Below are 112,511 nucleotides of genomic sequence, written 5' to 3'. Positions count from 1 at the left end.
AGCGAGAGAAGGACGAGGATTTAATGACATGTGTGTTCATTCATCTGTCCATCTACACACACACTCAGTGACACACACACAGTCTGCAGCAGGTTCCCACATTTCAGTGTCACCTCGTCTTTTTTTTTTTACAGGCTGCTAGTCGTCGTGGTTACTGGCAGCAGCTATAAAAAATGCTGATGCTTCAAAACTACAGAAAAAGTCAGTACATACACACACACACACAGAAACCACATGACCTTCAAACGGTTTATTCCTGAATATGCCACTGGTCCCCACAGGACTGTGATTATTTTTTACATGAAATATTAAACATACAGTATTTTATTACTTCAAAATAAAAATATATACATTGTCATTATAAAATGTAATAATTAACTAAAGGTCTCTCCCACACAAAGTGAGGACTCTCAAAGTGGGGACACCCATAGACTTAATGCATTCCCAAGTCCCTTAAAACCCCAAAAAAGCCTAAAGATGTAAAGACCAGCCAAAATGTCTCCACTTTCCTAGAATGTGCTCTCTCTGTATGTTTTATATCCTTTTTGGCCCTCACAAAGCAACAAATACAAGAAAACACACACAGGTTTGCACAGCTCTTCTCCTTGGTACACTGAATTGGCCCATTCATTTGGACAGCCTAAACAAAGCATTATCCCTAACCTTCACCAAAAAACAACCACAATTCACATCTTAGCCCTAAACTAAAACACTTCTCCTTTTGGTCTCCATGAGGACCACTGGTCCTGACAAGATCAGTATTTGGGCCAGAAAGGGCCTAAAGAGTTGACAAATATGAACATGAACACACATCTCGCAGTCATATGATTATAAGAGGCCGAGAACATTGGCTCTTAAAATATTCAGACAATGGACTGTTCTGTTCTTCCTGGTTTATTATATCCAACAGTTTTGCCACACCCTCAGTGTGTGTGCTGGCTGATCAACCCCGGTCAGTCACTTGAAAAAAAAGTCACTAAAAAACAGAGGGAAGACAGGAAGGTGGGAAATACTCCTGTACACGGAGACAAGAGTTCAGGCGTTCCTGATGAAGAATCATCGGAGAGCAGAAACCAAACATGACGTGATGTTCTTTTAAGCCATCACAGCATAGGCGAGAACAAACAACCGTGTCATAGGTCATCCTCCTTCCTCTCAGCTCCAGCGTCAGCAACATGTCTCCTAGTTCGATGACATCATGACACTGATGTCCAGATGGCCACACCTGAGGGAGGGAGGAAGAGAGAGATAGAATTTCTTTTTTGATGCCAGGATACATTGACATCATTAGCTGCTTTGAACAGTTACTCTTTGTCATCATCATTCACACACGAGTTATTTTCCCCTTCACAAAGTTATACAGTACATACAGGTGACAACAGTCTCTTCAGTGGGCACTGGAGTAACGTTGCCCCCTAGTGGCCCAGTGAGGCTTACACACAATGACGTCATGAAAACGGGTCCTCTTTTGTACATGAATATTTGATACTTCATAGAAAAAAATACATTTAACACACAGATCAACATGTTAAATATCCCCAATATTCATCATCATCACAATAACAACAGTAATAAAAATAATAGTATAAATAATGTCATTAGAAGTTATAATGTTATTACTTAGAACATCAGAGGTCGGAGACTTTCCCTCGTTGCCGTGCGGTGAACATCTCCATCAGCGCTGTATTTTCTTTAGGTTTTGATTTTCTCATAGAACATTTACAAAAATCAAAACCTAAAAAAACAACAGAGCAGCAGAACATCGCGTCAACATCACTTCCTGAGAAAAAAGAAAAAAATCCTATTTACAGTCTCGCTGCTCATACCATGTTGTTCTGGGACATTCTCCGTGCTGTCATCTCATGGACACTCTGGTTGGGGACAGCTGTCGACCCACTGCCTCACTTTCCTCCTGAGCAGAGAAATGACACGAGATGAGACGATGAAGAAAACATGATTAAAATCTTCCTGAGAATGTACTACAGAGAGTCCAAGCAAAGACACCACAGATGTGTTGTCATGTTAAACACGGTGGTTAAAATATTTGAACTTTAAATCACTTGATGTGTTGTCACGATAAACAATCGGTGTCGAGACATTTCACAAATGCTCTAGCTGCTCCTCCAAAATTTTGCGCAATAGATCACGTTACACAAAATAAATGCGACATGATTTGTTGCGTCCGGTAGGGCAAGAGCAGGGAGACAGAGACACACACTGGAGGACATGCTCGCTTTATTTTTCAGCCAAAGTGAACGTAAAATATTCATGATGCAACAGTCTCACAGTCCATCGTTAGGTTTGAGCAATAAAATCTTCGTTCCATCTCTCTCCTGTCCCCCCATCAGCAGCCATGCTGTTGCTGATGTCCTCATCACTGTGAGCTTCCTTTATCACTGCAGAGCCCACTGTTACCTAGCAACCAATTCCCTGCATCACAGCAACAGCGAGGCTGTAGCAAATTAGATCGATGGGCAGATTTTACAACAGATTTTTTGGAATATTGATACATCACTATATTGTAACATCCACATCAGACCACTCCTTATCTCCTGACATGTGTCTCTGCACTCTTCTTGTCAACTGAGGTGAGGTGGGTTATGGGCACATCAGAGGGACTCACCAGACCCTGAAGATCAACACCTCCCCCTTGTGGTTGTAGGCAATAACTGCTCCCAATCACAGCTGACAGGTGCTGGTCAGTCAGTGATGATGTCATGATTGAAGAATCACAAGGTTTAAATCTGGGAGAGAAAAAGAAAACCTGCTTAAATAACAATATGGATAAAAAGCTGCGGGCAGTGATGTCCTCTCTTGGCAAACATCCTGTGAATGACCAAAGTCCATAGAATAAATGAGTGCTTTTACATCATGGCACACATCAGGAACTGCTGATCCACTATTGCCTCCATCAGTAAGTTCAAATGTGTTGTTTGGTGTCTTTAATGTTATTCGTGTAGATTCACCTCAGTGACATAAACTTACCAAACAAGGTAATAGTAGACCAGCAGCTCAGGTGTCCCAACAAAATAACAGGCTGATTGTCTCTACAGAGAAGTGGTTTTAATCACCGACATCTGCAATGACATTCTTACTAGTCAAAACTATTGTTATTATCCAGTAGATATCTACAACTGATTTTCCATTTCATTTAGTTCACAGTCACAGGTATTAACAAATAAATGCAGGTACATTTGTATTGACACACATTAAACACACATTCTTATAAAGAAAATAGCAGCATTCTGCACATAAATAAATAGACTGAAAAGTTGTCAGCTGACGCTCAAGCTCATTTTGAATACACTAGTAATACAATACAATTTCAGTTTCAGATGGCTACAATGTCATTATGACTCATCATAATTTAAATTCACATTATCTTCAATCATCATCAAATTGAAAATATCTACATTGTCCTGTGAATTAAGTTTCAGATCGTCAAAATAAAGCTGTAGATATCTGAAACTGGAATTAGAGATATCTACAATTCAGTTAGGTAGAGGCTTCAAATAGAGGCTGCCTCTTCCTGCACTGTATGTTACTTTGTATTCTTTGTCAATCTTGTATTTTTTCTTTTAAACTGTGCAAAATAAAATAAACAAGGTTAAACAGTTGCGGATATTTGTACATATCGATAATGATAAATCCTATACACATGAAAGGCTAAGTGACATAATGAGTAGTGAATTACGGATATCTGAAACTGTAGTTTGACTCGTCAGAATGACGTCACAGATATGAGTAACGATCATTTCCTCATAGTTAAACTTGAACCAACCATTTAACATATTAATGTGATCATTACCATGAAGATTAACATCATCATTGATATGATCGCTGGGGCTAACATGATCTTTGTCACGAACACAACCTTGGAATGGCCACAGTTCACAGAACCTACTGTATATGACCACATATAGTTCTCACGGATCATGTTCAATGACGTCACGTCACTTTAACTTTACAGCCGCTAATTAAAATGCCGGCACAGTCGCTTTATTCAGTCCATAGACACTACACGCTAAAACACACGATATGAAACGTGAGCCAGGAAGCTAAGGCAGCGAATGTAGCTAACTCACAAAGCTGTCTGGTGTAGGGCGTTAAGACGTCGATTCATAAATATAGCGTTTTGATTTTTTTTATCTCTTTCCATTCGACAAAGGTCCCTGATATACACACGGTACAGTCGTTAACGGTGGAGTGTCACTGTGCTTTCAGTTAACACGAAACATTCATACAGTGATATTTACACTGATAATGTGCAGACTAAGGCGGTGAAGTCACCGCCCAGTCTGACGCTGCCGACGCTATTTGTCGGTGAAAACAGCGAAAAAAAACAACATCATTATAAAACATAGATTGCGCCTGTATGAGCCGAACGGAATACAGAGACCCACTGACTCACAGCAAGCAATCAACACTCACACCGAATGATTAGATATCGTTAATCAATACCTGCCTGAAAGTCATCACATTAGCATCACCTGCTAACGTTACCGCGACGGCAGTCCGCTACCGCTACAGTGCAGACAGACGGACAGACAGACAGACAGCTGCCTGTCCACCACGTCTGTCCTTCGTGTCCCCGTAGAGGAGCCCAGCGTCTTGGCTTCAGTCGACCCACACGGGCCGCACCATCGCTCCACCCCGACATTTGACCGTGAGCCCCGGACTCCTTCGTCTCCGTCCCTCTCTTGGGTAAGATGTCGGCTGCAGAGCAGACAGTCAGCTGACGGAGCGCGTCCTCGGCAATGTCCCATTCAGAAGCACCAGCATCCTATTCCCGTTGTCCTCCTGCTGCAGTAGCCGGTCTGTGACCCGGCTTTGGGCAGTGTCTTCGATAGCATAACTGCCGTGTGCCTGTGACTGACGCCAGGTTCAGTTCTCTCCTACTCCGCCTGCTCACCGACACCGAGGCCGCTGTTGAGCGTATTGGGACGCGTCCCTGCCTCCTCGTCTCATTTGTCTGAGTTGAACCCGGTCCTGCGGGTCATCACTGTCACATCAACGACCCGGATTGTCACTTTCACACCAATAACCCGGGCCATCACTTTAGCTGCATTTATACCAGGTTATACCAGTGTTTGGACTGAAATTTTCTCTCTGACCTGGCTTGCGTTTCCATCGTAGGTTGTGTGAGGTGAATAGTAATATCAGCCGACTACGTACATAGCATTACATCATACCAGCAGCTCCATAACTGCAATGAAAAAGAACAGCAATAAAAGGGCAACAATGACATGTCAATTGTTTGTGTGCTTTTCTTTATAAACGGCTTTAAAGGCACAGTGTGTAAAATATAGCAACATTTATTGGTGAAGTTTCATGTTGTCTGTCTGTCTGATCTAAGTCTGTTGGAGAACTTTGGTAGCCTTCAGTTAGCATCAAAACCCAAGAGATATTTAGTTTGTCCTTCATGGGCTGTTCAAAAAACATGGTGATGTAAAATGGCAGCCTTTGTAGAGCTGACCCGGCTCCTGACATTATCAAGGCTGATTCTGGGGTAAAGAAAAACTACAATTCATAAAATTCAGTGATTAAATTAAAATTAAGTACAATTATTTCATCTTCGATGTCTGCCAAAATAAAATAATAGTTTTACTACACTACACTGTCATAATGCATTGTATATTTTAAAATGGTTTCATACTTTTCCCACTCCATTTCCATCATGAAGGACATAGGATTGATTTTGTGGTCTTGTCAATATTTCTGAATAGACACTCAATCTGATCTGAGCTTTATTTAGAAAATATAATTAAAATAAACTCCACACAGGAAGTTTGTCAGTGACTTTTTATTATCATAATTCATCAGAAACAAGCGGCTTACGAATAATAATAATAATAATCGTGAATATCTTTGTGTTCCAGTGAAGAAGACATGACTCATTCTGACACAGATGAGTCCATACAATGTTTCATCTCCATTCCTCATTGCTGTGACAATCCTCTGCATTGATTAGATATCTATTTCACATTAAAGTGGATCGGCGGTCCAGCCCACCAGAACCAGATATTCCCGAATCCCTCGTCCTTCGAGTGAAGAAGAATTATAACAGTAGCTCTGTCCACTGAGGCCGTCAGAGGGACAGACGTTGTGGACGCCAACATCTGGGTTAATTATTTATCCTCTGGTTCCTCCTCCTTATCTCCTGGTACCTCCCATCGACAAAAATGTTAGGTTTACAGTTTATTTTGTTGATGTTGAAGTGATAAAATAAATATGATTTTTGATGAAATTTGTTGTTTTTACTTTAACTCTTGATATTAAAGTTTCATATTTTTAACAGCAGCTTTAAACATCTGATCACAGCAGACACAAACAAACAAATTAAATAAATAAAAGAACAAACAAACAAACAAATAAGTAAATAAATAAATAAATAAGTAAATATGTAAATAAATACATAAATGGTCATGAGGTTGTCACATGACATCCACAAAGAAATCACCAGGGTTTCCCATGGCCAGGTGAAGGGACTGTGTGGAGCCGGAGGAAACGTCTCGACCCGGAGACAGCGGGGGAGTCTGCTGCGAGTCCTTTGAATCGTCGTTGGCGTGGAGACCAGAGATGGACGCCAGGGGCTGTTGAACGCTGTCGCCACCGAGGGACTCAGTCCCAAGGTGCTGGGAGGGCTCTGATTGGATGGGTCTTTCTGCTCCTCCTCCATCCTTCAGGCCATTACTGCAGTTGGATTCACTGCTGCGACTCCCTGTTCAGCCACATGATCACAAGAAGTTAACATAACACGTGTGCTCTCATCAGATAGAAAACACACAAACATTTACAGAGTGCTCACATGTACTCCTTTGCTTTTAATATTTAATTGTTTACTTTTCTTTTCTGACATCATTGGTCTTAATCTATATTAACTATTTCTGTGTGGACAGACAAGAGGAAGCACTTGTGTCACCTTCGCTGTGTTGACTTCCTCCTCCTCCTCCACTTCCTGCCCAGGCTGGCAGCTGGAGGAGTGGGTGAGGAGAGCTGTAGGGGTGAAGGAAGGGAGACTGGTGGGGAAGGGACGGGGGCCACTGTTCCTGGCCTGACTCTCCCCCTTGATCCAGTAGAGACATCAGACCCAGATCTGAGGAGGAGAAGGAAACACGTGACCTCACTTCCTGCTTCTTCACATGACCACAATTCCTGGTTTTTCACATCATAGATACACTGTATATAAGAAAGCAAAGCAAATGCAGAGAGTCTCCTCACATTTTATACGTGTTTCCAGTTTCAAAGGAGAGAATGTTCCTAAATTTCATATGATTTGAAAGCTAATAAAACACCATCTTGGTCTAATCAGTATGTATTGATCAGATGTTTGCTTGATCAGTGTGTGGTTCAGTTACTCACCTGCACAGATGTCTCCGAACACATAGTAGCACTGCTCAGAGAACGTCACCTTGCTGACCGTGTGCCGGATGTACCCGCCCTTCAGCAGGTTTCCTGCGTACTTCCTGGCCTCACGTCTGTCAGTGAAACCTTCCACGTTGCGGTGGAGCCAATCAACCACATCTGAACCTGGACAGACAAAGCAGACGCTAAGTTAATGACCATGACGCATCAGGTAACAGACAAGTGGCCCCCCCTCCCCTCTGTGGGAACGCCACAGTGAGATGTGTGAGTGACTGCAGCAGCTACTCATCCTGTGATTGTGCCGACATCTCACCAATGAAAGCGTTGGGGATGGTGATCTTCAACCACATTCTGTCCCGGACCTCCAGTCCTGACTCTGGATTGGCCATCGCCTTGACGACAGCTGTGATGTCACTGTGGATGTTGAGGTGTTTTTCGTCCGGGCCATCTGATGAAACAACAGCAAACAGTTGTTGTAGAACGACATTTACAGGTAAAGGTGGGCAGACACAAGCTGCATTGGCCGATTCTTTTGCATTTCTATTTCCATTTTTCTGTACCCTTCCCTTGGGAATCGTGTAACGCAAGCCTGACCAATGGCTTTACCATTCCAAACCATACTGTACTGTACCATGACGGAAACACAGGTTTACCGTAGTGTGGAAGGAGCCTCCCTGTCATTGCAGCGGTGTGAGACACCCAGGCAGCTGGGTCAATGGGACGCACCGGTTCACCTTCAGCATGGAAACAAATGGAAGCTAAATTAACAACTACATCAAACTTAACTAAAGATTCACTAATTTTAGCACTATCCTAAAATAAAATGACGATGAGCTAAATTAAACTGGAGTAAAACTAAGCTAAGCTAAATCTAAATTAAACTAATCCAATCTAAGATAAAACTAAATTAGACTAGACAGCACTTTGATAATGCAAACCTCTGTTAAGGTTGCTCAGTTTCTGTGTTCGTATCATCCCCAAAAACTAATATTTCTTACTTGGGCCATAACCTAAAATCTATTTTTGACTTTATTTTGTGTTGTGTTGCTCACAGACAGACAACTATGCCTAGTGAGGTACTCTGGACTGATCTTCCTCAGGTGACAGACAAACACAATCACCAGCAAAAACAGAACCTCCTTGGCAAAGGAAACTAAACTATCTAATCTATCCTCAGCTAAGACTGAGGATAGAAACTTAGAAACTAAGTTTACCTACGCTTCAAGTGCATTAATCTAAACTGAGCTACTACTGTTGTTCGCTTACTTCTTGGCAGCGTGAAGCAGCTTCGTGGATTTGGATCCCAACACTTGGCCACTGTTAACATCACCTCACTACAAACAGATAGGTAAACAGACAGACAGGTGAGCAGAGAGGTAATACAGTATTAGTACAGTTTTAAAAGTAGAGCCATAGTACTGACCCTGGTTGGTGAACGACATCTCTCAGGACTCTCACTGCGTCGTCATTGCTCATGTTTTCAAAGTTGACGTCATTCACCTTTAACAGAAGACAACAGTGATATTAGCGGCCTACATTTTGTGTCTGCACTGCAGTACAGTTCCATGTATATGAAGTAAAAAACTATTAAATACATGAAACTTTGTAAAATAAACATTTGTATGAAAAAGTAAAGTTTTAGCGCTGAACAAAAGAGTATAAACGTGCATAGATAAGAAATAACAATTTTATTAATTAGGTCATAATCAGGTCAATTTTTACCGCACACAGATCTCTACCTATGTTATATTACAGTAGTACTGCAGTAATAATACAGTAGTAATGCACTAGTATTACAGTAGCACCTGCAGTAGTAATTCAGTAGTATTACAGTAGTATTACAGTAGCACCTGCAGTAGTACTGCAGTAGTATTACAGTAGTACTGCAGTAGTATTACAGTAGCACCTGCAGTAGTATTACAGTAGTACTGCAGTAGTATTATAGTAGCACCTGCAGTAGTATTACAGTAGTAATGCAGTAGTATTACAGTAGTACTGCAGTAGTATTACAGAAGTACCTGTAGTAACATGTCTCCAGGCTCAATGCGTCCATCTGCCGCCACAGCTCCGCCCTTCATGATGGAGCCGATGTAGATTCCTCCGTCTCCTCTGTCGTTACTCTGACCAACAATACTGATGCCCAGGAAGTTATACCTGTCTGAGAGAGACACACAGATGAGAAACAGACAGACAAGTCAAAGAGAGAGACAGACAGGTGGGTGGGGGAGAGAAACAGATGAGCAAAAGACAGACAAAGGGAGACGGGGGGAGAGGGACCGATGATTATGATGAGAGCTCTGCTCCAGTAATAACTTATGTTTGATGGTACTGCGAGGTCAGCAGGCAAGTTATTGACAACTGATCAACCGCTGACTGACAGCAGATTGTCTGGTGGTCAGTGGGGGAGCGTGTATACTTACCCATATTCAGAGCGACAGTGGTGATGTTGAGAGACATGGTGGAGTCAGTGACACTGCTGAGAGACACAGACTGACAGAGAGAGAGAAAGACAGAGACAGGAATGTGAGGATGGGGACAGAGACAGACAGATAAAAGAGGACAGTGAGGGACAGAAGACATTGTTCCTGAACATATCATGTGGACTTCACTGACCCACCCATTTCACTGACCCACTCATTAGGTAGAGTATTCTGACGTACATTTCCTAGACATACTGCAGCTGTTTCTGAAATCTATTATTATTATACTGTAGAAGCAGAATTTAATTCTCAGTCATTCATCAGTTTATTACACCCTCATCCATGTGTTGCTTCATGGGCCACAGTGTGAGTTTGTGTGTGTGTGTTTTACCCGCTCCATCTGTTGCGCTTTGGGTTTCCGGTGACGCCGGCGTTGTCGTCTGGCAAGGTGTGGAGAAGAGTTGCTCCGCTCTGTTGATTGGCTGAACCTGGTGTGACATCAGAGTAAACAGGAAACACACCTGTCAGTTCAATTAACCAATCAATCAAACCATACAAGCAATGTTTTTACATGGACGGATGGATAGATTTAAATATCAATGCAGTGAAAACCTCAAATAATAGCTAAAAAGATATCATTTAAAAACAAAATGAAAGATAATGTCGAGACAATTTTACGAAATAATAATATTAATGTTAATATAATATTAACTATATTCCACAATACTACATTGAACAAACTGCTGATTAAGACAAACATAGAAAGAAAAATTATTTGTACATTCCACATTAAATAATTTAATTATTTTAATTACATTAAAATAATTAAAGATATTACAACATCGTCAAAAATTTGAACGAATGAAACAAACCTTAAGCTAAAACGATCCGACATGAAAAACATCCGCAAGTCTTTTATCTGCAGCACAGTGTAAAACTGAGGCAGTGATCACATGACCTGCACTGACCAATCACAGCCAGAAGAACAGAGTGAACAGGTTTACTGGGGCAGAAGAAGACGACCTGAGGGCAGGTGGGTGACAACAAACCCACCAACCACAGAGAGAGCTGATGATGTCACTGAGATGCAGGACAGAAGGTTTCTGTGTATTCACGTTTTTCTTTGGGGTTTTTTTCTTCTTTTTTTTTAAAGGAGCAGATCAATGTTTCATACACTAACATCACTGTTAGCCGAGTTCAGTGCAAACTAGCTCAAACACTGGATGAAAAGAGAAAATACACTATATGGACAAAAGTATTAGGCAACACCTCGAGGTGGGTCAATATCTCAATTTGGTGACGTATCGTCGTCCTTCCTCATGCAATATCATAATCGATATGCCAGGGCAAATATCAATACTTTAATTAACAAATTAAGGTGCTCTAAAGTAAAAAAGTCCCAGCCAGTTTTACTCACTGGGTGTCACTACCTGATCAGGTCTGTCGGTGCTGCTCAAATGATTGAGGGAAACAGGACTACAATGCAGGGCATACATACACAACATACGTGCGTGTAGAACAATAGCCGGGAGAAATGGCTGAGCCCATTGTTGCAGCGCATAATGTGTCGCATGTTCACATAAAATTGTAGGATTTTATTTGTTTTTGCTCTTGTGTGTAGGAAACAGAAGTTGCCCTGCATTAACCAACAGATGAGCAAGTTTTAGTGTTCATGGTTGTCTTGTCTTCCCCTTCAGTAATTCTTGATGCAGCGCCGCCTCAGACGAAGAGAGGAATACGTTAATCAAAAAGTGCTCCGTGAAAGCAGACAGGTAGAATGTTGCATCCCCAATCGTGCTGAGTCTAGCAGACTATTAGGTGTGAAAAAGACCTTAGTAACCTGGCCGAAGAAGAGGGAGTTTACAGCGGGATAATGATGTTTCTGACTGAGTATTGTGGGTGTCTCTGACCTTCCTCCTGAGTCATCTTCAGATGAGCAAAAACTTGTCGTCTCTAACTCGCTGCTCAGTTGCGTCGATGAGCTGTCACCTGAACCTGCTGGCCCCGCTCCATTCTGATCAGCTGGTTGGTGGGTGTGGCCATTCACACGCTCACCTACAGAGAAAGCACCCAATCAGACACTCTACCATCAGATTGACTCTGAGGATCAATAGATTAAACAAATCCTGTAATGATTGGTATAAGAACAATAGTCAGACACTATGACGACTGAGAGTGGGGAAACAGGAATATTTTGTCATCACAGCTTGAGTCATCAGCTGATGCAGTCACATGATCATTTTCTTACTTCGGTCACTGCCCTCTCTCTCACTCCTTTCTGGTGGTGAAGTGACAGGTGTGACCTCTGACCCGTCATGGCCGCTGGTGGCTGCAGCGCTGAGAGACAGAAAGAGACAAAGTGCTGAACTGCTGTTCACGGTGCTCGTGTTTGTTTGTGTTTAGTCGGACTCTTAGTCCGACTAAGTCTTGCTCGATTTTAGCCAGGCTAACGTGTGAAGAAAACTGAATTGTCTAACATACCTGGATAATGCCATTCATAGTCCAATTACTCCTACATGCATACACTTAGTCGGACTGGATTCGGACTTTGTGTTCTGCGCAATGACCAAAAGTAGAAGGATATGACATATAAAGTGCAGTACTGTTGCCGGAAAAGCAACATGATGGCACCTGTGAAATGTACAGCAGGTAAGAACCGTCCATCTCGCCGTTCAACGTTTGTTTTTCTGTGACATAAAGGTCAACATAAAATTGATTCTATATGCACTAGCTTATAGAGAGACACAGCGCCACCAAGGAGGCAGAGTCAGACTACAAGACCAATAAATTGATTTTCTCCTCCACATGTAAATGTTAATTGAGAAAAAGAACAAATTTGTACAGGCCTAAACTTGGACTAAAGCTTTAGCTCAATTAAACTGCACCAAAGAAGCAAACTCTGGTCCGCCTAAAAACGTAGGTCTCGGTTCACTGAAACAAATGCAGGAAGTGGACTACAACGCCGGGGAATTGTGGGTAAATACAACCAAAACATACATGCGTAGAACAATAGCCGGGAGTGTGAAAGCAAACTCAGAACGGCTGAATGTTGCAACAGTCTAGTGGAATATTAGGTGTTAAAACGACCTGAGACTCACTGGAAGGAGGGCGGTCTGGAGTGTCCAATCCCACCTGTCCGCTCGATTGGGGGCGGGGCCAAGCTGGTGGGCGTGCTCAATGACTGAATATCTGACTGACAGGAATCTGAGGACACCACCTGAGGAACGAGACAAACATCAGTGCGTACAAGCTCCATGAAATCGCGCGCGAGCTAACGTTTGTATGCCCGTGCGTTACTCACCCAGCAGACGACTCGTCCGTTGACACAGGGCAGCCTGACATCATCATCACTGATCTCCTCTTTGACCACCCTGTTAACAGTGTCATCACCAACGACATGGTCAATAAATCCACTAACATCCGCAGTCATCATCACTGTTTCAAACACTAATGCTCAGTGCTCTTCTCGACACTCATCACTGGTATCTTGTGGATCACTCACCCGAAGTCGTCGTCCACGGACTTGAAGAAAAACCTCACGTTGTTTTTGTTCAGCACCTGTTTGAAGTCCGCCAGAGTGACGTACTGTGCGGGCACGTTGATTCGGATCAGATACGGGGTCTCCTGGTCCTCCAGGTGGTAGATGACCCGAGTCTCCTCTGCCATGCCGGGGTTCCCCGGGGTTCCCCGGTGTTGCCCGGCAGAGGAGAAAAGAGGTGAGGAGGATGGGGACACACCTGTTTCTCTCGGTCTTCCCCCGGTCTCTCTCTGGTTCCAGATGCTTCTGTGCAAAGATGCTCAGTCTCCTCCGGATATGACACACTCAAAACCATATTAATACCAGACACAACTTCCTGTCTAGCGCTTCCTTTTTTCAGCAAGAGCACTAGTACGGCTCGATGAGACGCATTAACAAAGAATAACTGACTAAGGGTGACGTTTTGTCTTATTCATACAAACAATCAATTATTACGTATCCAGTCGACAGTTCACGTCTCATCTGATCTACACCACTTTATTTTGAAGGCAGAGACACAAGACTTTCGATAACCTCCGGAAACTGACCACCTTTCTACTTTACACTTCCGATTTTTTGTGAGTTTCTTGTTGGAAATGAAGACTCAGCTGTTTTGAGTAAATAAAAACTGTCGACAAACAAAGATTTATTGCAAAACAGATGTTCAGACATGTTGTGAAATCAAATCAAAAATGTTAACATTTATATATTCATTAAAAAAATGTAAAAACAAAAACTATTTAAATATTGACTTTAATAAAGTGCATCAAACCGAGGAATCATAGAAAGTTTTTTTCAAATCTTTATTCAAAAATGTGTTGATTTGTGATGAGGCGTTTAGAATGTGATGAGGCGTTCAGAATGTTTATGCTTGAAATCTGTTGCTTTTAAATGTAAATAGCTTTTAAATAAAGTTGAAATAGTTTTTTCCTTGTGACAGTGTTAACGGCCAGACATTGATCAGTGATTGGTTCAAATCAGCTACAGTCTGAGGTAAATGATTATTGCTGGTGAGTTCAGGGACTGTCTGAACATGTCAGTTACAAGCTGCAGTGCCGGCAGCATGAAGGCCACTCAGGTGATGTCTGCTGGTTTCTACTTACTGGTCAAATGACGAATTACAGGTGTAATGGTGTGTTCAGGGTCAGTCCGAGTTAAAGGTTAAAGAGTGCAAAGCTCTATGATTGGACAAGGATTTCTGAAATGCACACTAGGAGTTGTAGTAGGCAGTTTCTTCATGTTGAGAAACATGGAACCATCCATTGCTCAACAGTCTTAAGCTTCACCTCTTTCCATAACAACCACACCCATCACATCAGAGGGTCAAATCAGGATCAGGTGGAGAGAGAGTACAGTCACCACCCACTATGATCTCAAACTCCTGATCCTGAATATCTGTGGTGTGAATATCTGGTTGAGACATCACATGCGACTGGCAGGCCAATCGCGGCCTGAATCATTACGCCGACACGTTTACATTCCTCAAAGCGATGGCAGCAGTCGTCCCAGCAGCAGCAGCAGCAGAAGCAGTTGCCGTGGCAGCAGGCTGTGACAGTGGCGGAGTGGAGCTGGCAGTGGAGGTAGCAATCATGGATTGAGGTGGGCCATTTTGATTGGCAGGGACAGAGCTGGTCTGGAACAGGATCTGCTGTAATGTCCGTCTGAGGTTTGGATGAAGACGGCGTTGAGTCTGGTAGAAAATCTCCACGGCAACACACTTCATCACCCCAGCGACCATGTCCTCGTACAGTGGCACCGTGTACATTCTGGATGTCTGTGGAGGGGAAATCAGTTTTTTCACTGCCTCAACACTTGCAACCGTGTTACCAGTGAGAACAAACCTCTGTGTCCTCAGTACAGGCCATGCTCACAGTGCAGTCAGGGCTGACTACGTGTTATTATCTCACAAAACCACACTCAAAAACTGTGAAGTATTCCTTTGACTGTACTGCAGTATCAGTATGAGCAGCAATAAAGTAATACTACAGTGTCAGTACTCTCTACTCACGTGTTTGTGCAGAAAGACTCGGACTCGTTGCAGGTCGGGGTAGAATGAATTTCTGACGATCAGCTGAAGCCACCGGATCTGAACCTCAGCATTTAGGTCATCAAATAGGGACGAGTAAGAGGACGAGAGATGCTGCATCACATCTGTATCAAAGGAAAAACCAAATTCATGCACGTTAAACTGGACCTGAATCCAACAAGGACACTGATCTGCGCTGATTTGATAACGTATAGCAGATCACAATGTGACTAATGTTACTATCTATCACTTTCTCGAGATTGAATCTGCATTTTCAGTTTAGATATGTACAGTTACACCCCTAATTTGTAGAAGTACTCTCAGTGCTATAATATTATCAGACTACTTGAACACTACTTGAAGTACTACCTGGGGGCTGAGGAGAGTGGTCCAACATGCGGTCGAGGAACAGAACAATCTGGAAGGTGTTCCAGGCTGAGAGATCAAAGGTCATCAGGGACTGCAGGTCAGGGGGATCACTGCTCCTCCATAGGTCACACAGATCCTGGACTGGGTGGATCAGAGTGCCCCCTGCTGACAGGTCTGGTTCATACAGAGGAGGTCCACAGCCGCTGAGCCACTGCTCAAATTCCTGGCCTGAGGACAACAGGGGACAGGGTCAAATGACATCAATAATGAGTGTTCTTCCACAGCAGGAGTCAGTGTGACAGAGAAGGGAGGCTGAACAAATACACACACACACACACACACACACTCACACCTTCTCGGTGAGCAGCATCCTGCAGCTCTGGGAAATAATCCAGGAAGTAGTCGATGAGGTCCTGAGCAACAACACTTTTAAACTTGAACTGAGAGATGTAATCCTGTGGACACAGAACAGACCCCGCCCCACAGGTTGAAGGTGACCTACTACCCCCTGTGACAGCTTGTGTATATCTGATTGTGTGTGTGTCTGTGTGTGTATACAGACCCTGAGGAAGCGGTCAAAGCGCTGTGTGTCTCCACTCAGCTGTGACAAATACGATACAAAGCAGAAACCTTTCTCATAGGTAAAGAGGTTCATCAGAGAGCTCGGGTTTACACCTGAGGAGAAGGGGGAGGGGTCAAGTCTCTTGTATATGTGTGTGTGTGTGTGTATGTGTGTGTGTGTCGGCACTGACTGATTATAGTGAAGGTTAAAAGATAACACTTTGCTTAGGCTATCCAAATGAGTGGAGGTCAGTGCTGTGTCCTGGAAAGAATAGCTGGACAAATTTGTATTTTACCTGACTCAAACTTGACCTGCAGTTTGCTCACAGGGTTGTTGTCTCCAAGGAGACGCAGCTGTCTATGGAGGGCGTCCAATCTCACAACAGTCTCCAGACAGGTGAATGACTCACCTGCAGATGAAGGGGAGGCCAAAGACAACTGTACTGACAAACAGTATGCATTCTTTTCTGTAGTATTATTTGCAGTATCTTGTACAGCATTTTCCATTGTATATTTTGCAGTATTTCTACTAGAGTTCTCAACGGGTCTGCAGATGAGGCGGATCGGGTCGGGCCTCGTGTTTCCCTTTTTCCGCTCAACTGTTCACGTGTGGAGAAGAGTATATCTGGCTGCCTGCTTGATGGAGAGGGGCAGACCTGACACCGCTGTGTGCGTAACCCCGGACACTTTGAGCATGTTAGTGTCATTTTTGGAGCCCTTTTGTTGATGCTGAACATGAACTGGACGAGGGACAAATATCTCACTCTGCCAGCAAAATGCCAACGATACTGCACAGCTGGCAACCGTGCGTCAGTATGAGAAGTCCCGCCTGTTAACTGCACAGCAACCAGTACCAGAGGACCCAGATGACACGAGCCAGGAGACGGGTGCTGCATCAACAGCAGCAGCACCCACTCCCACTGCAAATAAAACACTGTGCTTTGATCAATGGGAAAATGTATTTTGGGCCGGATCGGGTTCAGGCAGACAATTCATGCTGGTGTGTCGGGCTGGGTCAGGTTCGGGCTTAAAGACCCGTGGGCCGGGTCGGGTTGTAATTTTCAGGCCTGCTGAGAACTCTAATTCCTACTATAGACCTTAATAGCTTAGTAGTAGTAGTACCAATGGCATTTTCGCTCATGTTTTTGCAGTATTTACAGTAGCACTTTCATTGGCGCCTCCATCATGAAAGTATCAGCAATAGCACTAATAGTATTTACTAGGGCTGCAATGATTACTCAATGAATCGCTTATTAATCAATTACTAAATTAATTGTCAAATATTTTGAGTGTTCATTAAATAATTAAAACAGGTTTTTAGATTTTTCAGCTTCTTAAATGTGAATATTTTTTGGTTTCTTTGCTCAATATAACAAAGAAATCACAAAAACTGAATCATTTTGGTTTGTGTACAAAACAAAACATTTGAGAACATCATCATTTTCACGTTTGGGAAACACCGATCAACATTTTATGGACCTAACAACCAATTGATACATCAAGAAAATAATCAACAGATTAATCGATTGTAAAAAATAATCATGAGTTGCAGCTCTAGTATTTGTAGTGTAACCAACAGTGTTGTTTGCAGTGGTGGCTTCTGTAGTATTGCAGTATTGTGGAGTATTACCTAAAGTATACAATCTGAAATGTTCGCTGCAATATTTTCAGCAGTATATTTTTGCAGTATTCTTACCGTATGCCTCCGTTGTGATCCTCCTCTGTGCGTACGTTGCTAGTCCTTCACTCAGCCACATTTCCTCCCACGTTGCGTTGGTGACGGCGTTCCCAAACCAGCTGTGTGCGATCTCATGGATGACATCAATCAGGAGGAACTCACTGCTCTCCAGGATGGAGGCAATGATGAAAGTGAGGCAGGGGTTCTCCATGGCAACGATAGGGAAGGACGGGGGTAGGAACACAATGTCACACCTAGGAGAGTTGGGATCTTTTAACTGGTGTCTTTGATTGTGGTCAGTGGAAGCGTGACTGCACACTGAACTCACCTGCCCCAAAGGTACGGGCCAAACAGCTCCTCGGCTACGACCAGCCAGCGCTCCACATTGTCACCCAGCTTCTTCACTGCACATGACAACAAACATGGCTCCGCCCACACTCGACTCCTAAAAGCATAGGTCAAAGGTCACAAACACTGAGGGTCATCACAAACTGTAAATGAGGAAGTTGAACCAACCTCGGGCCGACATCGACGTGCTGCAGCTCCCCCGCCACCAATGCCACCAGGTAAGATGGAACTGGAGACTCCATGGAGAACTGGAAGACCCGGTCAGGTTTGGAGTAGGAGCTCCTAGACGCACTCATCAGAACGGTAACTCCCTCCGGGACCTGCAGATCAAAAGCATCTGTATGTCTGTCTAAGCACCTGTTGTTTCAGAGGTGAGAGGCAGGACTCACCCTGACAGTAGCTGTGTACGTGCTCTTGACAGCAGGTGTGTCGAAACATGGGAAGAAGGAGCGGTTACACACAGAGTGACCCTGCGTGAAGACGAGAGGCCGAGACTGACCACAGGTCAGCTCTGAGTCCAGCCACCAGATCTAAAAACACATACACAGAGTCGACATCATCATCTTTATCATCATCATCATCAACACGTGTATGTGTGTGAGTGATGGGCTTACCGCTGGCCCATCAGTGGTGGTGTATCGGACTGTGATCTGGATCAGTCGACCTGGTTTTACAGCTGTGGTTGGCAAGCTGATGTTGAGCGATGATCCATAATCAGTAAAGGGATCAACACGATATGTGAGAGAGACAGGATCCTCCTGTCCTGACCCTGGGGCCTTACAGTCTATAGAGTGGATTAACAGAGATGGGTGGGAGTCCAAGACTAGGGTGTGGACCCCTGGCTGGACTGGGATCAGATCCAGAACCAGCCAGCCGCTCATCTCCTTCACAGCAAAGTTCAGCCGCAGGTCTAAGTGGAAGTGTTGCAGCTGGAAGCATCTGAAATTAGATGCTGAAGCCACATCCACCAGGGGGCACCGTGGAGACCCGGGACCGGGACCTGCTGAGGGCCGACTAGAGTCCCCAACACAGTGAGTCACAGAGACTGGTGGGGATTTACGGCAGCAGCAGAGTGAAGTGGGAGTCTGGTGTAGGTCTGCCATCATGAGCTAAACCTTAATAAGACCTGGAGTAATTGCATCAGACCATGAGTGAAGAGGACACAGAGAGAGGAAAGACCAGGTCCAACTACATTTAATCCAGGTCTAAAACAGAGACTAAAGCCAAACTACATTCAAAAGCTGTTTAAACCAGAGTCAAGCAAAATCTGACTGGAAACCTGAGATAAATAAGGACACTTAAGATCCAGACTTAATGTTAGACTTGGACTCCCTGCTTCTGGACCCTTACCAAAGCCAGGACAAACTACATATGTATTCCCTTTAACAGCACTATTTTCAGACCATTTACTCATGTTGACCAAACCAGTCTGAGAGTACTGACTTCACAGTGACAGAAGCCAAAACATATCCAAAAACAGAGCAGTAACCCAAGTTTAATAGCAGTCTGGATTTAAACCTAGTTAAAGGTTAATTACAATCAACAAATTCTTCAGAATTAAACCCAATTTAACACCAGACTAGACTTAAAACTGGACTAAAAGAGTGAGTTATCCCTGTCAAACCAGACCAAGCCACATTAACACACACCAAAGATACAACCTAAGATATAAAAAGTACCACACCTGAGTTTAGTCGGGTAAAACTTTGTGTGAATCGGAGTCAAATCTACACGTTAACTCAGTTCAAAGCTCCATTAAAACGACTGTGAACTCCGTGTGCACCCGAGTTGAATCTAAATGTAGACCCGGTTATACTACATATAATGCCAGATTAAAACTTCAGGTTAGCTGCTGCGTTAATTAGCTGTTTTAGCTTTGAAGCATGAGGCAATGACTGTGACTCGGGGTTAACAAACCGGGAATAGCAGCGAAGGCTAATTAGCAGAGTGCCCGTAGCATTAGCACCAGCGGAGTTGTAAAGTCAAGTCAAGCTGAAGAACCAGACACACAACGGCTGCTGCAGAGACCTCAGCCCGGCTCCCTGCTCTCTGTCCCGGTCACTGGGTCCAGATCCTCCTGGTAGGTCTGTTGGAGACGGACGTGGCGGGTGTTTGTCCGTGTGTGGAGGAGAGAGTAGGGGACACGGACAAAGACGGGATACTGTTGTCAAACAAAGACACAGGAGACGGAGGAGACAGAAGACGACAGAGAAGGAGCCTTTCCAAAACAGGAAGTAACAACAGCAGGGAAAAGTTTCTGTAGGGGGAGGGGGCGCTGTGGAGCAGCTGTGAAAGCACCAGGTTAAAGGTCAACACAGGGGGTAGTAAAAGCATAAACAATACACAGGTTAATGGAGGGTTAAAGGGATAGTTAAGGTTTTTTGAACGAGTGTTTGTGGCTACCAGTGGGGACACTGGTAAAAAATACATTTTAATTTATCACTTAAACTGAAAGCCTTTTCCAGGAGGAAACTGAAGTTTGTGTCACTTTGTAAACCACTCTCTCTGCCATGGTGGTTTAAGACCATATTCATTTTTAGCTTGTTGGGACAAAAGAACTACTGGTCTACTGCTGCCTATTAGGTATGTTTGTGTCACTGAGATAAATCTGCAGATTTGAACACGCAAACTTTAGCTTCCTCTTGGAAAAGGCTGTCTTTTAGGTGAGCCTTTTGTAATGTGCCTTACATATGACTGAGTCAGTAACTCATACAACCACACTTCATAAAATATGAATGTTCTTTTAATGTGTTTACAGTAAAGTAAGTGAAGGCAGCAAAATATCAGATATCAGATGTTTAAAATCAATAAAATGTTTTGTTATGAACAACACAGAGCACCAATGTATAATCTTACATTTTTTTTTTTATTAAGGACAAGTTACATAAAGACAGTTATATAAAAGGACAAAGCTTTTGAGTTTTTTGCAGAACACATATGCAAACAAAGAAATACACAAATGTAAATAAAGGAGTTCAATCCAGGCTATAAAAGTTGGTCCAAAACCAAAGGCCCGCAGACATTCAAATAAATACGCCCACTCCACTCTGTCAAAAGCCTTCTCTGCATCCAGGGAGATAACCACTTCTGGTATCCCCCCGGATGCAGGAGAATATATGATATTAAGAAGGCTCCGGATGTTAGAGAAGGAATGACGACCAGACATAAAACCGGTCTGATCAGGGGAGATCACCTCACCTGTAACCGATTCCAGACGTCGAGCAAGTATCTTAGCTAAAATTTTAATGTCGCTGTCTAACAATGAGATGGGCCGATATGATCCACATTGTGTTTTGTAATCTTACATTTTTTAATTGACCTGTGTCTCACCTTACAGTGACCTGTGTCTCACCTTACAGTGCCTCAGCACAGCCCTAGCGATACACAGTAGCTGTCGCTCTCCCACAGAAAAGTTTTCTCCATTCTCCATGACCTCAGACTCAAGTTTCAGGGGCAACTGGGATACCTGAAACACAAACACAGGTTTGAACTCTGACTTCTACTCACACAACACACACCTGTTCAGGGCAAACTTAAAGATAAATTTCACCTTGTGTTTCTAATGCGTCTTCTTCAATGGTGGAGGTAATGCTAATACCGATTTGGTCTGTTAGTGTCGTCCGATTCTTAGATTGTCAGAAGTCTGAACTTTTCTGATGTAACTGAGAATCAGAAAAGGAGAATAGCTCATTGTTTCCAGGGATGGAGATTTCCTTATCACAAGCCAAGGCTAACCACTAGCATTCCTAGTCTAGCTGCTCTAGCAGTCCAAGTCTACCCAAGAATTTCTATGCTTTTTTGCTAGCAACCTTACCACTAGCATCCCCAGGCTCAAAGATTTTCTTAACAGATCCAACTCTTCCTCACTTAGTGATTGTCATTGATGTCAGGAAAAACTCTGACATGAGAGCATTGTGTATCTATTGGCATCTGTTTGACCTTGTGTCTGACTATGTGATTTATTATCTATACTTACACACTCCTTCATGTGACTCCTCTGTAGAGCGTCCCAAATCTGGTCCTCACTGTACTGGTTAAACGGGTCCAGATTCGACCTGGAGCACACATCGGTCTGAGCTGCTCACTTGGTCATCTCAGGTGTCTTTACCTGACCGTTCCACTGAACAGCACTGGGTCCTGTGGAATGATCGACAGCTTGCTGCGGAGGTCGGCCAGTCCAACATCACTGATGTTGACACCATCAATCAGGATGGAGCCACTGCAGCTTTCTACCAACCGGAACAAGACCACACCTAGAGATGATTTCCCTGCACACACGTATGTACACAGACAGGAAGTGGGACATGTTTTCCTTAGTCCTCTTAATAAATCTTCTGATCCACACCTGAGTCCTCATTCTACCTGATCCAGTCCTGCCCACAATGCCAACTTTCTCTCTGGGCCTAATGGTGCAGGATATTCTGTTCAGAACCAGAGGGAGGTTCTCCTGGTACCTCATCTCCACCTCCCTGAACACTAGCTCCCCTTGCTGGGGCCAGTCAGCTGGAGGTGGGTGACCTTTGACCCATGCTGGGGCCTCCTGAGACAGGGACTGAGACAGAGCAGACAGAGAGATGAGGACACAAAGACATGTAGTAAGGCACACACATGGTACATCTTGTGTTAATATGCAAACATTTAGAATCTGCTGCTGTTAGTGTGACCTGTACCTGGATGTAATGATGGATTCTCTCCACCGAGGTGAATCGAGCTTCAGTCTCGGACGCCAAACGCACCGTGAACTGGAACAACCCTGTTAACTGAAGACAAGGCACAAAGATGCAGGACATCCTCCAAGTGGACACAACCTGCAACTATCGACCCTTTCCTCTCCAGGAATTATTATGAAAGCAGGTGCTACTACTGTCCACCCAAAAAGTAGCATTGATTGGCTTTTGCAACATTGTTCTGTCCATCCAGTTTGTGGTTGGCATTTAAGACACTGCATGAAGGAGCGAAATGAATGATGCTAATTTCTTTGTATTGACTTGTATTGAAATAGTTATTTGTAAAAAGAAATAACTTTCCATTTAGTGTCGACACAAAGTTTCAGTGTAAGATACCTGCACAGCATAGGAAATGGCGAGGCCAGCATATGCAGGAGGGATCCGTCCATGCATCAGGACCATCATTAGTGCAGTGACACTGATCAGAGCCAAACTGATGATGTCTAGGCGCACTGCCAGCCACCGCATTGCACAGCTGAACAGGTAAAATGGAGCCTGGTTCTCGTCCAGCAGAACTTGGTACCTGGAAAAAACTACATGATAGGGTTTTGGTTTAATGTCTTGCATCAAAAGCTGCGACTGTGTCATGGGTCTGACCCTGACCTGCGCAGAAAGTCCTGGCGCCGGTCATAGGCCTGCAGTGTGGCCAGGCCCTGAATGCTGGATGTGATGTGGGAAATTAAGGGAGACATGGTCATGTTGTCCAGATGCTTCAGCTCACGAATGAAAACCCGAGAGCTGCTGTGAAGAACTGCAAACAGAAAGACCAGTGGACCCACTGCTGCTAGAAACCATGGGAACACACAGCTGATGACACCAAGACAGAAGAAGACGAGGATAACATTCTGGATGAACATTTCAGCCTGGAAGGGCAGACGGGTGTCGACTGGAGGGAAGAACAACACAAGTTATCAAGTAAATGTGCCATGACAGGGTCTAGGATTTAATAGCATACTGTCTCTCACCTTCGTCCATGTCTTTGGAGAAGCGGTTGAGGATTTGTCCCGTTGGTGTAGAGTTGAAGAACTTCATGGGGCAGCGCAGGATCTGGCGAAAGAGCTGATTGTGCAGCTTGGAGGAGGCACGCAGTTACCTGCAGTGACATACCCACAGAACGACAACACCACTGAGGAGATCTCCAGTCATGAAACACAGCTGACATGACAACATAACTGTGATCTGTCCTGACATTTGATCAGCTGGACGTGTCCTGACCTTAACAAAGGCCACGCCTCTGAGGAGTTTGAACAGCAACATCACTCCCATGGATGAGGCATAGATGGTGATATAGTGTTGCATCATGGGATTGTCCTTCATGCTGCCGCTCAGAGTGGCGTTGATTCCCCATGTTATTGTGGTGTTCTAGAAAAAGCAGGAAAGGAGGAGGAAGAGTCAGGAGGAGGCAGTGTAAAAGGATCAAAGGGAGGCAATGAAGGGCTGAGTCTCACCTTGCTTCCCTGGTTGATCCAGTAGCTGAGCCACCATTGGCAGAAGGCAGAACTTCCCACGTTGAACACAAACAGGACCAGGATTATAAGGCAGGAGGCAGAGCCACCACAGGCCGCCATGTAAAATCGAAATACAGGCCAGGAAACAGCCACACACTTCTGCCCCTCCCCTTTTATATCACATGACATAAGTCAGTGAAGTAAAAAACAACAGAGCATAATAGCATACAGTGGAGACTTGTCTCACCTTCGGCTTTCAGTTACTTCAGTGGTAACAGATACCAAACAACTTTGATGAGGCTAACCAATCACCTGCTAACAGTAAAAACTAGTAAAAGACCAGTACTACCTGAGCAGCTGTCAAGTCGTATCCTAACGACATGTGGGTGGAGAATGTAACCACACTGGCAATGACAACAACGATGGCAGCCATGCCCACTGTGATGCTCTGAAAGTAACCTGTGAGCTCGAGGATCCGGCACTCTTCTGCTCGGATACCTGGGAGAGAACACAGTGGAACTTGGCACAGTGTTACCATGGTGACAGCAGGGAAGCAAGTGTCAGGTCAGCACATACAGTGAATGTCCTGGGAGAAGGCCTTGACCCAGGCGTACATCTTGATGAACTTGATGTAGGTAAGGATCTCATTCATCTTTTGGACACGTCTGTCGATCACGGCCACGCCCCTCCTCCGGAAGTATGCTGTCAGTTTGGAGCTGAACATCTGATCAAAAAATCTATTAATTAATATTAATCTATTAATCAATTAATCTGATAAATGTAACTATGAAGCAATGTTACAGATATAAAGTGTCCCTGATTAAAGCAGAATTCAGTGTGATTACAGACAGAAATCAGGGCAACATAGGTAACCATCACTGCATCTGTGACACTGAAGGAAACTTAAAAAACAGCTACTTTCTTTATGAGGTTCTGTGTGAACGATGACAGTACTGACCATGGTGGGGTAGAAGAGGATGAAGACTGCTGATCCCAGAAGGGATGTTGGTCCCAGTACACACAGGTTGTAGGCCACACCAAGGATGGCCACCAGGGGGCCCCCTGCCAACAAACTTCCTACTGCAGACTCAAACATCCTCTGACCGTCACTGGAACACATGTTCACCAGCTGAGGTGGAGTTAAGGAGAGAGAGAGAGTGTGAAATATGTGTGAGATAGGAATAAAACCCCATAGAAGAAGAAGAAAGGAGGAAAAGGCAGGACAAAGGAAAGACAGAAGGACAGGTACCTTTCCCATTGACTTGTCATTGATGTTGCGGAGACGCAGGATCTTATCGAAGGCCAGGCTGAGAACAGCTCCTCGCAACCTGGATCCAGTCCTGTAGTTCAGGGCCCAGGTCAGAGCCAGGGACCATGACCGAACCAGCTTGGTGGTGAGGAGACCCACAACCAACAGCAGACCAAAGCCCAGGTCCGGCTCCCTCTGCTGGGTGTACTCCAGCAAACGCTTTACCACAAATGCCTGAAGGAGCAGAGCACAGCACTGCTTTAAGACTGATGGGACTGGTTTAACTGACCGGTTCTCACTCACCGGTCCCCTGAAACCAGTCAGCTGTGTGACGGGGAGACAGAGGATGGACAGAAGGAGGCGAGTCCGACAGAAAGACCAAACCACCAAACACAGAGATGCCTTGCTGCCCTTTGACCTCTGCTCCTCCTCCCACATAGATGCAAACCTGAGGACCAAGATACAGAGAATTTGCCAGCTTCAGTAAATATTATATTATATTACAAACAGGTCTTTATTAACTTACTGTAGGCTGTTGTTACAGCAACCCTCCCTCTGTGACATGGGCCAGATGTCATCCATTAGGAGCTGTCCTTTCCTATGGGCATGAACAGCCAGAGGAGTCAGCCAATGAAACGTCATGTAGGAGAAAAGACTGGCGCTGTCAACGGGATGAGGACTCCTGCTGGAGAGGAGACACACCTGCGCTCAGTTTGTGTGTGAAACGGAGAGCGTGTGTGCATACGTACATGTGTATGTCTGTTACATGTCCGTCCTTCCACCAGGCTCTCTCCAGTTTTTCTGTATTCTTCCATCACCTTCCAACTCTTTACATTGGCAGCCAGCAGATCTGTCTGATCGGCCCTCACACGACACACACATCATGTTCAATGTGATAAATTGACTGACTCCTCCCATAGAGACAGGGTTTACATGCTGAGCTAGTTAGCACATTAGCTCTAGGTGTAAAGAACAGCAATAACCATCAACCCTGCTCCAGCCACCAACAGCCAGGCACTCGTCATCCAGTGTAATTATGTGATTTGCGTACTATGTAAAATCAAAACACAGAAAGCAGCTGTCCCTGATGGTTTCCCAGGATGAATCCAAGATGAATCCTGAGAGAGGTTTCTAGATAATTTGGAGGGGTATTTACAAATATCTTAAACCTTTCTCTTACAGTTATGGTGCACATTCCTAGAGATGTCCACAATCGTGTCAGTTCCACAGCAGACTTCCATTATATCGTCCCCAATGAATACAGACTGGTAGCACTGACACCTGTAATCACCTTTCTGTACACCTATGACTGTGTTTCACGCCACAACGTCAACAAATAATCACATTTCACATATTAACAACTGACCTAATTTGGTTCACAGACTAAATTTACATAGTAAGTGAACATTAGGTTAGGTTCCTTGTCTTTCTGAAAAATAAAGTTTCCTTCAAGGTTAACAAACATTTAATTTAACCCAGTCTCTGAAACGGGGTCCTGGAAACTGTTCTCACCTGGACCTCCTGGTGGTTTTTGACCTCTGACCAAGGAAACGTGTGGCAGAATGACTCGCGCTGTCCAAAGTCATGTTCTCTCATCTTCTGTCGGGCACATGGAGCGGTGACCTCTGACCTTGTCACTGGAAAGTGTCTGGGCAGAGATAACAGTGTCAACAGCGACACAAAATAAACAAAATATAGTAAACTGAAACCCCTCAATTATCATCTGAGCAGAGACAACACGAGATGCCAACAACAGAACAACATAACGCTTATCATCACACTATAAAACCAAAATCAACATAACAACACAAAGCTGTCACCTTTGACCAGTGTCACTGAGCAGCATCTGAACAGGAACAACAAAACATCACACAACAAATTAAAACAGTCATAAATTATTAACAATACCATAACAATGTAATTAACTGATTTAAAAACACACTCAGTACAGTGTGTGTGTAGGTCGGTTAGTTCTGACCCCAGCGGTGACAGCAAACCCTTCACAATAAACTATATAGAGGCTCCATCAGAGCAAAATAGTGATATTTTAGAAGCATTCATGATAAAACAATTGTATGATACTTTGTCACAATGAAGGACTAATATCTTAGGATGAAGCTCATTCACAATAAAAAAATAGTATATATCACATTGATGCTCATTCACAATAAAATACGATTTCATAATGAGATTCCTTCACAATAAAAGGTTGACATCTCGCGAGGCTCCTTCACAACAAAAGAGCAATGCCTTCTACAGAATAAAAAAAGACCGTTCTCTCAGAATCTGTTTACGATTTAAACATCAAACACACATCTGTCAGTGTCTACATCTCACCTCGTCGGTCTCTCTATATTTAAATATCACCGTCCTCCCTAGGCTTCGCTGTTCTTTTCAGTTCCTTCATTGCGAAGCTGCAGTTGAGTCTCGCGTCATCGCGGGGCATCATGGGAAGTGTAGTACTAATGTGACGTAAAGACTCTGCAACCTATCGTCATTACTGACGTAGGCACACTAGTTTTGTTCACACACTACAATATTTATGTAATATTTGGATTCAGTGAGCATGGAGTAAAGGTGAACTAGTTCCAACAATAGCTAGCACATTTTACATCAAATATAATAAACTATACACATTTCAAATGTGCAGTTTAAAGTTTTTAAGAAAACATTCAACTTTCAAGTTAGTCTTGTTCTCAGATGACCCATTTAAGTTTCTTTCCATTCGCATTCACACACACACACTGATGAAGTGTCAACCGTTTATCAATTTCTATTTTTTGTTGATTTAGTCTCAGAGCCAAGAACAGGAAAATGCATTCCTGAAATCACTGATATGAAATGCAGGTGATAAGTCTACACCCGTCACCCCCTCCCTATCCACCATCTAAGCATACCTGTGCCATTGTTGGCTAATATTCAGTTTACATTAAACTCATCTAAAGAAAAAACAAATGGCGCAAACGATAATACGAAACCAGACTGATCCGAGTTTTGATCAGCAGGATTATTATTAATTATCAATGAAACAAGGACGGAAACCAGCTTGATCAATCTGATCCATTTATTGTTTCTGTACAAACAACATCAACGTGTGATGAAGGGTCCTCTTCACACTCGAGAAGGATACAGCATCTGAAAGATAGTTCAACATAGTTACCAATTTGGATTCTACAGATCACACACAAACTGTACAATCCTCTGGACCACAGCTCTGCCACATCCACTTTAAGTGCTGTTTTATATTATGATCATTGTTGCAGAGACATAGCACAGTGGCCCAGATAATCGGCCACACAGGGGTAGTGTGTTTTCTATTGTGCAGAAAATGTTATGTTAAACTAAGTGTGACTTGGACAGTCACACTGATGCTTCAAGTTATTAAGCCAGATTGACTCCAAAAATGGTCCAGAAAAACAGTAGTCATCATGAATGCCAAATTTAAAAGCACATTAACAACTTGTCATACAGAATCCGTTAAATCATTATGTATAGCATATTGCTTATGTGTGGTTAGAAACAGTTATGTGATGAAAACTTGACACCAGTTACCGACTTCATGCCTACTTTGATCCCCATTATTGGGGAACAAATGGATCACACGGTCATGTGGCAGGTTTTACTCCTGACCCAGCCCCTCTGACTGAGACTCCTCCTTGACTCACCACTCGGATTCGGTGTCCGATAGCTTTTGCTGGCAGGTTGCTGCCGAACTTGGCCCGGACCATCCCGCTGTTTCCATGAGCGCGGGTCACCTTCCCCCAGATCACTCTAGTCTTGTTGGGGCTGGCACCCGGCGTCACTGTGTTCCTGCACAAACAAAAACAAACATTTGAGGTCTCTATCCAGCCTACATGCAGTGTCCACAGAGCATTGCATACACATTACACTGACACATACAAGCCTGTGGTCCCTTCATACAAAATGAGGGTCTGCATAGGACAGGTGTTCCACGCATGTACCTGATCCCACATTCTGTTATATCCTAGTATATCATATTGAACTGGAGCATAAGCAATCAACACCTACAGTTTGAGCAGTCAGGCATTTGGGACTGCATGTGAAAATCTGCATCAACAAGGACACGGATGATTATGTGGAACATAGTGGACTTGCAAACATGGAAATTATGAACTTCTTGATTAAGGGTTGGTTCCGTCTGTGCTTTTAATGTTATCAATTCTGTCTGTATTATAGAGTGCAGATTTCACATTTAGACAGTGCCAAATCTTCAAATGTGAAGGTTTATGCGAGTGGACAGACTAATGTGAACTCAATCAGTAGCTGCTGCTTCTTCCAAACTGATAAAAACACTACTTCTGATTCACAATATTAACAAAACAAGAACTACAATAGTTGTATCCAAGCACGGTGATATACATGTCGTCTCATCTCTACCCTGACAGACTTTGTTTCTGATAGTTAATCAGAAAGTTGTCAGCCAGGGTCCAGCTGCAACTCCATTTAAAGTCATGTGCAGTGTAAACAAGCAATAATACAAACACATAACAGAAGTGAAGCTGATCATTTCAAAACAGGCAGTTTGTCCTGATACTGTGAGAATACGGTTCCATACACGGCTTCAGAGAAACCGCAGCAACTGCACAGGTGGCTAAACAGACTCTGTACACTTATGTGCCGCGACAATGCATTGCGTCTCACTTCAATCGTGTGCTGCGTCTACTCCAGCTCTCTACAAATTGTGCCATATTTAACTGCAATAGCTATAAATCCATTAGACATAGTTATTTTTGCTCAATTCCTAACAGCCCTCACCCTCTGTTGGTCTCATTAACTCAAGTGTTGATCATTCACATATGGGAGTTACACTGGTAGCTCAGGGACAAGTGTTTATCCTGTTGCTTTCATTGAATTTTCACATTTAGTTGTGTTACCCATCTTATCAAATTACTTTGTGACCAAGAAATGTTGCCAGGTGACACGATATCTTAACACCACTATCCTGGAAAATACATCCTCAGTTATGTAGAGCTGAGTTAATTAGACTGTGAGGGACATTTGTCAGCAGTCATAAACCTGACTGCCCAGGTTAATGTGGCAATTCCTTCTATTTTTTATTTTGAAATGCAGTTGTGGAGTGGGCATTTATTTTCAGTGCAACATTACAATGCAGTGATTCCAAAACTGTTCCATTTTAAAGAGACTTGAGCAAACAATATCAAAGTGTAACCACTGTAGACTGTGCTTTCATGAGTATCTTTATATTTAAAAAATAAAACTTGTGTTTATTACAAGGTATACAATTTATAAAAAAAGTTCAGAACTTAAACTTTAGCTATGTGGGGTGGAGTGGCTCAGTGGTTAAGACCCTGTGTGCAAAGACCTCATGGTCACAAGTTCAACTCAACCCCTGGCAGGTTGTACACAATTCCCTAAATGACATGTAATGTAATGTTGTCAATAAACAGCATCCCTGTATGCCTCATAAATATAAAAAACATAGTCATTATTGCCCACACATACATGTGATGAAACATTCTGGTCAATATATAAAATCAGATGAGCTCGGTGACATCTTACTTCTTGGCCTTGTAGACGTAGGCACAACGTTTGCCCAGGTAGAAGTCGACCTCATCTCTGGTGTAACATCCCTCGATCTTCAGGAGCGCTGTGTGCTCGCGCTGGTTCCTCAGACCACGCTTGTAGCCGGTGAAGATAGCTTTACTCCAGAGTCTGAGGTGAGAGGCAGAGCCATGTCACTCACAACACCAAACACAACAGTCTGTATCAGAGCCTCAACATATGTCAGCTTACCTGCCAGGCATCTTCAGTGTTCTCCAAGTCACCTAGAATAGAAGAATACATTACTTCAGCCAACCAGTAACACAATATTATGTTTTCAAAATAAGTCTCAGTTTCCAATCATCCACACCAAGACAGACTCATTGGACTATGTCAATAATGGTGCTGAACCCAGAGTACAGAGCCGCCCCTCATGTTCTGACCACCCTATTAAACTTTCAGTTTTAGGAGCGCCTGTCCACATATGTGACAGTACAGGTCACACCGGTGTAGATAAGGGGGAGCATATTGATTTTAATATAAGACTTGAAGGGTAATATACCACATTTTTAGTACAAAATCACTTCATATGACAACACTACTCACAGTATGGGCAGTGTGAGAATATGGGTAGCGTGATAAAACGCTGGACTACAATTATCATGCGCAGGACGCACATAACAGTGTAGAATTATTAGTCCGAAAACCTGCTTAACGTAAAGACTCGGTACCATTTTCCTCGCACTCAACCCGGACATCAGCACTTAACGCTCCAGGGTCGGACTTCCGTCATACACCGGGCAGACTTGCACACATTCAACGGTTAGCTCGTCTAAGGCTAACATGGTAACACTAACCGGAGGAACCCGGAACATACGGACAACGAGACTACCGGGTTTGAACCCAGGTCTTGACTGAACTTAGGAGAGGACCGGGTTTGAACACAAGTCTAATCAGAATTTATCACACGACTCTACCACACACAGACCGGGACGTGGAGATCGTTTACGGCTCCACCGCCCGTACTGCCTCTGGTCTGTTAGCCGCTGTTAGCAACATCCACAGTAAATCTCCGCCATCAGGCGGTCCACACTGCCACAGCGCGGCATGGTAACGTAGGACATAGTGTTCTGTCTCTGCCGGTGAACATCGCCCCGAAACAAGACACAATTCGGTGTTAAATCACAAGTTTGCCCAACATGTTATGATCTTACCGTCACTGCGGGAAAGATGGAGGAGGGAAAGGACGGTCCTGAGGAGTGCTGGGTGATTATCGACTACAGAGGTGTCCGCTGATCTGCCTGATTAGAAAGATTTTTATTTTTATTTTATTAGAGCCCAACGCTTTGATTTTCACCAAATACTTCATTCATTAAAATCACAGGATAGACGGAATTACTCTAATATAAACATCATAAATATCACGATGGTTGTTATTGTTATTATAGATTTAATAGAATAGGTGTGCGCGGAGCCGCCTGTTCAAAAAGAGTTAATTTCTTTACGTTGATGGGTCAAGTTATTTATGAAATGTACAGGTCTGATAATTTTATAATATTTATTACTAAATCAATAATTATTTATTTTTTAATTTTTTTTAAATTTTTGATACGATTATATATAAATCATGGGATGATTATACACAAATGTATACTATATTATAATTATGTGAATAAAATAGGTTTTACATTATTTTCCACACGAGTATGCGCAGTCTCATCTGAGACACTGCTGGACACACTGACGCGGACAAGGACACACCTGTACAAAGTAAAATAACTAACATGAAAGGAAGCAAATGGGGAGAATATATTGACAGGATAAAATGTGATACGGTGAAATTATTATTATTATAAGTTAATTGAGGTACATTTTTAAGTCATTAATTCACACCTAAGTCAAACAGGAACACTGCTAATGAGTTCTGAATTTTAAATCATGTCACATCAGGACATATTTTGCCTTGAAAGAATAAAAGATTTTATTCCCAATGTAGATAAAAGATTTAGATTCTAGCTGAGCCTCATTTAACTCCAGTCTGGTTGTTTACTGATAAATTGAGTAATGTAAAGATGTGTAATATTTGTATCATAGAGATTATATGTGAAGTTGTGGTGCTTTCAGAGTCCTGACATAAACTCGTTCATCACAAACACCAGTAAACAGACTCAAATTAAAATATTTATTTAAAGCACTTAAAGTCAACTCTTCATACGACTGTGTTCAAATGTTCAAATCTTTATACAGTTTGTAGGCAAAAATACAAATGGGTGTCCTCCTTCCAAAAACGGTGGAATGTCCTTTTTAAAAGCACAACAGCACGCTCCCACATAACCTGTCACCCCTGCAGGAGATACATGTCAACTGGGGAGAAATAACATATGAAACTGTACAAACAGGAACCAAAAAATCTGAGCTGAGCCATCTGTCCACTCAAGACACAGAGACACCAGATTGGACAGCACACCAATCAATCACAACAACTGTTCAGTCCTTGGCATGGCTTAGTGTTGGAGGCTGAAGACTGATGGGTGTGACTGCATTCAGGTGAAACCAGAACAAAGTTTTTCTATTCCAGAGGGAAAACTTTCAGCACCCAAATGCAGCAAGGGATGTATGGATGCCAAAAGGTAACATTGGTCACATGACTCCATCTTGACCCCAGGTGAACCCTGGTATGTGATGACATCACTGGAGGTTAGGTCGCAGTTGACCGTTTGAACCAAAGGAGAACGTCTTTTGAAAAAACCAACTGCATCTGTGTCCATGTTCTTGATGTGTGTTGTCATGGCAACACACACATATAAATGTATGTATGAGTATATTTACAGAATATATTTGTGACTGCAGACTGCACAGTCCACAGTGTGTTAGTGTCAAGTCACATGATCATAGTGAAAACGTCCCAGCATGCAACACAAACTGTGGAGCTGTTGTCACCTGACTGACCTCCTCCAATCACAGCTCAGGAAGTTTTTATATAACTTTCTGGAAAATATAAAAAAATATTTTAACTTTAAAAATAAACACAATAAGTTATTTACTTTTTGCATTTTCCTCTTGTTTCTAGAACTTTGTATCTCATGTTTATAAATAAAATGGTTTTTTTATTATTATTATTATTGTTATTATTAATAACATACATAAACTGGGCTGTCCACATACTTTGGCCACATTGTGAACTACCTGAGCTGGAGCTGATCAATATTCAATAAATATTTTGATCATTTTTGGCTGATCAATCAGGAAGCAACAGACTCACCCAGCTGCAAACACCTGTTTACCTGCATCACAGCTGTACCAGGTAAACAACAACAAACGGAGAGGATGAGGTCGTCATCAGATCAACCTTCTACTGATGGAGACCGAAAACAGAGCTGAAGATTACAAATGGTTGCTAAGTTTCGCTTGCTTCACACCTCTGTTAATTACTTTAATGTTGGCTAATTGCAAATGCTACAGCCACCTTTAATTTGACAAACACATTTTCACGCCTGTATATTAGAGTAACCTCTCAACCACCAGCATTTGTAAATAACTACTGTGTTATACCAACTATTTTTTAACATTTATTCTTGTAAGATAATTTGCTAATGCTTTTGGTGCCCTAAAAACAGTAGATGTTAGTGTTATTGGGATATTTAGCCATGTTCGCCAAATAAAAGTAGAGAAACGTTACTTTGCAGCGCAGCTAAATAACAGTAAATAAATGTTACTAAGCTGTGTTAGTTAAATATGGGCGGATACATATTATTTAGCAGTGTCAGTGCCCATTTCAAACCAACTACAACAGTGTTGGCTAAGATTAGCAGCAAGCTATACTAGTGTTTATTTTTAAATAAACAGCTAAATCAGGGACCATTATCAATAAGAAACATAAGCTTAATGTGCAATGTAGTTTAAAGAGTCTGGTGATTTTTTATTTTTTTTAAAAAACAAAAAACTTCTTAGCATCTTAGCTTCTTTATGTTATAACCATTACGCTTCTTACGGAACCATAAATATAAATGTTAAATAACATGGTCATGAAAGTCTGATAGAGATGATCTATACTGGTGGTAGCTCAGCTAATCACATAAGAACAAATATTAAAGAAAAAGAAAGTGTGGTTTTAAAGTGCGTTCTTATTGAATAATTTTAAAGTTGGAACTGGGAATATCAATCCTAAATTTGGTGCTTTCCTGTTTCCACAGAACTAAAGTCAGTTTATTTAGTAGTTCTTGCAAGTATTGCAGTACTCTCTGGCAAGATTAACAAGTCCATAATAATAAAAAAAACAGTAAAAAATTCAGCTTTTGCGCTACTGATGCCAGAAGAAGCCTTGAACTGCGAACCAAGGGATCTTTTTAGGACATAATGACCTATGAGTACAACTGGAAGTATATTACAAGTGAATGATTCATTTTAACCCAGTTAGCATTAAATAATCATCTGTGTAAACATTAATTTAAAACAAATTGTGTAGAAAACGGTGGTCCATAGCAGCTGCCATGGTTTTATGAACACATTAATATGTTGCCAGGTTTCTCCTGTTGTCATTTTAGTTTTCGACTGTAACTCATTCCAAACTCAGTTGTTTTTTTTCTTAAAACCTTTGTTGCAGTCGTTCAGCTCTGTTCAAGTCTCCATCAGACGCAGCTTCTCACGGTCATAGTTTCCTGTGGTTGACTAAGCCTGGGCTGTGATGATTGTGATGGTGATGTAGCGTTGTCTACACGGTGACGGACGTTCCAGGTGTAATTCATGATGTTGTAGTTATTGTGGTGACAGGATGTCGGGGTGGTGCAAGTTCAAGCAGAGCCCCGACAGTCCCAGCCACCTGGGGGAGCCCTTGTTCTTCCAGAATGTGTAGAGGAAGACACAACTGAGTCTACAGAAATAGACACCACAGAAGAAAACACATGGGGGGAGGGGAAACGAATGATAAATCAAATTAATGGATAAAATAACTGTAACCATGGCAAAAGAAAGGATAAAATAAACAAAGAGCAAGGACATCAACTTGAAATAAAATAATGAGAAGTGATGAAAAGAAAAGATGGGAAATAGATGAAGACCGTTAGAAATCAAGGGACTGTGGTCATGTGACCACAAGTGGAAGTGCACAGTGTAAAGGATGGGAAGATAAACAGACGGACAAGTCACTAATGTGCTCTCCATTTTATTAATGAATCCAAAGGAAACAGAGTCACATCATATCATCCCCCTTATTCCTCTCTTACGGTGCATTCACACCAATGTGACAGGAAGTTTTCATGCAAAATTGACTCAAACTTCACGTCACTTTGAACTGCCTCGCAAATTATGCCTCCTTACCATAAATTGTTTGAGTTGAAATATTTTAAATCACTGTAAGAATTTGCATGATGCAATGTCCCTAAAGCAAATGAGGGCTGAAATTCTACTTATGTCTCGTCATAAATGGAGGACAGTTGCTGTATGTGTGCATCCCAGTAGAGAAAGCAGGAAGAGTGGTGCTGGAAGCTGGTACCTGGTAACTTCTGAAACTATGTGTGTCACTGTTGCACTTTACTAGGAACGTAGTTAGCATGAAGCCCAGGAGAATTGTCAGATATTTTGTTTCCTTGCAGTATTCATGCGAGTAAACAAACAATCCTACAGCCAAACACACACAGCAGATAAATCACGACAAATCACTTCTGTTAGGAGAGCAGCATTATGTAAACTGAAGTTACAGTGTAAACATTTTCAGTTTTCTGTGATACTGAGGGGAGCCTGTTTCCACTACAAGAAGTTAAATCAAATTTCTGTTCTGAACCATCAATCTTTGGTGTTTCCACTGTTTCATGAAACATGCAGTGAAAACACAATGTCAGCAGCAGCTGGACAAATGAATGCACAGCAGAGGAAGTGTCTCCAGGTGCTGTTGTGTATTAGTCTAACACGGTGTTACAGCTGCATCTGCTGATGAGAAGGGGCTTCACAGGTCTGACTTGTTGCTTTAAGGCTGAACATCGTTCATCATTAACCTCAACCAGTGACCAAACCAGTCCTGACCATAGCTCAAAGAGACACATACTGAAAACACAATAGACAGAACAGATTCAGGACAGATACCAAAACTGTCCTATCACAATCTCTGTAGATTATTTCATTTAAAATTTCACACTGTTGAATTGTTCATCACATTTCTTAACTGGCCTTAAAGGCCTCTCCAGACTAGGAATTGGTTAATATGCGATATTATCACACACTGCAATAAAAAAAGACTTCTTGTCAAAATTGTTACAAAAAGTTACAGATAAATATATCTTGAAGTGAAAACCAAGATTTTTGGCCTTGGAATGACAGGAATTCAGTGGGATTCACTGAGATAATATGTTGGCAAGCCATACAGTTTTTTTTTATTGTTATTGATGATAATATTAAATGTTGTCCCATGATCACTTCATACATGAGTGCACAGAGCAAGCAGCAAACACATGCTAGGCTGTAATTGGCTCATGGAATAAAGGGAACCTGCAACCCCGAGGTTTCTTGCACATCTTTCCTCGGGAAAGGAAAACATATATTCATGGTGCATCAGCAGTGGAGGAAGATGCTCAGTGAAAAAAAAAACACTGATTTTTGATAAATAAAGCTTGTCCAGCTCACGCAGGACAAAGAAAAAACCTGTCTCTGATGCCGAGGTATATGAAAACACACTCAGGCAGGCGAACTTAAGGCACAAGAGGGTGGGGCTACAATAAACAGGTAACAAGCTTCAATTTGAAGGATTGTCACAGTTTGAACTTCACTTGAGGATCAGGTGATCCTCTATAGCTTCAGTGAAATACACATGATGACTAACCAGTGGCTTAGCAAAGGCAGAGCCTGTTCTGCAACATTAAGTATTGAAGGTGACATCAAATGCTCGTATACATTCTGCTTTGCAGAGCCCAGGAAAACAATAAAACCCTATTTTCTCAGCAGCGGCTGAACTTTTTGTTCTGAAACTTTAGGCTTCCATAAACGTGGTAATGACGCAGATACACACACAAACGCAGCGTTAATTGGAGCTTCCAGTCTATGTCCGCTTTAAATCAAGACCAAGTATGTCCCTATGAAATCCAAGGCAAGACCAACGTGTCACAGGTTTAGAAATGCTCGACTCTTAAAGTAACAGCCAATCAAACCATGTTTATGCAAATATCCCAGCACATGCACTAGCCCACCAAATCACATGTATGTGTTTAAGCTGAACAAGCCTACAAGACTGTTCTACCTGTTGCAAGTTTTGTTGGACAGTGTGCACAATAAGACAGTGGAGACTACGTCACCATCACTTTGGGAACATTAGCAACTCTTTCTTCAAAGTCAGCCATGACAAACAATTCTCTGGAAAATGTTTTGTTTTTAGGTCAGGTTCAGTCATGTGGCACCAGGTGGATGTAGATGGCATGCAGCACCAACATGAAGGACAGGTAGAATAGGGCAAAGCCAGCCAATTGGGCCCGGGGGCAGGGGCTTATCACAGGTGGAGCCATGGAGAGTAAAATGCTCACTACTCTATAAACCCCACCTTGTTTACCCTCAACGACGTCCCCACATGAACACAGACTGTCCTGAGAGCATCAGGTGAGAACAAGCAACAAATAATGACACAACAGAGGGGCGAGACGGTTAATGAAAGACGGGAAGATAAAAGAGAAGAAAGAAAAAGTGTTAGTTTTTAGAAGAGCAGTAGAGAAACAAGGAGTGGAAATTGATGTCATCCATCGAAAAGACAACTCGTCTTTCTGTTCTTTTTCTTATCTAATAACTGTAAAATGATCTGAGACAAAACATTTGTTGACAAGATAACGCTGCTGATAAGTTGGTAGGAAGTTACCATCTTGTATTTGAATCTATTTGGTCATTTTAAACAACTTAAGAAATTAATTTCTTTACTCAGTACCCTACCTCCTGGTGGAGGAAATATCAATACCTCCGTGTGTCCACTAAAGTTAAGAGGATGGACATATTGATTCATCTCAGGTGACCTAAAGTGTGTTACCTGTGGGACTCCGATCCTGCGACATGCCTCCAGGAAGTTCTCTACATTCCGCCGACATTTGGCCATGGTGAGTTTAGGCTGTAGGTGACAAAGGGAGGAGTCAACATGAGTGAAACTGTTATTGACAATAATCTGTGACATCAGAGCTGTGAAATGACGGATCCTCACCACAGCAGGGGAGGGGACATGGATGCTGGGGACAGACCGTGGTCTCACATGATTGGCCAGGTGACACAGCACCACCCCGTCTGTCAGAGCAGCACCCAGGTCACTTGGCAACGACACTTTGAGACGAGCCTCTATGTTCTGTAAAGGTAACAAGTGTCACATGACAGGTGCACATAATATGGAAGAGTGCCCGAATATTACATCTCTGACTATTTTCACTGCCATTTCTGAATCACCCAATATTGTTTTGAAAAGATAAACCTGTCATTTCAAAGACATATGATGAATGACAAGACAGTTTGAGCAAACCATTCTTGAGCTGGGCTTTGCAATTAGAATCCATCTAGCTGGTGAATCATGGATTATTACAGCAAAATCTGTGACTATTGAGGAAAATACACAAACTCCATCATGTTGCTCAAACGTTTACTGCTGGTATAAATCTCTTTCTGTAAAATGGTAACACCCGCCATTAAAATCCTCCACAAAACATCTGTGGGTCCTGACCCAGTCGCTGGGAATGGGACATGAGCATGTGGAAGACAGGTGGACAGTTATAGTACAGGTGAATACAAACCTTCCTGAGCTGCTCCACCAGCTCAGCATCTTCACCAACCAAAACAGGTGCAGCAGGCGGCTCCTCCTGGTTCTGAGGGTTGGCTGGTGAAGCGGCACCAGCATCTCCTGGAGGACAGATGGGAAAAGCGGCAGGAGTGAACGTACTGAGACAACGACAGGTGAGGACACCCAGGAACAAAGTGCTCACCTTTTCTCTTCTCTTCTTTCTGGCCGAGACGAAACAGGAAGCTCTCTGGTCTCAGATTGGCTGTCCGGCAGGAGGACCCGCCCACTGAGCTGGGGTAAGAAGGCGACTGATTGGCTGGAACAGAAACCAGAATCAGTCCGTAGAAGAGGACAGTCTGATGATCAAAGACTTGTTAGTGAATTAGTTAGTTTTTCTTACCTGTAGAAGACAGGGCTGCTCTGTCCTCACCCTGTAGAGACAAAACAGAGTTACAAACCTGAGACACACATACACACAACCACGCACACCTCAAACACCTCAACAGTGTTTGAGCTGTCATCACGTAACCCTAACAAGGTGAATACAGAAAGGGAAAATTCAGGGTTTTTCGTCTGTTTTTTTTTAATGTGGCTGTACGAGGTACTGACTGCAAAGTAAAGGACAGTTGTCAGAGGCAATGTGAGAAAGAAAAAAAAGAAAAATTTTAAACACTAAACAAAAGGCTCACCAATAAGTCCGGTTCTGCCAGTACCTCATACAACCACTGTTTTAAAGTAAAGAGAAAAACAGCAGCAGCTGCAGTACCTGCAGCAGTGAGGTGGAGGAGCTATCAGCATCATAGGAGCAAGAGTCCACAGACGCTGCAGTCACACACTGACGGAGGGACACAAACAGGGGGCGACAAAGAGACGACAGGGACAAGGAAAAAGACATACCCAGAAAGTGGCAGAAACAAATGAAACAAAATAAAAAAATAATAAATAAAAATTTAAGAAGAAAGTATCAGGGACTGGTTACACCTACTGTCACCATCAGTCCCTGACCCTGCTCACAATTGCTGTTAACACCCCTATAGATCCTGCCCCCATCTGCTATTAACACCTGCCAGGTTTGGGTGGGGCCTGAGACACAGAAAAACCTTGAGTCACCTGTCTGTGAACCAGGATGCCTCTTTATAGTGTTTGTCTTAAAGTCTGTATCAAACATCAGAGAACACTGACACAGAGAGACAGTCCGGTGGGCAGGAAGACAGACAGAGAAACAGAGACAGTTGGACAGGTAAAGAGGCAGTTAAAGATGTTTGTGAGAAAATGAAGAACAAACTAAAGAGAAGGTGAGGGAAGAAAAATGTTTGATGAACAAAACAGAAATTAAGGTGAAGATGAAGGAGGAAAAAGAACAGAGTTAATACAGGAAACTGGTCTGACTATCGATTTGTCATGAAGATATAATGTGTATTATCAAAGTCACAGATAAACAAGGAAATGATGCAAAGTCCGAGTGTGACCTTAGTAGACAAGGTTAGGTCACATGACAATGAAACACATAATTGTCTCAAAGAGACTCTGGAGATGTCAGCTACAGTTCATCAGGAAGACACACAGGGACAGACAGAGGAGGACACAGGACAGATAGTATTGTGTCAGAAGGGAAGCGGGTGTTGATATGTGACGAGACTTCAGAGAACCAGGTGAGATTAGAAAATACAGAGACGAGACGCTTCACTCCAAGTTTCAGATACCATGACTGATAAGCTGTAGTCTGGTGTGTGTCAATGTGTAAAGCCTCAATCACATTCTTCAGCTGTATAATATGACTGCAGATGAGTTTTGCAACTTGCGGTCAGTTACTCTTAATTAGCAAGTGATCTACAGCCGCTAAACAGGAATACAAACGAGGCTCAGAAAGAAGAGAAAGATTAAAACCATGACCGAGGTCACAGGCCTGCAACTATAGAAGGTCAGAGGTCAACATGAACATCAAGCTAAACTAATCCCAGTTTCATCATTGCTCCCCACGTCGTGTGTTTTCATAACAAGAAATAGTGGTCAGGACTCCTCCAGGGGGAGGGACACATTCAGGACATACTCCCATTGCATCACTCAAAACAGATGTAAATGTTTTTAATGACAGAGATCTTACAACTCTGAAAGTGCTAGAGTGTGAACAAGGCTTTACACATGACACACATGTGATGGACTGATCAAGAATCACAAGGTAATTCATTGATCACTCAGCTGGTAAGAGGGGGCTTTTATTGTGAAACAGCCACAGGAAATCCATGCAGAAGGATGTAGCTGTTTTGGACCATTGAGGGGGGTTTTACTTTGTCAGTAAGCACTTTGTGGATTGGGGCCAAACTCTTACCATGAAGAGGGCGGAGTCATCTGTGTGGGTGGAGCGTCTGGAGGGGTAGAGGGTCTGAGCACACACACGGACACATATTAACAAACGGACACAGATGTAGGGTTGTGCTCGAAACTGACAGGGAGCGGCTAATGTAAAGTAAAAGGAAACACTGGCTCTCCACTGATGACAATGTTGAACCAATTCCTTAATTTAACCACATGACTTGAACTAAGCATTTATGACATGCAAACAATCATGCGGCAGAGAAAGTCAGGTGAAGCATTCCTGCTCGTAGATCTATGTTGGGGCAGAGCTCATTGGTCGGTGTCTGGACCTTCAGTAGTGTAACTGCACCCCCTGGTGCCACAGCTCCAACATACTATATGTTGATTACTCCATTCATAGTAATTGTTTTAAATTACACAGAGTTTTTTTTGGGGGGGTGAGATGTGTGGAACTGTAGGAAGAGACAGACAAACAAACAAACACACACAAACAGAGTGTAACAAACACATTAAGGCAGAGCCTCACCTCACTGTCTGGAATGGACTTTGTTGGACTCTGAGCTGTTTTATGCTAAAAGGAAAAAAAAAGAGAAAAACTTAGTCATCCTCTTCATATTTCATGGCTCAGAACATTTACGTATCATCATGACAACATCACACAAACAAATGATGAGTGACACCGACAGTAAATTGTTTTCCACATTGATTCCTTGAAGGCTTTTTTGGAAACAGCAGAAAGTTAATGTCAAAAGGACTTCTTTAGGACCAACCCTCAAATTCCAGGACAGAATATGCTGGCACAGCTTAAGATGGGAGGGCTTTGCCCATCGTGTGCACTTATATTGATTTGCAACACGCTCTGCATCTGGCCAAGTTATTGTCCCCATGGATATTGGGCAAGCCAGTCTTCGTAATTTTTTTTGGTGAGCCAGAGATCTTGGAATTTGCATTTCCCAGACATCCCATCAGTTACTCTCTCTTGCTTAATGTTACTCGCTCATTGTTCTGCATGGAATCTCATGTTATTAATGGTGAAGAGAGACAGTGTACTGTGTCCACACCGCTAGTAATTGCGACTCAGCGTTTGTTGTGTGTAGGTCTTGTCTGCGTACAACAAGCAATGCAGGGCATGAAACAGTAGGTGGTGTCGTACCAAACAAGGGAACATGATGTGCTGATGTACAAGCTGATGTGCTCTCACCTTGGTGAAACTGGGAACAGATCGGGTCTTCTGTCTCTCCTCGTCGTACCTGATAGCGGCAAGATAAGCCTCCCTCCTCATCCTCTCCACACCCCCTGGTCCTTGTCCTCTCTGACAGAGACAGAGAGTTCCAAAGTGTTTTGTTTCACGTCTGTACTTACAGTGGTTAATGCATTGGAAAAGCATTTCTATATGGATGGATAGAGATGGCACTGCAGCAGATTTTTATATCAATTATTAAACATTAGATATTTTTGTTGTCAGAAACTTTTTTTTTTTTAACATCCAAAAGTTAATTTGACAAAGTTTAATTTTCTGATTGTGTTTCATATATTTAATATTTTTAATTAAAAAACAATATATAAGTGCAATGCAGTGCAGACACAACCTTCAGACTGAAGAGACACTCCATAAAGTTTGATGAATATTTATTTATGATAAGAAATTTTGCTTTTCATTTGATATTATTAAAGTGTTATATTGACCAACTGGAGAAAAGGCCAAAGATTTTTGCCAAACAAATCATCATCATATATTGGCCATCACCTGCACTCATTTCTGAATCTCAGTATTGCCATCGACCTGAGAACAACCCATATCGTTTGACCTCTCATTCTTCGCTGCTTGACATTTCACAAAATCAAAAGCACCTGATATTATTGTAAGAATAGTGTTAAAAGGTCTGGTTTAAGTCAACTATATTTCTATTACTATTAACTATGTATGCAAACAAGTGAATATAAGAAATAATAATGTTGTTGTAGTAATAATAATAATAATAATAATAACAAAATCTCAGGCATTTATTTAACTCAAAGTTCTTTTTTTTTTTTAAAGAATTAATATTTTTAATATCATTCATATTAAAAATTCAAATAAGATAAATGTAAAGATGTAAATGTAAGATAATGTCAAATTTAAGCAGAAATGTCCAGAACAAGAAAACATTATGACGTATGAGCTATTGAAAATGGGTGGGAAATCAAGCGGCACAAAGGAGACATTTGGAAAAGATGACAGTTACCCGCATTCACTTTCCCAATGGTTCTTATCTCATATTCAGTCTTATAACAGATATCCCTGCTTTGACTTTTTACCATTGTGGTTTTCTGAAACTAAGAAAACAAATGTAGAGGAGAAAATCTGCTTCCTTTTTAAACTGGCATGGACATGCCTAGTATACCCCAATGGTTATGTGATGTAAGTTGTCAGGTATTGTCCTATGGACAATACCTTCAACCTCCTATAAGGAGTTGAAAAACACTTGTCTGGATGTAGAACTTTATCAGAAAAACATCTACTTCAGATAAAACCATATTAGCACGAATGTAGTCTCAGTATCAAACAGTAGAAGGAAGCATTACCTGGTTTTGAGAGGTGGAGGGCACAGTGACACCATCGACCAGACTTCTGAGAGACAAATAGATGGGCGGACAGACAGGTTGTTAGAGGACACAAATGTGTTTTGTATCATCTGTTTATTTTCTGATGTCTCAATGCTGTTTCTCTGTGTGTGTGTCTCTCAGTATAAACCTGTTTTGTCTTCTTGTGTCCTCCGTCCTGGATGCATTGGTTTTGACTGGTGAACCCTGGACAACAGACAGGAAGTGAGTCATTGTGTCGTCTGATATTGAATTCAGAGGTCAGGTGGTTCCTGATGACACCACCTGCTCTCAGGTGCCTGAACATGTTTCAGAGCCAGCTCCTGTTTTGAGTCACAGTCACATTCATCAATCAAAGTGTGAGAGATGTCTATCAGAGCTAATCAGTGAGCAGCTGTGATTTGAGGTGGCATGTAGGTGGAGCTCATACCTCTCTGGTGATACGTCTCTCGATGTAAGCCATGAACTGAGAACTTAGGCTGGTACTGTCACTGCCGCCGCCTCCTCGCTGACTCCTCCCCCCCTCCTCCTCCTCTTCTATACAGCTGTCGATGAAGTCGATCTGCTCCAGCTCCACACCTGTTCAGATTTCAGAGACAAACATTAGTTGTTCTAAATGTGATATTATTTCAAATGTCAGGTGTAAAGTTCACATTTCAACTGTAATGATCCTGCGATCTCATAACCATTTTAAGTACCCCTGAGGATCTAGCTGAGGGTACCAGTAAGGTTTCCTATTTGACAGTGAATGTGCACAAGAGCCACCTGTACAAACCCAGTGACTCTGCAAAGGCAGCCACAGCAGTGGAGATGAAAGGAGACTCCTCTCTCTGCAGAATACAAGCTGCTGCTTTGGTGGAGAGACATGGGGTGCTCCAAGTAACCACTGTCTGTATGCTTCCTCGAATGTATTACCTTACAGTTACAGATCATTATAATTTTCTTGGAAGTAGATTTTTTTGTGATAAGAATTTTAAATGTTCTAAGACACTATTATGATGTGCAATACCACAATTTCTTAAGAATGTGTTCACTGCTTTATTTCACTGTTAAACAAATTTTTATCCAACAGGAAACTGCAGTTTGTGTCACTTTGAAAACCACTTACTCTCCCCACATTTAAATCCATCACAAAAATGGGTTTTTAACTTTGTAAGGACAAAAGAGCTGCCGGTCTACTGCTGCCTCTTTTGGTAAAGTTGTGTCACTGAGGTAATTGAGTGAAGGATTTCAAACACTGAAGGCAACACAGAATATACAACCACAGCTTGGGCAGCTCAGACTGTGTGTCAGTACCTCGTAAAAAAAACACTTACAAAACCTGAGTTATCCTTTTAATGGACTAAGTCCAGCACAGTGTCACAGTGTCTAGCTGCAATCATTCTCTATGAGGTTCTGAATGATGCTCTGTCTCACATGTTCCATTGGACAGCAGTGAAGCGCCGCCCCCTGTTGCTCTCTGTCTCTGCTCTCTGCTGATTTCTGCTACTCTCTGTGGCAGCTCCGACAGCTCCTCTGTGGGCTAGGGATACAAACAGGAGTGAGCTCAACACATTCAGGAAACAAACCACACATTGTGAAAATTAGCATCTCTGAGAGTCATTTATTTGTATGCCAGCTGGCAGAAGACACAACCTTATTTCTAAAAAATGTTGAGCAGGTCTCAAAGGCCATTACGACTACAGGGCCCATTTTAGACTTGGTATTTACATACACCCTCAGTGATTCGACTGCATGTGGATAGCACTAAATACGCAAAGTAACAATAATAATTATAATTACTATTACTAGCTTCAACACTCACAGGAAGTACACAATAAACAAGCATGTCTGACCTCATTCCCCGACCATCTCTTGTCTCCACTGTCGACACTGTTGAAGCCTGAATCCAGTGCCCCGTATGGACGTCCAGGATACAGCTCGTCAACACTGACACAAAGAGAGAGAAAGTGTCAGTATCTGAAGATTCTCATGGAGCAGTAGCATGTTTGTGCCCGAGTAAAGTCACACCAGGAGCTGAAGGGCAGAGGTCGTCTGTCGTAGTCTGGGAGGTCAGGGGTCGTTTTACTGGCCTCCAGGTTCAGATACTTAAATATGTGGACTTTTCCTTTAATACAGATCTGCACAAACAGGAAGAGAAATCATTGCCCTGCAACAAACAGAAACAAAAACCCAGCTCAGTTGTAATGTCAGTGCCTGTTAGCATACCTGTGCAGGTGGTGTCTGCAGAGGATTGTTGTCGAGAACGATGGTGTGGAGCTGTGTGAGTCTTCGGTAACAGACGGGGATGGAGGTCACTTTATTACAGGAGAAGTCAAGACGCACCAGAGGGAGGTCAGCAAGCTCTGAGGACATACAGGAAAGTTACATTAAGCTCAGACTATTGTAAATCTGCTCTGAAACCTTGATTGGTACCAATGGTACCAGACCACCTTGTGTGATTGAGAACAAATCATCTTTTAGAATGTTCCAGTTTCCATGGAAGTAGAAAATGTGAATGACATTCCACCGTGCCTTCCAATCATGTTAGAGCTTTCATTCACAATAAAATGAGCGTCCATTTAAGTCTAGCCGCTGCATACTCAATCTCACATTCCACTCCACAAAAATAGAGTTCTTACCGTGAGTTTGCCTATTGTATGTCCTTCTATTGTAAGTCTTTGAGTAGAGTGCAGAGTTGCACATCTGTATTGGAGGACGTCCTCACCTAACCTCAAGCAAGTGTTCAGGGGTTACCTTCTTCTTTTTAAACTATTTTAGGGCTTTTTTAACTTTTTTCTTTGCTCCTTGTTGTCTCTTTGGACCAAAGTAAGAGCATGCCAACAACTGGACTACAAAGCATACAGTTTGTGCATACTTTGTATTGGTGCACACCGCCGCGGAAGAATTGTGGACATCTGCCGGCACATGGAAATTAATCCAGGACTTTTCTCATGGTTATCAAACCAGAAAACTAATGTAGTCTATTTGATAAACACATGAAATAGTATTTCATACGTAAAAACACTGTGGCAACATGTCCAATAACACCAATAGGAAATGACAAAAGAGCTAATATAAAAAGTAACAGCTGTTACACTGTTGATGCTGAGTGGAAACAATCAAGAGTGATGAGGTGAGCTTTTGAAGGGGCCACTGTGAAACAAGCTCCTCCTGTTAAGAGTGCAGTCGAACACGAAAGAAAAACTTGTTGACCAGGACTCCCCAAACAATTTCTCAGCCAGACTGGTTTCTGCTGCTTTCATTTTACTGACAGAATGACTTGTCACCCTCCAGTGTATTTTTCCTGTTTCCGTCATCGCCATATGATATATTTTGTGCATGTTTGAGATCATAGAGAAGAATATCAGTGAAAATGTTCCTCAAGTGTTTGGTGTGTACCTGGTGGCAGTGTGACCAAGTGGTTTCTTCTAATGTTCAGGTCCCTCAGAGCCTCCAGCTGACCCACCTGAGATGGTAACGTCTGGAGCTCATTACAGCTCACGTCCTACAGAGGCAGCACACACAGAAGCATTAATAGCTGATCAGGTTATTTTACATTCATACATGTTTTATACAATTACTGGACCTGGTTGTTCTGGGGAGATTTGTACTTAAAACTCTGTGTTCCCTGTACTGACTTTAAACCAAATCAGTCCTAGAAACTAATGTACCGACCAATTCAGACCAGTTCAGTTCAAGTTGGGATGGGACCCACCAGCTCAGTAAGGTGTCTCAGCTGTCCCACTTCTTCTGGTAGAGAAACCAGTTTGTTGTTGCAGGCGATCAAAACCTTCAGAGGAAGACTGCAGAGGACGACAGGCAGGACAGAAAGCTGGTTCCGACTGAACAACAGGTAGAAAGAAAGAAAGAAAGAAAGAAAGAAAGAACGAAAGAACGAGGATACATATCAATAAGTGTCTTCACAACTACAAAGTGACAAGAATGTGTATGTGTGTATGTGTGGATGTGTGTGCTACCTGAGGTTCAGGTAGGTCAGACTCTGCAGGTTCAGCAGACTCTCTGGCAGAGACCTCAGACAGTTCTGATACAGGTTCAGACTCTCCAGAGACACAAAGAGACAAACGTCCGTAGGAAGCTCAGGCAGACGGTTACGGGAGAGATCTGAGGACAGGTAGAGACAGATTCATCAGCTGTCAACTGAGACACATGTTGGGTACAGAAATCAAAACTTAATGGTACTGACCTAATCACATTCAAAATAGGCTGTTTGTCCTGATACTGTGATCAGAATGTGCCACAGGTGGAGTACCAGTAGCAGTATTTCCCCACTGTGGGACTAATAAATTTCACATATTCATGAGACAAACATCACTTGACTCTGCTGAAGGAGACGATTACAGATGAAGCTGAATGACCACACCAACAGTTGTAATATCAAGAAAACACTTATTTGATGTAGTTAAAACTAGAGCTGCAACTTTCATAATCGATTAATCTGTTGATTATTTTCATAATTGATTAATCTTTCGATTATTTTCATAATCAGCTTATCTGTCGATTGTTTTCTCAATTAATCGAGTGATCCTATGGTCCATAAAATGTTTTTAAATGTATGTAAATTCAATTTCATGGGGCAAAGAAATTAATTATTCACTTTCAAGAAGATGAAACAATCAGAAATCTTGCTTAAATAATGAAAAAAGCTTCGAAACAAAGAATCATTATCAAAATAGTTGACTATTAATTTAGTAATCAATTAATTAAGTAATTTTAGCTCTAGTTAAAACATATACAGAAAATGATGTTAAACACAGTAATGAGACAAAAGATGGAGGAAAACCATTATCGCTAGCACTGTGTAAGAACAGAAGATGGTTGGTGTGTGTGAGAGAGAGAGAGACTATACAAACTTGTGACTAAGTCTAAAAATAGAAACAAACCCTTTAACAAGACCATCTGTATGTGACCTTCCAGTTGCTTGAGTCATTATCAAATCACACCACTGTATATACAGTACATTAATAGATTAGAAATCATTCACAATTTATATCGCATTTTGCTGTGACAAATGTGTTTAATTGCATTTTTTCCCAGGGAGAAGGTAGGCGCTGACAGCACATCATCTTGTCATTCTCATGTATTTTTGAATTTCAGTCTATTATTAGAGCTGCAGTTGTAACTTTGAAATATAGACAATTGTCTGCTACATTGAAACCACTATCACACAGTTCACACACACCCCATTCAGACCTGGTACTAACATTCACATTGTGCTAAATACAGGTCTTGTCCTTTCCCTCCTTGTGTATTTTTCTCCTTTTGTCTTTTCTCTCTTCTCTAAGAGACCCCAAGTATTTAAACTCACCCACTTTCTCTATCTCTACTCCTTGTATCTTCACCTTACCACCTGTCTCACTGTCAATCACACGCATACATTCAGTCTTGCTCCAACTTTATTCCTCTCCTCTCTTTAGTACCTCATACACCCACAGACTGTACACATACAGACCATGAAGCCAACCTGGAAGTAACAATGTACTGAAATGCCACCACTGTGTGTTATGTTAAGCATAGCACTTTTGAGTGAACATGGTGTGCTTGACAGTTATATCCTCACATGGGTGCCTGGTTGCAGGTGATGCAAACAAACACTTTTTGACAGCACCCCCGCGACCCTCTGGTCAAGGATAAGCGGTAGATGATGACTGACTGATAATAAAAGTATTCTGATGTCTGTAAACTTCCATGTACAAATGTCAACATGGTGCCAGCTAAATCACAAATCTTAAGGCGACAAAACAGGAGTACCACCTGTGTTACTTTAACATCCCGCTGACTCCATTGGGGAATCAACACCTGGTCAGCAGGAAGCACACATCACCATAGCAACATTTACTTCCTGTTGTGCAGCAATATTCTTTTTGAGTCATGCCATGCATGAGTGTGCAGAGGCTCCAGTCCACATGTGGGCAGTAATACTCCACTCAGCTTGTCCATCAACTGACAAAAGAACAACATGTTCTCACTCTGTCTGTTTTTATTTGTCTTCTGTCTGACTTAAATCTGAAATATTTCCATGGTAAATCTGTTTTCTGTAAGAACTGTCTGACTGATAGGCCAGAGCAGCAGAACAAAACAGACTGACTGTGTCTGTCTATTCTGACAGTTACAGACAGACAGAAAGACATGTTTAAACGGATCAACTGTTACAAACAGGGATAGAGTCATACAGGTACAGACAGACAGATAGGAACCACCTCGGGTTCGTTTGTTTCGTCTCCTCGCAGCCCGTCAGACATGGGTGGGCGGAGCAGCCTCATTATCTGATCATAGACATTAAACAAAACAAAGCCAGGTGTGTTCACCTTTTCTAACTTCACCAGACGTCGCAGTGACGTCATAGTGAGGCCGGACCGGACCGGGAGGAACTGGGTAAACCGAACCCGCCTCACTCGAGGAGCTAGCTGTGTACTAACTTTGATACAGTGACAAATATGAGTTGGCCGTATAAACGAGCAGCAATTGATATTTAACGTTTATTTGGTTGGTACAAATGAAGAAAAAACGCTACACATCATATATAATATGTTTCGTTGCTAACCCCACCAAGGAAACCCGCACCATCACAAGAGAGACACTTTTAGGAGCTCATATTCTGTCATAACACCGGCCCTGACGGTTTAATCGTCCATCCTCTGCGGAGCCTAAAGTTCATATATTACTTTCTCCGCTCTAAACTTCTGAACAACTGTTCCCAAGTTAGTTAAGTCGTCCCGACAGGAACCACGCACTCCCGGTGAACAGTCGCCGCGCTCTACAACTCACTCACCGGCCCTGGTGGTGTCCGTCAGGTCGTGGTTGGCGGCGCTCCGGGGGAACTCCTTCAGCTTCCTGCCGCTGAGGTTCAGAAACCCTGTAGCCGAGGCTTCGTCCAGTGCCCGGTCCAAGGAGCGGTTCCAGGGTGCCGGGCCCGCTGGCCCTAGTCCATGATTATTCAAAACATTCCCGCTGCTGCCGCCTCCCACAGTAAAGGTAATTCCGGTGTTGTCCGCAGACCCCAACAACACCGAGGCCGCCATTACACTCTCCGGCTGTTAGCGTTCAGTGCTAACGGCTAACTCTCCCACCCTAAACTCCGAGCGGAGCATGCGCAGAACGAAGCACAGAGAGCCGGGGCGACTGGTCAACAGATGACTGAACACAGTATGCTGTCAGTTCTACAATGCTGCTTGTAGTAACTGTCAGTACTACATGCAGCACTACACACAATACTAATACTATCAGTACTGCATATAGTGCTACTTATAGTAATCGTACTACTGTCAGTTCTGAATTAAGTACTACAAAATGTAAACATTCTACCATGCAAATAGTACTTTTGATACTGATATTAGCATAACATACAGTACTACAGCTTCTCATTGCTGCCATTGCTGCAGTACAGTACAAGTGATACTGTCAGTACAACATCTGATGCCAGATCAGCATTACTATTACTATTTGAACTATTTGTAGTACTTCTTCTACTTTCAGTTCTACACACTGTAGTACTTGCACAACTACTACTGCTGTCAATACTGTACTACTGTAACGGGTGGAGTCACACACTTCATTGTGTTGAGTAAAAGAAGCCTCTTCATTTAATTTCTGACAGAAGTGCATAAAACAAGCAAAGAAACACAGACACCTGTTGAGCCCCTCTCATGTATGATTTGAGCAGACAGGGGAGGCAGGTGGTGAAGCTGCAGCAGGGTCATCAGAAGAAGGGGATTCATTCCAAGCTTCTAACCAGCATGGGCTGGGCTGTCCAGAACAGGGGACTTATTGACAGCAGAATGTTCACTAACCCATGAAGTAGTGTGACCAACATCCAAGTCTCCACCACCTGAGATGGAGCCATCAAGGAATGGTATGGAAGGAAACTGTTGCAACTGCAGCATTCAACCAAGAAACCCCAGTCTCATTCCAGTCACACGGAGGAGTGACATGGCAAGGCAAATAATGGTGGAGCCCCTAAACAAATAAAGTTAACAAAATACTTTTACACATGGCAAGAAAAAATAGTGAAATATCCATCCATCAATTATCTACCACTTTATCCTCTATCAGAGGATCGTGGGGGAAAAACTCATAGAAACATACAACATTCACATACCTAATCCCCATATTACATGTTTTTGGACTGTGGGAGGAAGCCAGAGAACCCAGAGAAAACCCATGCACACTCAGGAAGAACATGCAATCTCCATGCAGAAAGGCCCTTGTTTGAATTGGGGCTCAAACCCAGGGCGCTAACCACTACACCAACCATGTGGCCCATAGTGAAATATATATAACATAAAACACAAGAAATTAAAAAGTCATCTTCTTTGGTGTATCACAACAAAGAGGAACACAGGAAACATACAAAACTTACTCTCCGACGTGTATGTCTGGTAAATCACTGGACAGCAAAAAATAATTTAAATTTTGTGGAATAACAGGTAAAACAATAGTAATTGGCCTTGTTACATTAGTTGTACTGAATGTACCACTGTCAGTACTGCATACTGTAACACTACTACTGTCAGTACTGTACTAATATTGATGTACTGCATGTAGCACTACTTATGCTTTCGGTCCAACTGTACTTTTGGCACTGTCAGTATTGTCAATACTGAATTCAATACTGCTGATACAGTATCACAAATATTGTCCTTTGTACAAATTAATACTCACGCCACTAAATTATAATTTGTTTTATCAAAAGCACGTTGGCAATAATTATTGACAATATTCTGAAAACATTTGGTTTATTTCTATATCGTGACACAGTGAACAACATGACTGTATTAAAAAAACCACATCTCCCAGAAGTCCATACGGTGTCGCATGTTAACGCATGTGCACAGAGTTCGTGCCCAGGGCCGGGTATCATGGCGACGTACGTGGACATTCTGAAGAACGAGTTTCCTGAAATCGACACGGAGCTTTTCAATTATATCACAGGTGAGACCCCGGCCACAGAGCTACAATCTTCCGGGAACAGGGGCGCTGACAGTTGTGGACGTGGTCTCAATTTGCCGGCTCCTTGGAGCTGTACAACTGCTCCCCTGTTAGCCGCTAACCAATACTATAGCCGCAGAGCTAACGGGCTAGCCTTACTGGAACCGTGACACCCGGCAGCATGACACGAGCCGGTCAGCTCCACCTAAAAGCCGGACCAGTCTTGAGTCTTAAAACTCAGTCTGAACAAACTTGATGCCGAACATTAACCCGCACGCATCACATGGGGAAAGATAGGAAATATTCCTGTAGTTTTAGATTAGATTTTTTTTAAGGAGTGTTCCCGACAATTTTCCATTTGTATTGTAGGGGATATTTCAAGTGTGTTAAATCATGTTGTAGAAATACAGGAAATAATCTCGGGACAGAAACAGAAAACACTTGATAAGTATTATAGCAATACAGGAATAATCCTGAAGTTTTCCTGGAAATATTTCAGTTGTTTTACCCGGGAGACACTCCGTTATGTAAAAAAAAAAACAAAAAAACCTCAGCATGAGAGGGAACATTCCTGGGAATATCAAGTATGATTCCAACAACAAATAACATAACCTATTTATTGTTGCCTCTGATGGGTGATTTTTGAACAAAAATGATGTAACGTAACTTGTACTCAGCTTTTCTCGTCTGAATATAATACCTGTCAAGCAATACTATCAGACCTGACAGAGGGTGCGTTTGAATGCTGCTTTGTGTGGTTTGCAGTTGCCTCACTTTACTAGCTCAATGTGCCTCTGTCTGTCTTGACATAAAGCAAACCACTTTGTGCAGAACATTAATGTCACCAGGCTACACAATATATAACCACTGATATACTGCTAACCATAAAGACAGTCGTGTGGAGCAGTTGTGCTTGATCAGCGTTGAAATAATTGACACTGATTTGAATCTAATAGTTATCAGTAAAAGATCTGTACTGCGGATTGTTAGATGTGCTGTCACTTAATTAGAGCAGGTTAGATCTCTGTGTGTTTGTGTGTATCAGGTGTCCTGGATCATTGTGGTGCAGACTTCGAGGATGGAGATGAGGTGTATGATGCCATCGGCGGCGTCCTGCAGGAAGTGTCTGCTGACAGTAAGAACGAGGATGATGTCAAAGACATTTGTCTCCAGATGTTCAACACTCTAAAACTGTAAGCTAAATCTGTCTGAGTGTCCAGATGTCACTCAACTGATGAGCCAATCGTCAAATAAAAATGTCAACTATCTGATGTTTGAATGTCTGTGTTGTTCAGGAACAACCATCATGGCACTCAGAGGCAGGTGCTACTTGACGCTCCAGTTCAGCTCTCTCAGATCTCTGCAGACATAGGTAAAACATGTTACGTTATCACATCATTACAGTGTAATATTTTTTTCACTGATTTAAGTTCTAAAACCACCTGCTTATGAGTGAGATCTGGTGATGTTAAGTTTCTGAGCAGGACATGGTTTCTTTGTTAATAGGGTCCTTGATAAAGTCCATACATTTAAGACCAAGTTTGGACTATGTCTGGACCAGATTGAATCAAATTGAGAATAGGTTTGGACCAGTTGTGACCCAGGTTCAGACCAGTTGTGTTTAATGTTTGGACTTGGTTTAGATCTGGTTTAGACCAGGTTTGGTCATGTTTATATTTTAAGCAAAGGTTAACCTGTGTTTGCATCCCATCAGTTCCAGCAGCTAAAGGTGTTGAGGGGATCTGGATGATGAAACGTCCACAGAACACAGTAAGTCTTCACTTTTCTTTCTCTCAGTTCCATCCCATGCCTCTCTGCTGTGATATGTCATTTAATGTCTCTCTTCAGACAGTGGATGTTAAGAAACTGGAAAAGGCTGAGGCGAAGCTGAAAGCTAAACATGAACGCAGGAATGAGAAGGAGACACTGAAGACCTCCAGCCCACTGTCAGTACACACCTTCACCTGTACACACATTTACACTCACCTGTGGGCTTTATTATGAAATGCAATTAATGGATTAGCAAGGTATTTTAAGACTTTCAGCTTGAAATTTTCTATAAAAAAGTGCTGCAATTTCACTAGTCAGCCTCTTGGACATGGTCTCACTGTTACGCGAGATTCAGTGGTCTTAGGTGCCAGAATTATACGTAGTGAGTGTTTAGAGATTGAAGTGACCCACAGGCTTTTTATTGATGATATTCTCCATGAGTGATATGGATTCTTAGTTGAGAGAACATGCTATATTTGCAATCTTTATTGAGCCAAATGAAAGCGTATGCTGTATGCGTCACACTTATGTTTTTATTTTGTCATGAGAACCTTCATGGGTTCAGCTGGTGATGCAGAAAATGAGAGCTAGAATGTAGTGAGCTGTGCTATTCACAAGGTTGTTCTTGTTCTCATTGTTGAAAATTTGATAAGGCTTTATCTCAACTATTAAATAATTCAGTTCCTATTTGTTCTGGCCCAAAGCTGAAGTGATTTCTATGTTTGCTTCAGACAGTTACACACAGTGTTCTATGTAAATGTGTTAAAGTCTGAAGAAAAGTTGGATTTACAAAGTAAATAGATAATCACCATCTTGATACTCGTAAGCTCTGGTTAGGATTTAAGGTTATGTCCAGCTCACGCAAAGAAAGTCTGGCTCTGTTGAAGAGCCCAATAATACCCACACGACACGCACCTTTGCTCGCTTCATCTTTCGTTTCCTGTTCTAACAGAGTCCTGGAAGAGGCATCGGCCAGTCAGGCCAGCAGTAAGAAGGACAGTCGAGTTGACCTATCAGGGAAGAATCGCAGCTACGATATTCGGATCGAGAACTTTGATGTTTCGTTTGGAGAAAGGTGAGTGGACAGAGGCTAGTGTTAGAAAACAATTAGGTAAATTAACAACACTGGTAAACATCATACATTAGGGGTGTCACAAACTCGATTGTAAATAGGATATTGACATACATTGCAAACCAATGACAGACATCATATCACTCATGACACCAAGTAGACGAAATGGGAGTTAGAAAATGAATGAGTTATGACGTGTATATGATGTTTTTTTTGTTTGTTTTTCAGTATATTAAATGTTTATGTTCTTTAATTAAAAAAAATAAAAAAAATTCTCCAGGTGTCTACTGCAGGGGGCAGAGCTCTCTCTTGCAACAGGTCGGAGGTACGGTCTTATTGGTCGTAACGGTCTGGGAAAGACGACTCTGTTGAAGATGTTGGCAAGCCGTAGCCTTCGTGTCCCAGCTCACATCTCCATCCTCCATGTGGAGCAGGAAGTTGCGGGAGATGATACGATGGCGCTGCAGAGTGTCCTGCAGAGTGACACGCTGCGGGAGGACCTGCTCAATGAGGAGAAGACGCTGAATGCTCGCATCGCAGACGGAACGTAAGATCAACAGATTCATCAGCATTAGATCAAATTACTGCATAAAGTGGAGTAATAAAGTTAAATAATATTACATCACAGGAGCTGTGACATCCATGAATAGTCTGTGAAATATTTGAAAGTTATTTGAAATAATTGGGATGTCTGTAACATGCTGATGAATTTCCATTAAATATCTCTAAAATGTCCATGAAAACATCTCGTTTGTTTGTCCTTCAGCGCTGACGGGATGGAAAGTGTTCGACTGTCAGAGATCTACGCAAAACTGGAGGAGATTGAAGCCGACAAAGCCCCAGCCCGGTAACTATAGCAACCACACAGCCATGCTGTTCACATGAGCACAGTTGTGGGTTAGTCAGGTAACCATGATTAATTGTGTCCACCTGTTGCAGGGTGACATCACTTACTGTGTTTCTCAAACGTTAGCAGTTCAATGCTGTGTTTTTATTGATGACTGTCTTGTCCAATCAGAGCCTCTGTCATCCTGGCTGGTCTCGGATTCTCCCCCAAGATGCAACAGCAGACCACAAGGTTAGGCACCTATTGCTGACACAGATTTGACATTATCATGAGACAATGAGGTGTCCTTTGTCTCTCCCTCTATCTCTCCATGTGTGTATCCCATCTGTACCTCACTCCGTGTCTGTGTCTCAGGGAGTTCTCAGGAGGATGGAGGATGAGGTTGGCATTGGCCAGAGCTTTGTTTGCTAGGTGAGTCTTAATCTTCATATGTAAACAATTATGTAATTGGCTGAGAGTTGATGACTGACAGCTGTCACTCATTATCTTCTGTCTTCATCAGACCAGACCTGCTGCTACTTGACGGTGAGTTGGTTCACTTTTAAACTATCCCCTTTTCCTCTAAAGTAAACCTGGTGCTAGAGTCTTCTTTTTCCACCGTAGAGCCACATGTTTATGTCATGAATACATCACTATGTGCAAACTACAAACACAACTTAATGGACTCTTCCTGTGTTTTGTATTTCAGAACCGACCAACATGTTGGACGTCAGAGCCATCTTGTGGTTAGAGAACTACCTGCAGGTCTGAACTCACCTCAGCGTTAGCATTGCTCATTCAAAACAGTGGCAGCTGTTGGCCGTAAGCTAATAAGGAGCAAATATTAAATATATGCACCTCCTTCCTCAGACGTGGCAGTCCACCATCTTGGTTGTCTCCCACGACAGAAATTTCTTGAATGCTGTGGTAACCGACATCATCCACCTGCACTCGCAGCGGCTCGATAGTTACCGTGGCGACTTTGAAAACTTTATTAAAACCAAAGAGGACAGACTGAAGAACCAGCAGAGAGAGTATGAGGCTCAGCTGCAGTACAGACAACACATACAGGTACTACTGCAGTTCTGACTGGTACCTTTACCGTGGACAACACGGACACAACTGGTACTCTGGTATCCTATCAAATTGTCATTCTTATGATCTAAGTTTTCCCATGATGCACTGTGTGTGTTTCAGGTGTTCATTGACAGGTTCCGCTACAACGCTAACAGAGCGGCTCAGGTTCAGAGTAAACTGAAGCTGCTGGAGAGACTGTGAGTCAATAAATGAATGTGGATTTGTAAATCAGTGAATGAGTCAGTGTGAATGTGTGTGACTGTTTCTGAGGAGACGGCGAGTGATCCAGTTCAACTAACAGTGTCTGTCGTACTCCTTCCACAGACCAGAGTTGAAGCCCATTGAAAGAGAAACTGAGGTTACTTTAAAGTAAGATTTCATAACTATCATTTTTTGCTGCGCCACCATCTGACAATCATGCACATTCATTCATTTACAGTACACTGCAAAAGTCTTAGAGCACCACTAGTTCTGTTGTGTTTTTATGTCAAATCCTGTGATTGCTGGCATTTTGATTGGAGTACTGTGACTGAAAGTTGGTCTCATATTATTTAGCAAACATTCAATGAAATGTTCAGGCATGTCTTGAATAAATCTGGTGTAATAAACCTTTTTCACAACATTTGTTGACATGAAATAGTCGGTCAAACACAGGTTTTACCAGTAACACTAATTAGGGTTCCACGCCAGGTTTAAGAGAAGAAGGATTGTGCTATTGTTCAGTGTAAGGATAGGTGCAAAGATGCTTGACACTTAAACTGTGAAAAATGTTAAAACTGCATACATGTTTCCTTAATTTTCTGTTGGAGAAATAATTACATTGTATGGTCATTATACTTAGTAATAAAACAACAAATTTAAGACTTTTGCAAAGTACTGTACACACTGTAAATCTTCCATGACGCTCTTGTCAAATCCATTGACCAGGGGCATGAATGTTGAATGATTGTTGACATGTGCCCACAGGTTTCCAGATAACTTTGAGAAGTTGTCGCCTCCCATCCTGCAGTTGGATGAAGTTGAGTTTTTCTACTCGCCCGACCAGCGCCTCTTCTCTGGACTCAACCTGTCAGCCGACCTTGAGTCTCGGATCTGCATTGTACGTGTCACAGAACAATTTAGTCTTACAAAAACACTGCCTCTTGTACTGAAAACGAATCAGATGATCTATAAAACTCATGCTCTTGTTATTTTCTGTCAGGTCGGAGAAAATGGTGCTGGAAAAACCACCGTCCTCAAACTGCTGATGGGAGAGTTGACGCCAGTCAATGGCGTCAGACAAGCTCACAGGTGAGATAGCCAACAACCAATCAGAGCATAGAAGGCACCGGAGTCTGTTTACAGGAAAATTATCACACCTGAGCTGGTCGAGGCAGTGTACAGGAATTGCTGCGTGCTCGACGTTTTAATAAGGAACTCATTTGTTTATCATGTTTACGTAATAGATAAGGGCACAGATCAGTTTTTTTTTAAATAAAAAAACTGTGTTAAAATCAAGAGTATTCAACTAAGCCATGCAATAAAACCAAATAATAGTGTGTAGATAATCACTGACATACATGAGTGAATACCTCCCACTGTGTTGCTGATTGGGTGTGTGTGTGTTATCAGGAACTTGAAGATTGGTTACTTTAGTCAACATCACGTGGACCAGCTGGACCTGAATGTCTGTTCCGTGGAGTTGCTCCTTAACAGGTTCCCTGGTAACTATGGCAACAGCTCCTAACCACAGCATGAACTGACCTCACCTAGGTGCTGAGCAATATTTGACTGCTGTTTGTGTGTACTTCACAGGTCGGACAGAGGAGGAGTACCGCCACCAGTTGGGAAGTTACGGAATTACTGGTGAGCTGTCAACGAGGCCAGTGGCGAGTCTGTCAGGAGGACAAAAGAGCCGCGTCGCCTTCGCTCAGATGACCATGCCATGGTAAGAGAGAGCTTAAGGAAATGTGTATGGTGGTGGTGATGGTCATGATGATGTCATTCTGTCTCTCCTTCAGTCCAAACTTCTACGTCCTTGATGAGCCGACCAATCACCTGGACATGGAGACAATCGAGGCGCTCGCCAAAGCTCTCAACAAGTTCAGAGTAAGTGTCTGTTTGTATTGTGTGTGTGTGTGTTTGTGTGCATTTCCTCCTGTGCATTGTCTCAGGTGTGTCTCATTGTGTGTTTCAGGGTGGAGTTATCCTAGTATCTCACGACGAACGTCTGATTCGGTTGGTGTGTAAGGAGCTGTGGGTGTGTGAATGTGGAAAAGTTAAGCGAATCGATGGTGGCTTCGACGAGTATCGAGACATACTCCACGAGCAGTTCCTGAAGGAGGGCTACCTGTGAGACTCTGCCCATTGCTGACTGACCACTAGTAACACATACCTTGCCCGCTCCATAAAGACACTTGTCCTACAAGCCAATCAGCTGCTGGAGTGAACCAGAGGATGGTTTCTTCTCCGAGCCGTTTCACCTCCTGCTTCAGGCGATGAGCTGCTGCGAGCTGATTAGTGAGGTCACAGTGAACTCTGCAGAAGGAGGAGGAGTCAGTGTATTGATGTGCCGTTGATTTTGGGGTTTTATCAGTTTTAATGGACCTGACGTCAAACAAGCGTTATATTTACGTTCAGAGACGGAAAGAATAAAAAATATCAGAGCATGTGTCACTTCCACTTCCTGGGTCTATCACTGATCTCACTTTCTTTATAGTAAAGAAATTTTGCATCATTTAAACCAGTGTTTCCCAACCCTGGTCCTCATGGGACACTGCCCTGTTGACACTGCCCTGATGTTGCCCTGTTCCAACACACCTGATTCAAATGGTCAGCTCTTCAACAAGCTCTGCAGAAGCCTGGTAACGAGCTGTTTATCTGAATCAGGTGTGTTGGAGCAGGGCAACATCTAAAACATGCAGGGAAGTGTTCTCTGAGGACCAGGGTTGGGAAACACTGATTTAAACACTAGTCAAAGCCAACACGGCACAAGGTTAACGCAGCAAGTGATGCCAATACCAGACCTGATGATTACATGACACGCAAACATGGCTCATACAGATTATCATGGGAACGCGACATGCAATGCTTATGCAAAGTATGACGATGACTCAGAAGAAAGTTATGCTTGCACAGGTCATGATGCTATAATGGCTAATAATGCTAATGTACAACATGAAGGTGTCGTATAATGTTAGCAAAGCACATGATGATAATACAGCGCGAGTCCATCCCAGAATATAATGCTAACATGGCACACGGTTCATGATGATAGCAGCGCATGCTAAAATGGCTAAAGGTTCATTGTTATCACAGCCTGCTATGCTAACATTGTCAGACTGACCAAAGAGGAATTGAATTCACACAAATGTCAGCGATATAAAGATATTTAATAGCATGATGTCATAGGTGACCTTCATTATCTGGTTACAAAGCTAACTCAGCGTCAGGTTCACCTCTGGTTTTTCACTAAACAGGTTATTGAAAATATTTTATTCCTGAATGACCAAGAGGTCACTGCTTCTTTATTGCTCTGGTGACCATGCTGCTGACGTCTCTCTGAGACGAGGCAGGACGGCGTCTCTGTAAAATATCTCCAGCTTGGACACAGTCTCCGCCCACATTTCAGCATCAAAGGTCACGGGAACAATAGCCGTCTCCTTCGTGGTGTAAACAACAAGGTCGGCACGCTGCAGGCCAGTCACGGCCAACTGACACTGGATCTGAGTGTAGTAACTGTGAGATGTCTTAAGACGGTAGGCTGGAGACTAGGACAGGAGGAGAGGACATAAAAGCATATCAGAGACAGGGAGAGGACATAAAAGCATATCAGAGACAGGAAGAGGATGTTGGAGGAGAATATTAAAAAGGAGGGAGGACGTGAGAGACCAGATGACAGAGACCTGGAGAGGATTGAGGACAGCTTTTCAAAGATGAATGTGAGGAAGACATTAAAGGACGAGAGGTTTCGGGGATCTCCTCTAACATTATGACTAACACTATCACTAACATCCTTTCCTTGACGTCCTCTCGTCTGATGTCCTCACAAATGAGAATGAGACAGACCACAAGAAGATGTCTGAGTCGTAAAATTTATGACTATGAGGAGACAGGGTTTTGTTTTTTCTTACCTCTCCAGGCATCTGTCTGTCCTCAATCTCCAGACAGAAGCCAGAGTCCTGGCAGGCTTCCTCCACTCGCCTCTCTCTGTGTTTGTAGGGACACTTCACCTCCAGGCAAAGCAACCATTGGCCAGTTTTCCTGTCTGTCACAATGCCATCAGGACTCGCAGCCAACCAGGGTCTCTGACCATCGATGAACAAGCCACAATCCTGAACCAAGATGGGCTGACCCAACGCCGTTGTCTTCAGTTTCTGCAGGACAACATCATCATCATTATTATCTTATATAATCAGTGTCTGATTGGTTGTCAGGTGACCTCTGTGCCACTGCACCTGGTAACTGTGGATGGCCACGGCCTCCATATTCACCCCCCAGCTCATGGCACGGGTCTGGACGTGATTACTGTCACCTGTGGAACCAGATTCATTCTTGTTTATAAAAAAAAAAAACTGCTGACTCTGTGGGTGGAACATTTGAGAGGGTAGCTAACCTGTGATGGCAGCCAGGTAGCTGGCTGGTGGGGTTCTGCTTTTGCCGTTAACAAAGTGGCAGTGAGCGATACGATGAGCCACCGAGGCAGTGATTCGGTTCTTCCTCCAGGAGAACCAGTCCTGGTTGTTCCTCTGTCCGCGGGTCAGAACCTCCACCCGCTGCACCACACTCCTTTTTAATTGCACCTTCAGACCCAGAGGAACCTGTGCTGGTGTGGGTGGAGCGCTATCAGAGTGCCGATCTGGATCTGAATTGGCCCTCTGAACTGGTTTCTGAACTGGTTTCTGAACACTCTGGGTTTTTGGTCTTGTTGCAGGATCAAGATTCACCTGGGTGCTGTTGTCTCCGTGTTGGCTGACTGGCTTATAGGTTTCAGGAGGTTTAGATGTTTTTGGTACCACTCCTTTTCTGGGGTTCTGAGCCTTAATGGTCGGATGGTACCGGACCTGAGGCAGGACAGGTTTTTGGAACAAATGGGCAGCAGTGACCCCAGGTCGAGTTGAGGACTCTTGGTTTTGCATGTTCACATGGACTGGACCAGAATATAAATCGTTTTTTTCCTGGACTAAAAACAAGAAACAACAACTCAGAGACAAACATGTCCTGTCAGATTAAAGAATCACTGCTGCACTTTAAACTCTGTCTCAATTTCACACGAGGTCATAAAACATCGGTTTCGTTGTTGGGGCTTTTATTTTTTAAATCTGTAGCCGGATGTTGCGTCAGCCTGTTCGAGAAGGCAGCTGTAAACAGATGACTCACAACCTCAGTTGTCAACAAACAAACAACTATAAAACATACATTTGTTGTCGCATTAAGACAGACACACACACACACATATATATATATATATATACACAGTGGAGTGAAATCCTACCATTCAGTATAAACATTCATGACGTCGTATGAAGGCCGAATTCTTAAGTTAATTAACGGTAAGTAAACGGGATACTTAGTTAGAATGCACGTAATAAACTGCGCGCCAGAATTAAGTAAACTTTAAAATGTTACATTTCTGAATGAAGTCTGGTGTACGGTTGAGTAGTTGTATCTTGAGTGTTGTGTTCTTACCCTGTCAACAAACCTCCGTCCGTCTGAACCAAAGTGAAACGACTGAATGAGGCAGTGAGTCATAATCGTTTGATCCGTGACGTGTTTTGCTCTGCTGAGCTCCGACCTGAGACTGGATCTATAATTATTGACGATAAATTTCTCAAGTTAACTAACCGGTCCGTCCAGACACACTTGCACGGAGCGTCCTGTGGTTTCTGTTTGTATTGATCTGATCAGAGCATATGATAGCCGCCATATTGGAAATGAAGCTGTACCCCTTTTTCTCATGTGACAGGACTATGTGCTACCACCAGGTCGCAGGTTCGAATACCACGTCGGACACACGTGTTTAAATCACAGTAACAAACGTGGTGCAGTTAGTTTTTAATAAAAGAAAAAAAAAATGATTAAAGAAATAATAAGGGGTCTTTAAAACAGCATTTATTTATTTGCTTCTATAAAACAATGTTTGTTTGTAGACTGTTACCTTGGCGTTTTGACCTATAACCTGTGTGTATAACTGACATTGTTGTACTATAAACATGTCATAACAGATTCAGAACTTTCTTGTCTAAACCTATAACTTGATATAACTGTTATATATCTGCTCCTGGTCTCTCTCTTCTGTCTCTACCTCGCATTCCTCTGTCCCTTCCTCTCCCCCACCTCTCCTCTGTCCTCCATTTTTCCTTTCACCCCAACCTGTTGAGGCAGATGCTTCACATCTTTGACTCTGGTTCTGTCAGAGATTTCTTCCTGTTGAAAGGGAGTTTTTTTCTCTCTCCTGTTTCTGCCTTACTATGTACAGTGCCTTGACATAATATATGTTGTGATTTGGTGCTATATTGAATTGAATTAACCCCCCTCAGGTCATGGCAGTTTCTCAGGTGTCTCCTGGTCTCTTTCTCACTGACCTGGACTCAGCACTGAATTGCAGTGTGTTGACCAGCAGGAGTGTTACCCTCATTATAAATGTCAGTGGACTCGAGGGCATGTCTTACCCTCAGCTGGATGGTCTTCAGGTCTTCCACATCCCAATCCAGGACCAGCCCCATGCTCCCTTGAGACATTACTTTGACCATGTAACTGAACGGATCAACCAGAACCAGACAGGGGCAACTCTGGTACACTGCATTGCTGGACGAAGTCGGTCTGCTGCTCTGATCATGGCCCACCTGATGAGGTAAACCCCCTCCAGATATGGTTATTGTCTCAGTAGTTTTCAGGCCCATTTCAGAAGGGAAGTGCAATAAATGTTACGAGTTTGAAAACTGAGTAGTAGGTAGGTTACAGTAGTAGGTTCACCATGGAAACAGCAAAAGAGACTAATAAAATCCTCATACTTAACTCCTCACAAGTTTGAAGTCTTGTGAGGATTGCTGCTCAAGTCAATGCACAAGTTTCATAGATTTTTTAAATATGAAGTGAAATGGTACTTAACCCAAAATGAATGAGGTGCAAGCTATGGCTTTTATCCCTAACATAATGCTATGTTCATAAACATCCGCACTTGTTTGTTTCCTTCATGAAATAGGCCCATTTAAAACTGTATTGGGTAACTTAACAAGCATTGGTTGCATTCAAACTCAATGTTAACACAATGATGATTAAACCCATCAGCTCCACATGACTCAGTACAGCAATTCAGGGTAAATCTGCTTAGTGAAACGGACCCGATTTCTGTGATTGCAGATCTGAAGGTCTCAGTCTGCGCCAGGCTCATGAACGCGTTCTGGAGTGTCGACCCTTTATCAGACCCAATGCTGGTTTCTGGAGGCAGCTGATAGACCACGAGGTGGCACTGTTTGGCAGGAACACAGTGCAGATGGTGAGGACACCCAGTGGTGTCCTGCCAGAGGCTCTTCCCGACTTGGAGGATGCCAATGCCATGGCAATGTACTGCGTCAATATTTGAAGAAGCTGCTGCTGCTTTCACTGTCTTTAAAGGGACAGTTTGTGATTTCAAACCATGGTTGTATGAGGTACTGACACAGTGTGATCATATATTGACTGTAGAGTTGCTGATCTACTGCGGCATTGTTTGGTATTATAAATACTGCACATCCAAGTCACAAACCAACCAGGATCAACAGCTCCTAAGTCCAACTGTCACAGAGGTAAATTTGAATGAAAGATGTCAATTGGTATGATGTATTTTGGAAATTCCAGTCATAACTTCATTCAAAACAATGGAGGAAATCACTTGATTGTTTTACAGGTAGAATCAAACTTCAGAATTAACTCAAATATTTAACATATTGTGAGGAACTGTGTCATATCACAACATGTGTATTTATTATGTAAAAAAGTAACAAATCACTGACTGAATGATAACATTCATGAATATACAGTAACTGTATAACATGTTCTAACAGATGTAAAGCGGGATCACTTTTGACTTAGAAAGGGGAACATGAACATTTAAACAAAACAGACATGAAAACATGAAACAGTATCTAAGAACAACATCACATCACTTCAGTCAACCCATGATCTGCTGGTGGTCAGAGCAGGATAAGCTCAGAGAGTGGCCCTAGTGCCAGTTGTGTATCTGGCTTTAGTCCAGGATCTGGTTCTGGTTCCAGTCCTTGTCTATGTACTTGATCTGCTCCTGGTCTCAGTACTGGAAGCTTCTCTTGGTCTGGATATCGTCAAGGATTTGCTGCAGCTCCTCATCTTCAAACCGTCCTTCGAGACTGAAACCCATCCATTAACAGTCAAAGGTGAGTGATGTCACTGTGGATACTAATTTATCAACTGGTTTAGATTCAAATTTTCATGTTGCAGTTGACGATCACAGACACATTAAAGCTTAATATGCAACAGATGATCTAAGATAAACTCCGAAAGGTTCCTTTGACATCAACGCATTTTATTGTGTTTATTGCCTGACTCTCCTTTAGACTATTTTTAAGGTTTCTTTGCAGCATAGGCAGTTGTTACCAGTGCTGGAATAGCTACCTTATCACTGAATGGAAATGTACGCATGCAGCTGGTTAGTTAAACAGCCAACAGGAGGCGCCCTCTCTCTGAACTGCCCTTTTATGGATCAAAGTCTCCAGTCACAAGCCAGAGTTCCTTAAGACTAGAAACAGACACGAGAGGAGGTGCAAAAGTCTAGATTTCTTTCAGGATACTTGTCATGGATGGTTAGGACTTTTGATGACTCACCTGGGAATCAGAGCTTTGGCTTCTTCAGCAGACTCAGGACAGAGATTTGCCAAACTGGCCAACTCGAACTTATGAAGCTTCTTCTGAAGGAGGAGACTGACAATAGGAGGTAGTTACATTAGTCCACACACTCACATAGCAGCTGTTAAATCACTTAATTGAAGAATTTAGACTTGCCGAGTACCACTAGTATCCCATAATGGCCTTGTTATTTTATTATTATTACTGTTATTTACACTTCTTTCTAATTTATTCTATTACACCTTATTTATTATCATTTTAAACATTACCTGTGTGCTTTTAAATGTGATATTTTGTTTGTCTGATACCTGTTTTTGAGTGTTCTCCTTGTTAAGTTCTGTATTTGATAGTTCACTCAAATTATTTAGGAATAAAAGGGATTGCTACAGTTGTACAATCAATTGTGGGATATGTTGCGTTGGATACATGTTAGATACTTCTGCTGTATCTTAAGGACTCTATGAATTAAACTGAAATGTGTCAGTCTTCATCGCTTCGCATATTTTGACAACATTTGCCCAACGAACACAGCTGAGATAACCAGTTCATAACATGTGGCTATCTGATGTCGTGCCAAAAAGCAATTGTCCACCAGCAACTGATATTGGTCCACTGGAGAAAGCACAGCCCATTAAAGCTGTATCATGGAATTTAATGAATTAATGTCTGATATCCTTGTTAATGCATATGTTTGAAAACTATCGTAATTAAATGATTATTTATGGATTTTTCAGAATCTCTACATGATGTTCCATCATGCAGAGACAAGACCCTCAATTAAGACAGAAGGAGTGGAGCTGTACCTGCGTACCGCCGTGATGGTCTCTCTGTTCTTAAAGCGACTGAAGCGGGCTGTGTAGTTCAGGGTTTTCATGAACACCTCAGAAAGCTCCTGCTCATCCTCAGCGCTCTCGTTCTGCTGCTTCCTGTGTTCCAACAACATGTGCACCTCAGAATTCAGCAGCGTCTCCGCACTCTCGAACTCTGGAATGACACAACACAGACTGAGACTGTGCATCACAAAGCAACACCAATTCTGACAAGATGCAACAACACAACCAGAGCTGCAACTAACGAATATTTTCTCTATTGTTTAGTCCATTAACATGGACCCTGGCTTTGTGATGTTCTCCAAACATCAGTTTATTTTCGATTATTTTGACAATACTCGATCATCAAAATTGTTGACGATTCATTTAGTAATCAATCTTGCAGCCGTAAGTCACAACACATCAAACCCTGAAAAGAGGAGATGCACACACAAGTTTGACGACACCAATAACCCCAAACAACAGCCACGTGATGTGTTTACATCCGGTTTGTCTCAGTAATCAGGATTAAATTCAGGATCAGATCTGTGAAAACGTCAGATTCCACAGATCAGGTAAACACATTTCAACACAGCACTGGTCAAATTGCTACCATCTTTCCCTGCTTTACCCCCTTGTTCAGACCTTTTGATCTGTTCCAGAACTGGTTGAGTTTAGTTTAGACCAGGTCATGTCTGGTTCACCAGTATGATCATCACTGACCTTTAGGAAACAGCAACTGAGAAGCGTCTTCTTCAACATCACCAACATGAGAAGGAGCCGTGCCGCCTCCCGCCGCCATGACACAACACAACACAACAACGGCGACTAAAAGCTAACGATTAACAGCGAGCCACTAAATAACGACTGACGGCTCGGTGGGGACCGGGTGTCAACCGGTGAGCTCGGCGGTGGGTCAGACTGGTCACTGGCCGTTTGATGAGCCTGTGTGTGGTTTAATGGGTAAGAAACAGCCACAAGTTTCAGCTCGGCGCCGTTTAACGCGCACGATCATTTCCGAGTCCGACAACAACCACTTCCGGTTTGTTCTTCTTCTTAGAGCTTTGACGTAGATAGATGCATTACAGCCATCTTGTGGTACCAGATAGTTACTACAAATGTTTTCTTTCAAATTTTTTTGCATAATGATGTTGGTGCTCAGCCTCTTTTAACAGCCACAGCTTGCAGCGCCTCCCGGCGGACAGTAACTGAAACCGTCACTGTAAGTACTGAAATCCATCCACCTCATGCCACTGTTTATTGGAGAGCCAACATATCATTCTCTCATCAGTTGATAATCATGAGCTGTTTTTGACATGAATGTCACTGAGCTGGCTGTTAACATGAAAAGTTTGAATGGTAAGATAATCCTTTATTTGTCCCACAACGGCACAGCACAGCAGCAAAAGACACTGTAGGTAAAGGTAATAAATAATAAACAGGAATTTCCATGTGTACGAATGAATCTGGAAAGATATTGACACCTTTTAACTAGGGGGCCCCAAACAGCCACTTAGTTTGCTTAAGCGTGCCCTGCCTAGACTTCTACAGGTGAGGCACTTGATGCTTTCCCCCAGCTCATTTCTTACCTGGTTAGGGGGAGAGGGACAGATTGGAGCCGGGGGAGTTGTGTGGTGAAGTGGGACAGGGGGTGAGCTGGGAACTGTAGGCAGTTCTAAAGCTAATCCATAATTCACTCATGTTGGAACAGCTGATTTTAAATCATCTGTCAGTCAGAAGTGCAAAAAAACAAAAATGAAAAACCAATGCGTTGGCCGGGAATCGAACCCGGGTCAACTGCTTGGAAGGCAGCTATGCTAACCACTATACCACCAACGCCACATGTATACAGTAACATCTGGCACAAATCGGTCCCTGACCCTGTACGACTCGATTTTTACAGTTCTGTGTGGTTCATCATGTTTCAATCGTAGTGTTTCTATGAAGAGTGTAAAAAAGTTTTCTGTAAAGGTTGGACATGTTCGTGTTAAGTAAAAAAAAAATACTTGGCAAAAAAGAAGTTCGTGTAAAGTCTGTAAAAGCGTGTGTTAAGTTTCAATAGTCTGTAGAACGTTAGGAAACGTTTGTGTGGCGTTTGAGAACGTTTGCCCTTTTTCAAGTTAGAAAAGAAGTGTTCAAAAAGTTTGTGTAATGTTTGAAATTTGCATAAACGTGAAGATGAAGTGATCTATCTCATCACGTTGTCTGAAGCCTCCACATCATCACAACAGCAAGGTGAGATTTCCACCGCTAGAGGGCATGAGAACACAAGAGTGTCACATCAGCATTTCATGGGAGAATGTCCTTCAGCTCCCACTGTCACAGATTAATGACACGCTGATGAATGACCTATTGACCTCAACGTGTGTAATGATTTCAACACTTCACACAATAACAGACCCAGTTACTAAAGATAGATAGATTGATAGATAGAATGCTGATTCGCGCATGTCCCCACTGTATTTATGTATTTTTTTTAGCTGAAGTGTGGATGTTTGACGTACGGACACATAGGCCCCATTCTGACCTGGTATTAACATCTATCCTGAGTAGACAGCCTGTGCTGCAGGCACACCCTTGTTAAATTGCCGGGAGAATAACTAGAATAGCAGTTTTAATGTTCTTTTTTTTTTTAGTACTTTTTGCTCAGGTGTGTTTATTCAGTTTGCCTGTAGGTTGTGCTGAAAAAAAGGACATAACACACTATATTGCACATCCTTAGAGCCTGTGTATACATGTTTTAACATCATCTATCTTCTACCACTGCATGTGTTCAGATCTGTACTTAGTTCTGTCCGCATGTGATCGGATCACTCAGGACGAATAGTGTAGAGCTGATTGTGCTTTATACAGTACGTTAAGTTGTTCAGTGGCTAAAATCTGGTTCTACACACTTCAAAAGACCTCGACTATGACTGACCTCTTTGACGTCTTCACCTGTGCACAGGTGAGTAAGTAACTTTTTCTTTAACCTGTTTATTTTTCATAGTTTGAGTCACAGTGACGAATGGTTTCAGTAATGAATCCCAGTAGAGTTTCTCTACCTGACTGTCATCTCCCTGAGGATGCAGCCTGTGTGGACACCTGGACATTCTGGAGGGTTGTAAAGCAGCTTTCGTTAACAGGCCAATTAGCCGTCACTATGGTTACTGCTGAAAACAGATGCATCTCCTTGAGGAGTTTGTGTTGATGTAACAAAGGAAGCTCACTGAGGTGATGTCACCATGGTGACTCTGACCATTAGCATTGAACTTTAACAACTTTATGAACTTTATCAAACATGTTAGAAAAGGAAAGGACACAGTGGTTGGAGGTGAACGCCCCCCTGTGGTGAGAATCAGCATGTGAATAGGAGTTAAACATGATTTTAGCCACTTATAAAAAGACTCACCTTATGTCTACTGTATCATAAACATATCACAGTATGAAGTGTATTGCAGTATAAACTCTTTTTTAATAACATTTTTATTAAAGCTATTCAATATACACAACGCACATCAATAAAGCAATGACCCGTTACCCGTAAGATATTTGTGATGCAACATCCATTTATTTCATTTTCAGTCGATATTAAAATAACCAAAAACTGACTTATGACATATGTTCCACATTTTGCCAACTTGTAGATCATCTTTAACATTTCCAACAATGATTTAAACTTCAAGCACACAGTCCTTTTCATTTGGCGTCATGTTATGATACTGTGTCTTCTTCTTCTTCTGGCTTCTCGCTTTAGAGGTCGCCACAGCCTGATAGATATTATTTTTGTTAAACAACAGGTGAACATCATGTAGTGCACCCTGAGAAATGATTATTATGGGCTATAAAAATGAATTGGACAGATAATCAGTACCAGCATCTTGTGAGAAGGGAGTGTACTACATAAAGGACAGCACCGGCCCACTTCAAGCACTGTGTCACAATACAAACATTATCAATCACATGAACTCTGTCACATTAATAGAAACATTATCGACACGTTTAGGTTTACGTTATCACAGTATAACGTATGACATGAGCATTATACATTTCGTCACAGTGTAACATTTATCAGCATGTAAATTACTTTATCGGTAATATCCATAAGTGTTTTGTATTTTAATTTTTTGTTCAATTGAAGTTGCAGTTCCGTTTTTTATCCTTCAACCTTTTGCTGATACTTTGTCGAATCTCCTGCATTTTGATCCCATAAATTATAGGATGGAGCAGAGGGGGGATGATGAAAAAATTCACAGTGATGAAAATCGTGACAACTTTTGGGAGGTCCCGACTAAGTCGGTTGTAAATGACTCCGAATAAGGAAGCCACAGAGAAGTTAATGAAAGTGACTAAGTGAGGTGTGCATGTCTGCAGTGCCTTCCTCTGGGAGTCCTTAGATTTTTTCACAATCACCATGAAGATGTGGACGTAGGACAGAATGACCAGACAACTCGGGAGCATGATGAAGAAGCAAGCACAAGTTAGACCGTAAACATAAATCACTGTTGAGTTCTTACAGGAGAGGTAAGCGATCGCCATACTGTAACAAACTAACCTGTCAACTGTGTGTCCACACAGTTGCAGTCTGGACGTCAGGTACATCTGCATGCCTGCGAAAGAGCTGAGGACCATGTAAACCACCAGCAACATCAGGTTGACTCTCAGTGGAGTCATGATGGTGTGATAAAGCAGTGGTTTACAGATAGAGACGTAGCGGTCATATGCCATCAGCGCCAGAATACAGAATATACAGGTGCTGTACATGCCATTGAAGAAGATCTGGGTCAGACATGCCTGCAAGGACATTTGCTGATTGTGGTGCAGCACATGTTTGATGATGCTGAGACACACTGATGTTGTGCCCACCATGCCACACAGACACAGGTTCATGAGCAGCACGTACATGGGTCTGCCGTACAGGCGGGGGTCCATGCAAATGACCATTACAAGGAAGACGTTAATACACACACTGGAAACATAGAAGACAAAGACAAACACAACCAGTGCAACATTGTACACACCCAGAGAGCTGTAGATGGTGAAGGTGATCTGCAGTAAGTTCACAGAGTTGTTCATGGTGACACATCAACAAGAAGTTACAAGTCAGAAATCATGTTCACCTGATCTGAGTCCACACAGAGACATGAGTATTGAGGATCCTCATGTCTGAGTTCAACAGACTCTTCTCGCGCCTTCCTCACTGCATGAACTTGCTCTCATCATCACGCTTTATAGTCTTTTCATTCCCTCTGGACCAAGGTTGCCAGGTCTGCGCGTCAAAATCAATGCAACGGCCAATTAAATCTAGCTCAAAAGGAGCCCAATGGCAAGGAAGCTAGCCTAAAATAATAATCCAATATGAGACCTCAGAATATCAAATCCTTTAATTGAGCTAAATCACAGCATACATTATTTCAATGCACTTTACACAGTAAAGCAGAAATGTTATCATATTTTTTATAGAGAAGAGAAACTCATCACGTTCCCAATTTTAACAGGAAGAAATCTCTGACAGAACCAGACTCAAAGATATGCAGCAGTCTGCCTCAGCCGGTTTGGGATGAAAGTTTATGTGTCAATCAAGTGACATTTCCTGGTCAAATATAACTCCAAAGTTCCTTGCAGTGTAACTGGAAGCCATGGTAATGTCATCAAAAGTGACAATGTGGTTGGCAATGGAAGTGTATGTTCTGCTTTCTAATAACATTACCTAATGGAAGCATGTATAAGATGAAGACTATGGGCCCAAATATTGAGCTCTGTGGGACTCCATGATTAAGTTTTCTATTAGGAATTATCATAACATATACAGATACATATGATTCAAACCAGCAAAGTGCTATAGCTTTACGAAGGGCCTTTTTGTTGTTTCCAGGCTACATGAAATTCCTCTAAAGTAGTGGAACACCATTTTCGTTCTAATTTACATAAAGCCTGATTTTGAGCTTGTGTATGTGAAGTATACAACTAGTCTCTCCTTTAATTCACTGCTTTCTTTTTCAGAGGAGCAACACTATATGGCATAGTATGCAGTGAGGTTGCTGCATTATCAAGATTATCTACGAGAGTGGATGTAAAATCAATACAGGTAACTTGAGTTGTATTAAGACTGTTTTATACGTAGCATACCATTGTCATGCTGCTGTTAAATTGGCAGTATGACATACCACTGACTGTGCTGTGAGCACCACCTGGAACTGGGAGCCAACCAGAGATGTGGAGGCTTGTTCTCAGTGTATAGGTATCCAGCCTACTGATGCTAAATACTGCAGTTTTCCATCAGTTCCTCAGAAGAAACCTCTTGGATGAGAGGTGACATGTCTTCAACCTTACCTCCAGTTACCAACAAGTGAACACTTGAAGATACAAAGACCTATGAAGGTTCTCAGTCAGAACACAAAACATATTCTAATGGTTTTTTATTTAGCATTTTTTCCCCAGACCTTTTTAATCATTGAACAGTAGCCTCATTAAACAGGCTACTGTACCTGATGACTTCTTCACATAGATTCATATGTTATAAACCTTATCTTATGTTTAATATGGACATATAACTACATTTGTGCACATTTTCTGAAAGTGTATTAAAATTAAGGTAGATTAGGAATGTTTTTAATATAAAAAACCCTCATATTTTTACAATTATTGCCATAATAATCACAATTATTTTGGTCAGGAAATCGTTCCATGCCTGTCAGAAACACTGCACACCTGATTCAAATGCTCAACTCATCAGCAAACACTGCAGAGGCCTGATAACGACCATTTATTTGAACCAGCTGTGTTGGAGCAAGAAAACCTCTAAAACATGCAGGACAGTGGGTCCTCAGGACCAGGACTGAGAAACACTGGCCTGATGGAGGCCCTGTGATGGACTGGCAAACTGTCCAAGGTGTAACCTGCCTACCTATGTCAGCTGAGACTGGCACAGCACCCCCTGCGACCCTCCTGTGGAGGATAAAGTGGTAGAAAGTGGATGGAGGGATAGCCTGATGGAAGCGTCACTTGGTAAGCTGACATCGATTTAATTTAATTTTATGCACAAAATCAGTTTTTCTGACAGCAATTTTGTTACCAAGAACAGACCAACATCACACACAGTGCAGTTACCTGTATGCTTCATCATATAGGAGTGGCTGAGAGGCTGAGGCTCAGCCCGATTATCTGACACTCTAAAATAAAATCTGTCTCTAGGATTGTCTGTCTGCTAATTGTATCACTGTTTGCTTGAAAGACTTATCCTTAAAAAACAGACACACACTGAAAGGGAACTGTGCCCTTGTACTATTAACAACACAATATAAAACCAGTGACAAAATAAATAACTACACAACAAAATAGTGCCATCTTTGGTTTACTAGATGAATAAATAATGGTTAAATAGATGCATGAATATAAAGTATGACAGTAACCTGTAACAATGCAGAAGAAATGGGGATATTTAAAAGGAAATATTAACAAAACGCCACAGTCATGACTAATATGAGGTCAGAGGTCACAATTTGTGGCTGCTTCTTATTTCAGGTTCAAGAGACACCCTTTTAAAAATGAACTACTGAATAATCAGACATGTCTACCAGACTCTACAAACTTGAGATAAGTGAGATAACCTGAAAAGGTCATTTTCAAAAGAAAGTGACTTGGCTGAGGTTGGGCCCGATTATCTGACACGCTAAACAAAAATAATATACTGAGACTTCAAAATAAGTTGAATGTTTTTATTAACAAAAAATTTAAGAAATAGCAGTCCTGGGGTTGAGTGTTTTAGGGTCACATGTTCAGGCTTTAAACATTTGTGGGGCTGTTGAGTCAACAGATTGCCCAGGTTGTGCTGAAAAAAGGATATTCTTGATATATAAATGATATATTGCACTTACAGCCTCTGTATATACTGTATGTTTAAACATAGTAATGTAACAAAGCAGCTGAAATGCTCTGTGTTCTAAGTGTTAGAACACATGTCTTTGCATCCACATACACACACATGCAGTTTTTCTCAAGCGTGAACTACATAAAATCAAAACAATGTTTTTATTTATTTTATACATGTTCCACAAATAACAGAAGGACACAAATAGATTTACAAGTCCTGAGGTTTATTTCAAGGTTGGCCAATACACGTGCCAGTGTTTCCTTAACAGGTAACAACGGCAGTTTTCTTTTTGCAGTTCTGAAATTCCATAAATGTAAAAAATTATAGTTCTTTTAAATCTATATATCAAACTTATTACATTACTAAAAACCATTAACCTAAAACCAGGTCTGTGTACGTTTCAACATAGTAATGTAAAAGAAGAAGAAGAAGCAGCAGGATTAACATCTCTGCCCATCAGAGGTGGAAATGAATGAATTACATTTACTCAGGTAACTGTAATTGAGTAGGGTTTTAGTGCACTTTTTGAATTCATTTTTAAAACTTGTCATTTTACTTTTAAAGTACTGTACTACTGTAATTTTAAATCACATCCAGTACTGAGTAAAAAATGTTGCACCGGAAACTTTGGCAGTGAATGAGGACAGGTGAATTAGCGCTAATGAAAGTCCCTGAGTGAGTGAGAAAGTTGCAGCATTTGTGGCCTTTGACCCATTTTGACTGATACATTATGTGTTTAAGTTTGCCTTTAATTAAAAACAATGAATGTAAGATATGTAAGAAAGAACCCCAACCTTGTTAAAGTCACCAAGTAACAGTATCTTTTCACTAAGTAAATAAGTAGATAGCTATTTAAACAAGCTATCTTTCCTACTTTAACTTGAGTACATTTTAGACCAGTCCTTTTTACATTTTCTACAAGTAAAATGTTATCAAAATAGTGGTACTTTTATTTGAGTAGAATATTTTAGGACTCTTTTCACCTGCCCATATACATACAACTGTCTGTTCCCACCTACCACAAACTAATATCAAAACTAAAACAATCAACACACCTTAATATAATGGAAAAAACGATTATGATTAATTCATGACTCCTACAAATAGATATGCTGTGACTCCAGAAAAAATGATAATGTCACTCCATCATCTTCTGTCAGATGCACACATCATTTCCTGAAGGTCAAACTCTTACACACCACACGTATTTTGGTCAGGATGAGTCCGTGCATGAGCGGGTTAAAGAACGGCTGACCGATGAGCCAGTACAGGGACAAGAAGACCCGCACAGTTGTGGGGACGCGGCTCATGTCAAAGCGGCCCTGGACGATCTCAAAGAACGCCCCGAACGAAAAGTTGATGAGTGAGGCCAGGTGAGGCGTGCACGTGCTCAAGGCCTTCTGCCGCGTCTGACTACAACCGTTGAAGCAGACTCTGAGGATCCGCATGTACGAGAACAGGATGAGGAAGATGAGCGACACGATCACGGTGAACATGTACACGAGCCCGTACACGTTGTTGACCCTCGTGTCGAAGCACGACAGCCGAACCACGGAGAAGTTGTCGCAGTAGACCTTGTCGATGGTGTTGCCGCACAGCTGCAGACTCAGCGTCAGCGATATCATCACGACAGTGGCCAGCACGCTGTACAGCCACACGAACGCCGTGAATGCGCCCACTTTGGCGGCTGTCATACGCCTGTGGTACTGCAGAGGGTGACAGATGGCCAGGTATTTGTCGTACGACATGACGCTCAGAGTGAATATCTCGACGCTGCCATAGAAATGGATCGTGTAGATCTGCATGAAGCAGAAGAAGGTGGAGATCGTGTGAACGTCGGCGATGATGTGGTGCAGCAGCGCTGGAAACAATCCCGTGCTGCCGTATAGTTCATTAACAAACAGGCTGCACAGGAACAGATACATGGGCTCATGGAGACTTCTGTTCATACAGATAACTGCAATCAGCAACACATTAGCAAAAATGATCAACAGGAAGTAACACAGCACAACCAAGAAGATTACATATTTAACTGGGCCAGGGTCAGAGTAAGCAGCCAGAGAGAAATGTGACACCTGAGAGGAGTTCAACAAAATCTTCATCCTCCTCCTCATCCTCCACACTCACTCACTGAAAAACATCTGTTACTGTCAAAGTTCACTGTACACTAAGACATGTATGACACAGCATCACACACACAGACTGAGCTGATGCTCTGAGTCAGCCTTATTTTAAACATGTGAGAGTGAGAGGTGACACCCACTGCAGCGTGCGCGCACACACACACACACACACAACTGCACACACACACAGTTGCACACACGCATGCACACACACACGCACGCACACACACACACAGCTGCACACAAGTACTTTAAGGATACCTGAGTGAAAGTACCAGAAACCACCCTATTTGTTCAAGAGTGAATGGGGTCTGGGGGTCCTCCCCCAGAACATTTTGAATCTGGTAGATGTGATTTCCTATATTCTGGTGCATTTTTGAGAGCTGGAGAAGGGCAAAAAAAACCCCAAACGCTTGATTGGGGGCCCCCTTGTTCACCTATGCCTCAGGCCAGCCCTGAAGAAGAAGAGGCTGGATTTACTTTGTAGGGAACATGTTTCCCCGCAGCCTGCCGTGTCTTCCCGTCCCCACTTCCAGAAACACTTCCACAGCATTACACACGCAACATAAAAAGTAAAACCCTTTTCTCTTCATGTGAGTAAGCAGAGCCATATTGGCATCCTCACTGTACACAAACACACGCACGCAACCAAAAACAAAGTTTGTGTTATGTTCTTGTGATGTTTTAATCAGTTGTGTACAGGGAACTGGCAGTTTGTGGTATTTGTGATATGTCCTTTGCTTTTTGTTTTGTATGTTTTATAAGTGTTCGATCTTGTGGAAAAACTTGAAATAAAATATGGGAGGGATTAAAAAGATGAGGAGTTAGGATTGAGCCATAGTGGCTCAGTGGTAGGGTGAGTTGTCTTTTAGCTGGAAGATTGTGGATTCAATTCCTGTTTCTGCTAGTCTGTATGTGTCTCTGAGCAAGACCCTTAACCCCATGTTGAAGTGTGTGAATGAGTATTAAAGCTGTGTGAATGTTAAAACTATAGTGTAAAGCAGCTCATCAAGACTAGAAAAGCTCTATATAAATACAGACCATTAACAACTCTTCCTCTTCTGATTTTATTTGGTAGTGACGAGTAACAAAGATAGTTAGAGGAAATGTAGTGGAGTTAAAGTTGCTAGAAGAAGAGATAACTCGAAAAAGGTATTTTTCAAAGACATTGCAGTGGGGTTGCTGTCGCTAATGTGCAAGCTGAAGCTGCACTGAATTACTGACTTCAAGCATTTGAATTTGTATTTGAAGTTTAGTTTGAAATTAATTGCATGAACAAGAAGTTGAAGTGGTTTAAATATGTTGAAATGGACATGAATCTAAAAGGCATTAAAGTCATTGGATAAAGTATGAATAGACTAAAATATACATAGATGGGAATGGTGTGTTGAATAATTAGTATTTTTGGGGAATAAACACAAATTAATATTTGGGTGGAATGAACTGTGTTGAGTGTGTGTGTGTTGTTTTCTTCTGTCCACTGTAATTAGCTGATGTGAATCAGGTGTGTGTTCTCTTGTATTTGTGGTTTTGTGAGGACCAAAATGCATACAAACCATATGAATTGGGGACATTTTGGCTGGTCCATGTTTAAAGGGCTTTTTCAGGGTAAAGAACTGGTTTAAGGGTTAGAATTGGGTTTAGGTTAGGGTCAGGGTTAATTGTGATGGTTAAGGTTAGGGTAAATCGTAAGGGAATGTATTATATCTATGAGGGTCCTCACTATGAATGAATTGTGTCTGTGTGTGCGTGTGTTGGATGGAATCAAACCCATGTGTGAGATTTGCTCAATAATAACAATAACAATACAATAATTCATTTACAGTGACTACTGTGATATAATTTTCCTCAGGTTCAGTATACAGTATATTAATGTGATTACACATTATGCAAATGCAGTGAGATGCCAACAACCTGCTTTTTCTGAACAGTTTAAATGTGAACATTTAAAACATTAAACACTAGACAAAAAGCAGAACAAGAATAAAAGCACGCACTTGTGTTTGTGAATGAGCCAAGATTAAAAATGTATAGCTGTTCATTTTAGAGGCAAGACGCTTGTGCCCTCATGTTCTAGTAATATTTTGCATTTACATACAGCAAGTCCCCGCTCTGAAAGCAGTTTCACTTTGTCTATTCTGCTTTGATTGTTTGGTCTGTTTGTTGCTCACTCACACTTTTCTCCTAAATACCAGGTTCTTGTAAACAATGCGTATCTTGGACATTTGCAGTCCGTACAGTAGCGGGTTGACGAGTGGCTGACACGTGAGCCAGTACAATGACAGGACGATGCGTGCAATGTTGGGTATGTGACTCATGTTGAACCTGCTCTGAACAATCTCGAAGAATGCCCCGGTGGAGAAGTTCAACAGCGAGATCAGGTGAGGCACGCACGTGCTGAACGCTTTCTGCCTCGCTTGTTTGGAGCCCATCACACAGACTCTTAAAATCCTCATGTACGTGTACAGGATCAGCATAATGAGGCAGAAGATGACGGTGAACATGTGCGCCAGGCCGATGATGTTGTTCAGGCTCGTGTCAAAGCACGACAGCCTGATGATGGAGTAGTTGTCGCAGTAGACTTTGTTGATGATGTTCCCACACAGCTGCAGAGGAGCGGTCCTGCTGTACACGAGGAAGATGTTGTTGAAAAACGGATACAGCCAAGTCACAGCAATGAGCCATTGGATCTTAGTGGCTGTTATGCGCGTGTTGTACTGCAGAGGGTGACAGATGGCAAGGTAACGGTCGTATGACATCATGGCTAAGGTGAAAAACTCCACACCACCATAGGAGTAGAGGCAGAACACCTGCAGGAGGCAGAAGCTGGCAGAGACGATGTGGACGTTGGAGAGTATGTTTAACATCAGAGATGGAAACAAGCCCGTGCTGCCGTACAGTTCATTCACAAACAGGCTGCACACAAACAGGTACATGGGTTCATGTAGACTCCTGTTCATACAGATAACTGCAATCAGCAGCACGTTAGAAACAATGATCATCACGTATAAACACAGCACAATCAGGAAGAAGAGGTATCTGAAGAGGCCGGTGTCCACGTACGCTCCGAGAATAAAATAAGACACCTGAGTGGAGTTTAATAGGATCTTCATCTTAATCACTGTTCATACACGGAGAGAAACAGGCACAGTTCACACACACTTCTTTTCATACATAACATACAGGGGACAGAATGTTAAGTCCTATAGTGATCTAAACGGGAGCAAGACTTCTGCACGAATCTGAATAATCTAAATGTGATTTTTCTGAGAGATATTAAAAATTGCAATGTGGTTTGCACTATAATCTTTTAATAATTAAAAGTCAAGTGTCAGTTTACTGTGCCGTATTGAATGCGTTATTTACTGTGAGCGCTATATATAAAAGCTGAAACTCAACCTGCAGCTTTAATGTTTTCTTCTACATCGCTGTTTGTCTACAGGATATAATTACAATGTCTCCTTGTGTACATTATATTGTATTCTCCTCCCTCAGATGTGGCTGTGATCTGACCATTAAATTAGTAAAATCAGATAGGTTGAAAACAGCTACAAGCGTTTAAAATGACCACAAACACATTTTTTTGTACATCTCTGCAAATAAGAAAAGTACATAACCATATTTCAATCATTATTTACAAAGTACGATAATTATTTATATGGAAATACCCAGTAAAGCAAAAGTACATATACACATCGCTAAAAGTACATGACACGAAACCTTTCACATCATGTATGTCAATATTCAGCACAAATAAAAATGAGGATCAACGTGGATCAACAATGCCACTTTCTCCTGAAAGGTAATCTTACTCACATATACCCCAAACCCGAGTGAAACTCACTGTCTGTGTCTGAGCACACACACACACACACACACACGCTCGTCCTGCTGCTTCCAACTTGCTCAGGTCAGGTGACTCCTGCACTGTGTGACCACTGACAACATGATGCAATTTATCTCACAACTGCAGGCCGCACCCACCCATGACAACCCACAACCTGACAGATCTGATTATTAATATTAATAATATTGTGGAGATTTTGATTAACAGGTGAGATGACCAATGATGAGTGATGTGTTATGTTGAAAAGCTTTATTGAAGACCTCTCAGATTCGAGGAGAACTGCAAGAGACGATGGCGATCATCTGAACAGTGAGTCATCATCGCAGGTTCTGGCAAGCTCCATGTCACGTCTGATACAGATCGTTAGTAAACCTTGAGATAGTGTGTCCGGTCCAGATGCCTGGCACCTTGGTATCTAGAGAGAGAACCTTGAAAGGCGCCTAGTTTGTGTCTTATTGTAATTTATGGCTGTTTATGCTGAAGACTATGTACAGTCCCTGACAAAAGTCTTGTTGCCTGGGTACAAGTTGACCTTAAGTGCCCCTTAAATATATGTCTAATAAATGTTATTTTACAAGAAATGGCTAATTTTAATCCCAACAGTTTTTGAAGTAATGTTTTGGTGCCAAATGAAACTTCTGAAAAGCATTCTAACGTTCACAGCTTAGTAAAGCCCACTGAGTCAGTTTTTGCAAAGACAAAAGTCTTGTCGCCTTGTCATATGATGCACCCAATCCTAGATTACAGCCTCTCCTGTGATCAATAATTGATCAATCAATTAGTGGGTGTGTATAAAAAGAACCCCATCACACCAGACATTCACTTCAACTGCAACTTGACCTCTGACAACATGTCTAAGATTCACCCTGAGACCAAAGCATTGATTATCAAGAGGCTGAAGACCAGCTCCACTGCTGAGGTGGCTGACACCTTCAATGTGTCTCAGCGTCAAATACAAAGTGTAAGAAAAAGATTAGAAGAGACTGGAGATGTTTTTGACAAGCCCAGGTCCGGCAGACCCTGCAAGACAACTGCCCGTCCCTTTTCCACTGCAGCAGAGCTTCACCAGGCCTGGTCACCTCAAGTCCCCATGTCAACCAGAACAGTTTGTAGAATTCTGTCTCGAAATGGCCTCCGTGCCCAGAAACCATCACTAAACAAAAGGCAATTAAAAAAACGTGCGGCATTTGCCAAGGCCCACAGCCTGCTAAAAGGATGGACGCTGGAAAAGTGGCAGAAGGTGGATTTCTCAGATGAATCTTCGGTTGAATTACATCACAGCCGCCGCAAATATTGCAGGAGACCTACTGGAGCCCGCATAGATCCGAGATTCACCCAGAAAACAGTTAAGTTTGGTGGTGGAAAAATCATGGTCTGGGGTTACATCCAGTAAAGGGGTGTTTGAGAGATTTGTAGGGTGGAAGGCAATATCAATAGCCTAAAATTTCAAGAAGTATTAGCTACCTCTTACATTCCCAAACATAAAAGGGTTCAAATTTTGCAGCAGGATGGTGCTCCATCGCATACTTCCACCTCTACGTTAAAGTTCCTCAAGGCGAAGAAGATCAAGGTGCTCCAGGACTGGCCAGCCCAGTCACCAGACATGAACATCATTGAGCGTGTCTGGGGTAGAATGAAAGAGGAAGCATGGAAGACAATACCAAAGAATCTTGATGAACTCTGGGAGGCAGGTAAGACTGCTTTCTTAGCTATTCCTGATGACTTGTATGAATCATTATCGAACCGCATGGATGCAGTCCTTCAAGCTCATGGAAGTCATACAGGATATTAAATATGGATCTCACAGCACCACTGCTTAATTTGCTGATGTCAGTCAGTCATCATCTAACCGCTTTATCCTCCACCAGAGGGTCGCGGGGGGTGCTGTGCCAATCTCAGCTACATCGGGCGATAGGCGGGGTACACCCTGGACAGTTCGCCAGTCCATCGCAGGGCCACACACAACTAGAGACAAACAACCATTCACTCTCACACTCACTCCTATGGTCAATTTAGAGTGTCCAATTTACCTAATCCCCACACTGCATGTTTTTGGACTGTGGGAGGAAGCCGGAGAACCCGGAGAGAACCCACGCACACACGGGGAGAACATGCAAACTCCATGCAGAAAGGCCCTTGTTCCAACCGGGGCTCGAACCTGGGTCTTCTCGCTGCAAGACGAGAGTGCTAACCACTATACCACCATGTGGCCCTTTGCTGATGTTATGCAGCATATTTTTGTATTTGAAGTAAATTATTTGTTCAATTTTCACATTACTCTCTGTAGGCGACAAAACCTTTGTCTTGCCAAAATCTGACCTTTCTGTGTTCATTAAATGATCAAGCTTTCTTCAGTGAAGCAAATTTATTTTAGTATATTGAACATGATTTGGGAGGGTTTTAGCTTTCATATGAGCCATTTCTAAAACCAATGGATTAATTTAAAGTTAGGTTATGAGCTGTTTTCTTTTACAAAATGGATAAGTGACAAGACTTTAATCAGGGACTGTAAGTAATTCAATAAATATTGGCTGAAGAATTGTAACAATTGTTCTCCCTGTGTGTGTGCGTGTGTGGGTTTTCTCCAGGTTCTCAGGTTTCTCCCACAGTCCAAAAACATGCAATATGGGTGTTAGGTAAAGGACATTCTAAATTGACAGCAGGTGTGAGAGTGAGTGCTGTGATGGACTGGCGATCTGTCCAGGGTGTACCCGCCTTTTGCCCTATGTCAGCTGAGATTTGGTCCACTGTAGTTGTTTTAGATTGCTTTTAAATAAGCTATTCATTAAATGACTCAGGTTTATATTGGAAGGCCACGTGGAATTGATTGGAGGGCCGCATGTTTGAGACTGCTGGTTTTATTGATACTGATATTGTTTGACAATCGTGTTCATTCTATGTTATTTTAAACAGATGAAATGAGAAGACTCACTTGTAACAACAGTACACTTAACCGTATAACTACTTTATTGGGGCTTTTCCATTTCAAAGCAAGTGCCACAGACACACGCACATTTCTTCAGACGTTAATCACATTGTTCAACTTCCTCACTGACTTTCTGTCCCAACCTCTTGTTTTTCATTTGAGCGCTCTCTCTCAATTTATTTGATTCTTTATTGTCATTGTATAAACAAACAACAACATTTCAGGTCCACCGTAGCTTAATAAACGTTATATATTTTTTTAAAAAGGTAGAAAGAATATATTAAAGGAGCCAATTCACAGATACAAATACAGCAACTGTCCCCCATTTCTGATCGCACATTGTGACAATGGAAGAATCTCTAATCAATCCTCACAATTACGTGATCAGTAATAACCATTAATTATTGGATTGTGACATTTTGTAGCTTATTTGATTAGTAACCTCAATTAAGTCATTCATCTGTAATATTAAAAATAATAATTTGTTTTCCAACACATTTCTATCAATATTGACAATATTGTCTTTATTCAGTTTTTTTATAGCAAATATCAGTTTCCACCAAAACAAAATATAATAGAACCAAAAACAATGAACTCAGAGAGCACAAATCTCTGCCAATGGTTTAAAAATGTAATTATTTCCTCTCTTTGCCATTAACTTCATGCACAGAAAATGTCATCTCAAACAGTCTCACCAGTCCACCACAGGGCCAGAGTGACTTATATCCTTATATCTTTTCAGCACAACCTATAGGCAAGCTGAAGAACTATATAAACACACCTGCGCAAAAAGTACTCGGATTGATTTTGTGAAATTTGGAAATATGTCACAGTTTGGCTCGTTTTTAATAAACAAAAATAAAATAAAAATGGTATATTTTGATTTTTATCTTCTGCACAATTATTGATACACCTGTTTTTTTTAAAAATATGCGATATAAAATGAATCATATCTTTGACTCAACAACACGGAATAAGTATTTTGTAAAGCCTGAAGGTGACCTATAAACACACACCACCAGGACCTTGGCATGTTTTTGGACTGTGGGAGGAAACTCCATACAGTTTTAAAATGTATTGACAAACAACAATATGTGTGTGTGTGTGTGTTTGTGAGTTACATTTCAGCAGAGATGAGACTTTTACAGATGACTCTCATTTTGGACAAGTTGAGGCCATAAACCAGAGGATTTAACAGCGGCTGACAAGTGAGCCAGTACAGAGATAAAAATATCCTCATCATGTTGGGAATGTTATTCATATTAAACCTGCTCTGCATGATCTCAAAAAAGGCCCCACAGGAGAAGTTGAGCAGGGAGGCCAGGTGAGGCGAGCACGTGCTGACTGCCTTCTGCCTCGTCTGCTTACAACCCGAGAAACAGATCCTCAGGATCTTCGCGTACGAGACGAAGATCAGCGCCAGGGGCAGGAAGATGGAGCAGCACGTGATGAAGAGGCCGTAGATGTTGTTGACCGTCGTGGCGCCGCACGACAGCTTCACGATGGAGTAGTTGTCGCAGTAAACCTTGTTGATGACGTTTCCGCACAGCCGCAGAGTCGCGCTGAGCGACGTCATCACCACACACAGCAGCAGGGGACATAACCACGCGAAGGCGATGAGCGCAGCGATTCTGTTCCCCGTCATGTGTGTGCTGTACTGCAGGGGGCGACAGATGGCGAGGTAGCGGTCGTACGACATGATGGCCAAGATCAGGTACTCGCCGCCACCGTACGAGTACAAGCAAACGTTTTGCAGGAAGCAAAAGGGGGCGGAGACCGAGTGAACGTCGGAGAGAATGTGAAGCAGCAGCAATGGAAACAAGCCTGTGCTGCCGTACAGTTCATTCACAAACAGGCTGCACAGAAACAGGTACATAGGCTCATGGAGACTTCTGTTCATACAGATAACTACAATCAGCAACACGTTAGCGACGATAATAAACACATAGAAACACAGCACAGTCAGGAAGATCACATATTTAAACAGACCAGGGTCTAAATAAGCATCCAGAGTGAAATGTGACACCTGTGAGGAGTTCAACATCATCTTCATCATCTTTAACATTCTATAGACTCTCTCTCACACACACACACTCACACAAAAGACAAAACAGCACAGTAACAACAACAATATTAAGTACAAAGTGTTTTCCACAGAATAAAATCAAACTCTTGTCAGTTCACCCTCCTGTGAATGGCAAACAACAAACACTTTTCATACAAAGCGATGTGATTCAACACACACGTCCATCACCTGCTGTTTACCACGTAAACAGATAAATAAAACAGAAGGAACTGAACGAGGAAAAGCCGTCACAAATCAAGTAAATAACAATTTCCTGCTGGAGCAGAATGTAACAGATACACGGAGAAAGTCAGCATAAATGACAGTAAATTTTTACTTGAAAATACAGAGCCTTAGTTTTTTCATTGTTTTGAAGATACAATGAGGATATACAGTAGAAGGGCTGTTTTGTATGTGTGTTTTTGAAAAATATGGATATTCTCTGCTGCCCTCAATGTTCCAGGACTGAGACCCTCTGTAGGGTTTTATTCTAGTTCCTGACGATTCTGGAAGGTTCTGACAAACAAGTGGGATTAAGACCATTAAAAACAGGCAAGAAAATAAGAACATGAGTCAGCATCAAGCATCACCATCATATTCATTGTAAGCAGCAGCAGCAGAGATCACAGTTCATCTCATCACATTTCACTAAAGCTGTTGGAGATGATTCCCCTTCGAGACAGCAGTTTACCACATCAGTGTGACAGACGCAGCACACTCCTCACTGCTCTGATCCGCTGGTGCCCCAACCTTTAATGTCTTCACTGGGCATCCACAGGATTGTGACTTTAGGAGCTTGAGGGCAGGGACTTTTATTTAGGCCACCTCCAGACTGTTAGTTGCGCTGTAACACTCAAAAACAAAGAAGCAGACGTTTTACACATATAGACGTTTTACACATATAATAACAGAAACTGAGACAGAATGAGCCGAGTCAGAGGAAAGAAACGTAGCAAGCAAATCTACCGACTTTCTGTCATAAAACTAAATACTTCCTACGAAAAGGAAAAGCACAATTTTGCCGCAAGAGTGAGATCCATCTAACTGTATTTACTGTGGAACAATTACTGATCTGTTTTGTTTATTCAAGTAAAAAGTTTATTTTACGGTTCAACACTTTTTCACCCCCGTGTGTGAAATCTCTAAAGACATGAAAGGATATGTTATAGTGATATCTTCTCAGGCTGACTTGTGTTACTTTTCTTTGACAGTAGTTGGTAACTCTGTCAGATAATCTCCAAACACAAGACAATGAATGTGAATGAATGTGAATATGACGCCATCGTTTTCCTAAAGTAGCGTATTCTGGTGTTGTGAGATTTTCCCAATCTGGGAGCTGTTTTCAGAAAATACCGTTTCAGGTCTCCTAAAATGCCGTCTCCGTGTGGACAAACAAAAGTATGCATATTCACCTAAACCTGTTTCCGTGTGGATCATTCCATTCACACTTTTTAAAAAAATGTCTTCTGCATCAAAATAATCCTTATCAAAATACATTGTGACATTTTGTCATGAAGTGTGAGGTCTGCGTCACTTTCCAAACTGCTCACACCAAAAGTCCCTTGCAGACATCAGGGATTTTTGTTGAACAGCCAAATAAACCACTGAACATATTCTCTAAAGGTTTAGACTTCACTTGACAGACCCCAGAAGAGGTTTCTAAAAATGCATTAAAACCTAAAACCTGTTATTTGTTAATTCACTCAAACCTTTGTTTAACAGACAACAGGGCCAATAGAACAACAAAGTTAAAATAAACCCACACCATTAATAATCGGTACTGTTTCCAAAACTAAACTAATTACATCAACAAACATCATGTGATTTGCAGTGTCACAGCGACAGTGACTGTGATTGGCTGGAGAGCGATATCAATAACCCAGGACATGTTATTTGTCTGTCTTTGTCTCAGTTCAACTCAAGGAAGGCAAATGATGACAATGTGTGTTTTTAAATAATGACACTGAAAGTAAAACCGTCTGATTTTCTCCACATGTTAATCTGTGAGAGTAATTAGTTTTCACATCACTGTGAATGGTGAGTTCAGATACTGTTTTGATGTTTTCTCTTCACGGTGTTTGTGTGTGTGTGTGTGGAACAGTTTCCCGCTCAATGTGACATCAGCTGACTCCACTGCAGCTGTTCAATGTCGGCCAGCAATGTCGGTTCAATGATGCCACTATAACCACATCTTTTTTGTTTTATTGTAATTTGTAATCATTTTCCTGTTATTAATATAACATGTTTTTCTACATTTGCACAGTATTTGTATCTTCATGTGATTGTTTAGTTACATTGCGGTTTTTTTCATAACTCCAGAATGAGCCTTGTTTATGTCAGGACCTGAGACAGTTCTATGGAGGACAAATGTAACGTCTTTAGAGTTTTGATGCTAAATTAATCGACATAGGTTCTTTATGCACACTTCACTGAGATGTTGCTAAATCTTACACACTGTGCCTTTAAGAGCAACCCTCTGCCTTTAAACTGAGCTTCATTAATTTGTCTTTATTTTATCTACTCTATATTTAAGTCTACTCCTATGCTATTATTTTGAAGAGAGTTAAGAGTTATTTGCTCTATATGTTCTTATTGTTTCCTTTCTTTCAGCTTCTCCCTTACATCCTACAGTAAACATCATCTATTTTTGTACTTTTTCTTATTTACTGAAGTATCACGACTGACATGTTTATCTTTGAATTCTGCCGATTCTTGTTCACTCATGAATAGTTTGATTAAACGCAGGTTGTTGAGATTTATAGGAGCCTTTTCTCGGCTCAGTTTCTTCAGTTTTATTTATTTACTTATTATGTTGTCAGAAGGACTGGTGACGCTTTGGTTTAACGTGTGATGTAAAGAGCTGCATAAGTACTATAAGTGCATAAGTAAGTACTTTTATAGTACTTCATACGTTTATATATTATAGTAATTTCTTCCTCAATGTCTGGAAAACACTTCAGACTAAAAAAGTTGTACATAAACAAACTATTATCATTAATATCATTACTGTGATAAACAACAGTTTCATGGTTAGTGTCTTGTGTTTTAGGGTGAAGATGATGAAGATGATGTTGAACTCCTCACAGGTGTCACATTTCACTCTGGCTGCTTATTCTGACCCCGGTCTCTTCAAATATGTGATCTTCCTGATTCTGCTGTGTTTCTATGTGCTGATCATTGTTGCTAATGTGCTGCTGATTGTAGTTATCTGTATGAACAGAAGTCTACATGAGCCTATGTACCTGTTTATGTGCAGTCTGTTTGTAAATGAAGTGTATGGCAGCACAGGCTTGTTTCCAGCCCTGCTGCTTCACATTCTCTCTGACGTTCACACCATCTCTGCTGTTTTCTGTTACCTGCAGATCTACTGTGTATATTCTTATGCCACAATTGAGTTATTCTGCCTCACTGTCATGTCCTACGACCGCTACCTCGCCATCTGTCGCCCTCTGCAGTATCATGCATGTATGACAAGCAGAACAATCGTGCTGCTCATCGCCCTGAGTTGGTTGTTCCCTCTTCTTGCAATCATTGTTTTGATGATGCTGACTTTACATCTGCAACTGTGTGGAAACGTCATCAACAAAGTTTACTGCGGAAACTACTCCATTGTGAAGTTGGCGTGCTCTGATGCAAGAGTCAATAACATTTACGGACTTGTGTACACCATGATCTCCATTGTTTTCCCGCTCATACTGATCTTGATCACGTATGTGAGGATTTTAAAAGTCTGTTTCTCTGGTTGTAAACAGACGAGACAGAAAGCTGTCAGCACACGCACACCTCACCTGGCCTCGCTGCTCAATTTCTCCTTTGGCTGCTTATTTCAAATAATACAGAGCAGGTTTGATATGAGCAGTGTCCCTAATATTCTGAGCATCTTATTATCATTGTACTTCCTGACATGTCAGCCGCTGTTCACTCCGCTGCTCTACGGACTGAAAATGTCTAAAATCTGCACCATATGTAAACGTCTGCTGTGTGGTGGCAGATGAATCAAAGTGAATTACTGTCATAAGTAATGTTTAATGTCACTGGAAACTGAATTAAACATGTTATTGATCAAGATTTGAAATTGATTCTGTATGTTATAAAAAGTGGCTTTGTTGTTTTGTTTTCTTTGATCTGAGTGACATGCAAACAACAAAGCAGCTTTCATATCAACTGAAACCACTACGCTCTGAAAAAGGTAATATTCAGTTACAATTACCTCAACTTTTAAGCTCAATGTGTGATGACATGGGCCATGAAGAGTATTATGGCCCATGTTTGTGTTAGAGCCTGTTTGAAGACTTGAGGACCACAGAGCATTGAACAATTTTTTTTAAAAAAACGAACAAAAACCTTTTAGTCTGGCTTTTAGTTTGATCCCTATTATTTTTTTCTTTTTAATATTTTAGAAATGTTTAAGTTGTCTTATTGCTAATATATATTTGACTTATCCCTGGATGTACAACATGGTTTTACTTTAAAATATAGTTTTTCTGAGCCATTGTATTTTGAATCATTTGTGCTGAGTTCTCATCCTCCTTATAATTAAGTGTCCATGAGAAAATTTAGTGATGATTTATTGCTGTTTTCAGGGCTAGTTATGTCCATGTTCACGTCTCCAAAAATCAGAACAGAAACCTCAGTATTATGGATACTGTTTTCTTGCCATAGGCGCTCATTACAGAGAAAGAGATTAACGTAGCAATCATATCATTATGGTTTCAGGTTTGATTTTTGATTTAAAGTATGTTGAATTATTACTTTCCACTATCTAATGTGATGACATCAGCACTCACACGCGGCAAGTAGTGAGTGATGCAGCACCGTCAGCACCCCCTACTGACAAAGGGTGGAACACACAGCGTGGAAAGTTTTTTTTTCTCCTTTCAAAAAAATAATTCCGAAATTTAATTACAGTTTACAGCCGTGAATGATAATTTGCTTGTCCAGTAATATATTAAAACGTGTTTAAAGTATGTTGAATTATTACTTTCCACTAACTTACGATGACGTCACCACACCCAGGTCAAAGTGTAAGGGTCAGCGCCGTTCAAAAACGACGGAGGGAAAACGATGGCACAGAAAATCTAATATTTCTGGATTTTCTTTATTTCTTCACGCCCAAAAGCAACTAAAACACAGAGTGATGGCGTAGTCAGTGCCCAGTTAGGCAGAAGTGTGTTACAACTGATGTTATGAGTGTGTCGAGTTCCCGCTGGAGAAGTTCACGATCCTGAGCATCAGCCCTGTTAGCACAAGAGGAAACGTTAGCAGCACGTGAGTAAAACTGTTTTCAGAAAAAAAATACACAAACAACGTGACGTTAAAATTTTTCATTATCTGTAGTGTATCTGCTGACGTTAAATATGTTGATAAACAGAGTAATGTTGATCACCTTCTTAATCAATCAATCAATCCATATATAGCAATTAGCTAGTTTGCAACTGCCCTCCCTGGCTTGGCTTTTCATAGATAAACAGAATTACACATGTACAGTAAAAACGACAACAATATATAACAATATAAAAGACATATGTCTCATCTGTGGGCTGAAATATGTGCTACCAGAACCTGAATTTGAATAATTTATGTTTGAATTTGTATTGTTTAATTTGAATCATTGCATTGGAAATATTCTATATATTTTCACATTCAGTTGTCACAATTCAAATTCATTTGTCACAAATCTCAAAATGCTCTTCCTTTACTAGTACCTGGATGTCTGTCACAGTAAATAGAAATTTAATTGTGAGAACTGAATTTGAAAATATGTAGAATTTTTCCAATGCAATAATTCGTTTAGCAATTTAAATTCAAATTCAGTCAGTCATCATCTACTGCTTTATCCTCCACCAGAGGGTTGCGGGGGGGTGCTGTGCCAATCTCAGCTACATCGGGCGATAGGCGGGGTACACCCTGGACAGTTCGCCAGTCCATCGCAGGGCCACACACAGCTAAAGACAAACAACCATTCGCTCTCACACTCACTCCTACGGTCAATTTAGAGTGTCCAATTCACCTAATCCCCACATTGCATGTTTTTGGACTGTGGGAGGAAGCCGGAGAACCCGGAGAGAACCCACGCACACACAGGGAGAACATGCAAACTCCATGCAGAAAGGCCCTTGTTCAAACCGGGGATCGAACCCGGGTCTTCTCGCTGCAAGGCGAGAGTGCTAACCACTACACCACCATGTGACCCTAACTTCAGATTATGTGATTCAAATTCAGTTTCCAGTGGCACATATTTCTGCCCATACGCATCCACCTAATATAATGTAAAAATCCACACGCTCCAAAACAGTCCAAGCTGATTTAATTTACGTATATGAAAAATGGGCACAATCTTGTTTTCAGTCAGTTCTTGACCTTTTGAAGTGAAAGTTTTGAAATGTGTTAATTGAAATGGAGAAAACAAGGGATGGGACATACTACTCTGGAATCTGAAACTTATTCTGATGCAGTACTTTTAGACCATTTATGAACTATGAAGCTTTATGCTGAGACATTTCAAAGACATAATTCTCCAACTGTGTAGAAAATATTAGTTTTTTGGGTTTGTATTTTTTAAACAACAGGAAGCAAGTCCCCACCTTTTGGTATCGGTTTTCTTCTGTGCGGTGAACCTGGGATGAGGGAGCGTACATGCTGTCACACACCTGGAGCGCCGTCGACCCGTCAAATAAGGCACGTTACCACCTAACATCAGGTGACAGTTCTGAGGAAGGCGGAAGATACACGCCGAAATTAACAAGGTAAAGGAAAACTTCCAAAACGAACCAAAAAACTAAGTTCAATCAGTAGACAGAATTAATTCTCACAATATGTGTAACAAATATTGTTGTAATAAACGGCCAAATCATGACTCAGCATAAGTGCTTTTGCTGATTTTTATTTACGTTTTTACAGTCTGTGCATAGTTAAGCATGCGACATAGGATTTTTGGATTGTATCGATTTTACATCTTTATCTGGCCGATCTATATCTGATCTATGATTTTGACCGTTTCCCATCCCTTGAGAAAACTGTCCGAATGTGGTTCTGTGGTGGGATATTACAGTTGTTATTGACAGAGCTCCTGGTGAGGCTTTGGATGAAACCACTGAGAGACTCCGGTGCTGAATTACTGACATATTTGAATATTAATTTTAAAGAAAGCAGAGATCAGAGAAGTTATCAAAACTCAAACATTTTTATTTTTGCAATATATAACAATGATGCATTGGCTTGTTTTTATCCATTGTTTTCAGAGGTTGATTGTATAATGAGCCTATGTGTTTTATTGTTGAAGGAGTTGCTTGTGCCCAAACTGACAAACCGTATGAGATGTAGGAGAAGGACATGGCGTGCATGTGTAGTAGGGCTGCCAGGTGTGTGTTGATAGTTACTCTAACATCGTTCATTCCCTCATTTTAAAGATGTTTCTTACGGCAAATGATAATGGTGTCTTTGCTCTGGACATGTGTTGAAGGAAAGAGAGTGTGTTGGTGCATGCACGTACAGTGTCTTGCATTCTGTATCCTATACAACACCCCTTGGCAAAATTATGTTCCTGTGCACATGGGAGACACCACAATTATCAACTGTGGGAGTCTCTTTCTGTAAGATAATCAATAAAACAAACATTTGCTTGCTCTCTCAACAAAGCTTACTTGGAGAATAAAAAATAACTGAAATATTTGTAGACAGCCAAAAATAAGAGTTTTATGGATGTGGCAGCAGCAGCAGCAGGAAGCCAGATGTTACACTGAAGTGGGTCATGAGGTGGGACGGAAGTACATGTTGCGTATTTTTGACAGCTTGAGTCCGTACATCAGAGGGTTGAAGAGCGGCTGACATGTGACAAAATATAAAGATAAAAACATTCTCAGAATATTAGGGGTGCCGTTCATATCAAACCTGCTCTGCAGAACTTCAACACAAACCCCAAAGAAGAAGTTGAGCAGCGAGGCCACTTGAGGTGTGCAGGTGCTGATTGCTTTCTGTCTTGTCTGTTTACAACCAGAGAAACAGACTATTAAAATCCTCACGTATGTTATCAGAATAAGGACAAATGGGATGATGATGGCGATCACCGTGAACACCAGGCCGTATATGTTGTTGACACTGGTGTCAGAGCATGAAAGTTTGACCACAGAAAAGTTATCACAGTAAACTTTGTGGATGACATTTCCACACAGCTGTAGAGACAACGTCAGTGATATCAGAATGACAATCTCAAGGAGAGGAAACAACCATGACAGAGCAATGAGCACAGCAACCTTTTTAGATGTCATATTTGTGTTGTACTGCAGAGGGTGACAGATGGCGAGGTAACGGTCATAGGACATGGTGGTTAAATTTAACAATCCAACACAAACATAAGTGTGTCCACAGTAGATCTGCAGGAAACAAAGAGAAAAAGAGATGGTGTGAACATTGGAGAGAGTTTGAAGCAGCAATAATGGAAACAAGCCTGTACTACCATACACTTCATTTACTGACAGGCTGCAGGTCCAAATTTTTACAAAAAAGTCATAGTATAGTATGTGGTCTAAAATTTGACAAAAAATCATAGCAAAGTATGTGGTCCAAAATTTGACAAGAAAGTCATAGTAAAGAATGTCGTCCAAATTTTGACAAAAAAAGTCATACTTTAGTCATACTTTATTATGTGGTCCAAATTTTGACAAAAAAGTCACACAGTATGTTGTCCAAAAAGTGAAAAAAAGTCATAGGTTAGTATGTCATCCAAAAAAAATGACAAAAATGTCATTGGTTAGTATGTAGTCAAAAAAGTGACAAAAATGTCATTGGTTAGTATGTCGTCCAAAAAGTGAAAAAAAAGTCATACTTTAGTATGTCATCCAAATTTTGACAAAAAAGTCATACTTTAGTATGTGGTCCAAATTTGACAAAAAAGTCATACTTTAGTATGTGGTAGTATGTGGTCCGAAAAAAAGTCATACTTTAGTATGTGGTCCGAATTTTGACAAAAAAGTCATACTTTAGTATGTGGTCCAAATTTTGACAAAAAAGTCACACAGAATGTTGTCCAAAAAGTGAAAAAAGTCATAGGTTAGTATGTCATCCAAAAAAAATGACAAAAATGTCATTGGTTAGTATGTAGTCAAAAAAGTGACAAAAAAGTCATACTTTAAGTATGTGGTCCAAATTTTGAAACAAAAGTCATACTTTAGTATGTCGTCCAAATTTTGACTATAAAGTCATACTTAAGTATGTGGTCCAGATTTGTACAAAACTTTCATAGTTAGTATGTTGTCCAAAAAGGGACAAAAATGTCATAAGTTAGTATTTCATCCAAAAAGGGACAAAAATGTCAAAGGTTAGTATGTCGTCCAAAAAGTGAAATAAAAGTCATAGTTTAGTATTTCATTCAAAATGTGATAAAAAGTCATAGTTTAGTATTTCGTTAAAAATGTGACAAAAAAGTCATCCGTTTTTCTTTATTCATTCTTATCCGTACTTGTGAAACGTAATCAGCCTCAGTCCAAGTTCTGTTCCAATTCTCAAATACGTGAGCAGTGAGTACAGTTCTCATACCCAGATTTGTTCTCGCTCCGCCCGTTTTACCAATTATGTATCAAGGTGGTGACTTGAGCATACTTGGGAATGCCATGTCCCCCAGAATGCATTTCGCCGAAACATAGCAACAGAGAAAACAAATATAAAGCTGAAATAAATATTTTTCTGTGAACACAGTTTTAACATCATTTGAGGCGAGAAATTAGTCATTTAGAATCAAAAAATTTGGTTTGTGTATTAAGGTATGACGTATTTATAGTTTAGCAGTGATGTTGTCAGAGGTGATCAGCTCTGCCTCTGTGGATGCTCGGTGCGCACATCCCCAACTTTAACCATAATTAGTTCATGCCTAAACTACAATTCCGATCACAGCCCTAAACTTAACTTGCTCTTTTGAAGAGGTTTAGTTTCTGCCTCATCAGGACCAGGTTTTAGTCTCCATGAGGACTACTGGTGCTAACAAAGTCAGTGTTTACGACAGAAAATGTCCTAAAGAGTGTGAATAAGTACATTTCTTCAGAAAATGTTCTTTCCAAGTTTCATAATCAATGACTGTGGTCATTCATTCATTCATTCATTCATTCAGCTGAGTGTAACCTCAGCTGACCATTTACAGTAAACAGAAGTGACACTTCTCCTTTTTTATTTCCTGACAATGAACGAGTCCAGCCCAACTTCTCTTTTTGATCTAACTGGATAAAACGCCCTCACACAGACCCAGGATTCACAGTGAGATGCAAGCCTGACCTTTAACCCTCAGGAAAAGACCTCATGCATCCCAAACCCAAATGGAGGGATGTTTGAATTAAAATTGTACTGCACAGGAAGGGATGTGCAGCATTTGTTGGGGGTAAAGAGTCTGTGTATAAAACATTATTTGCCATATTAACATGAGGTTATCCAGCATTTCTCTATCGCCACAGTGTAAAACAACAGTTCAAATTATTGCTAATATCTGTGTGTGCCTTTTCATACTGAGGTGAATAGCTAATAACTTTATCTTTAAAAAGATATATATATATAGAGAGAGAGAAAATGTATTGGCGTCAGTCTATTTTTGCTGCAGCTGTTTGTTTCTAACATTAAATCATTATTTTAATGACACTAATTCATTTCTATGTAGCTTGTTATTATTCATCTGAACTGTGCTAAAAACTATAATCAAGATTTTAAAAATGATCCCCAAATGTTCTCCTATAGAGCAGGCTGTTACCAAAAAACTAAACAAAACAAAACAAACAAAATCCCAGAATATTTTCACTCTGCCCTCACACATTAAATTCAGTTAATTCCCAAATGAGGTAAAGACTGCAAAGACATAAACATTTATATTAACATTTATTCATCATACAGTTCTGTGCAATATTACAATGTACAAATAATAACTGTAAATATTACAATCATATAATACTTAATATTCTTTAGCAAAACATAAGATACATTCATTCAGCTGAGTCACAGAGTGGGAGCCAGTGAGGTGAGAGAGAATTTGGTCACTAATCAGAGTCAGTTTCACTTTTATTATTAAACGTGTACTTTTTGTTGGTTTGTTTTTAGTTCGTTTGGTTTAGTTTCCAGTTATATTTCACATCCCTGCAAATATGCCTGCTGTACATCCCTCTGTACCGCACTGGCCTCAAGTCAACAATATGAGCAAGCCAAGCCCAGAAATGCGACTGCACAAGTTTCAAACAGAGATGGAACAGAGCCGGTTGCCATGGAAACAATGGTTTCTATAACAGCGCAAAAGTGACTTATTGAAGGAAGCCTCAATCAACCCCGTCACTGACGGGAGGGATATATGATGTCTTCAGAACAACACTGAAAACACACACACACTTGTGTGAAAAACCTCATACTTTTTAATTTTTTTTTTCATTTAAAATGAAGGATCTTTTTAAAAACATTATTTGTGTCATCACAATAAAAACAAGGCGGTTTTACTCCTGAGAGATGAGACTCTGGATATAAGCTTTTCACCTGACAGCAGAGACACATGTGTACATAAACTCCTTCCTCGTGCTGTACAAGCAATTAATACTATACAATCAACATTTAATTAATTAATTAATGCACCTCAGTCTTCTTTAGTTGGGCCTTTGTGACCCAACCTCTGGCCAATCACAGCTTATCAGCTTCATCTAAAACAGCGTGTGACAGGACCCAAGTGTCCTAATCCTTATGAGCTGCAGCCAGCAAGGGAAAGTGCAGGCAGCACAGGAGTCTGCAGTCATGTCCATGTTCTGTGTTTTTATGCTATAAGCCATCATGTGCATTGTAAACACAGCAACACTTAGCTGTCAATCAAAATCATGCTTTCACTGTTTCACAGCTGCAGGCCGTGTGCTCGAAGTGTAGTCACAAATGAACCTGACAGTCAGTCAATCAAGTGTCTTTGTCCTCGGCAACATGTAGCTGCCGCATGTCCCCATCACTCGTCCTGTCTCTGAGACGCGATGACTGCACCTCCTCATATGGGGGCGGGGGGTTGTCAGGGCTTTGGGAGGACAGCAGGGGGCGGTGGCTGTTGTCCGACTGGTTGCAGCGGGACAGCTGGTGGCACACGGGAGCCTCCTGAGCCAAAAGGAGCTGGGTGGGTCCTGGTGCTGAGCAGGCCGGAAGACGCTGTCCCCAGCTGCCATACATCGCCTCCTCGTAGGATGGAAGAGAGACAGGAAGTCCGTCCACCATCAGGTCAAGTTGGTCAGAGGATCGACGGCTGCTGGAAGAGAGAGAGACAGAGAGTCTCAGTGTGTGTTGTAGCCACAGGTAAAGAAGCTCTTGACCTTTAACCTCGTTTAAAGTTTGCAACTGAACTGTTTCACTTTCTCAATCAAAAAGAGGCAGTTTGATGTGTAGAGTCATGGGAATCGTTGTGTTTGAGGTGATTCAGTGGCAGAATGCACAGCAAATGATAACGAGTACTTGTGATCCATTAGTGACAAATACACACAATAAAATGACAACACGCTGGCTAATGAGTAGTTGGTATTTCCTTCCTCACTCTGATGTTTCAAGTTAACCCTAACCCTAACCCTAACCCTGATGACTGTCATAAATGGTCGTATACAAATGTGGTTGCACAGTGGAGACAGAGGTAAGTGCTGTTCATGTTGTTAATTAAAGATCTGCTAAGTCTTCATGGTCATTTCACAATAGTGACCTGCTAACTTAAATAAATCATATTGATTTCTATAAATTTAAATAGTTGTAAATGTTTTGGCTAATGTAAGCACTCTATGAAAATAAAATACATTTGTTTTGTCATTTTATGATATTTGAATGCTAAAATGTTATATATTATCTCTTTATTTTCTTAAACATTCACCAGTGTCTATAGTAAATAATCTTCTTACTTGTGCGATTGACAGGGATAGAGGCGGGACTTGGCAACCAGGCAGGCCGTGGTGGTGAGCAAGAAGATGGACACGCCCACCGCGGTGGTAGCCATGCTGGGCATCGAGTCGTTTGATCTGTCATCAGGGTTCATGTTGGGACCTTCTGAGGAAAGAGACACTAGTCAGATTGTGGGGAACTGAGACAATCAGAGGACACATTTCAAAACCTTTTGGATGAAATGATGGTGGACAAACTTCATTAAAGGTCCAGTGTGTAAGATTTAGTGACTTGTCCACACATCCTCCATTTTCCATTCGTAGAAAAGAACTATTCCTGCTGCCTTTTCCATCATCTTCATTAATGGTTTATTTATTGGGTTTTAGTGGGCGGAGCTTATTAAGCTTCCACTTTAAAAAACGCCGGTGTATGAAACATGACGGCACAAACTGGTGGACTTCGTTAAAGCACAAATTTTAATTTTAACATATTTATGAGTGGTATATTAAATTTAACTTAATAAATGTTACATACTGGATCCTTAAACCATCATCAACAATACTGGTCAGAGAACGACTGTTTACGTCATTTATCAAGCAAAAATAACAAATGTTTGTGTTGGATGCAGCTTCACAAATGTAAAACTTTGTTTTTTTCTTTTTATAATTTTGTGTAGACTGTATATTTACAGACAGAATACAATATTTTGGGGGGTTGGTTGGTCTTCTTGGATTCTAGGAACTTGGTTTTATTGATTTATTTGTTTATCTATAAACAAACAATCAACTATTAATATTAATGATTATAAACAGAAAAGGAAGATATGCTCCCAGAACCACAGTTTAATTTATGTTACTTTTAAAAACAATGCTGTCAATGAGAAGCTGAAGCTATAAAACAAGTTAAATGATTACCTTTCTTGCTTAACTTTGGGAAAACCCAACTATTCTGTGGTAAAGGTGATCAAGAGATTATCTAATATGAGATCTATGACAGGAAGATACATTTATTTTAGACAGATTATGTGGTCTCTCTGTACCCATGACAATATAAGAGTGGTTTTCCATGAGGCTCTGACACATTTGTCACAGAGGAAATGTTTAATGGTTATTATGGTGGCTCGGCCCGCTTCCTCTTCCTCTTTCTGCACTCTGACTTCCTGTCAAAACAGTGAGTGAGTGGTAACCAGGACTAAGCAAACTGAGAAAGTTAAGCTTCTTGTTCTCCTGCAGAGTCTGAGTCTGCATCTCTGTAAGTAGGTCAAAAGATAAATTGTTGAGCATATTATAGAGGGATCGGGCCTCGTTTTATGAGTGTTTGGTTATCAATGGTTTATTAGTGCTGTGATGACACCGTCTGATGCTTCACTCTCAGTGCCTCAGGGATTAAAACTCTCAATTGACTGCAGTGGTGAAGCTGTGGGTCATTAATATAAGCACAACAAAAAAATATGATTAAAATATAAACATCCGGAATGGAGCTAAATCATGCTGTCTGTTCAACAACAAGAAGAAGGAACTGTCATAAAGTGAGTAATAGTCCTTTAAATTGTCTGAATCACCACACGGATGAATCACAAGTAGATTATAAACTGAAGTAATCGCTGAGGAATGTTGGGGCGCTCACTGTTACTGTTACTGCTGGGGGTGGAGTGGCTCAGTGGTTAAGACCGGTACCCTATGTGCGAAAAACATCATGGTCGCAAGTTCGATTCCACCCCTCGCTGACTGTAATCAATTCCATTGTAAGTCGTTTTGGATAAAAGCGTCTGCTAAATGACATGTAATGTAATGTTACTACTGCTGCTGGGAAATCTCAGTTTTATGTGAATTTTTATGTCACATGACTAGTTTCATCTTTGTAGGAGGATTTTAATCCAAACTTCAGACAGGAGAGCAGTGGGACCATGAGAGGGAAGTGAACTACTGGAACAATGAGCTCCCCAGGACTGACTTTTGTTCTGATCCTGCTAAACTTTATGTTGTCAGAAACTAAGCAGGAAAGGGCATAGATTATTTATTTCTGAAGGCTAATGCTAAGAAACTGATTCAGTATCAGCATCAAAGAGGCTCAGTTTGGATCATGTGAGGCTGCAACACTTATTTCCATGATAGACTTTACTGTTTATCTTAGTTTTTACTAAGATAATTTTTTTAATTTTCTCAGAGCTTAAGGTAATGATGTGTATCTGATCAAAGAAACTAAACCCAAACCAGTTGATCCATGTCAGTTACTTCACTCATAGCTCATATACTGTGACATAAATATTGTGTATAATGTTAGAATCCAGAGTGTTCAGTCTTCTAAAGTCTTACCTTTGATAGGGATGCAGGTAGGAATCGGAGGCTGCCACTTGCCTTGGCGACACCTGGACACACGGGCCCTGTTGATGTGGTAACCAGGCTCACAGAAGAAATGGATGGAGCTCTTCTGAGGGAAACCTCGACACGGAGATGGATCACAGCGGAAACCTCCATGTTCCGGCACCAGAGGGTGGGTGCAGTTGCTCAGTCTCCCTGTGGAAACAACAAGATAGGTTTGAAATAAGGTTCAGTGGCACTGAAAGTCACACTCAACACACATTTGTTTTCCCTAGTTTTAGTTCAGTTCATGATTCTTTTTTTTTTTTCATCGGTGCGGAACAGAAATCCCACAGACATTAGTGGGTCAGAAAATGTAGAAGTAGAAAATGGAATGCAGTCGTGGCAGCTGCCACGTTTATGGTAATGTGTCATTATTCTTTAACCAGTGTGGTAAATATTCATAGGTTTAAAATGTCACCAACAGGACAATAAAAACTGAACTCAATGTCCATCAGCAGCAGATAATGGTCACTTACTGGGCAACATCTGACAGAGTGAAAGGGCAACAACGCTGATGTTAATGTTTCACTGCTCTGCAAGACGAGCGACACTCAGACCCAGTGTCAAGGATGACGAGTGAGTGTGACAACAGTTTGGAACAGAAAGAAGTTCAGCAGTTTAGTAACAAAGGACGCAAAAGGTGACGTTACCCTCCAACTAATGATTATTTTCCCGATGAATTGATGAATGAAAAATGTCAACTGTGTTTCCAAAACCACAAATTACTTATTTAGTCTGAATCTATTCAGTTCACTGTCATGAAGAAGCAAACAAACTGAGTGAATAAAAACACACTCAAACTGATAAATTAACTATCAGAGTAGTTGCTGGTTACGTTTATTACTTATTGATTCATGTATTACATTGTTGCAGCCCGAGTTTTCACAATGTTTTTGTTCACATTTTTCTTGCTCAAAATGATGAAACGTCAAAATGTTTCCCACAGTCTTCCTCTGATTACTCAATGCAGCAACTCTGCCAGACAAGACCAAGACTGGTACCCACTTCCTCCATGTCATCACCTTAGAACTCTACATCTGCAGAATTGTAATTTCCACTGCCCGTGCAAACTCCTTCAGCACAAACACCAACAAATGGCGAGTAGGTTTGTAAGTGTGAGGCTGAGAGCAGGAAATTCACCAAAATGTCTTTAAATTAAGCTTCAGGTGGAAAAGTCTCATCAAGTCTTTCAGTGGATTTTGATTATGATCTGAGAGCAGGAGATTAATTCAGTCTGCACTGACACAACATTAGAGCAAACAAAAAAGCATTCAAGTAATGACAATTGAAGCTGTTTCACGGTTTTATTTTGAAAAACTGTAATGGATCAAACTGACTGTGTCACCAGAAACGTGTTAAACGTGAAAAAGAGGAACAAGATATTTTCAAATGTGCCTGCATCCTGCAAATCACTGTGTAAACTTCAGAAATTACAAAACCTCTCCAACTAAATAAATTAGAGAGAGGTTATTTAGGTGACTTTAGTTTCTCATATATTGCAACTGTTACTGTATACAAACAGTGACTGTTTTTAAAGGATCCATTAAAAGTTTTATTATTATTATTCATAATATGAGATGAGGAGAACTCAGCTCACTGGTTCTTTTTTATCTTTACCTTTTATTGAATCAATTTAACTGAGGTTTCACAACAAAACGCAAAAAAAGTAGAGGGAATATGCAATGCTATGAGAAAAATCTCTACCTTTTATCAGTTTAACAACTCAGTTTCATTTGTATAGCCCATATGCATAAATCACAATTTACCTCATTACCTTTGTTCTAATCCCTTGCAGAAACCTCAGGTGAGGATTAAAATGGTTCTCAGATAAGACGATGACTTAAAATAAAACAGTTTCCTCATGATTTTTAAATTATATTTCTGAGGTAAAACATGTGAATTGTCAAAACTGTTAAATGCTAATCATCTGCTACAAACCACAGAGACAAACACACACACACACACACCGGAGTTTAGTGGACTCCGAGGTCGTACCTGCAGTAAGGAGTGGTGAGGAGGCGAGGAGGAGGAACAGGAGTCCACACGCCAGGCGGATGTGTCCACATGGCCATGGATGCAGGACTGACGTCGACATGAAACCAGACTTCCTGAGGACATGCAGCAGAGATGAAGTATGTTCAGACAGGAGGCAGAAGTGACACCTCGCTCACAATCAGGAGTGATGCGACATGAAAGTGACATGACAGCTGTGAGTGAAGAGTGCTTTTTTTTTGTCAGCTGTGGAACAACCTGTTTTTGTTTGCTTTAATCCTCAGAGGGCTGACTAAGCAAACCTGCTGCTGTGTTCATTCAAACTGGTCACCACACGACCACTGGCCTCAGCAGCTGCACTGACCGAGGACTTCATTTTAAATGACACAGCAAAACCTGACATTTTAACCCCTTACCCCTTCAAGCTAAATATTACAGAAAGTTCAATAATTATTATTCACACCATTATTAAAATGTAAAAAAGAAAGGAAATGAAAGAAAGAAAGAAAGAAAAGCAGCAGAAACTTTATCATTTTAACTATTTGTTACAACTGTGCGTTAATGATTACTTGTTTGTCCTTTTATTGGATGTTTTTTGTTGTCTTGTATCATTACACATTTTTCACCTGAAATTATTTCCTTCATGTGGTGTAGAAAGGCAATAAAACAAAGCTGGTTCTTTCCAAAAGATGTAAAATCAAGCATTCAAAAGTAAATTTGGAAATTGGTCGCAATGTCAGCTCATCACACATCACAGAAAAGTTAACTTCACACTTAGAAATGTTGTGTATGACTGATGCCACACTGTGACTTAAATGTGTCTTTAACCTTTCACTCGACATGCAGTGAAACCGCCACCTCACACTTGTTACTGTTTCAACTTTGATCATATTGATCAATAGCCACAGATCTACAGCTGAGCCCCAGTGACAGCATCTTCACACTGAAAGAGAAACCTAAACCACCCAAACTCTTTCTACAGATGACTCACACCACACTTGGCCTACATACACACACATACACACACACTTCCTGTGAGTGCCAATAAAGACAGACATCTGCCAGGACGCTCAGTGGCCACTTCATTAGGTACACAAAACACCAGAGAACGTGTCAGGAGAGACAAACAGTGTGCAGTTTATTCATCTTCCTCTGACATCTGGCATCAACAAGGCATTTTGGCCTGAGAACTGCTGCTCACTGAATATTTTTCTGAAAACACAGACCAGCCCGTCTGGCACCAACACCTATGCCACATTCAAAGTCACTGAAATCCCGTTTCTACATCATTCTGATGCTCTGTTTTGAACATGGCCACGTGCCTGCATGCAATGAGTTGTTGACAAGTGACTGGTTGATTAGATTTTTGTAACCCAAATACCATGTGAGTGTTCTGTGTGTGTGAAAATGTCTGCATGCCAGTGCTCTGGTCTATTTAGTGTGTGTTTCTTTAATGTCAAGAGAGATGCCAGTCATACCAGGAGCAGCAGGGGAGAGTACCCCCTCCCCCCGCGTCTCACACACACACCTTCTGTGATCACAACCTGCGTGGGACGTCTGCATCTTAGTCATCGTGACCCTCTGCAATATTATAACTTGTGCTGTAATGTTAGGTGGAAACAAGGAAGAATACACAGAATAATTGTGAAAACTCAAAATATGAAAAGACGTGATGCTGTTTGATCAACACTGGGACCATAACAGGTCTGTGAAGTACAACACACATCCATAGTTCCACCAGTTTATAAATATACATTTGTGTAAAGGAAGATGTGACACATCAACACCAGCACAATCACAATCACAATCACAATATTTTTCCCACTGATTTCAGTGTGAACTGGTATGAGCTGGTGGCACTTTGATGCTCGGTGCTGAAGACTGAAGGCTGCATGAAACTTTAAATGTTTCAGCATCACAATACTGTTACCTCTGCTACTGATTGAGGTTTTTATGCTGTACAACTTTTATTCGATCTACATCGACTCGTTATCGTGACTGATGTGGCTGTGACTGAGGTTACAAACATTAAAGTTCAGTGACTACATGATTCTGCACTTACTGGAAACCCACCCTGGTTGTGTTGTCTGCCAACTAGAGCTGAACAGTTAATCGAAATCTTATCAAAATCACAATACGGCCTGCTGCAATATTTCTTAAAGCCAAAATGTGTGAAAAATTACCATTTTAGATTAAATATTGTCCTGACCTACACACATCATATTCTACAGACTGAAGAAAACATCTTTGTTTCTCACAGATCTGCACAAATATCACACAGTAATCATTTAAAATCCGTTATTCAAATGAAAATGAGAATAATTATGTAAAAAATGACCATTCCGTCTCATATAGTGAATGATATCATAATTTCAGACAAAATAATCGCAAGTAGATATTTATTTTAAATTGTTCAGGCCTATAGTGCCAACAGTGTTGGTGGTTATTCAAACAAATGCTAAATGTAGTTCAATGTTGTAAAGTCATGTTTGCTGCTGTGAATACTCTCTGCCTATTTCCTGGAAATATTTTCTGGCACACACAAGTGAATTTCCAGCCACGTTGGGGTGTTGTGTGTGTGGGAATAACAACTATAGCACTGATGACAAAAAAACACAAACACAAAAAGCCTGATACTGGGTAAATAAACTGGATGAATTGGGAGTAAGTGGTGTGGAGTGCCTTCACCCACTGACACTTTTTAGCCACAATAGAGAAAACGTGTTTCATTTCACCTGCAAAATGTACCAAACACAATTAGATATAATTGAATTTAGTCTAAGGTGAAGTACAATGTGACAGTGTTCAGAGCTGGTGTTTGCAAACCTCTGAACATCGTCGTACACGATGAACTCACACACAGCAGACAGTGGAAATGCTGATGTAGCATTAATGAGCAGGTCACAGAGGCGCACCGTCGGGGTGTACATGAGATATTCCCACTGAAATACATGTCTCTCAGTGACATCATTTGTTTTGTTTTATTTGTTTGTTTTTATAACCTAATCCATCCTGTAAGCCAATTAAGTCATAAAGTCTAATAAACACAGTCGCTCAAAGACGAGGAAGAGCAAACATACTAATTTTTTGATAGCTCATGGTTCACACTGTGTTACATTCAAGAGCTGGAAGAAATAGAGTAATAGAGATTTTTTAGTCTCATCTACTGTATGCATCCACTGATGTGTTGCCTGAGCTGCTGTGTTTAATTGTCCTCAAAATAATTATTACTTAAGTTGCATGCAACTGAAGTGAAATGCAGCCACAAATCAAGAGCTGCTGGAGAAAATGAGCAAACATGTCTTATTATATCTGGTGGTGACAAGCTGTGACACCTGAGGTCTGAGGGTCAGTCACAGCAAACACATCACACAAGGTTACTCATTTAAAAATACTAAAACTCACACTGAAGGAGGTTTCAGGCTTATTTTAACTTTAAATTATCAAGACTACTACATTTATTGTTATTATTATTATTATTACCATTATAACTATTTACAATTATCGACCAGAGTCCTAAGTGGTCAAATTTGTTGTTTTAGCCATGAACATTTAATAAAGGCAAATATAAGTGATTTACACATAAAAGCAGAGGGAAAAATGTAACATTCAAAATCAAAGCGGTTATTAAGGGATGGATTTAGCAACAGTGAAAATAAACTCTTGAAATAAGACAAATGTTATCCATCTCTCCCATGTGTATATATACATATACATATACACACACACACACACACACACAATGTGGGGGGAAAGCTCCTTTGTTCCTCAGCAACAGAGTCACCAGAATCCTCTGTCACATTAGTGTGATTATGAAGTGTGAGTGTCACTGATCACTAATAACGCTGTGTTTACAAATTCAGTTCACACTCACGTTTTACTTATAAACTTAGAAATACAGGAGCAGCAAATTTAGTCTACATACATAAAAGCATAAAAACATAGTGAACCCGCGGTTTTATCGCCGTGTGACACTGGTGAAGTAAAAATAAAACCAAAAACAGCCACAGTTTGTGTTTGAATGGATCAGATTTGAACAGAAAACACGTCTCACCTGAGGACCGTGAACGCGGCGCTGTGATCGTGCACTGATGAGGCTGCGGAGATTCCTGATGTGTTCACGGACAAACCTCGGCTTCTGAAGCACAGACGAGTCGGAACTCGATGGTCAGCCGACGATTCCCGACGCTGCTCGGCAACAAGTGGAAGCTTTTCAGTCGACGCTCCTGTGACTCATCGATCAGCTGGGTTTGACATCCGCGCTTCTGATTGGCTGATCGTGACCGCTAAACCCCGCCCTCTCTCTGAGACTGGCACAAACTCACACACATATTCTTAACATGTAGTTATTTATATTAAAGGTATAGTTAATGTATTTTTAAATGTGGCTGTATGAGGTGCTTACACAAATACGACTTTATCCACTTAAAAGAAGACTGACCTAGTGAAATTTTTGTTAGTTTAATTATATGCTTTTTTTGCCAGGAAGTTTACAAACTGCTCACTCTCCTGAACATTGAGAAAATCTGTGATTTTAGCTGAGAGGACACAGGAGCTGCTGGTCTACTGCTGCCTCGTGTGGTCAGTTTGTGTCACCGATGTAAATCTGAATGAAGGATTTCAAACACCGAAGTCACAAAATAACACATACGAACTTACTGATAGAAGCAGCAGTGGATCAGCAGCTCCTGTGTGCTGTGATGTTAAGATTGCCAAGTTTCTCTGTGGAGTTTGGTGTGGGAGAGTGAGTGGTTTACAAACTTCAGTTACCTGTTAGAAAAGTATGTCTAAATGTGAGAGAACGACGTGAACATGCTGATAAGATATTGTTAATTTAAATTGACTTTAGGATTTTTAGATTTTTAAAAGGTGACTGTATTATATTATACTAAACATGCAATTGACACAATGTTTAACCTTAATAATAAGAGCTGTTTGATTTTCAAGAGAAGTGCAGCTGCTTGTGTTTCCCTGAACACAGTACGTCTCCATAAGTCCCTTACCTTGACAATATTTCGTCATCAGAGTGAACAAGTGAAACAGTGTAAAACAGTTTCTCTGTTTAGGTACAGAAGGGACACCTGCTGTCTGTAGCTGCACTGATCACACACACACACACACACAGAGAAAGAGAGAGAAGAGAGAAAGTCATGAATGAGAAGTCAAGTCATCACTTCTGTTCTAATGATTCATCCTCTGGACACTAGGAATATGTGGCCTATGTAGAATAAATAAATAAAATAAGTCGTTGTCTAATTACACATTTATTTACCTACTAAATCAACTTAAAGCTGCAGTGCGTTACTGTTCCTGCTTGATCTTTGCACTGGGGCGGGTGGAGGCAAGACATGTTAAGACATGTTAATGTTGTCAAACTGCTGAATGAAACATTGCATTAAAAAAGATCCTGTGTGTTTGCAGCCATCTTGCCGTACGAGCACGATGTCATTGTTGACATAAAACAAATCACTTCCTGTGTGCAGTATCACTGTGAGTCTGAGAACCAGCATGAACTCATGTGACATTGGTTTGAATCTAACAGACATTTGTTTACGTGTAAGGGTTATGTAGCTACTTCAGTTTTGACACTGCGGTATTTGTCCCTCACACGGAAACCATCGGTCGCGTCATGACGGCCCAGTAAAGCCAGTCTTCTGCAAACTGAACACAATTCTGACTGTCTGAAGACAATTTCATGGCAAACCAAACGAGTGCTGTTGACATCTTTCAGCCTGAACCAGAATCCTGGAGAAGCTGACACGCTGCTGCTGCTGCTGCTGCTTACTTTCCTTGAATCAATGAAATTCAATGTATCATAGGCACCTGGCTGTTCCCCCAGCATGTTTTCTGTTAATTTTATTTTATACTATTTCAGACATTTGCCTGGATTCTATTATCTATGTGCATCACATGCAAAAATAAAGAAACTGTGGTGGGTACTTGTGGGTTTACTTGTGGGTTTTTTATGTATATATTTGACTCTAAACTCACTTCAAATTAAAGAATAGGAGAAGCAGACAAACGTGTCTTCTTCTTCTTTTCTCAGCGTCCCTGTGAGACAAACACCAGGACCACAAACACAGCTGTCCTGTGGTCTGTGATAGCTGTTGCTGTTTGAAGGAATCCACCCTTGTTTAACTGCTTACAGTAAAAGCTCTGCAGAGCTTTCCTCCACTGAGGGGGCGACTTGACGGAAGTACTAAAAATACAACAGAGCTGACTGTAGCTGCTGCTGAAGCACAGCACCAACCCGACGAGGTTCCACTGATCAACAGCAACACCAGCTCATCAGGCAGCGTGTGGGAACTTCATCACACATTTATTTAGTCACTCTGGCTCCTCAAAAGTCGATTTTAGAGAGTTAGTCATTTTTGCACAGACACACTAATTTGTGATGGTGAATTTGTCCTCTACATTTAAACCATCCTTATTTTACACACACACACACACACACCAGTATTGAACACATACAACACTTATCTGCACCCAGGGACCAATGGGGAATGGGATGCCTTGCTCAGGGGCACCCGGGACCATGGCCTGTCCCAGGGTTGAACCAGCAACCTTCATGTTATGATGACACCTGCAGAGTGAGGACAGATGCTGTAAAGACATATAAATACATCCAGAGAGTGAGTGAGCGAGAGTGAGGTGCTCATTGTGGGCGTTTTCCCAGCAGCACTATTATTATTATTATTATTATAATAACCATTATTAATACGTTGCAATCATTTATTAAAATCATAATTTCAGCTGTAATTATAACAACCAGAATGACAGAACTTAAAGTGACAGAGTGTAAAATGGTGCAATACTTCGACCCCTGTATTCCAACAGTGTTGGAGAAACTCTTTAGCCTTCAGTTAGCAGTAAAAATCAAAACATGTTAAGTTTATTCATTGTGGGCTATTGTAGAAACATGGTGGTCAAAAAGGCTGAAATAATGTCAATTAAGTTTTAGACACTAGATTTAACACTTACACTTCTATTACGTTCCTCTCAACCCAACAAGACTGAAGAGGATAAATATGACTTGTGTGACACATTGTCTCTCCAAGTTCTTTGTATAAGGCATTTGTTTGTTAGGTGTTTAGATATATTGGTTTTAGTTGTGTTATTAGTGATACAAGTAGATCTTTTTTGGTTTTATTACAATTAGATTTTGTGGTTTATTCTTTGGCTATAATTTTGTCTGTTAAATTTCTAGTTCTGTTGAGTATATTTTCAAGTTTTTGTAATCTATTATGACTGGTTTGGACATAATCACAGATTATCAAGGTCAGATGACTGGTAAGGGACCAAAATGTCCTCTGGGTGTGTCTGTAGTTTTTCTTACCTGAATAAAAGAGTCAGACAGGATTCCCTTGTTCTTTTGTTTAGTAAAACCACACAGAGCGACAATGACCTAGATCGGACGTAGTGGGGTTTTTTTTGGCACTCATGGTCTTCTGGTTGAGTTTAGTTTGACTTGTTTGACAAATTGCAGCTATTATTAAATAAAAATTATAAATGGCCATTCTTATTGCATTAAAGATCAATCATATCCACAGCTCAGTTATTGTGTCTAATTGAGAAATTCACCACCACAAACTTCAGACCATCATATCATTCTAGAGTCCAGGTGACTGTTACCAGGTAAAGATGTCATTACGTTGATGTTCTCAAAATCATTAGGTCACTGTGATGTTGACCTTTGATCTTCAACCACAAAAATCTATTAATGTCATCTTTGACTTCAAGTGGACATTTTTGTACCAATTTTGATAGGTTTCTTAATGAATGTTCCTGAGACACTGAATTCGCTAGATCAATTGTGTTCTTTCTGAGGACACAGTGACCTTGACCTTGACCTTTGACAACCAAATCAGTTTTCTTATTGTCCAAGAGAACAATGACAGCAGCTTTGAAGAATTTCCTTCACGTCGAAATGTTCAAAATAAAGGGACAGATGGATGGATGGGCAACCCAAGAAACATAGTAACTCTGACCTATGTCCATGGCTGTATTATGACTTTAGTTAAATGTACCCTGAAGGCCACCATACAGATTCTCTCTGTTAAGAATAACATTGCAATACAAAACACACACCACAAATGACCTTTACAAAAATTGTATTTGCAAAAAAAGTAAAATTTGCAATGTGAAATCTATGTTTACAATACCAGTGAAATTTACAAAAACAACATGGCGTAGGTACATGGAATCTTATGTCAATATTCCAAATGATCAACAAAGTCAGCTTTAAAACAGGTCAGTGAAAATCTTAACAGTTTATCAGAGGAAGAACATATTTGTGTTTCGTCACAAGTG

General features: G+C 41.4%; 16 protein-coding genes, 1 long non-coding RNA gene and 1 other non-coding gene across 28 annotated transcripts; 4 read left to right on the top strand and 14 right to left on the bottom strand.

Moving 5' to 3' along the window:
* Window positions 1-235: 235 nt before the first annotated feature.
* On the bottom strand, window positions 236-13,591 carry LOC122773679 (segment polarity protein dishevelled homolog DVL-3-like). Of its 5 annotated transcripts, none has more exons than XM_044032513.1 (19): window positions 13,288-13,591; window positions 13,087-13,156; window positions 12,884-13,002; window positions 12,034-12,122; window positions 11,696-11,840; window positions 10,177-10,273; window positions 9,786-9,855; window positions 9,384-9,523; window positions 8,789-8,865; window positions 8,632-8,699; window positions 8,019-8,102; window positions 7,679-7,813; window positions 7,363-7,530; window positions 6,923-7,096; window positions 4,462-6,721; window positions 2,986-3,077; window positions 2,624-2,744; window positions 1,827-1,912; window positions 236-1,225 (listed from the first exon to the last, which is right to left on the bottom strand). In XM_044032513.1, exons 1-15 carry the CDS (start codon window positions 13,449-13,451, stop codon window positions 6,435-6,437), a joined length of 1,887 nt encoding a protein of 628 aa, XP_043888448.1. In that variant the 5' UTR covers window positions 13,452-13,591; the 3' UTR covers window positions 236-1,225; window positions 1,827-1,912; window positions 2,624-2,744; window positions 2,986-3,077; window positions 4,462-6,434. The 5 variants fall into 5 exon arrangements, with proteins under 5 accessions (XP_043888448.1, XP_043888449.1, XP_043888447.1 ...); XM_044032514.1 differs by having other exon boundaries at window positions 4,491-6,721; XM_044032512.1 differs by lacking the exon at window positions 2,986-3,077.
* A 344-nt stretch (window positions 13,592-13,935) lies between these two features.
* rnpepl1 (arginyl aminopeptidase like 1) lies at window positions 13,936-20,544 on the bottom strand. Its single transcript, XM_044032510.1, has 11 exons — window positions 18,899-20,544; window positions 18,674-18,814; window positions 18,453-18,604; window positions 18,265-18,381; window positions 17,955-18,190; window positions 16,555-16,668; window positions 16,260-16,372; window positions 16,050-16,152; window positions 15,698-15,925; window positions 15,311-15,453; window positions 13,936-15,076 (listed from the first exon to the last, which is right to left on the bottom strand). The coding sequence occupies exons 1-11, from the start codon at window positions 19,388-19,390 to the stop codon at window positions 14,762-14,764; spliced, it is 2,154 nt and encodes a 717-aa protein (XP_043888445.1). The 5' UTR covers window positions 19,391-20,544; the 3' UTR covers window positions 13,936-14,761.
* Window positions 20,545-21,150: 606 nt separating this feature from the next.
* Window positions 21,151-28,219, bottom strand: abcc5 (ATP-binding cassette, sub-family C (CFTR/MRP), member 5). Its single transcript, XM_044032307.1, is given in 20 exon segments — window positions 21,151-21,750; window positions 22,261-22,339; window positions 22,393-22,552; window positions 22,647-22,836; window positions 22,955-23,044; window positions 23,348-23,534; window positions 23,615-23,897; window positions 23,977-24,104; window positions 24,201-24,373; window positions 24,460-24,652; window positions 24,707-24,712; window positions 24,789-24,957; window positions 25,036-25,183; window positions 25,418-25,588; window positions 25,709-25,942; window positions 26,012-26,156; window positions 26,235-26,393; window positions 27,221-27,356; window positions 27,529-27,554; window positions 28,046-28,219. Coding segments are annotated over 18 exon segments (2,724 nt in total). The 5' UTR covers window positions 27,295-27,356; window positions 27,529-27,554; window positions 28,046-28,219; the 3' UTR covers window positions 21,151-21,615.
* Window positions 28,220-28,754: 535 nt separating this feature from the next.
* On the bottom strand, window positions 28,755-32,499 carry rpl35a (ribosomal protein L35a). Its single transcript, XM_044032517.1, has 5 exons — window positions 32,446-32,499; window positions 31,484-31,515; window positions 31,250-31,402; window positions 29,374-29,518; window positions 28,755-28,843 (listed from the first exon to the last, which is right to left on the bottom strand). The coding sequence occupies exons 2-5, from the start codon at window positions 31,492-31,494 to the stop codon at window positions 28,820-28,822; spliced, it is 333 nt and encodes a 110-aa protein (XP_043888452.1). The 5' UTR covers window positions 31,495-31,515; window positions 32,446-32,499; the 3' UTR covers window positions 28,755-28,819.
* A 900-nt stretch (window positions 32,500-33,399) lies between these two features.
* lrch3 (leucine-rich repeats and calponin homology (CH) domain containing 3) lies at window positions 33,400-51,921 on the bottom strand. 6 transcript variants are annotated; one of them, XM_044031914.1, is made up of 20 exons: window positions 51,631-51,921; window positions 48,818-48,962; window positions 48,556-48,682; window positions 48,240-48,345; window positions 47,067-47,203; window positions 46,869-46,978; window positions 46,694-46,787; window positions 46,275-46,380; window positions 45,289-45,437; window positions 45,010-45,065; window positions 44,841-44,886; window positions 43,477-43,587; window positions 42,802-42,846; window positions 42,289-42,342; window positions 40,360-40,390; window positions 40,162-40,275; window positions 39,973-40,079; window positions 39,396-39,533; window positions 39,228-39,305; window positions 33,400-36,101 (listed from the first exon to the last, which is right to left on the bottom strand). In XM_044031914.1, the coding sequence occupies exons 1-20, from the start codon at window positions 51,878-51,880 to the stop codon at window positions 35,973-35,975; spliced, it is 2,133 nt and encodes a 710-aa protein (XP_043887849.1). In that variant the 5' UTR covers window positions 51,881-51,921; the 3' UTR covers window positions 33,400-35,972. The 6 variants fall into 6 exon arrangements, with proteins under 6 accessions (XP_043887849.1, XP_043887850.1, XP_043887845.1 ...); XM_044031915.1 differs by having other exon boundaries at window positions 36,035-36,180; XM_044031910.1 differs by lacking the exon at window positions 33,400-36,101 and adding an exon at window positions 36,377-38,796.
* A 1,752-nt stretch (window positions 51,922-53,673) lies between these two features.
* On the top strand, window positions 53,674-61,192 carry abcf3 (ATP-binding cassette, sub-family F (GCN20), member 3). Its single transcript, XM_044032507.1, has 21 exons — window positions 53,674-53,789; window positions 54,832-54,979; window positions 55,082-55,158; window positions 55,501-55,556; window positions 55,635-55,732; window positions 56,509-56,631; window positions 56,909-57,175; window positions 57,395-57,475; window positions 57,647-57,706; window positions 57,830-57,886; window positions 57,978-58,000; window positions 58,164-58,219; window positions 58,325-58,525; window positions 58,652-58,728; window positions 58,856-58,900; window positions 59,498-59,630; window positions 59,733-59,821; window positions 60,143-60,234; window positions 60,326-60,458; window positions 60,532-60,619; window positions 60,708-61,192. Exons 1-21 carry the CDS (start codon window positions 53,717-53,719, stop codon window positions 60,864-60,866), a joined length of 2,136 nt encoding a protein of 711 aa, XP_043888442.1. The 5' UTR covers window positions 53,674-53,716; the 3' UTR covers window positions 60,867-61,192.
* A 691-nt stretch (window positions 61,193-61,883) lies between these two features.
* Window positions 61,884-64,458, bottom strand: LOC122773517. Its single transcript, XM_044032274.1, has 5 exons — window positions 64,199-64,458; window positions 63,126-63,692; window positions 62,968-63,044; window positions 62,644-62,886; window positions 61,884-62,280 (listed from the first exon to the last, which is right to left on the bottom strand). Exons 2-5 carry the CDS (start codon window positions 63,646-63,648, stop codon window positions 62,038-62,040), a joined length of 1,086 nt encoding a protein of 361 aa, XP_043888209.1. The 5' UTR covers window positions 63,649-63,692; window positions 64,199-64,458; the 3' UTR covers window positions 61,884-62,037.
* Window positions 64,001-66,321, top strand: LOC122773520 (dual specificity protein phosphatase 14-like). Its single transcript, XM_044032278.1, has 3 exons — window positions 64,001-64,062; window positions 65,050-65,363; window positions 65,873-66,321. The coding sequence occupies exons 2-3, from the start codon at window positions 65,053-65,055 to the stop codon at window positions 66,093-66,095; spliced, it is 534 nt and encodes a 177-aa protein (XP_043888213.1). The 5' UTR covers window positions 64,001-64,062; window positions 65,050-65,052; the 3' UTR covers window positions 66,096-66,321.
* A 101-nt stretch (window positions 66,322-66,422) lies between these two features.
* On the bottom strand, window positions 66,423-69,229 carry polr2d (RNA polymerase II subunit D). Its single transcript, XM_044032279.1, has 4 exons — window positions 68,905-69,229; window positions 68,176-68,356; window positions 67,352-67,447; window positions 66,423-66,876 (listed from the first exon to the last, which is right to left on the bottom strand). Exons 1-4 carry the CDS (start codon window positions 68,981-68,983, stop codon window positions 66,798-66,800), a joined length of 435 nt encoding a protein of 144 aa, XP_043888214.1. The 5' UTR covers window positions 68,984-69,229; the 3' UTR covers window positions 66,423-66,797.
* A 719-nt stretch (window positions 69,230-69,948) lies between these two features.
* trnag-ucc lies at window positions 69,949-70,020 on the bottom strand. The gene has a single exon. It is a non-coding gene; the product is annotated as a tRNA-Gly (tRNA).
* Window positions 70,021-71,663: 1,643 nt separating this feature from the next.
* On the bottom strand, window positions 71,664-73,345 carry LOC122773519 (olfactory receptor 52D1). Its single transcript, XM_044032277.1, has one exon. The coding sequence runs from the start codon at window positions 73,234-73,236 to the stop codon at window positions 72,292-72,294; it is 945 nt and encodes a 314-aa protein (XP_043888212.1). The 5' UTR covers window positions 73,237-73,345; the 3' UTR covers window positions 71,664-72,291.
* Window positions 73,346-76,950: 3,605 nt separating this feature from the next.
* On the bottom strand, window positions 76,951-78,229 carry LOC122773518 (olfactory receptor 142-like). The gene has a single exon (XM_044032275.1). It carries the CDS (start codon window positions 78,145-78,147, stop codon window positions 77,203-77,205), a length of 945 nt encoding a protein of 314 aa, XP_043888210.1. The 5' UTR covers window positions 78,148-78,229; the 3' UTR covers window positions 76,951-77,202.
* A 1,741-nt stretch (window positions 78,230-79,970) lies between these two features.
* Window positions 79,971-82,031, bottom strand: LOC122773146 (olfactory receptor 486-like). The gene has a single exon (XM_044031559.1). It carries the CDS (start codon window positions 81,267-81,269, stop codon window positions 80,328-80,330), a length of 942 nt encoding a protein of 313 aa, XP_043887494.1. The 5' UTR covers window positions 81,270-82,031; the 3' UTR covers window positions 79,971-80,327.
* Window positions 82,032-85,999: 3,968 nt separating this feature from the next.
* LOC122773816 (olfactory receptor 10J4-like) lies at window positions 86,000-87,016 on the bottom strand. Its single transcript, XM_044032751.1, has one exon. It carries the CDS (start codon window positions 86,992-86,994, stop codon window positions 86,047-86,049), a length of 948 nt encoding a protein of 315 aa, XP_043888686.1. The 5' UTR covers window positions 86,995-87,016; the 3' UTR covers window positions 86,000-86,046.
* A 1,916-nt stretch (window positions 87,017-88,932) lies between these two features.
* LOC122773156 (olfactory receptor 11A1-like) lies at window positions 88,933-91,054 on the top strand. Its single transcript, XM_044031583.1, has 2 exons — window positions 88,933-89,031; window positions 90,044-91,054. Exon 2 carries the CDS (start codon window positions 90,051-90,053, stop codon window positions 90,987-90,989), a length of 939 nt encoding a protein of 312 aa, XP_043887518.1. The 5' UTR covers window positions 88,933-89,031; window positions 90,044-90,050; the 3' UTR covers window positions 90,990-91,054.
* A 3,653-nt stretch (window positions 91,055-94,707) lies between these two features.
* On the bottom strand, window positions 94,708-95,483 carry LOC122773544 (olfactory receptor 2A14-like; the record flags this gene model as incomplete). Its single annotated transcript, XM_044032305.1, has 1 exon — window positions 94,708-95,483. A coding segment is annotated over one exon (741 nt), but the record flags the coding sequence as incomplete, so codon positions are not given.
* A 2,910-nt stretch (window positions 95,484-98,393) lies between these two features.
* zgc:152863 (uncharacterized protein LOC562658 homolog) lies at window positions 98,394-104,304 on the bottom strand. Of its 2 annotated transcripts, none has more exons than XM_044032955.1 (4): window positions 104,205-104,304; window positions 102,162-102,362; window positions 99,867-100,011; window positions 98,394-99,232 (listed from the first exon to the last, which is right to left on the bottom strand). In XM_044032955.1, exons 1-4 carry the CDS (start codon window positions 104,302-104,304, stop codon window positions 98,896-98,898), a joined length of 783 nt encoding a protein of 260 aa, XP_043888890.1. In that variant the 3' UTR covers window positions 98,394-98,895. The 2 variants fall into 2 exon arrangements, with proteins under 2 accessions (XP_043888890.1, XP_043888891.1); XM_044032956.1 differs by having other exon boundaries at window positions 99,867-100,008.
* Window positions 102,272-104,210, top strand: LOC122773949. The gene is made up of 3 exons (XR_006360931.1): window positions 102,272-102,339; window positions 102,634-102,849; window positions 103,156-104,210. It is a non-coding gene; the product is annotated as an uncharacterized LOC122773949 (long non-coding RNA).
* Window positions 104,305-112,511: the final 8,207 nt, after the last annotated feature.

Source organism: Solea senegalensis, linkage group LG8 (assembly GCF_019176455.1).
Source record: "Solea senegalensis isolate Sse05_10M linkage group LG8, IFAPA_SoseM_1, whole genome shotgun sequence".
Taxonomy (NCBI): domain Eukaryota; kingdom Metazoa; phylum Chordata; class Actinopteri; order Pleuronectiformes; family Soleidae; genus Solea; species Solea senegalensis.
Note: the sequence above shows the minus strand (reverse complement) of the source record. Positions and strands in the feature narration are given on the sequence as shown.

Coding starts and splice junctions, on each gene's coding strand:
- LOC122773520 (XM_044032278.1), top strand. CDS start 65,053: ATGGCAGTTTCTCAGGTGTCTCCTGGTCTCTTTCTCACTGACCTGGAC. Junction 65,364..65,872: donor ATCATGGCCCACCTGATGAG/GTAAACCCCCTC, acceptor CTGTGATTGCAG/ATCTGAAGGTCTCAGTCTGC.
- rpl35a (XM_044032517.1), bottom strand. Junction 29,519..31,249: donor TACGTCTACAAGGCCAAGAA/GTAAGATGTCAC, acceptor TTGTTTGTGCAG/GAACACAGTGACGCCGGGTG. Junction 28,844..29,373: donor TCGGACACCGAATCCGAGTG/GTGAGTCAAGGA, acceptor ACTATCTTTCAG/ATGCTGTATCCTTCTCGAGT.
- abcf3 (XM_044032507.1), top strand. CDS start 53,717: ATGGCGACGTACGTGGACATTCTGAAGAACGAGTTTCCTGAAATCGAC. Junction 54,980..55,081: donor ATGTTCAACACTCTAAAACT/GTAAGCTAAATC, acceptor TGTGTTGTTCAG/GAACAACCATCATGGCACTC. Junction 58,729..58,855: donor CTGAAGCTGCTGGAGAGACT/GTGAGTCAATAA, acceptor CTCCTTCCACAG/ACCAGAGTTGAAGCCCATTG.
- lrch3 (XM_044031910.1), bottom strand. CDS start 51,880: ATGGCGGCCTCGGTGTTGTTGGGGTCTGCGGACAACACCGGAATTACC. Junction 45,066..45,288: donor AGAGACGTATCACCAGAGAG/GTATGAGCTCCA, acceptor TCTGTTGTCCAG/GGTTCACCAGTCAAAACCAA. Junction 39,306..39,395: donor ATGTCCCCTCCCCTGCTGTG/GTGAGGATCCGT, acceptor TGTCACCTACAG/CCTAAACTCACCATGGCCAA.
- LOC122773156 (XM_044031583.1), top strand. CDS start 90,051: ATGATGAAGATGATGTTGAACTCCTCACAGGTGTCACATTTCACTCTG.
- LOC122773679 (XM_044032513.1), bottom strand. CDS start 13,451: ATGGCAGAGGAGACTCGGGTCATCTACCACCTGGAGGACCAGGAGACC. Junction 10,274..11,695: donor GAAGATGACTCAGGAGGAAG/GTCAGAGACACC, acceptor ATGTCACACCAG/GTTCAGCCAATCAACAGAGC. Junction 8,866..9,383: donor CTGGAGACATGTTACTACAG/GTACTTCTGTAA, acceptor CTTCTGTTAAAG/GTGAATGACGTCAACTTTGA.
- LOC122773816 (XM_044032751.1), bottom strand. CDS start 86,994: ATGTTAAAGATGATGAAGATGATGTTGAACTCCTCACAGGTGTCACAT.
- polr2d (XM_044032279.1), bottom strand. CDS start 68,983: ATGGCGGCGGGAGGCGGCACGGCTCCTTCTCATGTTGGTGATGTTGAA. Junction 67,448..68,175: donor ACCATCACGGCGGTACGCAG/GTACAGCTCCAC, acceptor TCCTATTGTCAG/TCTCCTCCTTCAGAAGAAGC. Junction 66,877..67,351: donor GCCAAAGCTCTGATTCCCAG/GTGAGTCATCAA, acceptor GATGGGTTTCAG/TCTCGAAGGACGGTTTGAAG.
- LOC122773146 (XM_044031559.1), bottom strand. CDS start 81,269: ATGAAGATCCTATTAAACTCCACTCAGGTGTCTTATTTTATTCTCGGA.
- rnpepl1 (XM_044032510.1), bottom strand. CDS start 19,390: ATGATGGCAGACCTACACCAGACTCCCACTTCACTCTGCTGCTGCCGT. Junction 16,669..17,954: donor GATCACAACGGAGGCATACG/GTAAGAATACTG, acceptor CTTCATCTGCAG/GTGAGTCATTCACCTGTCTG. Junction 15,926..16,049: donor GGATGCTGCTCACCGAGAAG/GTGTGAGTGTGT, acceptor TGTTGTCCTCAG/GCCAGGAATTTGAGCAGTGG.
- zgc:152863 (XM_044032955.1), bottom strand. CDS start 104,304: ATGTCGACGTCAGTCCTGCATCCATGGCCATGTGGACACATCCGCCTG. Junction 102,363..104,204: donor CTCACCACTCCTTACTGCAG/GTACGACCTCGG, acceptor TTGTTTCCACAG/GGAGACTGAGCAACTGCACC. Junction 100,012..102,161: donor TACCTGCATCCCTATCAAAG/GTAAGACTTTAG, acceptor CTCTTTCCTCAG/AAGGTCCCAACATGAACCCT.
- LOC122773519 (XM_044032277.1), bottom strand. CDS start 73,236: ATGAACAACTCTGTGAACTTACTGCAGATCACCTTCACCATCTACAGC.
- LOC122773518 (XM_044032275.1), bottom strand. CDS start 78,147: ATGAGGAGGAGGATGAAGATTTTGTTGAACTCCTCTCAGGTGTCACAT.
- LOC122773517 (XM_044032274.1), bottom strand. CDS start 63,648: ATGCAAAACCAAGAGTCCTCAACTCGACCTGGGGTCACTGCTGCCCAT. Junction 62,887..62,967: donor TGGCCATCCACAGTTACCAG/GTGCAGTGGCAC, acceptor GTTGTCCTGCAG/AAACTGAAGACAACGGCGTT. Junction 62,281..62,643: donor ACAGACAGATGCCTGGAGAG/GTAAGAAAAAAC, acceptor CTCCTGTCCTAG/TCTCCAGCCTACCGTCTTAA.